Source organism: Atractosteus spatula, chromosome 16 (assembly GCF_055471065.1).
Source record: "Atractosteus spatula isolate fAtrSpa1 chromosome 16, fAtrSpa1.hap1, whole genome shotgun sequence".
NCBI lineage: Eukaryota > Metazoa > Chordata > Actinopteri > Semionotiformes > Lepisosteidae > Atractosteus > Atractosteus spatula.
The window spans coordinates 7,192,531-7,316,861 of NC_142721.1; the positions used below are offsets into that span (position 1 = coordinate 7,192,531).

Sequence of the window (124,331 nt, forward strand, 5' to 3'; positions counted from 1 at the left end):
AAATATTATTAGTCACAGTATTACACAAAGGATATCTATATACTGTAAATATAGTTAGTCAAAGTATAGCCATTGTGAAAAGTTGTCTATGATTTCAATAACCCATCACACAGGTTTTACTGCTTGTTTCAAGCTTGTGGGTGTAGGTGTTTCTCTACTTCTGAAGGTAACTACACTTATTTGTTTTTAATACAATCCTTTACTTAAAATTAGTTTTAAATAAGGAAACAACAATTCTGACGTACAGTGATGACCTGGAGATGTCCTTCTTATACAACAGAACATTGATTGGAGGACCTTGCTAAAGGGTACAGCAGTAGCCTCCTACCCTGGATTTGAACCCATAACTCTCTGGCTCTGACTCTAGAGCCCCTGTGTACTACCCACTGTTGTTTCTGTGGCAGATGTTTTGGGGGGGAACTTAGCGTATTATATAAATATTACTGGGCAAGGAGATCAAAAACTGCAGGACCTTGTAATTTATTAATTACAGAAACAGAAACAAATACTAATTTTGCAACACGCGATAATTATTTGAATTGAGCTTACCATTTCATTGCAAAACAAGAGCATTTCAGACGGTCTACAGAACAATTTATTCTTCCGACCGTTTACAGTTAAAGCAGCTCCGTTTTCCTAAAGTTATGTTCCACTGACTGACAATTCCACATTCTAATCAAAGTTCATCAATAGTAAGGAAACGTTACTTCGCCTAACCAATCTTGGCGAACTAGAGGCGGGCACTGTTACAACATGTGTGCCGGAGAACGTGATACAGTGTATAGCAATATTTGCTATAAGGAGAGTGAAGATTAACTTGTGAAACGGCTTTAGTTCATACAAATTGAAAATGGCAACGGCAGGGGCGAGTGCTCTCCTGTCACTGTCATCCAGGCAGGCTTTCGTTGCTTTCGGCAGTTTGGTAATTACCTTTCTGTTTTTCCTGCTGATCCGTCAGCTTGCTAAGCAGAGGAGACCCAGAGGTTTCCCTCCGGGACCTACACCTTTGCCTCTAATTGGGAATATCCTGTCTCTCGCTTCGGAGCCGCACGTCTACATGAAGAAACAGAGTGAAACCTACGGACAGGTAGAACTTTACACACGTCAGCCATACATTTATTCCAGATCGTGATTTATTCCATCAAGACACGAGAAAGAAACAGATATACTGTAGACAACTTCACCTTCCGAAGAAATAAAGTACGGTGTTATTAATACTCTTAATCACAGAGTACAGTGCCCGGTTTGCGAATCGCCGTCCTAATGTCCCCCGAGTACATGATAAACTAGTCTGTAGGATCATATTATTCATAACATTGCAGGGATACGGAAAACATGGCAACAAAGCATCTTTTGTCTTTCAAGTGTGTCAAAGGTTAAAGCTAAGATCATCTAAATTATGTTCTTAAATTGCATCAGCCTACTCGTACTAGAAAAAAATGCTATTTGGGCATTGCAAAATGCCTGGAAGCATTTTGAAGTCAGAACTGCTGAGTTTGCTCTTCTGAGAACTTCATCATCGTGGTAAAAGAAGTATTCGAAACTTTGAAGGAATAAAATCTCACACCACTGGCAATGAAAGTGGAAATTTGATAATGTTGTCACTGTTCCTTTGCATACATATACACAATTTGTATTGCATACAGCTATTTCAAAATGAAGGACTTAAATTCTGTAAAACAAAATACAATAATCAATAAGATCTCTGTTTTTCTAACTTTATAGCAGTGTTACAAGGTGGAAAGTCAATATGTATCGCAGCAATACAGAAACCGACACATTATGATGATTGTATCAATTTGCATGAATCCAAAGCGCTTTGTGTAAAGGTCAATTGTGATTATTCATCTATGTACTATTTATTTTTTTAAAGATTTTTAGTCTTGACCTGGGTGGCATATCAGCAGTTGTGCTTAATGGTTACGATGCCATTAAAGAGTGTCTTTCACACCAGAGTGAAATTTTTGCAGATAGACCTTCACTGCCTTTATTTAAAAAGATGACCAAAATGGGAGGTATGTGCAAATTCTTCATTGTTTGCCTTGTTATAATAAGTTATTTGTTATGATCCCTCTGTTGACTGTAAGCACTAAAAACACTGCTTGAAAGTAATTCATGAGTCAATCAAAGCTTGTAAACGTCTGGTCTATTCAGACACTGTATCATGAGAAGTGGGAAGAAGTGAAGAAATGAAATTTGGTTTGCACACAGGTAGGACTATGGGGAATAACTTTTCCATGGTACATGATAGTGGGTACAGATCAGTTTCAGCATCTGTGTGCGGTGTCCTTCCAATTTTTCCAGCTATCACAGACACAAGTAATGATGACATTGTGAGTCAGTGCAGCCCCCTCCAGTGTGTCCTGTCATTGTCCATGGTAATGTGTTCATAGTGTCTCATTTGTATATCTGAAATAATCCTTCGATGGTGCAAGTTTCACATTACTATTATTATTGTTATTTGAGCCCTCCACATTTCTGTACAAGCGCTGAATATGTGCAGATACAGTTCATTGAAATCGCAAAAGACAAGTCTATTGTCTTGACTCATAAACAAGCAGTCAAAACATTCAGCAGTTACAGACCGGTTTTGCCCTAACTCGTCTAGGGACTCTTCAATGCAATGTTGCCATGTCTTGACTATGCTCTTATTGTAGTTTTGCCCTTTGTTTTAACTGGAAGTTCCGCTTGTTGCAAAAGAGGAAGATACCCCAAAATAAAGTAAGAGGCATCGAGCCAAGATATGTTTAAAGGTTGTGTGCCACCTTAGCAACAGAACACACCCTAAATAGTCCAAAGTCACGTTTAGGCTAAAGACACCAGTAAAGACATATTTGTGGAGGCACAATGTTAAATTGAAATTAATATTAAAATGACTAATTATCTTTTATGCAAAGAAGGCATTTAACAAATAATACCCTGATGGGGTCTCTTGAGCGCAGTGTAGCTATAACTTGACTGTGCTTTTGTCATTATTTTGTTTTTCATATCATCTTGCTCCAGTCAATATGTACTTATATAGTACATATTGACCTCAATGTTATAAAATAAATGCTTCCTGTAAACAAACGGAATGAGAACTGATCTAAAGACGAAGTTCTCTTCAGACTTTGGAACCTCTTGGAGTGAACATTCCAATTCTGATATCACCACATCATGCAGAGAAGTTTTGAACAACAAGTCTATTGCACTGTACAGTCATCTTTTGATGTGATTTCAGACATGCATTTTGAAGTTAGTCCAAAGACTGCTCCTTTTTTTTTTCTTTTAGTCTTTCTAAACAGTTGAAGACTTTGGTCCAAAATGTCATTATACAAATGATTTTTGAGGAGTAGGTTGAACTGCAGTGCACAAAAATATTGACATTTCCATTTTACATATTGTTTTCTTTCTCAGTTATACAAAGCTTTAAATTATTTGGTAAATAATTTCAGGATCTGAAAAAAAATACTTTTTAATATTGTGTAACCTTGTGTACTACATAATTATTTCCTTTTATTTTTCTAAACAGCTGAAGAAGGAAATTTGTTTGAAACTTCCTGAAGAAAATGATTTATGAATGATTGAACCCTTGTGTGCAACTTAAAAACTTTTATTTAAATATATATTTAAATGTGTTGTCCTGTTTCTAACCTCACCCAGTGTAGTACAAAGCTCAGAATTGATCTCTCTCAAAACAGATTCAACATTAAAAAATCAGAGACTGGGGATAAGGCAGCACTGTTTAAAAGTGAACTCCTAACTTTTAAATTAAGCATACAAAAATAAATCAATACATCTAATAATTATTAACTCAGTGTGCAGTCCTTATGTCATCAGGCCAGTGTTTCGAACACAGTATATTTTGCATGTGCATTAAGTTTTGTTGACTTAGACAAATGACTTTTCTGTTTCATTTAATTGATTCATCTGTTACAGAACCAACAAAAGTTAGAATTAACGTTAAGCAAACTAATTTTATGTAATTTTGAAATTATTAGTTCTAGGAACTACTTGTTTCTCCTTCCTCTTTGTTTTATTTAGGGCTTCTTAATTGCAAGTATGGCCGGGCTTGGATAGACCATCGCAAACTCGCTGTCAACAGCTTCAGATACTTTGGCTATGGCCAAAAGTCATTTGAAAACAGAATCTCGGAAGAGTGTATGTTTTTTGTGGATGCTATCGATGACTACAAAGGAAAGCCTTTCAATCCCAAACACCTGGTCACGAACGCCGTGTCCAACATAACCAACCTCATCATCTTTGGAGAACGCTTCACGTACAATGACACGGACTTCCAGCACATGATCGAAATATTCAGTGAGAACATCGAGCTGGCTGCCAGCGGGTGGGCGTTTCTCTACAACGCCTTCCCATGGATTAAGATTCTTCCTTTCGGAAAACACCAGAAGCTTTTCAGAAATGCAGCCGAGGTATATGATTTCCTGCTGAAGATAATTGACCGCTTCTCTCGGAACAGAGTGCATCAGTCCCCGCGACACTACATTGATGCCTATTTCGATGAGATGGAGCAAAATGCTAGTGATCCCGCGGCTTCATACTCCAAAGAAAATCTGATATTTTCTGTAGGTGAGCTCATTATTGCTGGGACAGAAACAACAACTAACGCATTACGTTGGGCCATGCTCTATATGGCTCTTTACCCAAGCATGCAAGGTAAGCACAACTGTATAACACCCTGCATCACAAGACTGAAAATACAGTAACTTGATTCACTGGGATATGACAGTAAGCAATCATGTGACAGCGCGAGTTGCCACAAAGCTTAATTCTTTCTCTCTGAATGAACACGATCATTACTCTCTAACAACAGTTCAGAAAGTAAATGGAGATGGGTATTACATACATTATTCATGACTGAAATGATATACAGATTACAGTGGGCTAAGTGCTGCAGCTAACCTGATTGTCTTGTGCTTTCCTAGGTAAGGTGCAGAAAGAGATAGACAGTGTTGTTGGAAAGAGCAAGCTACCTTCTTTAGATAACAAGCCTAAAATGCCATTTACTGAAGCTGTGCTGCATGAGGTCTTGCGCTTCTGCAACATAGCGCCTCTTGGGATTTTTCGGGCGACTTCTGAAGACGCGGTTGTGAGGGGATATTCAATACCACGGGGGACCACAGTGATAACAAATCTGTACTCTGTTCATTTTGATGAAAAATACTGGAGCAAACCCGAGCAGTTCTCTCCAGAGAGGTTCCTAGACTGTCATGGGAACTTCATTAAGAGAGAGGCCTTTGCACCGTTTTCATTAGGCAAGTTTACGCTCCATATTACTTAACAGAAAACCTGTCAGTGGCTAGTAGAGACCCATCGTTCTTCAGAGCTACTGTACATTCTCTCCTTATACTACTACTAAAAATAATAATATTATTCTGTAGCTTATTACTTTATTGTAATTTGTACAAGCCCATGAATGTACTATGTTGATTTTCTCTGAACAAAAAACATATGCAAAAGCACAACCTACCTTGTTTTGCTAGAGTGTAAATGACAAGATCATTCTAACTAGATCTTAGGCCATCAGCTGCTTTGATACATTCCCATTCTATAATAATTCTGTCTGTTTTCCAGTGTTGAGTGGCTTCTTTGTCATGTTTTTGTATATTTAATTGCTAGGAAGAAGACACTGTCTTGGGGAGCATCTGGCGAGAATGGAGATGTTCTTGTTCTTCACAACATTGCTTCAAAGGTTTACTCTTCAGTTTCCCCAAGGGTCAGAACCAACTCTTACACCCAAACTAGGAATGACTCTACAGCCTCATCCCTATCTCATCTGTGCCATCAGGAGGCAGTAGCACCCAGAACTGTACAGTATGAGTAATTATGAGTAAACTCAGGGACATGGATCACTGAAACCCAGTGCAGTTAAAGTGCTTTCACACCAGCAAACCTCAAACTGAAGAAGGCAGTTTTTAATTCCATTTTTTAATGGTGCAAACATAGTCAAATATTTTCAACTGAACACTCCGTCAGAGCTGTCTGGTTGCATTACATGAATTATGAACCAAAAAAAGGTAGTTTGCAGCTAACTTGCAATCAAAGAATAAGAAAATGGGTTTTAAGTGGAAATATTGGTAATTAAAAAAGGTAAAGATGAAGACCTTCAAAATCCATCCATAAAACCTTGCACATTTTTCTCTTCTCCAAGGTGACAAATTCTTGGTACTCTTTTATAATGACTCTTTCAAGAGAACTTGTTATCCAGTTAAATGTTAACTTTAATGTAAATTACTGCACCATGTCAGGGGCACAGTGGGACTAATGATCTACCTGCATTAGAGTGTGTCCTTGCTATACAGTGAGTAATCTGCATTTTATTGTTGCCCATTTACTGAATGTTTAGTCTGATATGGACATTTTATTAATGTTGCTTTTCTTTTAGATTTTTAAAATAATTTTATGTTACAATAAATGTTAACTGGTCTGGCCAGAAAAAAAATAACTTAAAAGTTTGTAGTAAAACATTTGATATGATTTACTAAAGCTGTGAAGTTAAGAGTAACACACGAGGAATACAATCAAAAATTAGATTTAGAGATTTTGTTGAAAAAGCATGCCTTTTCAGAGATACAACTGTAGAAATAGCAGTTACAGTATTTTTATTTTAATGTGTATTGCAATACTCTGTTCTTATTACAGTATTCTGTTTTTAAAATCAGATGTTAAAAATGCCTGTTTACAACTATGGTGGAGGTACTGTCTGTCTTTCTCTGTAGACATTGTAAGATACTGAGGTTGTGGAACTGCTTCTTTATTTTCCTTATTAAAGTTCTTGCAAGGATCACTAACAGACATGTATATTTTGTCCATATATGCTATCTCAGAGTTACCAAATGTGTTCTGGTCTTTTAAACACTTAAGAGCAAAGTATTTCCAGATGATGTTTTAAAACAAAATAGAGAAATCAATTAAAAATATTCTACAAAAAATAGAAAATGCAAATTCATTTTCAAACACTTAAAAAACGTTTTTATTATGTGAAAACAGTAAATATTAAAAAGGATTAAAATCACCATACTGTAAGTGAAAGAATGCTTTGAGATGAAGAATATAAAAAAATAGTCCAGCTACAAGAGCAAACTCTTAAATTGTAATATTTATTTGATGCATACTGTAGATTTTGGCAATGACCATTTCCCTATTAATCACTAGAATGTTAAAAATTGTGATGGAGCAAGCTGAGGCTTGGTTCGAGCCTTCTTCTGCTAAAGAGTAAATTGGACATAGTGTACAGTATCTGTCTGGATTGACTGGTTTACCTTCTGTGAAATAAAAGAGTTAATCTGATTGTGTATAATTGGACATTCAACAGTTGCATAGGCTTAGGTGCTGTGTCTACGCTCCTACAGATCAGGGAGGGAGAGAGACTTATTGGAATTTTGAACTGTAGAGAGCTGAGACAGTACAGGACTGTGTAGTCATCTTCTGTGCTTTAACATCAGCAGCCAGTCAGCAGTCCTAACCCCAGTGTAGCTTTGAAAAGATAGAAGGAGCTAATAAAGACCTGCGAGGATCTTGTTATGGATTGGATTTAGAAAAGAGAGATGGATCAAGAGTGAATGTAGGATTTCTTTTTCTTGATATGTATTCCTGCATTGATTTGTTAATTTGTTTAATTAATGATCTGCAGAGTTATGGATTAGTGTTGTTTTTAGTTAGAACCTGGGCGCCAGTGGATAAGCTGGATATGGAGCACCAGTAGGTCTCGGATGAGACCTGGAAGGAGTATCTCCCAGTGAAGGGCAGACTGTGAATGTGCTGGGAGTTCCGGAGTAGGAAAGGGACAGGGGCTTTTCTTCCAGTTAAAGGAAAGACTATCTGTGGATGGGTGGTCCCAATGGAGTTGGCAGGGGTTCCAGGGAATGAAAAAGGAAGAGAATGGAGAACTAAGAGGAGTTTTGTTTTGTTTTTTGGAATTTGTTTGTTCTGGCTCTTCCAATGGAAGGAATAGAGGACTGTAGAGTTCTTCCACAGTAGAAGAGGAACTGAAGATCTGCTGACTAATACCTCTATGATGAACTGTTTGGGGGGGGGTCTAAGCAGGCTATCATAGTCTGGAGGGGTTCTGCAAGCCAAACTGTAACAGACCACCCAAATGCACACACGTCATCTGGTCACATGCTGACTCCGGGCTACAGATTGTAGTTTGAGAGGTTGGCGTTCATCATAAAAATGTTAACCAGAATAGTTTCTATGTAGCTTGTTACAGTACAATGATAACAAATATGTTTAATTTGCCAAGTGTCATCAAACACAAAAACCGTGGCAATGAAAACGTGTTCTTGAAGCCATGAAATGTTGTTCTTGAAATTGGCTGCGTAACCTAAGAAAATACAGAAGATGAGTTTGGAAGTTATCTGATTGAAACCATCATACAGTGTCTACTGCTTTTCTACACCGGGAGGTCTTAAAAGACACTTAAGTACACTGCATTTTCCACTTGTTACAAAGCCCTCTGTATTCAGTTACTAATATTGTGTTGGTGTAATTAAGCTATTAAAGATAGTAGTATAAAGGCATGATACTCTTTGAAAAAGATGAGTATCATTCAGGAGCACAATACAATATGTAACAGACATTCCTTATTGAAAGCCTTATTTCATTTATCTCAGGAGGCATTCAGGTTTTAAATTATTGGCTTATATGTTTATATGTTCAGAAATAGGTTTACAGTAAGCAAGTATGTTCATCAGATTATGTCCAGTTAGGTGAGGGGTATATCCGTAGGTACTTTTTCTGAGGTTCTAAATGTACAGTATAATGTGTACACTGCTGTGGCTGTGCTGTCCAGGGCTTCTTCAGCTTGTTGAGTGCAGAAGAGAGGGTGGGACCCCACTTCGGGCAAGGATTCAGCAGATGACACCCTCAATCCAGTCTCTGGTGCGCCTTAGAAGTCCGACATGATGACGTGCGCTGGCCTGGTTGCGGCAGGAGACCCCCGTTCAGCCTGGCACCGGTTTGCCCTCTGGACAAGCGCCCCGACATGAGTGTCAGCCCGGCTCCTGTGCTGGACTCCTCAGCCCTGGAGCTAAGCACACCTCCGGACCCTGACGGCCCTCCCGGTCTTGCACCTGCTTTCCCTGCACTCCTCCCATATTCTAGTCCCAGCCTGCCTGCCTGCCTGCGTCCCGGGCGATTCCGGCAGACTGTCTTCTACCTCATACAGCCTTTTTGTCTGGGAGCCTGGCTACTGAGAATCCAGACCACACGTGTGGAGTCCGACATCCTGGGCGGGCAAGCTCCTGCGCGCCCTAGCTCTTGGGTCTGCAACATCTTTGTATTGTCCCCTGTTCCCTGGGGGTGGCACCAGGTTATAACACTAGTTACTGCTTGCAGTAACTAGTCTGGTTCTGGTGCCACTGGTCTGGCGAGTGTAACATACACACAATAGCATGAGGTGTACATTAGAAATTGTAATTTGAGAAACTCTGAAAGGGGGTGCACAAGGATCGATTAAATACCATTAACTTTTGCCTAAATTTGTCTCGACAGAATTATAAAGTAGATAGTTCTGTTATTCAGTTGCTTCTGTCCCCTCTGCCCTGCAGCTCACATTAGCCCCAGCTTCATGGTTCTGTGGGGTTGGAGTTTCGTATAATTCAATACTTGCCTTCGCATCCTAAGTAAACACGATAGATACACAACAGTCTACAAGGCATCCGTACTGGAACAGCAAAGAACATTGCTTATACGGTATAACTTACCCTGCAGCAAATAACACAGTCTGCACTTCCTCTGGTCTGCCCTTGGGACCATCCTTTTCAGACAGCACCTCTGATCTCCCCAGCAGTCTTGGAATTGCCCAACTTCCTCCGCCTTCCTCCGTAATCGTTGCATTTGATGTGCATTAAATTTACCATCATTTTTCCAACCCGCATTGTAATGCTGATGTACTTAATTTGTTATTGTTGTAAAAATGCTGCATTTTTCTGTGTTGGATTTAAATTATAGTATCATACTATTACTCCACTGTGTTACTGTGCTTATCCGTATTTTTATTTTTTTCTGCAGATGTTAACTACTGCAGTGAACTACAAAATCCTAAATGGCAGAGCAGATCAGGTGGAAGAATTACTGACCTTCTTTGATTCCCCTAAGGTACCACTATTCACAATTCACTTTTTACTCATGTTTCAAGACTCGTAAAATAAAGAAACCAAAGGTGTAACACATTGTATGTACTGTCCCCAAAAAGAAACTGTGTATGCAATGCCAATGTGATGTATTTGTTATGTGTACGACATACAACAAAATCAGTCTACATATGAATGAAGCATTCCTAAAACTGTTTACACACCTTCATCCAATTGTATAGGTTCTGTATTTAATCCTTATAACAACGGGGAGTGTAAATTCAAACCAGAAGTCAGAAGTGCCATAGCTGTGCTGGATGGATATCTCTGATATTAGGCAGTTTTTGCCGGAACTGCTGTCTGAACTTGATAAAGGAGACATACTACCCTTTTCCATGTGCCCTGGTACATGTTCTGAACATGCCCCATCATTAACATTATGACTGATTTTTTTGCGGTACCTGCCTCAAGAATTCATAGTGCTCGTTTATTCTCATGACTGAACAATCATGGCATCACCGTTTAAGGAACGGCATTTATATTTGCTCCGAATGTCTTCTAAATACTGCATATTCATTCTTGAATTCTTTCTGTTGTTACCAGTTTTTCGTTTGGGGGCAGTGCATTCAATGTATGAATCACAAAAATGAACTGCATGGTACATTTAGAATCTTGCCAAAATTGTTATGCACAGTTTCTGTGTTGGGACAGTACATATATATACACACACACACATTTTAAAATGCCGCCCTTACATTCCGCCTTCTTCCAGCAGTTTAAATCCTAGAATAACAACTTCCCCTTTACCCTGCCACCTTTGTAACACTTACTTTTGCTATTTTAATTACTGTCCAAAGCTTGGTGGTACCTGGAGGGAGAGCTGTACTTTATAAAAATAGTTGAGGGAGCAGTACTCAGGATGGTGCTAACTAATTTTTTAATTCATTTTGAAAATTGATCTTAATGATGGGGGGGATGTTGCGATGGGTAAGAAGTTAAAAAAAATGAAAAAATCTGTGATTAAACAAGTGAGCCACACCAACGTTAACCTATATAAAGTAAACAGTACAATTAAATGCCATACTTTTATCGCATGTCAAAGTCGTAACTTTGAGAACTGAACACAGTCCTATGCAGAACCACTTATAAATTAAGAATGACTTGAATTTACTTCTCTAATAATCTAGACTGCCTACAGTATAAGACAAATTGTTCTTCACATTATGTACCGTATAAATGAACCTATAATTAACTTTGCTTCTGCTACATTTCTGCTGGTTATTTTTTATAAGGGCATTTACACACAAGTAAGGACCTCAGTTTACACAGCAAGAAAGAAGAAACAAAAACAGTATAATATTTATCCTTCTGAAATCAAATTTTCATGAAAAATCTTACACATACAGTAGGTGAAGATGAAAGTTTAGTCAAAACTATAACAAACATTTTTTCTGTCATTTTGAACAACTTCAAAAAAGTGTGGAAATTATTGCTATAAGGGGTCTTGCAAGTAGACCGGTCTTCATTCATTTTCACATCTAATTTCAAAGTTCAGCCTGCAAAATGGAACTTTCAAAAGATCCTGAAAATGTTTTTAGTTTCTAAATCATTTGATAATTCAGAAACTTACAGCTTTTGGTATTTTGAATCCAAGTCATGGGAACCATAGCAACATAATTAATTTAATCTTTAAGGGTGGGAATTGTCACTAGACTAGACAACATCAATAATAAAGAACACCTGTGAGTGTATCTTTTCCGACTTTCCTGGTGTCAAAATGAAAATAAACACAATTGTCAGATGAAATGATACAGCAGGTACAGGGATCAGTGTATTTTCAATTATTGCATGAATGGAAAATCAGTAGAGTGTTATTATGTTTTTATATTTCTGGCTCTTCTCTATGAAATCTTCGTGTGAACATAAATACAAAAACCACAACACCCAAGCAATGGATACATTTCCTCTCAACACGAACCTGGCTGTAAAATGAAGAGTGAAAAATAAATTAAAAAAACACGTCAATTAAAATATCAGTGCAGTCATAGGTCTCGCAGTGGTAACATGAACAGTCTTCTTGGTTAGTAAAATGTTACAATGGCCCATATGTTACGGGTCTTGCAAATGGTTTGGAAATGACGAGACTTTCTACACAAGCAGGGACTTTGAAAGACTTATTCTGTACACATCTTATGGACAAGTTAACAGTGAAGTTTCCGTAAGTCCTGTTACTCACACTGAAGTTCACACTGTACCCTGGGACTGGAGCAGTAGTTATACTGGGTTTGTCATCCACTTGTAAATGACTCACTCCCAGTGCTTCCATCAGTGTACTTGTTAGTTTGTGATGCTCTACAATTAGGCACTCTGGACTCTTTAAATGAGTATTTTGGGTGATCCCATTATTTAGCTATCACCTGTTTGTCAGGGTGTTGTGGGATACAGATTGATTAAATTTAGTAAAAGCAGGAGAGTTTAACCTACCGGTCACACAGCCATTGGTATACACGCATCCACACGCTTGTACAGTCAACAAGGGAAAAAAAAACTGTCCTCTGAGAAAGTATTTTAGGGGTTGTGTTTTATAACATCTTTAAATAACAATAAAACTCTAAAAATGGTTTTCCCCGCTTCAATAGGATCGAATGGTTACATACATACATAACGGTGCTACATAAAGGTGACAACCATTCATAAATGTATTTATGACAAGAACATCCGAGAAGACTGTGGTATATGATGGTGCACAGTGAAGTCAATAAACAATTAGGCTTACAATATAATGAGCAGAAGAATTGAGAAACAGGGCACAGGGGAGCTTTCAGAAACTGCAACCTGCTATGCTGGATAAGCAAATAGATTGTTTTATGTCAATTCATTTTCTGATTGCACTTAATTCATGTTTCTGATTTTTTTTTGTCAGTGTTTATCTATTATCCTCATATTCATTTATTACTGCAAGATGCAGCACGGAAACACTTTCAGGTGGCATGGGACACGATGGGGAACAGAGTTTGGCACCAGTTGTGTTTGAAGACGTAGAGACAAGTGGTTATGATTAGAAACATGACGACACTTTAGCCAGACAAAAACAACAGTTCCCATGGCTCTTCTCACAGATTTCACATCTGTAAATAGTATTAGATAAAAACTCTGGAAACTGGATGATAATTACAGGTTCTCTATGTACAATATTTTTCAGCCACATGTATAAAACAGACGAGTTTGGATACAGTTGACTACTTAAAAAAAAACTATGCAGATATTTTCTGTGCAGAGAATAAAACACTGCTAAATTTGTTTTTTTTAGTAAAAGGTGCACATTTTCATGTAATAGCTTAATTTGCACCACTTGCATGAGAACGTTTATGACTGGATTAAAATTCTATTGTGAAAGAGCTGTGCATATCTTACAATACAAACTCCTTCACAAATGTAAATATACTGTTTTTGTGGAATGTCTAGAGTTCCCATCTTACAGAAAAATAAAAGTATTTTTATTCCTAAACTCAAATTATGTTATAAAATGAAACTGTAACAACACACACATATATAACTTTTTCTGGGGAAAAGTGTGGAAAGCTAACTCATATAATTAATCGGCCTTGGTGTACAGTATGTCTTGCAAAGAATTATCATCTCATGAAAATACTGTTGCTTGTAGAAGGATAAACAATTGAGTGGGTTTATAACAGTGTTTGTTAAAATAATGAATACAGAAAGGCAACTGAAAACCTCTGGTCCTATTCTAATACATGAACAACCTTGTTTATTCAATGTACGATTTTATTTTTGCTGTTCTGCAACTTACTGTATCATAAAAACACTTACAGTAATATCCCTGTGTTTGAGTTTAAGGGATTCTCTCCAAAAATAAATACAAAACTCTTAAATCTTTTTTTTTGGTGATGGGGAGGGGGCATCAACATGAGTTAAATCCACCTCTGAATTTATTCAATAATTTAATGAAGGTGAATTTGAACAGGTAAAACAAGTTTGGTGCAAATTTTCCGTACAAAGAATAAAAACGGTTATTATTACACATAGTTTTACTTACAAGAGTATTAGAAATCATTATGACTTCATGAGCTGAACTCTTGCAAAATAACTATTAATCTAAGTGTGAATCCTGAGTAACAGTGAAAAAATATATATATTAAAATAAAAAAGGAAAAACATCCCTTCGTTGGAACAGTTTTCCTGTTCTGTATGCCGTATGCTATGTGGTAAACAACAATGGACATTCCCAAGTTGATTAAGTTGATTGGCCGCTGTGCATTCCTGGACAAAAAACAATTACAGAAAATAAAACCCAAACAAGGCAGTTTATACACAGCAATAAATGGCATCAAAAATGATGCAGGTGATTTTTTTTTGTTTTCAGTCAAAACGTCAGAACTTGAACATGTTCTAATGATACTGTCCACTTTTCCCAGTCCTCAGTGTTCAGGATAAAACTGTGCAGTTACAGTTTTTTTCTTCATATTCAGTCCGCACTGCAGCGCTCAGTGCTAGGTTCAGACAGGCACATTTTCTGTTTTGTTTTTTTTTTAAATGATGGTGAGTCTGAATGAGTCTCAGCATCACCTACATTTCCATACTTGAACTGTTCACTTTGGTAACTGGTGTCAATAGTTTGAAGGGCTTCATTTTTTTAAATTATATTTTAAGTACCTCATGGAAAGTAAGTGTTCAGTGTTCAACAAGGCAGCATCACAGCTAGATAACGTTATTTTGTTGAAGGCATTCCTACCCTTACTTCCTGTTACATATGCTTGTTTTATTTTCTGAAGTAAGTTTTCTCTTTATTTCCATGGGGCGAAAGTGCAAAGGAGTGGGTCTCCCACTGGTTTAGTGAGAATCCGCTCACAGTATTAAGGCCTTTTCAATGTGACGTGAAACGCATCAGTGTCTGGTGTCGGCACAGTGACAATTCAGTGTGTGTCATATCCTGCGGGGCAGGAGGGGCCACTTCTCCACTGTGGCCTACTGCCTCTCCTCCTCCTCTGCCTCCTCCTCTATCACCTGAATCTCGTCAGATGTCTGAGGTAAAGATGAGTTCTCTATCTGCTGTTTGCTCAGTTCCACTTTGCTCTTCTCTTCCTCCTCGATAGTTTTTTTCCACACCTTGTGATTTTCAGTCAAGTGGTGCATGATGTTGCAGAACAGCCGTCTCCTGGTCTTTCTCCTTTCTGCACCAGAGCAATAAATGGGGGAACGTTCATTAATAAGTCACTGACCCTACTGCTCTAAAGGGGATAACAGTTCAGGAATGCGTGTACTGTTCTGCCAGCTAGAGCAATGTTTGACTACATTCTGCATAAGTTCCAGTAGGTCGCTGAGTCAGCATTCGTAGGCTGCAAAGGAACAGGTAAAGATTTATTCCATGCTGAAAAGAGGCGTTTAGCCTGTGGAGCCTTCTTCAGGTGTGCCTTCTTCTCGACAGCCAAAACGTGCCTCTTTACTTTTCAGCATGAAATAAACCTTCACCTGTTCCCTTACATTCTGCATATCTTTCTGAAAGAGTATAATTGAAACAAACAACACAGGCATATTTCCAGTCACTTTCTTGTGCCTTAACTCCAAATCTAATGTTCAGATCAGTTATTTCTGTGACAGAATTAGTTTTAATTTATAGTACCTATCGTTATTGTGGAATTTAAACATTTCAACAAGCATTTTATGCTTCATCTCCCTTTTGTATTATGTTGTTTTATTGTCAGGTACTGACATTATAAATAACATTTTAGGAGACCTCATTGTTCTATGAAGTTGGCACATTTGTTTACTTCTATAAATAAGTGGGATGCACACAACAGGTTCTTTGACATGGGAGTTTCACCTCTTTTCTTCGCTGTAGACTGAATCAAAGCATTACCTATAAAGGAATTAACTCTGTTTTGAGCACAATGGAGATTCCGGTTAAAGTTCCCAATACTAAAGATTTAACTTGTTAGAGCACATACTGGACAGACCTCTTCACCCCTTAGGATTTGATTTACCCAGTATTTTACCTGATTCAAAGCATGCCTGAATTGCTAAGCAAGTTCAAATGGTGAAAATGGGGTTGGATCGTCAGCACTACTGTTAAAGCAAGATCTGCATATCGTTCTTACTTGGTTCTATGTCCTCCTCGAGGTCATCATCTTCTGTTTCACTTTCTTCCCCATCTTCGACATCATCAGGAGATTCTTCATCAATCCAATGACCTGGTAGGAGTCCTGCAGCATCATAGGAGTTGCAGAGGGGCCCCACGATGTGAGTGATGAAAGACTCCTGCAGTTTTGCCAGCTGAGGGGATGAGCGATCCATGAAGGGGCTGATGGGTAAGCCGAGGCTCGCCTCTTCATCTCCCTGGAAACGGTTCCAAAAAGAAAGCTCTGTTTAGATGATGAAATGGCCAGAGCAAGATTTGCAGCGTTGATCATGCAAGGACCACTGCAGCCACAAAACATCTGGAGTTTTTCCTTAAACAACCCAAGAGCATAAAAAGCCTTTCAGTTGCCTTTCAATCTCCCTTTCAACAATACTGAGCACACTGTGAAACACAAGGTATACACATTATACATACATATAATATATATGTACTTTATCTATTTAATATACATATTTATTTGTATGACACATCTTGAGTATAATAAGCTAGAAATATAAATCACACTGAAGCTGCATACCTGCTCATAAAATTCATTGACAATGCCTTCCGTCCATTTCAAGTGTAATTCTCGACCTTTAGCAGGACCATTGATATCTGCCAGCTTAATGCACACTTGGCAGACCAACAGGCGGTCATTTTCATTAGTCCAGTCTATGCCTGGACTGTTAACATCATTGACCTATATCGGGTAGAAAAAAAAGTATTTTACTATTCATCGTGATACAAATAACTAGCTTTTTTTCTAGCAGAACTGTAAATCGAACAATTTCAAATGAATAACTTCCAAGTGGCCATGAATGGTTCTCTTAAATCTATATTTTAAATGGTGTACTCTTCCAAGGAAGAACTACCACCCCACCTTAGTATTGAACTCTGCCAGAAAATCAAAATGTTTCTTGAGGTCTGTGGCTAAGATAGCTTCAATCACAAGGAAACGAAAGCGCTTGAACTCCACATGGTCCAGGTGAACCAGAAAGTTGAACTCTGGCTGGGACAAGTAGAGACTCCAGGCAGACGCTGCGTGATGGTTTTCCAGGACTGATCTGTCATTGTACAGCACAGCCTAATGGGGGGAACAGAAAAAATGTTATGCTTTCACCTCACATCATCAACCAGGACCTGGGTTTCTTTCTCAGCAGCAATGATCCAGCCAAACCAAGAATAACACTCTGAGCTACAGCCAACACTGATGCCAACTCTGACTTGGTAGCTTTTAATTTTTTTTTCAAAATATTAAAAGAACAGCATAAAAGAGACTGATGAAGATAAAGATATTAATCCATTTGAAAATAAGCCAGAAAGGCATGCTATCTAGTTTTTAGAAAAATTAGAGTCCCGTACCAACATATTTCTGGGACATTTTGCTAATTTAGATCTATGCTATTGATCGGTTATTTAATAATATTACCAAAGACGTAATGGAGCACTGGAAATCTGATCACATGCCAGAAAAGCATCTACAGTACAGCCTTTAAGTACACAAAACTAAAATACATTACATGTACCTCTAAAACGCATTACTTTTACCTATTTTATTTGAAGTTTGAAGTGTATTTGTATTATACTTGTTCACAAAAAGAGAAAAACTAATCACACTTAACATCACAGTACAGTGTATCTAATGTGTTTAACAGCACTTCAGCTTACCTGGGGTGCATTAGTGGCTACAAGGAAAGCATTTGTCCGACCAGGGTGATCGTAATCATGCATCGCAGCTGCTACATATAGCGCCATGAGCTCAAGGGCCGGGATGTTCCAAGATAAACAGCCATAGCTGTCATCTGTTATCACACAGCTTTTTGAGGAGGCATAGGCCACCCTGCCTGGTGAGATCCCACTGTCCGAATCTGGAGAAAGCAAAACATTTATCTAATTAGCAATCAAGGAAGTTAAATGCCAATTGGGGAGAAATGCAGAACAATTGTCAATGTAAAAAGAAATGTTCAAAGGACAGGTGATGTTTACCTCATGCAGAGATATACATATACCCATGCGTATACAGTTGCATACATACAGTAATCACTCAATTAGTTATTGGAATATCTTAATATCTTGCGAGGACGAATAACTGTTGAGTCACCTCAAGAAGCATAACTACTCAGTTATACATGTCAAGAATTAAAATATATAATCCTGCTTTTGTTGCATTTTACAGTACATAGTATTGTTTCTCAGAGAAATAACCTCTCAGGATGTAAACTACGTTACTAATAATAAAATGTGGAGGGGAAAAAATGTTAGCATTCAAGTCAACCACATGCCACAATTGATCTCTTACAATGGTTAATATTACATTTACAGGTTTTCTGTTGCAGCCATGCAGATATCCCCAAAGCACATGAAAGTGTCTCTGCAACCAAAACTGTCAAACTGCTTTTAAAACAACAGGCGTATTATTATAGCCATATAATCACTTAAGATCATGTTATTTCTATAACATCACATAAATAATGTTGATAATATACTTTATATTCTGTACAGTATTATAAAACATTGCAAAACAAAAAGTTACAACAACAATTAATGGTAAAACTTTTAAATGTGTTCTCTAATACACCTGTGATTTCAGTGTCTCTGTCTTAACTTTCCACCAAATCTGGATCGTAGTGTATACCAGTAGGCTAAATGACCTGAACATCAACCTCATCAATAATCATAAGCTAGCTAAAACAAGCATGATGATAAGAAGGAGAAGACAAAAACAGACTTGTTCTATAAGTCTCCTTCAGGAGAGAACTATACTGTACAGTAGCTTGAAGAATCTAAAGAAAATCCTTTATCTAATTCATTAATCTTTAGAGGTTTTAATTTTGCAGATACCCTCTATACTGTAGGTCCTGTACAAAGAATAGACATTTATGACTTTTAAATGTCAGGAAAAAAGCACATTCTTGTCTCTTTTTCTGGTAGGAAGACATGCTTCATTTAGCCTTTACTGATTAACTACAACTGCATTTGAGTTACTGGTAGAACCTGTTGCAGTAGCTCTTGGGCACATGATATTAATCTTCAGAGGCTTGTAAGTGGCTCAAACAGTAAAGGAGCTTGATTCAGAGCTCTACTCTGAACCTGGGTCAAGTCACTCACCACCTGTGACCTACTGTAGATTCCCTATGAGGCTGTGCATAACTGGCACAGCTGTGCTGCCGTAGGGTTGAGGTTAACTGGGGGCCTCTTGCCTCTCAGCGACTCCTACAACTTTGCTAGGTGCCTGCAAGCTTACAGTGATGTCAGTGAGAGACTCATCCAATCAGTTCTTGAATTCCCTTCAAAAGTGGAGTACGATTTTTCAGGAATGCACTAATACAAGACAAGATTTTGTGCATGTTGTACAGTTTCTAAACATACACTAACAGTATGAATCACCAAACAAACAATATTTATTGTATTTAGTAGTGTTATTTTCTTACTGTAAATTAGTGTGACAGAAACCATGTGCCTATACTTATATCCATGCCAGTCTATATTCACACTTTCATTGTTTAATAAACAAAACAGTTTAACAGTTAACATTCCATGCCTGCTGTATAGGGATGACTACTTTCATCATAGGCTTCCAAATCTACACATAGACTGTATTCTTTCTTCCTCAAAACAGCCTGGGGCACTACACCTTTAAACTACTTATCATTTCAGAATGCACTCTGCAGGTTGAATTAGTCAAAGAATGACTCAGGCTTTGCTCCATTTAAAAAATTAAAATAGCCATCCGCAGAGTTAAAATAAGCTTGAAACATGCTGAGTTCAGCAGCAACAACAGATTTCAATCACAATGGAGCCCTTCTTATCTAATGGCAGCTGCTCTTTTGGCAGAAGAGGTAAATCAGTCAGCAGAGGTTTTTAATTAATTTTCTATGGATCAAGGCTACGTCAAATATCATTAACCAAAACGAGACTTAAGAATTTTCTGGTCTTATTCTAAACAAGCCATTAAGGATGTGGAGTGCACAAAAAATGTGTTCAACAAAATGAATACAACAACAATATCTTTGCAATCAAAAACAATACATTTATACATCCAAACATTCTTCAGAATGCAACATGAGAAAAAAATAAACAGAATTTATGACTTATTGAAGGCAGCATCAACACAGATACCACATGTTCCATTAATTTAAAAAACTAAAACATATTTAGCATAGCCTATTTACAAATCAAGCAAACAGATAACAGAATGAGCTCAGGATAAGCATCTTGCCAGTCACAGTCTATATAATATAAATCTTCAAGTACTTAATGTGGAAAAAAGATTTGATATCAGCTTGAAAAGTACTGACTGCTACTCAAGTAGAAGTCAAATTGCTGCTACCTGTGTCACTCCCAGTGATGTGATCATTGTGGATTTGTTGAAATCCAGGGATCGGCCTTGTGGTCAGATACCAGACAGCATGAAGGACATCCGTGGCGTGAATACGATTGTGATCTGAGCGAGAAATAGAATTTGAACACTTTCAAAAACTGCAGACACTCATTAGCACTCAATCTAAATAATCCAATATTATTTATCCATCATTAGTAAAGTAGAATTTACTTCACAATATTATAAGCTATATGTATATTCATTCAGAACACGGCAACAATAAAATTAACATTAATTAACAAAAAAAACCTGAGGCAATCGCTATTTGATAAAGCATCAAATAAAGTGTAAAATTAGAAGAAATGTTATAAAATACTCACAGGGAATGTCCCGGTAGCCATTCTCCAGTGCACAGAAGTACGACATGAATTCCCGGACTGGTATTTTGAAAATTTCAAATAAACCAGTGTCTTGGAATAAGGTGTAACTAACCTGGAAGAGCAAGAAATGCCACCATCTTTAAAACAAATAGTAGGATGAAATCCCCATCCAATTTTCTACATTGCTTCTACTAAACTAAGTCAAGGATAATATGGTTAATATAGGTAAAAATGTACATACTGTATAGTGATTGACATGGTCTCAGCAAGGTTTTAGCTATGTTTTGTGACAAAAATACAGTGTTTAAACTGCAACAGAGAAAATTGTTGTAAATGAACTTACAAAACTGAGTATTCTTCCCGATTTTCCTCCTGTTTTGTCAACCAGATCGAAGATAGGAAAGTTCCAGTTGTTGATTCTCTCCATAAGAACTTCATGATCCTGTAGCAGTGGGTCCAATATGAAGTCTTGGTTGCTCTGGTAAAAAAAAGAAAGTATTGGCCATCTTAGCATTTTTCTAACTCCAGTAATTCATGTCTGCAGTGATGAAGATGGCTATGTCTGTAGTTGCACAATGTACAATATTAAAAAAAATGAAGAGGGGCACACATTTTGCTATATTCCTGTGGTCTTATATCTGCCAAACTTGTAGGGCTTAGAGGAAAGTTATTCCTGAAGCACTGGCAAGGAGGCTATTTGATAAGAAAAATTACTAAGTAAGCACAATCACAAGGGAAGCACCTTTGTTGTAGTGCAATCGACTTTTTACAGTGAGAAACAAGCAAAAAATGGGTGAAGAAATGGGTGTGCACAACTGAGTATTTTTAGAAGTTGCTGAATGATATTCTTTTTAAGAAATCATATATTTATATACTATACAATAATCACAACTATGATATTTTAAATAATTGTGTGAAGGTATTGACAGCTAACTACATTTTAAATGGAGATATTTACACCAAAAACATACTGTAAAACACTACAACTAATTCTGTGTTAGTTGTAATACAGTACCTTGTATTTTGATCATTTATGGCATGTATGTCCCCCTTGAAGTACACTTAAATCAACTCAGCCCACCACAGCAAATGAGTTTGACATCCCTTTGTTGTGACATCACTCTCCTTTTTACCCTGAACTCATGAAAATCAAGGGTTGTCATTTTCAGCTATACGCATTTCCAATTATATCTAGTGCGAAAATCAGAGCCCTAGGTCATTCTTATGTAGAAAGTAGAGAAATTAAAATAAAAAAGGGTGCTTATGCCATCTCCTCCATCTGAAGTGATTTTGATGAAAGCATTTTACTTTACAGTAGAGGAACAACAAAAAAAAGATAATATGTATAATCCATTACCGTCCTACCTCAGTCTCCTGACTCGAGTGTGTCTGACACTGTTGTTGTTCTGTGTCCGTTTGGCTCTCGTTATCGGACTCTCTGATGTCTGGGTACTTTTCACATTGTGTTTCTGCTTTTTCGTATGCTTCCTTTATCTGAGAGCTGTCACATGGACTTTCTGTTCCTTCACCTTTGGGAAAAAAAACAAACATTTAAATGCGTCATCATTTCATTCATGACCCATTCTCCGAAAACCAAGCACTTCTGTCTCAATCTGTGATGTTCTGAAGATTCGTTATTGAATCTGCTAAGTTCTAGACAGATTTTTTAGAGTCAGAGACAGAATTATTATCTAAATTTAGAATAAAGATCTACAGACTTATCATCAGAATCAACAGAGGACATTTCAGGATCAACACTGGAAAACAGTGTTTAGTCAAAAACATATTTTGAAAAAATAACTGTCTCCTTTTGCATTATTTGGTTTTTACAAAACAAAAATGTATCATCTACAGCACCCAGAATGGAAGAATGAGACCCAGAGATTCATTCTGAGATTCTGAGCCACAACAGAAACTTTGGTTTGCTGAAAAACCTAAGACAAAAAAGAGCAGACAAGAAAATGCCTGCTTCAGAATGTGAATTATGTCTCACCCAGGTAAAACTTGAATTTTCATCCCACAAAGAATCATCTATACATTATGTGTAATTCTAAAAATATACCTGAAGTGTACAAGATGTTCCTACTTTTGTACATTTGCATAATCTGCAAATAATGGGGATAACTAACTTATCATGCAGTGGTTAAAGATGGAAGCTGTTTAAACACATTCTGGAATGCATAATGAGTTTACAGTATTTTTAAGCAGATCAGAAAGAGTTTTCACATTGCCAATTTAACATTAGAGTATGTTTTTATAATACTGACCAGCATGGAATAATTTTGTTACATTATGGTCTCAGGGAATAATAAAAGACAAAAAGCTCTTAGATATACATATATATTTGAATTCTGTTCTACTGTTAATTGGATAACATTTCCTGATCAAATTCCAAGACGCATTATGGCCATTCGAGTACTTATGCATGTCATCTTTAACTTCGGGTCATGATTAAACTTCACCTTATCAGTAAAATGACTGCTCCACAATCACAGTATTAATGGGCACTGAAATCCTACCTGATCTCTTGCGCTGCGTCTCAGTGGCAGACAGTAAATTAGCCTCCCCTGACTCTGCACTGGGAACTGTTTTCAGCATCTGACGTCCACAACTGATAAGGAAAAGAAAACAGAAGTAGTTTGAAATAAATCTTATTAATTAATGTTGGCTGATACATTTATCCAAAATGACTTCCCTTTTTACCCGTTTATACACTTAGTCACTTTACTGTGGTAATCTGTACATTTCTCAAGGATACAACAGCAGTGACACGTCTAGGATTAGAATACACAACCTTTTAGCTACAGGCGCAGAGCCTTTCAATGGTCTCAAAGCAAGGCACTCTAAATATCATAACACAAATTTAATAGTCACTATTCAGCTTGAAGCAGAGCCATACATCTCCATGCATCAAAGGAGCAAAATTAATCACAAGCCTTCAACACCAATTCAAGAACTGCACGAAAAATGAAGTGTTGCATTTAATCCAGTCTTATGGTGCATGTCTGTTGCACTGGAATTCTAACTAAGTCCAGATCTATAGGAGAGTGGTTACCTTGTGCAGAGAGGAATGCTTGAAGTCCTGAACTGTTGCTGGAAGTCCGGAGAGCTGAGTGCGTATCCTAGAGGTTTATGCAGGTTGACGCTGGGTTTGGTGAGGAAATCAGCGGTGTCTGGGAACTCAACTGGGGAACGTGTCACCAGAGACCCACTGCCACCGGTTGGGCTGTGGCTTGGAGAGTTCACTGGACTCAGACTGGGGGACGTGCCTCAAAACAGAAAAACTAGGATTATTGCCCTTCCGATTTTAAGTATATACACTGTCATCTTTTAATGTAAAATGCAATGCAATAGATTGAGTGAAAGTAAATGGAAATTCACTAGAACAACTTTACTATGACTTGTCAGGATGAACAGATGTCCTGAAAGTTTAGAAAAGGTTTTCTTGTTAGCAGGTACACTACCTAGAAATCTGGCGATCTGTAGATCTCACCAAGAAAGATTGGACAAAGTCAGCATTTTCCTGGAAGAGCTTTAAGAAAAATCAGACGCGTGCATGAAAACGTGGTGAATTACAAATAGTAGGTGGTAGCTTCCCTCTGACCCAGAAATTCCAAGTTATGGAAGATGAGGAACTGCAGACTACATGTGGACATTATTCAGAAAAGCAGGGCAGCTAACCCTGGTCTCCTGGACAGATTTTAAAATCAGACTTCTTCATCCTGACCTGGGTAAAACTCCTCCTACACTTTAAACCACAAAGTAAGTTCTCATTGTCTACGGCTAACCTGCTGTAATGCCCCTGAAGTGGAAATGGGCACTGCACTTCAGTGGTGAATAAAGTGAGGCTTCTTTTGCCACTGTCACCTCGCCACCCTTCTATGTGGAAAATGTTGCCCAAATGCAAGGAACTACTGACAGTTCAGTGTGACATAAAAAACTGTACTTGTCATACTTAAAATGGTGAATAACCTTGCTTCAGAAACAGGCCGCCTAGGGATAAAACTATATCCAACAATTCAGTATGATGTATGGTTGTTTTCATTCTTTTGTCACTGTTTTTGTGTCCAGTATAGTAGAAAATGTATACACTTTTGTTGTATATTTACTGTCCACACTTTTTTTGTGGCGCTGAGCCTTAGCACTAAGATTATTTGTTATTCCTTTCAATCCTGCTGTGAAATGTATTTCTGAAAAGCTTATGTCACATTTAACTCCAGATGTTTTTTTTCCTATATTCTTCAAATACCAGGTAGTGATATTCAATCACAGCAAAGATACCTTGTTCTCAACATCGGCGACACAATACGATGAGAGACTGATTCATCAATGCACTGTCATGGAGAGCAGCACACTAGATTTACAGTTTGCATCATAGCTCTTACGCAGCAAATAAAAAGAATTATAGCCCTCATTTTTTTTCTCAAATAATATCCAACATTAAAGTTGCTTCTCAAATGTCAACTGACTCCTCAATAAAGATGATTATGCTTGACATTTTAAGTGGTGTGTCAACTGGTATATCTCACACAGCAACAGAGATGTAAAGCATCCATCACTTGAAAAGCTACTTGAAGTTGCACAGAGCAACTTTTTCTTTTTTTTTTAAAAACACTGCTTGCTCAAACTCAAACTGCTTCACTTTCTGGAGTTTCTAGCAGAAGTTCGGGAGGAAGATTAGCTCCTAATCTCACACACTTCAGCGTGCCTGCATAATTGAGTCTCGCACCTAGGTCTTCCCTTCCCTGTTACATAGATGAATAGATTAATTGTTAGAGAAAAGTAACCACTAGTTCAGTACTTCTGTTAGATCCTAATGAATGTGACAGAGGGTCAAAATATGTAGAAAGTATCTGGTGTGACTCTTCCTAGCTAATGGCAGCCTATCTATGAGTATAGGATGCTGAAACGCCCCTCACTAACGTCCCTCTATCACATTAATTAACACCAAATTACTGAAGATAATGGTTTACATTCTCAACAATGAATCTATTCATCTACAGTATTTAACAACTACAGTACTATAGCAGATTCAAAGAAAGCCTAAAATAATGTGCTCCTGTGATAAATAAAGGTAAAAAATTAAATTCATATAATTTTACTTAATTTAATTAATATAAATTACTCTTAAATATTTAAGCAACAGATAGGAGATAATGTTAATACTGTATACCTTTTGTGAAGCATACATTCTTGGCTATGGGGCTTCTTTTCTACTATAGTGCATAAGAATATTTATGATATAATCATATATATATATATTACAGTGTTCAAACAGAACAGCATGTTTATAAAAGCACAGTTAGGAGAAACTAAAGGTAAAGGTACATCACTTGGGTCACAATACAGTGTGTCAGACAAAGGATTTGTCCAGCACCTACCTGCTCGTCTTGTTACGTGATGCGACAGTGTCACAGACGAAGACCTTTGCTTCGGGATTGTCAAGAGGTTTGCATTGGAAGGTCCGTTTGGCTGGGGCCCTGGGCTTTAAAAATAAAGAATAGTTTTCTAGACGCTCACTCTCAAAAGCCTCCGGCCAAGATTGTTGGCAAATACAAAGAGTGAGGAAAGACTTCACTACAAGATGCATCTACTAAACAAGTATTTTGTGTGGGCAGATGGTTTCCGTTATTATGCTGTACAGAATCAGTTGTGTGTGTTTAGTGTAATGTGTGTGCAGTCCACAGCATTGAAGTCTGCGCAATAAATGGTGCAAGTTCTCAGTTATCTGATTAAGTCATGCAAAAGCTATTTTACTACTTTTACTTTTGCTTGGGCCTCATTGGACATTCAGAAACAAGAATGGGATCCTTGACATTAAAAACAGTATGCTGTACCAGCAGGTTTGAAGACTTAGATCATAACTCAACATTGCACTGCAGCTATCTAGTTAATGATGACAAAAATAGAACAACACAAGAGACTGCTTTAAATGCATGTATCAATAAATTAACATCATAAAGCTGGCTCAAATAAAGACACACATCTATGTGGACCATAATTAAGGACAGTTTGCATTCTAATGGCTTTCAGCCTAGAGTTTTAAAGATTGATAATGTAATCTGCATTTAAAGTCTTATTTTGGTCCATATAAAACTACCACAGTAAGCAATTACAATATGTTAGTCAGAGCCTGATAAAGATATAAAATTACACATTCTAAAAATATGTACGTTCTATGTTAGATAAATACTTTAGACTTAGTCCTCAGTGATCACAGCTTTTAAAGAAAATAGTTCTACTAAAATTACAATATCTGTTGTAAATATTTAATTTATTGGAAAACAACTGCAACTATTAAAAAATGCGCTTGTACAATATTTTACTGTTTTGGGGGCTTTTCTTTAAAAGTTTTCTTTGTAGCATGAATGGGCATTTTTGATGCTACTCTAAAGATTCTGCTGTTGATAACAGAAAGGGTTATGGCAAGGTTTTGGATTGAACTCTCAGTGTTCAGAACATAACCAGTGTTCATAAAATATAATAACAATAAAAATCTGTGAATGCACAAGTGATGCCTAACTATTTCTCTGCAGATACTTGGAACACTAATTCTGGAGAAGGCCAAGTGAGTCATCTGAACATTTTGCAGCTACAGTACAACAGTATTTCCAGATCTTCCCCTGTGAAGCAGAGCTGTGGGTTGTGTTCAGAGTCTGCCATCTACTGCGGAAATGAGGAATTGCACTGTTGGGCTGCAAAAAGGCAAAATACTGTTTTTGTTTCCACAGATCAAAATGTATACCATCATTTCAAGAAAAATACTAACAAAACAATTAAAATTTTGGGTGTCTGTCTATAGATGAAATGTGTTTATTCTTAAATTGATTTTAAACGATCGTCATGATGATGTAAGCATGGCTTACCTCATAGCACTAAATTCCTGATGAGGTCGTTTTCCATTAGTGCGTTCCCAACGAGCAGAAGCCTCCAGAGACGGCAGTGTAGAAGATGATGTTGAGCTTCGCCGTAGCTGTTGGGTGGGTAGGCTATTCCTGCTGTTCATTCCCTGGGTGAAAGAACCAATGCATACCAAAAATCAATTTGTCATGTAAAAAGAACTGAAAAAGTTCACAGCATTAGTCATCAATCCACTAACACACACAATCGATCAGTATTCTGAATTAGAACTCCAGGTTCTTCCCCGGAGGTCTGTAAGCAAAATTGAAATTACATTTTGAGAAATCTCAATGGATTCATTTTTTTTCTGCAAAGAAATTAGAGTCAACTTGCAAGCTCTTCAGCAGGCAGGCTCCTAAATATGTAATAAACTGTCCAAACATATTCCCGTTAGCACTGCTTGTGTCGATCTCAGCCATTCTCAAATCTGAGTTAAAACCTGCTGAAATGTAACAAGACATTTAGGAATTCTTTCCTGAGTACATCTGAATATTTTTCCAGAACCATGAAAATTCAAATTCTGGCTTAATGTCTACATCATGTATTCTCAATACACAGTGTTTGGCAAACAATAGAGAGGACGACATTTTAGACAATACTTTATTTAGAGACTTAGAGAACCCCAATCCGGTTAGTCTTATTGGTCAACTGTTTTGTAGCTTGCTGGTGTTGCCAATCTGTAAATGAATTAAACAAGAAATGTGTTCAGTTAAGAGAACTCTGGTTCTTTGGAGCTGAAAAGTAGCCCTGATTAACATCTAAGTTATGCAATTTAACAAATGACTTGTTGAAATGATCACCATGGCATTGCTCCATGTCTTTAGAAACTGCCGATTTAACGGTGGCCCTACAAAACCTGCTGGTCTGGGGCTCTCCAGGACCGGGGCTGGAGATCAACAAATCCTACAGATCAGTTTGTAAATAAGAAAACAAATGTTTCAGGCACTTCGACTGACCTTATGGGGCTTTCTCTCTCCTTTCTCCGTAGGGTCCTCCATTTCGGCGCAGGGGTAGAACCCAGGAAAAGGAGTGAAAGGGTTGACCCGAGGCCGGCACGACCCCGAGAAGGTTCCCATCAGGCTGCTGATACTGCGCAGGGAGGAGATGACTTGAGGAGACAGGGAGGAATCCGCCAGCAAGTCGGAAACCATGTTACGAGCTTCGTTGATGACGGAGAGGTCCACGCCGTTCCCACTTGCAGCACCCTGACGCAGAAAAAACGGCTGAACTCAGACCAGAGCATACAGTATGTACAGTGTGTCAGCAAAGCACGATAGAGGCTGAGCCAACTGAAAAAAGCTTTGCGATTCAAAATAAAAAAAGAATCCAAATGTCTCCCAGAAGTGGCAATACACATTGTACTACGGCTATAAACCTATTTACCATCAGATAACTGGAACAGTCTACCTATACCACTAGTAGACACTTGCAAAGAACTTCCACTACCTGCAGGTATCGCCTGATATATCTTCTTCTTGTTATTGTCACTTGTGAAACAGTGTGCCTTTATCCCCTGATTGTGGATGATAAAAACTGAATAAACACACAAATAGTAGTATCTACTTCCTTTCAGTTCTGACAAATGAAGACAAAACATTAGATAATATTTAGAAGCTGTGTCTTTAAATTGGAAATAAAAGCATTAACTTAGTAAAATGTCAAAAGTAAGGCGAATAAGAAAGGAAAAAACAGCATAGAATGTTAATTGCGTACAATACGTCTTCAAATTCCATCTCATATACTGTACAATTTGGTTTCATATTAACTCCTTTATAAAAGGGGTAAGTATGTACTGTAAATGTGTGTTCACGTAAATGAAGCACACTTTGCTTCTAGCTACAGTACCTCCTCCACTGTACTGCATGAAGATTTCTCAGGTTGTGGCAGATGTGAAACCGTCATGCTTGACAAGCTCTTGACTGTGTTGTAAAGTAATGCTGCTTTTCCACACACACACACTTGAGTGCCCCACTGATTAACCTTACCACCTGTGAGATTCTTTTATGTTTAACTCTGAACGCACCGAAGACAAAGGGGAAAACAGAGGCCTGTTTATTAGATATGGCCTTAGAAGTGACCTCAGTTGCGGAGAGCTGCACATGTTTTACAGAACATCCTGTTTTCTTTACCTGTGTTGTTACCACAGTGTACTTAATGGGTGACATGTTTTATAGCCCTAAATGAAGAAGATGAAACCGGAATTAAGTTTGGCAGCATTATGATAAACAAATGTTTTTCAACACTGAACTTTTTTTAAATCTAAATGGATTAGAAATGTAATGTAAAAATACATTTTAATTTTGTGCAAAAAAGTTTAGATATATTCAAATTAAGAGTTAATCTAATGCTTCCATATTTATTGCTATTGTAAGGCATGCATGATAGACGTAATATCAAACATTGTGTTCCATTCAAAACAATACTGAATTTAAGAGACTTTGATACTGAATCTCTGAACAGAAATGAAAGATTACTGTAAAGAGCTATACAATAATGAATTCTAATTCCTGAAATTTAGCCATTTCTAAATTGCTAAAATTCTGCTGAGAAATACAGGGCATGTGCAAATCACACTATTTGTCTTCTGTACATAGAAAATGCAGAACAAATTAAGGATGTACTGTACCGTACCTAGTTTAGCTTCTCATTATAGACTCCTACTTAGTGTGTTCTGCCTACCCTTGGTTGTCTGCTAACCTTGAGATCCACAAGCACTTTAAAATGTTTAACCAAGTTACTTCTCTTTCAAAGGCTCACAGATGCAAGGCCTACAAAAGCTAGTTTGTCCCTCTTTGACTCTTTCCACCCTCTAATGGACAGTAGTTTAGGCCATAATTTCACTACCATTATCACTTTCAACAAAGGCATTGTAACAAATTCCTTTAAAAGTCCATATTATTACAAAATTCACATTATACTGTATGTTTTACACTAGGGTTTTATTAGTCCACTGTTATCAGTAAAAACTGATTGTTTAATCCAGCTCTGCTCTATCATATATGAACATGAAGGGGGTGAGGACTATGTCAAGGCCACCCCTAAACTCCAGCCATCTTTCATTTCGCACAGCACCTTAAGGTGCTTAAGGCACTAGGTACCTGTAGCTCCTCCAAACAGGAATATTTAATAGATTTCAAAGGCTTTTCATCTGAAACATCTTTCAGGAGATAAAACATTTCTTTAAATTAAAAAAATGTGCAGTATATAACAAGCAAATAAGAAAATGTTTTAAATCAACCACTACCTCCATACAGATATGGTGCATAGCTAGGACTTGCAATACAACAGCACATGCTTGGCTGCCATTCAGGTTATAGGACTTGAATTGCAGTGGTATTTTGAGCCAAATTGATGTCTATAAGCCATGAAGAGGTTGTGAACTTGCAGGGCTTTCACTGAGAAATGCAATGCTCCTCCATTCAGTTTCATTTATTTACAACACTGTAGGACTCACAGGGTGTAAATTTATTTACCCCACTATAGGACTCAGACTGTATAAACGGCTATTTTTCCATCCATCCATTTTATGATCGCTTCCTCCAGTTCAGGGATACAGGGAAGTCGGAGCCTATTCTGGCAAGCAAGAGGTGCAAAGCAGGGTACGCCCTGGACGGGACATCAGTCCATCACAGGGCAGACAAACATAAACACACACGAGGGCCAGTTTTCCCAGAAGCCAATTAACCTACAAGCATGTTTCTGGACTCTGGGAGGAACCAAAGCAGCCGGAGGAAACCCACACAAACAAGAGGAGTTCATACACACAACATGCAGATATTCCCCAAGTCTGGAATTGAACCCCAGGCCTCAGCACTGCAAGGCAGCTATGCTGACCACTGCCACCCTAATCTGGCATTTAGCTCTGGTAAAATGTTCCTAAAGGTTAGAGGTTACCATAGTGGTTAACAGGGTTATCTGATTTACAGCTGGAAATACAAAATTCTAAATGGAAGAGGCATAAAATGAAATAACAAGCTACCATTTTTTAAAAAACAGAACTTTTTACAGAACTATGAATAAAAGTAGACTCACATTGAGGGACAAACGTCTGCAATATCAGTGAGCATGGCCAGTTTAGAGTTGTGTTAATGTGGCAAAACGGTGCCACCTAGTGCTTTTAAAAAGGCACTGATAATAAAGATATACTGTAGCACTAAACACCTTCTAAGAAATCAAATCAATGTGTCTTATTGATCTTTCAAAGTTTCTTATGCATACACTAATGTATAACAAAAGCTCAACAACAATTCATAAATGGTTAATTTTACCTAATGCTGTGTTGCATTACTAGAGTGTTCAAAGTTTTGTTATTAAAGAAAGGTAAGAGTACAGTACTACAGTATATGGCATGTTTTAGGAGTATAAGAATTAGTTTCAAAAGATAATAGGTCATTTGGTCCTATTAGCTTTTTTGATCTAAGAATCATCTGTGACTCGAGGTTATGAATTTCAACATGACTGGGGAGCTTGATGCAAATTCCCACAACTCTTTGTGCACAAATGTACTTTCTGCAAAAAAACAGTCACAGTAACTTAAGGCACCTCTTACTAGCCTAGATGGATTCAAGACTTTGCTCTTGAAAGGCTGCACAATAAAATGATCTCAAGAAGAAATTTGCAAATTTAAAAGAACTGTATTAAATAAAAAATGGTGAATAATAAAGTAAATGTGCTTATGAAAACAATTTTCACAATTTCATAGAGGTTCCAAATATCCTACTGAATATTATTTGGTAATGATCTGTAAAAAGGATTATAGGGAAACTAAAGAAAACGTTTACAGTGAAATAAACCCAGACCTTGCAGCCTACAGATCTTACCTGATACTGGGGTTTGTACCATTGCTTCAGGTCCCAGTCCCAAAGAATCATCTGTAAAAGAGAAAAACACAGTTCAGTTCACTTCACTGGTGAAAAGGAGCAATAATAACACACTGCATGACACAGTCATAGCCATACTGGGCACGAACAAAGTGTTACCTGCAGTTTTAAACATGATGTCATCTCATCCCCCAGACAATTACAGAGCTTTGTTCAGAGATTGAGGAAGCTGATCACCACTTCAAGTATATATAAATAGCTGAAGGAAGACACTGTGCTATACTGAAGTAGTATGCAAATATGGGCAATGTTGTAAAATAATACTGGCTAGGGAAAAGTAAACATAAAAATAAAGCCTATAGACAGTATAGTTGTACTTTTCTTAGATGTTTTTTCCATTTTGTTTTCACCAGTTATAGGTGTATAGGTGAACTTTACATTTGTTATTTAGATTATTTTCAGATCTATTAAACATTTTAAATCTATACAGACATTCACCTACAAATAAAGTGAAATAAGAAAAACTGCCTGCTTGAAAAACAAAAGTTGTTTTTTTCAGAATTGTTTTTCTGATAAGTTCTATGAGTTATCTGAAAACCTACAGTACACAGCACTTAATGAATGCACTGTGTGCAGCCTGTAAAATGAGTTCTTTTTTTACCCTTAAGAACTAAGCCTTTCCTCCATATCCTTCTTGTAACGCTATGGATGAACACACTGAGGACTTTGAACTTTTGTGGTGTTATTTTAGAAACACAGTGGTAAAAAGTGTACTCCCTCTTAGTAACGCACAATTCACAGATGTTCATTCGCACTCATTTTTCACTTCGATATGCTCTAGATGAGGCATGTGTCGAGTGAGTAACATACTACGAAGTAGCAAAGATCTCTTATCTATCACGAGACTAAACACAGCATATCATGAGTTTACAAGAGTTTCTCCCACGCTGACAGCATGCCTTCATCTACTGAGTCCAACCTTTCCACACAGAGACATCAAAGAACTCAGATGACCAGGTATCTACAGCACCATTTGCCAAGTAGAGTCATGGCCAGTTTTTATTTGTTTGTAGTCCAAAGGTCTCCCTATTTTTTCGTTAGATAATAAAAAAGAAAAAATGTGGATGAAGAGGGGATTATAAAAAACTGCATTTTAACAAATCTGTCAAATTAGCTACATTTTTAAAGGCGATGTAGATTTAATTAACATTAATTCATTGCTGCTGATTCGCAAAAAAAGTCCTAAATATTGAAACACTGTATCTATTAAATTAAATGGTAGGTCACAAGAATGTCTAAACAAGGCCGCTCTGTTCTGTATAAACTCTGTCCTGAAGGGAGGAAGCTGCACTGGATACATGGATTCGTACCATCCCAAGTGCTGTGAACACAGTTAGCAAAACCAAAACAAGCCAACAAAAAAGCAGCATTACTGCATTCAGCTTCATTACCTCCAGAATTTATAACGTTATAAGGTTTTTGAGGTACATATTCATTTTTGGTGTCAATTATATACCAAAATCCTAGTACGGAAATCGTAAATTGTGGTATGCAAGACAATAGTGAAGTTCTCTTTATCTTAACATTTACTTCTGTGTTACAGTCTTTCGGTGAATTGAGATTAAAACCAAACTTATGCCTCATGCAAAAAAAACAGAAAACCACGAAAACCGCAGTAAAACGTCAGCAACGGGCCTTTCAGATCTTATCAGGCCTAAATACGTCAATTGGGTTTTATTTTCATGTTATCTGTGCAGACAGAAAACGCACAAAACATGAGGCCACTCAAACAGTGTTGGTATTGTGCTTGACAAAACTGCTTAGACTTTTGACATCTACTATTTTATACGTATACTTTTCACTGTACACGTTTCTTACACAGTTTTATCAAGCATGGCTGAAAAGGCCACCATCATGACTTGGAGAGGAGAACAAATACGAATCAATCTGTTTCACACATGTGACATTTTCAAACAGATGTTGAGCCTTAATATAGTTTACACCCACAAGCTGTTTGAGGACTTCAGCAATAGAAAACATATTACAATACAGTCAATTGAATTGTGTTTTCATTGAAGAATTTCAAGATCAGGATTTGATACCTACAAGATACTTTAAGAAAAAACAAAACGGGGCATAAAGAGCATTAAGCAGGCTTAAAATGAAAAGACATGGTCTTCTAGCACATAGGATATATGATACAAAATAATCAATTTTCCTGCATGCATGAGCTCAATATAAACGCTTGGAAGGCATTTACAAAAATGTACTTGGTTCATAAAATTCTGTAAACACAGTCTTATGCAACAAGACCCCTTATCTTAAAGACTTCAATGGTTGTGCCACAAGGTGGCACACAATAGCTAAAGGGACCACTGATAACAGCTCTATTTTATTTCTCTGTGCTGGCTTGGCTTTCCTCAAGATCCAAATGGGGACAAATGAAATACAAGAGTTTCAAATAGCACCTCTTGTCACTTTATAATTATTCTGTATTTTAATTTGCCCCACTATTAAAATTTGCCCCCCCCCCACCCATAATCTTATCTTTTTTCTCATGTAAATCGTGAATGAATCATTGTTGCTGAATGGGGTGTGTTTAGAAAAAGGCTGATGCTCTATTATACTTCACTGGAAATCACTCTTAGGGAGACAGGCTTGCTTTTCTATTTAGTCTGACCACTTTTTCTTTTAAAAAAACACCTTACAGTAGTTCCTATTCTATCAACACATTAAACCGTTAAGAGAGTGTTAAAAAAGTGAAATAACCAGAATCAAACCATATACATCAGGTAGGAGTTATATTACATTTAATCTCTCGGTGGTAATTAGATTGATCTAAACACTGTAAACACTTTCTGGAGAAACTGCCCTGCTCTGCTTCATCTAGTCCAGCTGTGATATAACTTACAGACACTCATCTCCGTCTTGTGGCTAAGGGTGTACAGAGTTAAAAAGAATTTGCAGGGTGAGCCGCAATTCTCGATGCTTTTTTTTCTCCCAACAAAGAGAATTTGTTTATCCTGTCACACTGTCGTCTTCATATGCAAAAAGGACGCCTCTTCTAAGAGCTGCCTGTGTACTGACATTCTCATGTACAAGTTGTTTCATTCCCAGACAAATTTCCCTCGTTAAGCCTGCACCGTGAATGAACAGAAATTTGGTTTTGATTTTTTCTGGAAAGCTAGGAAATATTTTGATGATAAAGCATTTCATTGCAATAAATAACCTGATGTATTTACTACATTAGTATGAGATATGAACACCACTGGACCACCGAGATCTTAAATTCCTCATAAATCATTTTTATGATTTGATCATACAACTTTCCCTGTTTTGTGTTATGCATTATAATTAATTCTATTTCTGTTTTTCTGTTTTTGTGCCTACAATGAACCTACAGTATAACAATGAGTGTTTCTGGGAAGTGCTCAGTTTTTCACTTAGAATATTTTTTTGGAAAGCCTAAGTATCTTTTTTCTCATGGATTTATATTACCTTTCTTTAGATGTTTCCAATAAAAATAATGGATTCTTCTAAATATAATTTAAAGCAACTGTAGATAAAAAATATCAGCAAAAGCATTTATGGTTTTCCCAAATTACTTAAATGGGCATACAGTTTTGCAAGCTGTTTAAATATTTATTTGTTTTTTTTTTCCCTTTTGTTGTTTATTCCAGATGGAGAAAGAAAAAAGTACATTTTCTACACCCGTTATTGTGCCTTTTTTAGATCAGAAGATGTTTTCATTGATCAAATGGAAATGATCTTGGTTTGTCATCAGCATATGTTTGACACTGCTAGACATTAGTTCAGTAAATAAGTATTTCCATGACAACCCAGCATAGAATTAAGCAAACAATGATACAAACACCATGACAACTTGATGCCGGAAAAAAATGTAGGAAGTCATCATTTGTGGAGTATACAACATCTGTAACTTGGTGACACTGAGTAAGACTTATAGCTCAAATCTAACCTAGGTCTTAAGATCACAAGGAAGGTTAAAGATTAGAGAAGTCTCCCTAGAAAAATGTCAAAATTCAAAATCTGTCTTGACATTTCTTCTGTATGATTATGAGACCATCTGTTAAAATGAACTTAATGAATTAAGATGTTGTAGACAGTGTAATCTGTTATATAAATTAAGTCACCTATTGTATTTCCTAGATTTCAATGAGATCTTTGAATCTCACTGACTAACACATACATTACATTAGGCTGCTTTTAGCTTGCTATGCTACCCTTCTCTTCTTCGCTATAAGGTCAGTCTCGCTTATAAAGAAAAAAAACCCAGAAAAAACAGAAAAGTAACATATTCAAAAGTCCAGGTTCAGAGAAAGGGCATGAAGCTCATCTTACGGCATTTTAATGGTGATGAACCGAGCATACTGAAAGTATTTGTCTGACCTCGTCCGGTAGGTCTATAATACTGTACAATGCATCTACAGCTGGAAATGTACAGCTAGCTACAGTACTTCTTTTTACTTTGTACAGGAAGCTAAAGTAACTGCTTACTATGTTTATTTTCACACACTTGTATCTTAAATATTATAATAAATAATAATGCTGTTGTGCAGATACTATACAGTATGTCATTTTAAAACAAAAAAAATCATTATGTCACGAAACTGCAAGTCTAAGTCCTGTACACACACTCTACAGCAATGCTAAAGGACGCAACTCGCTTGTCAAGACAGTAGTTACCTGATTCATAATTCATTACAACTGGTTATATCAATTTTTGCAGGGTACTGCGTATTTTTGCGTTCTTTTTGACAAAGCATTAATTTTCTTAAGGATATACTACAGGTCCACAGTGTCAACCCTTCATTTAGCATATACAGAATGGTCTTGACCTGACCTGATTCATCGCTGTGGTAAACAGCTCACACACTGTGAGTGTCAATCAATAAATTGTATTATTATAGAGTCCCTTTCAATCATTCTCAAGGCACTTTACATGAAGTCTACAGTTAAAAAATATAGTAAACAAAAAGGACAATAAAACTATGTATGAATGTGACACTAAGGGAAAGAAATATGGATTGCAGGCCACTGAAAACAAGTAAGATTTCATACAGGCTACATTTTTAATACAGTCAGAAAGAGTATTCCAAAGATCAGGAGCTAGATCCCCTAATTCACAATGGGAAGACGTCCTTCGAATACTGAGGAACCAGCAGAATGAAGCTCGCGAACTGGGATATTCTGGGAAGCAGCTCTTGAATGTGCAGAGGAGACAGCTCATGCAATGCCTGGTTGATCAACAAGAGAATTTGATGGTGAAGTAATATCTTGGATGAATCAGCTAACAAAGCTACTAAATCACAATGAGTGATTGTCCAGCAGTGTAACAATGTGCTGTAGCAATATCAATATGCTATTGGAGACCTTCCATTTCTGCCTGTTTGTTTTATTTCTAGGATTGGGAATATCTGTGACTGCAAACAAGCATATTCAAAAACTTGGTCCCTGGGTCATGTGGTTTCACAATGCTCACAATGACAGCCTATAATTTATGTTGTCTTACATACCTTACATAACACAGCAAACTTATCAGTTTTGTAAACCAAAACCCAACAGCAGCGATAAAATATTTACAGCACAGGTGTTTGAAAAAGGTGGCACTATTTACACAACCCTGCTAAAAAAATAAATCAACACCATGGACTGCTCTGGGCAATGCAAACTGATTCCCATCATATTCAACAAGAATCGGTGAATAAGACAGGGTACTTGTGTTCCGCAAAGCAAACACAAATATCAAACAAAAATGTTCTTGTAAAGACAAACCAGGGAATCACCAGCCTCTATTCCTTCAAGACAAGTGATAGTTATGACAGGACATAAGATCTTGGAGCAGAGCTACCAGCCAAACTGACAGCCCTACAGTCTTGTATGGTCACTCAGCACTTCGTACTTCGTATATTAGCTAGACCTCCAAAACCATCACTGATATGCAAATAGGTTTATCGTAAGTCTCAGGATAGGGAGGTAACCAACTGTGTGTTTCGATATATACTGGACAAGCACGGTTTATTTGCATGTGTTTTTTTTACTTTGCAAGTTGTGTATCAAAGAAAACATTTAAAATGAAAACGAGTTTCATTTAATAAAAAGCACATTTATTTAACATTAGTTTGCCATGCTCAATTTTAAATTATGCTTCATTCAAGCATGCTAAATTGTGAGGATAGGGAGTGCACTAAAAAGTCCTTAAAACACCTGCACCATGTTAGATATGCAGCTGCCATGTCTCCTGTCATTTATGATAAAACCGCATATCTGACCCTAGTTATTAAGAATCACAAAAATATGTATTCACTACTAACAAATGGCCATATGAACTGCATTAATATATTGGACAAGAATGATAACGTTGTATGAAACACACCAGAATATAAATTAAATTTTGAAAACTGAAAGAGGGTCATCAGCAAGATTCATAGGAGTGAGCAAAGGAAGTTTCTGTTTTTCAAATTAAGTCAATAGAATTTCTCCCCAGCAGTCACTACTGTAAAACCGAGGTCTGCACTGCTGATATTGACGTCAGAATTAAGGCACGCTCTAAATCCCCTCATTCTGCAGATAATGTGGCTCTTGAAATGGACGGTACGATAGCAGTCAGTGAGCCCTGAGGATTAGGACTAGTATCACATCTGGAGTGTGCCAATCTTTCTGCATAAGATGGGATATGCTCTTCAGTATTTGTGCTAAATAGCAAGAGCACTTTTCTTAACTCACAATTAAGAGTTTCCTTATGTTTCAAAGGGCCAATTCCCAAAAAAACAACCTAATGAGTAAAGTCATTTTGGCCATCACCAAGTTTCCGTGTTCAAGTGCAGAAATGTCTAACAGATTAATTGACGTATTTATTTTTAAAGGAAACTGTGCAGATGTATTTTTTTTTCTATTTTTGAATTAATGAATTACAGGCCTTGGTTTAAGTGTGTGTTGCAGCTTCAGCGACTAAACGTAGAAACAATGTTTTCATAGAATCACAAAGTAATTGAAATGTTAAGCATAACTTCCGATACCGTTTTCCTGCAGTAAATCAGATATTTATTTAGAGATACTAGCAGTTAATGTGGAAACCACAGAGGGAGATTGAAATAAAGAAGTTCACTGTCCTGTGTCCAGAATTAAATAAAATAAAAATAAATAAAACCACCATATAAGATATTTTAAAAAATACATTTACCCTGAGCACTGTGATTCACAGACATTTTGTAGCAATTCCAATAACAAAAAAAAAACACAACTTACATGGAGTTTTTATTATTTGTGAGATATGACTTATACTCAGCATACTGTATATCAAATGACAGCACCTGGTACCGTCTGCTGGGCTCCTGAAAGTCTTTAAATCACAGAGTATATCAATGCTTCACTTCTCAAAGACATGTAAAGGAGAGTATAAGCAAATACAAGTGCATACAGAATAATCAATCATTATGACACTAGAATATTAAAATCACTTTGTCGTTTTTATCACCATCATACATGAACAACTCTTTCATTCTCCAAGATGAAATGTCGATGAACACATAGCACATTGACAAATCTTGCTGTACTCATGCTGTTTCCCTGATTTAACTATGCACACAACTTCTCATAAGTCTCTCTTTTGCTAAACAGCAAGGAGCCAGCTAAAAAAGTCATTCCCTATAACAGCCAATAACCCTGCAGCACGACTATGAAAATTATCAAGCATGTGGAAAAATTCTTGGAAACGAACAGGGGGCATGTGTTGGTAAGCTTGTGTGTCTTTTCACACCTGCTCCTCAGATTTCTGTTCAGGTGTTACTGTGGTCACTGTACTTTTAAATACCAAATATTATCTTGGCTCTTTTGTTTAAGTTCCCTTCCTGCTGCCATTGGGCACATACATAAAAAGAACAACTTTGCATAATAAGAAACAGTTGCTTTGCCTTCCTATCATAGTTAAATTTTAATATCAGAAAATTCCTTACCTTTGACTCTTGTCCAGAAAAACTATTTTTTTATCACATGGAAAACAAATACACTGCAGAACTGAACTAAATCTCTTCCTTCTCTGTGATAGATGACAATGTTTTGAAATGAAGACAAGAAGGCAATCTGCTAACTGAGAACTTAATGTAGTTGGTAAAAGAAGAGATTCTAAAATATTTATGATTTTATTTACAAAAGAAAGGGCAAAACATTTTAAATGAAGGGATTAGTATTACTGTCAACCTCCCTTCTACCAGGCATCACAGGTCTTTAAGGAAATAACCACAGCCACATACCCGCAGGTTCTCAGTCAATGAGAAAAATAACTGCTTATAAGCATTAGTGGATTCACTTTTTGTGATTCACAATTTCAACAACAATCATACTAAATTATTCAAAGGACTAAGTGACCAGTACAGAATATGCCTGAAAAGATATCAGAAGCAGCGAACTTTCATAGTTCATAGACAACTGTGTATTCTTAAATTCATCATTGTTATACAGTACTTACTGTAAGTTAGCATATCAGTCTGTAAAACAATTAACTCAGTCATTTAAGGGCATCATTAACACATCACTTGACCTATTTAATATAATTATTCACCTATTTAATAACAAATATAGATGGGACTTGCAATAAGTAAGAGTAGTGATCTTTATTTTTATACAGAATAGTTTAATCTCCCTGTCACCCGAAAGCTATAGTGCACGTCGAAATTTAAAACCACAAAACCCTCAACTTGAAAAACCAAAGAAAGTGCAGCATCTTTGCACACACTCAAGCAGCCAAACAGAACAACACATACTAGCACAGATCATGTGCAAAATTCTCTCTGTATCCTCAGTACCTCCACAGATGCAATAGATTTTGAATACTATATTGGGGTTACCCAAGTGGTGACATATCAAAGTTTTCCCTTATAGAAGGAGAGTGAGCAACACATTAGTTTAGAAAATGACACTTTATAGATGCTAAAAGTTCCATTAATACTGAATTCTGCATGAAAGATAAAACATTCATTAATAGATATCCAATTAATCATTCATAGAGCTTAGTTCCTACCTTTGCTAACACTGTATTAATTTTCCTTTAAAAAATGTATAAATGGAATTTGTCTGTTGTTGAATCGCATTCTGGCACTGCTGCCCAGTGCTGTCGCACTTGGCGGCGTGAGGCATCTCATCAATAGCTCCCCAAAAAGAGTCATGTGGGTGAGTCCCAAAAAGCAGATGGAAAAAATGGGATGTAGCCAAGTGTTTGCTGACTAGGGCTTAGAGTTCCTGCTGAGCACCGGGAGTACACAGACAGGTACAATTACAACCAGTGCTGCCCTCAGGTCACCCAGATACTGCCAAACATACAGGGTCACTCACGAAGCAAACTGTCGAACTATAGCAAACTACAGTGTAGCACAAGAAATGCGTAGAAACACATTCAACAAAACTGTGCACCTTTCTATACATTACTCTGAACAATGTACTGTAAACATTAATTCCATATTGAATATTGGAGTGTAAAACGTAAGAAGAAAAAAAAGAATGTAAGAATGTTTCATCTGTGGAACCTTCTTCAGGTGCAGGTTTTCAAAATTTTGAAATGCTAAAATTACAAGAAAAACACAGCACTTCGGTATTAAATTACTAGCAAAAAACAGCAACAAATGCCAGAAAAATCATAATAAATGTTCAATGTAGACAAAAAATGATAGTATCTGTTAAGACAGAATCCTTCATAATAAACACAGAGATTCCCAATTTCCTACAGGACAACACTTAGTACCTATACATTGGCAATGCTTACAGAACATGGAGAGTCCAACAACTGAACAAGACAGTAAGCCAAAAAAGGGTTCTGTGTGCGTGTGCAGTAGGGCAGGCTCAAGGAATGCAGAGTGCTGTGAAAATGAAGGTCTAAAAGCTTGCTGTAAGGAGTGCAGCAGTATTCAAATTTATGGCTCATCTCCTTCAGGCCACCTGCCTCAAACCAAAACAGCTGCTAATGACGCAAACCGGGATGACAGCCAACCTGGCCCGCATACAGCTGCATACCCTGGAGGGTAATTAATAAGTCACAAAGAGTTCTCAATTATACAAGCATCTCTGAAGCCTGAGGCCTTGACCAGGGCGAAGAATACAGCTCTTTTTAGTATTATTTTTATAAAGAACCCAAACTGAGGGCACACACAGAAGCACCAAGCCAGCTACAAGACCTCTGACGCGGGGAGAGGCTTCCTTTTTCAAGCGATTTCCTCACGACTGAAGACGCAGAGTAATGTTTTTGGCGCCTCGTAACTGTAACAGGATCCAGTCATGCAGTAAATCCATCCTGAAAGTGTTGTGCTGTTATGGTGAAATTGAATTCAAATCTGCAGAACAGAATTGCTATTTTACCGCTGTGTTCTTCTGCTACAGAGCAGCAGCAGCAGCTGCCCTGTCTCTGCAAGGTACATATAGTAAATAAATATTTACCACAGAGGTTTTGAATAAAGCTACAACACTCCTTACAGATGGGAAAATTACACAAAACTGTTAGTTATCAGCAGCACCTGCAGTACCTTGAAAGGATAAAACTATAGTTATTAGTCAACATGTTTTAAATAATTCAAATTGTGCTATACTCTCCTGGCAGAGAAATGTTGGACCAGATTTGTTACATTTTGAAAACAAAAAAAATACTTTCCCCTTTTCTGAAGGCAACATAAACCTACCAAATTATAATATTAAAGGTTTCATGGATGTACACAACTTATTGTTTATGGTGTTCAACGGGCCCCGCAGGAAGCCCATGGTTTCAATGAAAAGGTCACACTTTTCTCGTAAAGGGATATTCCTGCACTTCTCTTCAGAGAACATTCGGTACACATGACCAGAGCAAGCAACATGTGCTGCTTCGGAGTAAGACTCTTCCACAGCTCTTATTGACATCAATCAAGAAAAATCATTTAATCTTCTTTCACATCTCGTCCAACCTTCGCCTGCCTTCATATTTTCTCGAGAGTCGCTTGCACTTTGACCTGTTTCGCCCACAGTAAATGCCAGGGATGAAGAACCACGAGAAACCCAAACCGATGCCTATCAGTTAATACTCTACTCTGTCTACAGAGCAGATGGTCCATAAATTGTTTAAAATTGAGCTCACGCATATGAAAAAGAGGCTGAGGATATGAAAAAGATAAAGAAAATCAGAAGGATTTGTTAAGGATGCTGGAAGACAATTAAGGAAACACTTACATAAAAAATAAAGAAGACATTTTATTTCAAAATATAGAAACTATAAAACTATAAATTACCCTTTCTTTTAAACCGATACGGTGTTATAATTTCTAGTAATTATTACATTCCCAGGGAAGATGTTTGCACCAGTCCCTAAATGATTATTCAGAAATTAACCCATGTAAACTATTTATTCACAAGCTTTATTCATAAATGCAGTGTGTGCTATTATTTAAAAGTGTACAAGGCAACAAAGGCAGAAGTTGAAACATGTAAGACTCTCAGCAAATTTCAGGTAATTCTTTGGGGGAAAGAAATTGTTTCCACTGGTAACATGCAGCTCTTCAAAAGGTAACTGTGAAATGACGGATGTTACACATCATGTTGTAATACGACTGTTGTGCACATCATTTTTTTCACAAATATCTTCACAACTGTCACTCTAGCCTTTTCTTCTTAAAGTTTCTTTTCCTGGCAAGATGCCAGACAGAAAAAAGCTAGCATAATGACAAACACGTGTTTGCAGGAAAAACAAAGATGCCACAAGCTGAGGAAGGTCAACACAATTACGTCAGAAATGAACTTTATCCCACAATGGCACATTTCAAACTCAAACGCCCCATTTCTATTCTGCGACTCTCAGTCCCCCTTATTCCATGTCTTAAAGCTTGCATGAAAGCTAAAAAAGGAGATCTGTGTATTGCACCATCCATCATTTGTTGAGAAAACAAAAAATCTATAAAGGAAAGCTCCAGCACAAAAACACAGCAATTATTTTTACATTAGAGACGTTCATATTATTATTCACGTTACATTCTAATACCTAAACAATGTTGGTCTATGAACAAAAGTGCTTTTAAATGTGCCTTAAAAACTTACTTTTTTCAGAAATGCTTTTGTGATCATTTTTGGTGCCAGTCAGTGCATATAGAAAATAATCAAAGAACTGTAGGAAACTGCAAAGAACTAAGGCAATAAAGGTTAGTAGTGGTATTTTCCCTTTTCTTTGTGTTTGGATGTTGGAAGTAAGAAGAATGTCCCATCTGTAGAAAAGGCTGCACCACACACGGTCTATAAACTCTTATTGGGCTGATTTAGTTCAAAGAATCACATGTACCTGTATGTATTATAAAACTAGTTACCTGTAACCCACACCCCAGAGAATCCTGCATGTTTACTTAGCAAAGTACCCACATTACATTTTAAGATGAAAGATTTTTAAATACACTGAACTACACTGGCTCCAGTCTGGATTTCCAGTAAGGTGGAAAGGTTTAGAAAAATAATGTTGCAATATTTGACTTGAACATTTGCTGATTTCATTACAGGCATTAATTTTTTTATCTACAAAAAAAAGCATTTTGAACAAATAAAACAGAAGAAAAAGGCACACATTGAGACCTGCAACTGAGAAATTAGGCTTGTACAACAATTCTATCAGTTCTGTGCAATAGACTTATGAATTACCTTTTTATCATAATGAAACAACTGACACTTAATCAGTGACAAAAAGAAAGGAAGAGTTTGTTCATTATGTGGTACAGTCTGATATGAATCTACCTTAGCTGGTTAAAGTTTATTACATTCGGTGCCATAGCTAGATTACAGTATCTTACTACACTAGTTTTGACTGGCAAAGAAAACCCGTTGCACACTAGAAAAAAACATTTTAAAAAATGTAGTCCATGTGAGTGATATAATCCTGAATACAGGGTTTCATTCCAGTGTTTATACCAAACAACTCACCGTAAATCACAGTGTAAGTAGCTGCAGGCAGCCAGTCTTTCTTAATCGTAAAGTTTTATGTGTGTTTTTACCAGCTGTACATCTAATCACCAACAAAAAGAAATCCATGAATTGAGAACAAATGTGCGATCTTATTTAAAAGGGCATTTTGTATGTACACTAAAAGAGAATACTACTACTAAGGTGATTAATGAGTAAAGGAAGAATTGCTTATTGTTTGTTTGGGTGTTTAAACATAGTTCAAACTGCAAGTAAAGATTTTGTTAGGGCAACCTTAGAGTTCTACACCTTAAATACAAACCTTGACAATTAACAAAATATATGATTATTGCTCTCTAGTTTGGCTGTATAGTTCCAAGAACTGATATCTATGCAGAGATAATTTATGAGCAGAAAAAAATTCCAGTTCCTCTTTAGAAGGGCTAAATTTAAGGCAGCAATACAGACTTATTTCTTCCCAATTCTTACATTTTTCAATACGATCCAATAAATCTACCTTTTATTCTTGTTCTAGCGCCAGTATACACAAATCCATGGAGCTGTTCATCATAATTAAACTTGTTTTCTTGTAATATTAAAACAGAGATGAACCCGAAAGAGAAAATAGGACTCTGTGAAAGACTAGGTTCCAAGTCTTTAAGGGCTTTAAAAAAATCCGAGTTGGAAAAAGACCAGTTTCTCGGATGTTTAGGAAACCGATGGTGGGAGCAAGTAAAGAGCATCCAAATCCAACCCCACAGGGTAAACAAACCTCAGAATTATTCATTCCAAAATTTAAAGCATCCCTACATTTCCCAAGTCTAATTACCAAGAAGGAGTGAATGCACCCTTCCATCCACATTCTAACTGCTTTATTGAAAAAACAGGGTCAGGGGGAGCCAGTGCCTATCCTAGCAAGTGACAGGCACAAGGCAGGATACACCCTGGATTGGACGCCAGTGGATTCCAGACACACACAGATACAAATACGCACACACTCAGACCAGGGCCAAGTTTCCCAAAAGCTCATTAACCTACCTGTATTTTTTTTGGACCATCGGAGTACATGGCACCTCAGATAGCACTTCAGGTCCAGAATTGAAACCAGAGGCCCTGCAGTGCACGACGGCAATACTAACCACTGCACCACTGTGCAGCCCCAGAGTGAATGCATTTAGCCTGTAATTGTTCTTTTCTTTAATTAAATCCGTACCTTTTGACATTTTCAGTAGCCTATCAACAAAGAAAGTGATTCTGGTTTATAAAATGGGTACACAAAGGAGCTAGGAACTAGGAAGAGTCTGACAAAATCTGCAATTTGGGTGATTTTTATACCACATGAAAAAATTAACCAGCCATGCAGACTTAGAGCCAGTAACACCAGAAATTCACCAGATGTTAACAGAGCAGGCTTGCAAGACTGCTTTGTGATCAGGAGATCGAGATGGCTGTTGTTGTGTTTATTCTATGATTCACAGTTAGGAGCCTGTGATGACCTGCACTGACCTAGTCCTCTTAAAGGATATGCAAACAGCCCATGAGAAGGAATGAAGCACTGTGGAATACTGGGAAATGGTAAAAAATTGAATGAGAAAAAAAGAGAAAATAGTTTCAATGTCACAGAAGGCAATGCATTGCAAGTTTTCACACATTTAATCTTCAGTTTATGCCTTTTGCACTACAAAAGCATGAATCAAAAAGTGTTTTTTTCCACTAAAAATGGATTATTAATTTGATAGTTAAAAACTATCACAGCCAGCATCATACTGTATGCAACATTATTTGGGACATATACTGTACTATCTGCTTAGGATGTACATATCCACTGTTGAGTGTGAGGCAACTTTGTAATAAATGCTGCCCATGAGATTTCTATTTTAATCACAGTTTCAATTTGGCGATGCATAGGAGCCCAGGAAAGCTCCCAGGAATGCCATGTGCCTTAAACAGCACACTACAGGAAGTGTATACCTGATATGGAGAGCCTTTGAGATCCTGGAAATTCTCAGCCTTGTAAGGGAACATCTGGTGTTATCAAGGAATCAGAGCTGTCTCCTCACATAAACAGACCAGCCCTGTGAAGCCCAGGCACCCCAGCCAATTACAAGTATGTGAACAGCTTTAGAGTGAGAGCACAACTGTCATTCATCAGAAAAGCTTTGAAAAATAGCCTGTTGACAAGTAAATCATTTACAAACAAATGCCCAACACTTGCCCCAGGCATAACATTTTCTAACACAATTATTTAAACTGTCACTTGTTTTAAGTTCTCAAACACCACATTTGGCTTTTGGCTTAAAGCATTCAATCACTAAAATTCATAATTGTGATTATCTAGTATACTACTACAAGGTGAAAGCACAAAGTTACAAAAAGATTTATAAAGTAATATGAATCACTGATATCATACTTTTATCTATTACGATAATTATTCTGCACTCTTACCCATGAAATTGTTTTGTTTTGTTTTATGCTTTGCACAGTTGGCAGCCACAGAAGAATATATAAACCTGAAGGCACAGCTGAACAGCTAAATGAAAAACAAAATTTGTCACAGACTAAATAACTGCTGCAGATCACGAATTAACCGTTTTAAAAATAACTGACACCTGGACTTCTACACCTGGGAGTGGTGCCACGTATGATTTTACAGCCAGACCAAACCTAAATAAAGCAAACTTGCTTTTTAATTTACAAACCTCCCAATAACATTTTCATCCACTGTAACTATGTAACTTCCAAAAACTGACCACCGTGCCCAATGTCTTGGACAGATAAATCTCTCACCATGAGGGACATTAAAGCATTCCATTTGATGATATAAAGATCTGACATAAAATAAAGCTGATCATAGACACCCTCAAAAGAATGAAGTAAAAGAAAGCCCCAGACTGGAAATGGCCACAATTCACTACATTATATCTCTGCAAAACAATTTTCCAATTTTCCATTAGAACATTTATCGAAATCTTATATCATCATGTAGAAAATTGTGCTGGTTTTGAATATTCACTGAAAAATTGAATTAAATACACCAAACATGAAAGCATTCACCCTTTTCGTGTCTTGTCTTAATTGTATTTTCCTAAAGCACTGTCAATAGGAGAAAAAGACTATCTCAAGAAATACGGATTACTACACTGTTGTTAATTACAGTAGCTCCTGGTCATGAGAGGAAAATTGCTTCACACAGGCTGTGCCTGGATTAACAAAGGGCGAGACATTGTTTTAAAGGAACCTGGCTATTAACTGGAAAAACAAAGACATGCCTGAAATCCTTAGTCTATAGAGAGAAATCAGCCTGCGTTTCAGATAATCATGCTTAACTTCAGTACATCAGCAAACATTATTGTCAGTAAGTCTTAGGGCCAGACCAAACTGCCTTGACGATCATCACACCTTTATCCTTATATGGGAAGCCTCAGTTAACTGTTTTTTCTTGCAAAATTAATAAGATAACTTAGAGAGTGCTGACCGTAGCCTGCAAACATTTGAGTTATCTTCTGAGTACCTTTCAGGTGGCCAGATGACTGTGAGCCATATACATAATTTGCACATGGCATGAAGTATCTACTTATGACCATAAAGCTTTGCATTTAACACTGTAAGAGCTTTCAGGGATCATGAAACAAAGGACTGCAGCTACAATTACATCATAAATGTACTCTTACTAATGATTCTGACAATGACACACATACCTATTACTATACAATGGATTCACCTGGAGTACAGGCACATCGATAGGCCTCAATAAGCACCGCTCATTGGAGCAAAAATGAACAAATTATTGGGTGTACTGTACGCACAAGGATAGAACGTTTTTAATTCTATTGCATCAAAATGGTGTGGAATCTGCTGACCAAGTCACTTGTTTTCAAACAATACACTTTTCTAGAAATGTTTATTTGTCCCCTAAAATAAAAATATTGTACTGTGTAAAGGTTTGGGTTATGACATAGGCATGTAGTTGTGTAACTTATTACCACCGCAGGTAACATCATTTGAATAAACAAATTTTGTAAAGGCAAAATAAACTATCATAAAAAATAACTGATACATTTCCTCATACTCACACTGTATTCTTGAATCCCATTAAACAGCAAATACAAATGTATACAATATCTAAAAAAATAATTGAAATGGATGAGTCCATCCCTGAACTTAATACAAAATACAAAGAAACAGCAGAACCAGAAAACCATGAGAGAAGTACTTTTCTCCCTAGAGAAAGTGTGTGTGGTTTTTTTTTTGGGGGGGAGGGTGTTGGTAGGAGTAGCCAATTCGAGCACACCCATGGGGACAGTAATTAGCATCATTCAGGAAGGAGAAATATAAAGAAGAAAGCAAAGGACCTATTTACTCTTCCTTCCCACAACCAAAGTAATTTGGATGTTTATGTAATGCGCCAAAAGCCTTTGCATTCTTTCAGTAACAGTAATGCAACCTACCCCATCCTATTTACTATGTGATAAAAAGACCACAGAACACATCTTCCCCCTCCACCCAGAGGTGCTTTTACCTTCGCTTCTACAAACTGCACACTAGTCCCTGCTCTCTGCTTTTTCACAGGTAGCATCACATGCTTCATGTTTCTTTGAAAGCCAAGCAATTTAGAGAAAAACTAAAAAACAAAATAGCACTGTTTTTTTTTTAATCAAGAGTGTAAAAGACTTATTAAGCAAATAGCTTCATGTACAGTATCTGTATTTATTCTGCTGTTCACACAGCTTTTGAGAGCTTCAATCGGGTTTCTCAGTTGTTCATGCTAAGCTCATTTTATAATTGCTTACCTGATTGGAGTAAGCAGATTTGAATGTTTCTTAATAAAATGGTAACCAACCCTGAAAGAAGTTGTAGACTTGTAATACATTTACAGAAATGTATTAGTCTATAACAATGCTCAGCAAAAAAATACTCAGGGGCTCCTGAGGCAAATTACTGTATATCTATTTGCTTATTTCAGGCACATTTGTACCTTAAATCATTTTTACACACAAGTTCTGGTGATGACTCATTCATGTGAATGGCATTGTGAATATTCCCCTTTGATCTTTCCCATCACACTTTATAAACATATACTAATGACCCCATCTAGCTTATCTGCATTTTGGACTTCTAGTTAAACATACTGACCATTTTGTGCTCTTTATACACTTACCCAGCACTGAGGGAAAAAAATCTAAAAAATGTGGTTGGATAAATTCTGTGTCCCTTTGGTTATGTAAACCAAGGAATTTCATGATGGCATTCCCAAAACTGTGATTGTTAAATAATGAAGAAACAGCACTTAAGAATAAATCCGTCAGCTCTGTTAAAGAATTACATTTAATTTGTCAAAGATGGAGAAACCCTTTCATCTATCCTAGACCTGTAAGGAAAAAGAGCTGGCAACTGCCCATGTGCTGGCACTTAAATATTGTTAAGTGGAACAAAATCTTCATTTAAAGGCCAATGCAAATATAAATAAAGCAAAACTGGTATCTGCATCACTTTTTGCAGATCTTTAATTCAGCTGTATCTAAGGGGTTTGACATCTAACATGACATTAACAGATGATAATAATCTATTTGAAACGAACCAAGAGCAGTACAGGTCCAACCAACACACCGCATGCAGAGAAGTACAGGATAAATAATTACTGCCATGTTAACGTCAGGAAATTTCCCTATCCAAGCCAGGGCGACTCATTGGGCCAGTTATTCTGGTTTCCATGGTGCTCAGAGGACAAAAGACGTGACTCCTGTCTCTGGCTGGAACACCAGTCCACAGCTGAGATCTCCCCTCCCGCAATGCTGGTCCCCATTCATACAGCTGTGTGGACTGGAGAAACTGGGGTAAAAGGACTCATTCAAGGTACAGGAGCAATGTTTGTGGTGGGAACTTGGCCATCCCACCAGGTATGAGACCCACTACATTATGCTACCCTTTCAAAGTCAGCACTGTGTGGTCTTTTTAACACAGTTCATTAATCTGTGTCTTTTTTAATTGGCGACCCACAATAACCAGAATTGCAACAAACAGGATTTTAAAATAAACAGCCTGAATAATGACCTAAAAAACTGATACGTGATGCACAGCTTCCTGCACAACTGCCCTCTTCGGAGCCAGAGAACAGATGAAGTGTAAAAGAGTTAGTCACATTCTCGTGTCTGCTCGTCCTGTGTGTCACAAACCTCACATCGATAGAAGACCATGTTAAATCAAGAGGGGGATTTTTCGTGACAGGGACTAACTCAACTTCCAAACTCAGAATTCCACTAATGAAACTCAAAGTAAAGGGAAAGGGGACGTAATCACACCACTCCTCCCCAGCAATGACAACGATAAGATTTAAAGTGAGTTAGCCGAGCCTTATTAGTGTCCTTTACATAACATAATATAAACGTGTGTATGCTGCTCAAATAATATACTCGGTAGATATGTGTGTAAAACATATGTGTGTGTAAAACAGCTCTAGTTTAAAGCCTAAACTATTTTTTCTTCACCCCCCCACCTCCTCCCTATCAGGTGTCAGTGGATGGGTGCATTTATTCCCGCCTCAGTGTTTTTTATTAGACTTTTTTGTAAGCTCTGTTTGGAGGGCTGCCCGTGGTGTTCCCTGAAGAGCATTGAAAATACACAACCCTGACCACAAGCTTCCTAAATCGAACTGCTGAAACCTAGCCAGGCTCCCTGATTGATCATGTCAGGTGTGTTTCTTCAGCCACAGCACTCTCTCTGACCATATACAACGTCAATGGCATGATGGGAGAACACCCATTAATCATGTCAAAGGAAGTACTGTTGGGCAACTCATAATCCACCCGACCTAAAGCATGCAGTTCAGCATAGTCCATTAGGACACCACAAATTTTCAATCACAAGAAAACAAAAACAAGTACATTTCTCCACTCTTTGTAAAAGTGACAGTTCTATTGCTTTATGCTTCTTTAAGCACAAGTACAAAACCAAATTTAAATTTAAGATGTACTGTAGATTCATATCTCAAATGAATAGAAAGGTCATAAATCTCCTTAAGCAGTAAAATGTAAAGCAGGCACAGTGTGTTATCCCTGGCTGGAAATGTGTATACCCTTTGCTAATCATTAGGAAATGTAAGAAAACAAGGTTCCCAGCCTCCCACTACATAGCAGTGCGATCCATTACAGATTTTATGAACTGCAGATTCTTTTATTGAAGGAGTATGAGCAGCAAAATCAATAGTACTTTTACTTCCCATATCTATATAAATTTACACACCCTCAAAAACATAAAAATTGTAAAATACCCAGCAGTACCCATTCATCCAATTATAAAAAATGGAGTCTCATTTTTTTCTGTGTAGTAACTGGTATCAACAGTAACTTGAAACAAAAAAGGAGAATTAACAGACAGCATTAAAAAGCCTGTTTGTTAAGAACATGCAAAATATTTTGGGGAAAATGAAAAATAAAAACCTCAGTTCATTGATAATCCAACTCCACATTTCTTGCTCCAGCTTTAAGAAAAAACACATGGTAATTTTAAAGCAGTATCTGATGTTATAATGTAGCAATTTAGAGTAAGGTGGAAGGAAAGATCAAAATGTTTCTTTTATGTTTATGCATCTCTTTATGACATTAATAGAGCTATGTTTGATTTTGAAAGCTAAATTTGTTTTTGATACAAGTTGAATTAGACAAAAATGTCCAAAAGTCATTTTTCTAAATAGATAACTCCACAACACCACTTGCTGTGACAAAAGCCTTTGACATCTTTAAGAGGAAATAAAAGCACTACATGAATTGCAAATTGCAATTATATCAGTTTCATTTCAAAACTGCCCTTATGTACAAAATCATAAGTGTTCTTTGTGTGGATATAAATGCAAACATTTAAATGCAACACAACTGTTTGCATATAGACAAATGTTGCTTTGAGAAAGATGCACAGTGATTACCAAAACATTAGGAAGCTAGTCCTTCATAAGGAATAATATTTTTTAAGTTTATATAGCACAAGAAATCACAAAAATATTTGTATGTAGTTTTGGGAACATGAAATGCATTTCATGAAACACATAACACGCCTTTCGATTGCAGTATTTCAATTTGCATAATATCCCATATCACCTAATCAGTACTCAAAATTTAACACAAAAAAATTTTACAAATATTTTCAGTCTCAAAAGTAAAGAGTTTAATACCTCAGATTCAGTTAGGTCTGTTTTTTTTTAACTTGAATACATTGTCATCAAAATGTTAAAAGACACATTTTAGCTTTACAACTAAAATATACGATTTATTTAAAAGGAAAATGTGTTTCCATACCCCATGAGACAGTTTAGAAATGCACAACATAAAAGCAGCCTATTTACCATAGAAAGGGGCAAATATAGCACAAACGTATGGACTTGTCTGCTATTTTGCAAACCACACTAGTTTTCAATTGACTAATACATAAATATAATGGTTACACCACTACTAAGACAACAGATTTTAAAATATATTTATTTATATATTTTAACACAGATCATCTTTTACAGACCTGTCTTTGAACATTTAAACGGCAAAGAAACGAGAGCACTGTGAACTGCTTATGTTAAAAAAAAGTGTAAAGACTCTGGAGTTAAATACATTGTCTGGCTTATGAGAATACAGAAGCCACATGTTCAGAGTGGTTCTTTAGATGAGACAAGAGTGATTGATTTTTTTCCCCTCTGCAAAATCTCACTTACGTCATAGATTTTGAAGGGGGAGGATTAGGGGAGGAGTGTGTGTTTGAGCTGGGGGGGGTGGGGGGGGGGTTGGCAAGGCTGATGAGAGAGCAATTTAAAAAAAAACAAGTTACTCTCTGGAAGGCTACAGAGGGGATAAAAACTGGCATGTCTCTAGAGCCAGCATCATGCAAGATTATTCAGAGAGAAGCTGTGCCTGGACACTGAAGTTTAGCTTTTCATGGCAATGACTAATAGTGCTTCATAATTTTGCCCTTTTCAGTGGGGTCTGCCCTCAGCAGCTAAACACACAAACCTTCTTCTGTAGCAGAGACTGACGTCAGCAGTCGCCTAGTAACAGCCTTTTGGTGTAAAAGTGGTGGTTCAGACACTGCCTTCAATTGAGAGAGAAAGACAGGAAGGCAAAGGAACAAAAGTTTCGTAAAAAAAACTAACACTAAAAAGCAAAAGCAAGGATTAAGCCTATTTCCAGAAATTAGAAATAAGAACTAAAAAGCAATATCAATTACTTAGAAATGACCAGTACTAAAATGTAAAATAAGTTTGAACAAATCCCATAACAGCAAGCAAATATCTTCCAAACTGCAACATTAATGTGATTCTTCACTATAGTTTTAAATGGTATATTTTTTAATTGGACTTTGCTCGCAAAAAAATAAATACATTTCAACCAAGAAACTACAGGCTTAAATAAATCACCATCTGATTAAAAAAATAATAAAGATCACACTTCCAAGACACAGTTTTGTAGTTTATACTGTCTTTTAATATTTAGTTTAAACTGTCTTTTTATTTATGCCTCATAATAAATTTATTATAATATTAAAAATATAACAGTAAACATAAAAAATATTTACATTTATTGTACTGTATTATACATGTTGTAATATGGCTCTATTTTTGGCTTTGCTGTCAGTTTCGCTGTTTTTGACATAGCTGTCTCACCATGTTCATCCAAAGCATTCTTTGGTTTTTCCATATGAACTAAATTTTGTTTGACATTTAGCAAATTCACATCAAAAGCTTTGAGAAGTAAATATTAACATATAAAGGAAAACTGTACATCAATTTCGGTTAAAAATTAATTCATTTTTATTTGTAGGAGAGAATATAACTAAAAAATGTTAAAAGTTATTTGCTCCATAGGAAAGAGCTGCACAGTAAACCCACGTTGTGCAATAAGACAACATATTAGGCAATGGGCTGCAATGTGTTTTAAATGTCAAATATAAATCTGAAACTGTGACCTTTCACCTCTCCTTTATATACAAAGGCTGTTCTTAAGTTTGTTCTGCAGTCTCACGGCTACACACAGTATAACTATACATAGTGTACAAGCACAAAGCAGGGACATGACCCCAGAAAAATAACCTTCACCAGTGTATCCTTTGTGTGTTGGGACCTGCGACTTTAGACTTGAGGAGTTTGAACTTGAAAAACAATACCACAGTTTTTCAATGCACAACTGGGACACAAATTGAAATTGAACTACATGACTAACATCTTATTAATTTCTCTGTATCTTAACAGTAAAACTTACAATGTGCTTTATCTCAGTTGCAATGGACTGTTTACACTAAAAGAATAATATTCTGAAACACAGAAGTGTCTAAGGTGCAAACTATGAAATAAACATATGGGCAAAAGAAGGGCTATTTTGTAGTAAAATCTATTATTCTTATTTTAACAAATATCTCTTTTTAAAAAACAATGTTAACAAAAATACACACAAAAACACATTTGCATTTTTTGTGAATAATAAATTAAAAATAACATTATGTTATACACAGAATAGTAATTCATAGCTGCAGCCAATACTAGGACTAACCCTGCTCAGCTTTACATTAATCCACTTAAACGCCAAAAGACTCATTTTAAGGCCCTTCTGTAAGATGTGCATTAAATATGAATATTGGAGAATTGATAGATGAACATCCTCTTTGTAATTGAGGAAAAATATATTAGTGGGAACTATTCTATAAAAAAATTCTAAGCAGAGATTAAACATAAGCTCTGACAATAGAAAAGTGAGTTTATTAAAGAAACTGTGACTCAGACATTTACTTTAAGTTTAAGCTTTGATTTGTTGGCCTTATAGTCATTTCATAAAGATTCATAACCCGACTGTAGCTGTTGATTTGAATTTAATTTTTTTGTTTTTTAGTGATGTTTTGCACGTACACTTTTTCTATAGTTTTTTACTGAGAGATTAAAAGCTAATTAGTTTGAAACCAGATTTGGTTAAGTGAATTTTCAATTAAGTAATTTACTTCCCGAGTTTGCAGAGTTTTTAAAATTGTCCACATTTTATTTAGGACAAAGGGACTATCCATAATCTATTCATCTATTTTTGCAAGATTCCCGCCCTGCTGTGTTGTGCCATTTTGTCAAAGTTAAAACCAAATTAAGTAAAACTAAGTTAAAAATAACAATTAAAATAGGTCTTTAGACATTTTTTTTATTTTTTAAGTCAATGCAAAATTGTGTAAAAAACAAACTGACCCATACATTGCTTTTACAGCATTTTTCAACTTATTCATTCTCTAATCTCTGATCTAAAACTCTAAACATTACAAGATTAAAAACAAAAATCATAAAATACAGAATTTGCCAAGCTAAAATTAAACTAATCATTTAAAAAATGATGTTCCAGCAACAAAATAGTGTTTCTAAGCCAATGCTTGTGTGACATCAGTGAATATTGAGTGCTGTGCTCTGCTGAAGATACAGTATATTCTGCTATTTCTTAAATATTGAAATAAATCCACTTTTTAATTTTAGAAAATACATAAAGTACACATGCAAATCATTTCACTGTAACATTTTTCTTAAATTATAAAATCAGTACTGAATATTTTTACTATGACAATGAGCACAAACTTTTGAGTTCTCAATATATGTAAAATATCTTCTGGATGTTATTATAAGCCCTACATTTCTGTTGGTATTTTGAGGCTCCAGGAATATTCATAAATGCTTGTTCAAATAATACCAATTTTTTTTCATAATCATTAAGCTCACACAAATCAAGGGAGTGATTTAACACAGATTCCCAATTCTAATTGTTCCGGTATGTTTTCTCACATTTCCTGAGAAGCAAAAGTAACATTTTCCTAAGTTAAACAGACATTTCTGCTCCTACCTTCAATTACATATGAAAAGCATTTACAGTCTCTACAATGGCAGTACATCAACACAACGCAGCCTCATAAAAATGCAAAGATTGCCCCCTTCCACTGCCCCATGGTGACTTTGTTAAACAGACAGTATTTTACTTGATGCACATAAAGAGGTAATAGTTTCAACATGGACTTAAAAGGTAGTAGCTTTCTTAAATGTTTGAACTACTCACAACTGTATGGAGCAATAAACCTTTGAGATAAGCCATGCAGAAAATCTGTGCTCTACTTAAATGAATGAAATGTGCTGATTCGACAGCAGGAGAGCAGGTCTCAGGGGCCGCTGCCGGACGGATGCTTGATAGCTTCATGTCAGCAAGTATCCTCTCATTGCAATTTGACTCCAAAAATGCACATCTACTCCATAAAACGATGGAGCAGTATGCTGAGAGACGTGAATGTGGTTTTGCTGCAGCATTAAAAAGCATCTTATCTTTGGAGTGCCATCTTTCAAAGCAACCATTAAAAAGATTGCTCGAAATCAGACAGGAACTTTTAGCACAATACCATGTGTGCATGCTCCAGTTACGCAGTTTCAGTCTCTGTGAAATGCTAATTTAAAGCAAAAAATGCACACCCTTCAGAGCAATCCATAACAAACCAAGATGTTGACTGATAAGAGAGGAAAACAACTTCAGATGAGTCCTGACTTTTTTTTAAAGGCTAGCAAGTAGCAGCTGTACTTTCTTTACCACATTTACCCTGGACACTCCTACCTATAATGAAATCAATAACAAAATGATCCTTTCTTACAGGTGCAAAACATGTTATAAATATATACTTTTAATGCCAGTAGACCTAAACGTGCTGTCAGCCTTACCATTTTCAACTTTCAGTTAAACTGTATTTCTTAAAGCCATGTCAGCACAAAATTCTCAACATTGGAAAATAAAGCATTTAATTAAGATATCTTTGTAATCAACAGCATTTGCTACTGTATACCAACCAATTGCATTTGTTTTCATAGTTTCTCAAGCACAAAAAAAATCAAACAAGTTTGAAATTTTACAGCCTCATGAAACATTCACACCAGCACTGTCAAGAGGGGCTATACCACTATGATCCCCTTCAATGACGCACCGAAGCAAAAACAAATATAAGAGTTTAGCAGAGATAAAAGACATAAACTTATTAGCAAGCTCATTTGTCAGAGAAACACTTCATAGCTACATCCAACGTGAGTGACTATTCTTTTGACTCAAGTACGTCTCGGAGCACATTTATCAAATCACAAGTCAGACCTGCCAATATTGCCTGTTTTCTTTCTAAGTTACAATATGTCCAGGTTTGTAATAGCTTTTTTGTAAATATAAACTTATGGACCAAAATGCTGTATTTTGCATCTGTAAATACTCTACAATTGCAGGGTGAAAAAAAAACATGAAAGCAAACATAACGGACTCTGTTGCTCAGCTGCTGCAATACTCCGTCACAGCTTGTGTTAATCATTCTGCCTTTAAGATGTTTTTAAATAGTTATAGATTTCTCTCTTATTTCTATTGTACATACTGTATTAAAAGTGCAATGGCAAAGTAAAATTAGTCAAAAAATAAGTCATGCGTACAGTTTCATGGTTAACACTCAGAGCATTGCCTTAATTCATACCACAAAATCAAGTGAAAAAAATAATAAAAATGAGTATCTATACATTGAACTGGAATATCAAAAACAACTACAGTGACCAGCTTTGAATTTCTTCTCTGCGAGACTGTATGGGTCCTGCTTGAGGTCACTTTTCTTTGCTGTCAGCTACTGCAGTTGAGCTTAGCCCTGCAAAGCTATCATCAAAAATAAAGAGCTGCAAGCTAATTGCTGGTGATCATGACGCAAACAGTTTCCTAGGCAACAGCCAGAGTTCTGGAGTGCCCGCTCCAGCATTTCCTCATCTGTTTGCACTCACACCAGCAGTCTGACAATGCAGTCACTGCATCCTGTTTCATTCTCTAGCCAGCCAAACACAAAGCACACTGCGCAGGTTAACCCTTTCCCCAACCACACACTGCCTTCACAAAAACTACACGAACAAAGTCCTTAAGCAAGAAAATGTGATCATATGGATTCCACGGTCAACAGCAAGAACTTTAGAATCTTGTGTTTGTTGTTTCTTTGTTTCCCTTTCACATTAGCACAATATGTTTCCCCCTGAAGATAACAAAGCAGGGGAAATCTGAAGCATACAAGCCAGTCCTTTTCAAAAGTTTTCCAAATGAAATGTTTACAAATCCTAAAGGACAACAACCCTCATCTTGTGGGAAAAAAGTAAGCAATTATAACACATATGGCTTTTGCCTTTTTTTTTCACCAAAATTCCGTCCATGTTCAAGCATATTGCAATCCACGCAAATCCACACTTTTTGTCAGTCGTATACTGTAACAAAATTTTCAGCCATACTCAAAACAGCCTGGTGTTAATGGCAGTACATATTTAATCTTGCTGTGAACATGAACTGCTTAATTAAAACCATTTGTTCACAGGGCAATAGATTATCAACCTCTGTTTTTCTGTCAACACTGTCCTGTTTACACTTAAATAAACCTCATAAATTAAAAAAACTGAGCTTCATTTAATACACTCCCAACAAAACCCTCAGTCCAGATATATCCAAGGGCTACTTCTGTCCTCAGATTCACACTTGTTCCTCTTTTTGTGAAGTCCATTGTGCATTGAGGCAAAAGAGTTCATCTCATTGTAAAATAATTCAGGTTACAGTTTGGCTATATACAGTACGGTATCAGACATAACCTGAACAAGTTAATCCGACAGAATAATGATTTTTTTGTACTAAATTTGTAATAAAATCAATTAGAGCAAAGTGTTATGTCCACATTACCGCACTTTACTGTTGACATACAATTGTTATGACACTAAAAAAACATATCACATAGAAATCGTTTAAAGTCAACATGGATTATTCCAAGAGACCTTTCCAGTTATGTGCAGTTTTAATAAAAAATATATCATGTGTGGATTTTTTATTTCAAACCATAAGAAGAAAAAACTACCAAGCCATTCTGAAACCTTGACTTCTTTCAAGACACAGCTGGAAAAAATCCTTGGATCAATTACCTAACTAACACCTACCAAATTGGATAGGTGAGCCAAACAGGATACAAACGTGAGGAAACCTTCTTATATTCCCAAGAAAATATTAGCAATCTACATTTAGTATCTTAACATAATTCCAAGATGTTGAAAACCACACTGAATGTTGCAGGATTCATTTTAATTCTACTATTCAATTTACTTAATGTACTATACATTACAAAAAATATTACAAGTGCACATTCAAAATGTTTTATTCCTAGTTCGTTACTTTAACTGTGGTTCACTTACATAGGTATTTGAATATTTTTTATTACATAATATTAAAGAAAACACATATATGCAACACAGCTTAAACTTCCATTACTAGATTTACAATTACTGGTATATGTGTGATACATGTGTGTTGTATAATTATAATGATAAAACACACACGTACCATGCAACAGTTTACTTAAGTTGCAGACCTCATTTATTAATACTCCTTTCCCTGAATAGAGTGTAAATTAAAATAGTACAAAGTCTGAAAAATGAACAGTCTTTTGCAATCACAAAATCAATCATTGTTATGCTTTGTTCTATTCAGACTCTTTTAATTAAAAAATGAAACTCTTAGCAGAGTTGAAATTTCAGACAATTACAAAAAATGTTAAATTACTGTAAATAAAGTGACTGAGTAATCTTTTACACAAAGGTGGAGAAATTGTGCTTTTTTTTCAAATATATTCTTTGCCTCGACTATCTTGACAAGACACTAGAACATGTACTGTATATTGAGTAAGTTCTGCATATTGCCACACATATAACAGGAAGTTAACATAATATTCAAATAGATAAATACATATTGAAGGGGTGCACTCAAGCCCGAGGCTGAACTGTAATAAGTGAAAAGAGAATATCTGAAATATGGATTTCTTATTCTGTTAGGATTGCCCAAAGCACTCAAATCTTTTTGCACTTAGAGAAAAATAACTACAGTATAAAAGGAAAATTTTCTCTAAATAATATCCACCTTCCCCTAAAATGTCATAACACAGTGGAAATAAAGATGAGGAAACCATTCTCCTTTTCTTCAACAAAGGCTCTACAGAACGACTGTACATCTTTATATATTTATTTCAAGGGTTAGGAAATATAAAGCTTAACTTTATTGGATTAAAGGCATGCTAATGCGTATACAATACAAAGATATTAAACAGCATAGCTTTTTCAAATTGAAAAAGCTTTTAGCTGTAAAAAAATGCCCCCGTGTTAACACGAAGACATATTGAAAAAATCTATGCTTATCTATAAATATAGCATTTTACAGTATATGAAAATATAAAAATATTCAAATGTCTATATAAACAAATGCATACATGCACAGCATTTATTAAAACTTAAAATGCACCATGTATCTCTGCATGGCAGTAGTAATTAATTGATTATGGATAAATAATTGACACATTTTCCAGACATATGCATGATGTTATATGATAAATCATTTAAAACATTTTTTAAAAAAATCAAAAAGCAACAATGTAGTTCAATATTATGAAAAACTCAATTTTTTCAACTGCCTTTTTTCCTAAACTCATAATATTTTGTTTTAGATAGACATACAGATATCATTTATTAAAAGATTATAATTTATTTTTAATACAGTCTGCAAGTGCCTTAGTAAAATCACTCCGTATAAACGGTGCATGTAGGAGAAAGGTACGCAGCCTGTGATATAGACACTTTCCTGTCTGAGCTTTTTTTCAGCAGAGCTGAAGGCAGTCACAAATTCTACAGGGCAATAAGTAAAACTCGCACGTCATTAAGTGACGTCAATGTTATATCATTCCACATGGCTCTACAGCAGGGGAACGTGACAACTGAAGGTTCTTATGCTTACTGGCTTTTACTGCAGCTTAGTGCTTAAACCACATACTTATTAGTTAGTTAAGGCTATTAGTTATCCCTGGTCGATAACCCAAACCCTAAACAGAACCAAAAGCACCTAAAGACAAGGTTAACTTTCAATAATGTTAATCCTCAGTGTTCAAGTCAATGTTTTGGAAAAACAAGAGATTGGTATCTTTACATGAGGACAGATTCTGACAAAACATTTTGTATCTGCTAAATGAAGAAAGAAGCAATATATACAAGGACTAACTAAAAGCAAACAGTAATAAATACAAAATATTTGAGGTTTATTCTCTAATAGCTGACAAACCACAAATAAACAGCTGCATAGCTCTGCTGATGCTGTAATATTTGAGGTCAATGAAATGAGTAATCACAATATACCATTACTAAAGCCACTCTCAAAAAAGAAGAAAATGACATGCTGCATAAAGAAATCGCTTAAGTAATCAGCTAATCAGCTATAAACAGAAATTTCTTGAAGATACAGACTTGATAACGTAATGAAAGTGGTCGAGGAAAGCATTTTGCTATATTCTTTGTGAAGAAGATATTAAATGTCTTGCAGCTTTCATTTTCACAGGTGTCATTTCTTTTACATGTTTGATATTTCTGGTCACAATTCCTATTGATTTGAATTGATTTGATTGAGCTTCTATGAGGCAGACAGATATATTTAGGCACATGCCAAACACAAGACTACTGGTTCCACATTATTTCCACATACACAGGCTGTTGAATTAAAAAAAAAGGTAGAATTAATAAGATAACATTAACATATCAAATAACCTCATATATCAATACTTTAGAAATATTTAAAAAACATTTATTAATGGGTGGCGTTAGATTATTTTTAATAACCAATTTTAATTAAACTCTAATTTTTATCTCAACTTGTTTATTTAGCAATGTTGATGCTGTATTGCAACTTAAAAATCTTTTTGGTTCACAGAAATTAAATAAACAATTTTAAAAAGGGGGAAAATATAAAATAAATGTCAGTGCAAAAATCAAGAATCTAACAGACAAGAGAGTTCCTAAATGACCTAATTGGCAATTACATGCTTTAGGCTGAGCTCATCACTCAAGAGGTCTCTCAAGGGTTTGCATTAAGTATGTTTTTTATGGTAGCTTTTGCCTATCCTATAAAATGGCAGACTTCAGGACTATTCACAAAATGCATATTTTCATTTTAGGCAACAGAATAAAAATAAGAAAAATCCCTTAAAAATATTAAAGTTTCAATCTAAAGTATCCCAGTGTATTTTGTACTGTACACAGGAACACATCAAGCAGAGACTGAATTAAGGGGGGGGGGATTTAGTTAACCCATGTTATGCAAACCTACAGTGGAATTTACAGTCATAGGATCTTTAATAGCCAAGTAGTAGGGCCCTGAGTTTAACACTTCCTACAGCACAATGCAACCTGTTACATTCATGGGGCTTTAATTTCAAACTTTGTGTCACGTACTAGCCAAAGTGTCACAAAGTTTGTCACAAAGTATCACAAGGTCAAATTGTCACTTACTAGCCTACCACTTGCAGCAGTTACCTGATTTCCTCAAAGGTCTCCCAGAACTAACCAAGCCCAGCCCTGCTTAGCTTCTAAAGATCATGAGATCAGGTTACAACTTCGTATGGCCGCTCCCTGCAGCATTGTCACTGTAAAGCATGGAGTTTTGCATTTTAGGACTCTAGAACAAGCCACCCAGTTAGTTGTTGAGGTACCTTCCAAGTCTCCTTCAAGATGAATCAATCACCAATTATCAAACTAATTAGCCAAATGGCTTCCTTTGGGTTGATGATCTGATTGACAGCTGAAATACTCACGGAAGGGATTTCATTCAACTCTGTCTTTGTAGACATGTTTACAAAGAGAGAGGTGGAAAATATAGCTTCCACTAGACATCCAAAGGCCTAGCGACATCATCTTAACCAAAAGGTTGGAGGATGAGAATGTGTCTAGGCAGGGGGCTCAGCTCTAAACCCAAATTTACAAACAAAAAAACATTAGTCCATTCATAGTCTCATGGATTTCATTCTGAGATGCCAACTACCATAGTGTCTTTCTTATTTTCATCTGGACAGAAAGTGCATTCTCCTCCATCTGCAAGGAATTATTCTGTGAACATAATCGTATAAAATGCACTGCTGTATGTATACTATAACCTTGTAGTAACAGTACTGTATGTGTGAGGTATTCTCTGTTTACTACTACTGATTACATTTAGAACCAGAGAAAATAGAGCAGAAAACTAATTATTTTATACTAAAAAGTTGAAAGTGATAGGAATTATATTTATTTTGCCATTTTAACCTCCTTTTACATGAATGCTCTGTAAAATCTTTTCCGCTGCTGTGTGGGGATTTAGATTTATAGAACAGTGATTTGAAATGCTGTCTGCTATGTTGATCAGCGTTTGCATAGGGCTGTTACTGCACGTTCCCAGATTAGGAGAAAACATTCTTACGAGCATCATGGGAAAATGAGAAGTAGAAAAACATTAGAAAGCTATTATGAAAACATTTATGCCTGTAATTTAAAAAAAAAGTTTATAATTGTTCTCCCATAACATCTCCATTTTGGGGTGAAACTATTTTTTTTGCCATTTCCTGTCTGCAAAACTGCTCTTTCTCAAGTGTATCTTTTGATTATCAAGTCTTCATTAATCTCCCCTTGTCTCCTGCTTCCTCTAGCGAAGTTATTATTCAAAGGGATAAAACAGGCTTTATTAGTCAAAAATCCTCACTGAAGTTACAGGCCAATCAAACATTTTTTTGAGTAAATAAAAGTAAATAAATACAACTTTATTTTGTCTGAATTCTCTGATGAAAGACTTAAACTGAAAATACATTGAGACTTCATAGGAAATGCTCACATAGTATGTACTATCTTGTTTCTGTGTATATGCTGGGAATGGGGATTCTGTGGCAAATCACTGAGCAGACAAGGGTGAACATTTTCCAGGAAGCTTGGCCATGCAATTAATAATGCTATCACATTAATAGATTATGAGATAGCACAAATGTTCTAAGATCACTCTAGCAACGCAAAGCCATTGCACATGTCCGACTGTCTCGGGCCATTGGAAATTCCACATAGACAAGCCCTGCAAATCTAGTTTTAATGTTAATGCATCTGAGGATGAAAAAACAGACACATGAAGTGCATCTTCCATAATTAACTAGATTTTAATCTGTCCTGCAGGAGCCATATTTTTCTAATATGATTGTTCAATTTTATCATATCCAATACGATTCCCAAGCAGAGAAATAGTACCTTATTTACATAAGAAGACAATATTTAAATGTATTTTTAAAAAACCTGGAATACTTTTATTTGGCAAAAGGAAGACAGAGGTATAAAATTAAATCAAGTTACAGGTGCCCGTGTTCATGGGCTGATTAGTGTTTCTCGTGGTGTTTAGGACTTTAAAAAGGGAAACATGCTGAGAAAAAATCCCCTGGCAAGCAGTACCAACCAAAACGAGCGCTTCAATTTCATTCAATATTTCAACACAACACACAAATTCAACAGTTCATCACTTCGTAGAACACGGTCTTCTATAACTAAAGGTCTACACAGAACAATATCCAAATGATGAAAAGTTTACTTTTACGGTATATGAGTAATATTAAATTGAAAATGATCTTTTTTCCCATGCTTTGTGTCCCTCTCCCCTTTCTAATAATTATACAATTAAAAATCAATTTATTTTTGTGCATCGTTTCTATCACATAATGCCCATTACAAGTGGGCTCATTTATTCAACATTTACTCCTAAAAATTAATATATATATTATAGTGAAGTATGCTTTTCTTGTGATTATTCTTTTCCATTCACTTAAAAAAATCAAAATATTTCACATCTCAAAAATATTTCTTTCTTTGATGCTTTACGTAAATTTTCCTGTCAAAACTATGAAGGATTTGCTATAACTCTTTTCAACCAAAATATCTACTTTCAAACAAGCTAATTCCCATTAAGTAAATTACATAGTTGACAAATGTGAATTCCAGATATCCTTAGGGGAAAGGTTAGCAGTTGTAAAGGTCTGGAAAAACTATAAATATTAATTCAGCAGCAGTTACATTCTCTAAATTATAGGGTTCGATCTCAGTCATTTATTTATTTAAAGCAATGCTTTAAAATCTCATTCTATTTTCAGCTATAAAAGGCTTTATACAACTCAGTGCTCTCTAAAAAAAAGGCAATGATTGGTTCTGTAAAGCAGGGGTGTTCTATCACTTGTTTATTAAAAAAGAATTTTCACTGGTGCTCAAGCTGGGTACTTCAGGGACCAAGGTGCTTATCAGCACAGTATGGATATTACAATAGTAACTTCCTAGTATTGACCTAAAAATGCACCCCATTGCTTTCCATAAGTCGCGGTTAAGTAAATTGCCCTTTCTTCGTTGTCATACTCACTAATCTAGCTTAGAAATCCCAAAGCTTCCAAATATGATGCTAAATAACAATGAGAATGATTTCAGTAACACTCAGGCTTGAAATCATAAACTGGACAAACAAGATGTTTTCATCATAAAGATGAAAAAGACTTTCTCATATTTATGACCAAATCACCATCACGAAAACAAAATCCTGGATAACATCTGTAAAAACTACAAAACAACATCTTAATAAGAAGCATTTACTTAGATGTAAACCACTTGAAAATAGTTTGCTTTTGTGCTTAATTACTTCAGTTAGACCTTAGCATAGGAGAAGACATACAATACCTGCTTTTTGAATAATCAAACAAAACTGCAATTGTCTGTCCCCACAGATGGCTACATATAATTCTTGGCTTTGAATTAAACAGTTTTGCACTGGATTACAAGCACTTTCAGAGAGTCAAAGACACTGAAGACACATTTTTACACTTTTTATATAACAGCTCATGTTACATAGAGTTACATAGACACTTTTTTCCTTGATGTGTGATTCCAGTATACTAGTGATCAAAATATACTAGCCATCGTAATGAAGAAGATGTCCAACTTTAAACAGTCATATTAGTATTCAGCATATTGATATCAGGAAGACTGTGCATAGTGGTCCTTTAGATCATCTGTCTACTTTCTCACACCATTGCTTGACATATTAAAGCAGACTACTAATGTTTGCTGAAATTAAGCTATAATACCAAAAATAAACAATATACCCTACAGTTTTCTTTTCCAGCCACAAAGAAAGTCAAATCAGATTGTTTAGAGTACAACTAAACTGTTGAAAACAGAACTGCAGGTATTTACAAGATATATTAATTCAATACACATTAAAAGTTTAACATAAAATTGTATTTAATTTGGTAAACTTAATGTTGATGGAAATATAATGTTGAAAATGTATGTACTACATACATGATCATATACAAAATCCAGAATTGAATATATCGGGTTATTAAACATTTCCAATAAACAGCATTTGGCATACTGGATATTGATAATCCACTTGTATTTTATCAAACAACATCTACCACCTCATACCCTTGGCTATTTCTGATGTAAATTTCTAAATATATTTGTGAATGTTAATGATTTTATGTAACGTTATTGTGTAAAAAAAGCATATATATTTCAGAGTAGAAAAACTTTATGATCAAATGTGCCTTGCATTTTAATTGGCATGCAATAGTAAAGAAACATAGATTAAACTCACGGTAACTATGTACCTGTCTTGTTAAAGTGAAGGATTCAGAATCAGATAAATGTACATACTCCTGGCTCAAACCCCAGCCAAGGCTCTGAATCATAGTTTGACCCCGAACAAATCACTTAACCTGTTTTTGTTTTCCTTCAGTTATCATGTGCTCGCTTAATACTCAAGTCTCGTAAGGCATCTGAGGGCCCTCAGGAATCAAACAGTACAATAGAAGAACCAGCATCATCGCCACAAAAAGTAAATTATTCATTAATTTATTTTCATTTTAAATAACCATATTTATTCTTCCTAGTTTTCAAGTCCCCAGAGGTGAAAACAATGAAGAAGAATTCCTGGGAATTGGGGTGACAGCAACTGTGCACAGCAGACAACACAAATATTCATCCAAAAAATATAAAATATAAACAGAGAAAAAAGTCTATATCATGGAATATATTTTATACTTTCAGGCAGGGGTTTTATATTTTCAGCTTATTTTTCTTTTATAAATTGTAAAATAAAAAAATCCTATCAACATGCACAAAGGACATTAGAATGGCAGATTCACAGGTGTTCAAATTAGAGGTGTTATTCTGTGAATATGAGAATTAGGTCAAACTCTAATGCATTTAAGCAGAGACAGACATACCTCAGCAACACTTAAGTTGTCACCGTTCTTTTTAATGTGTTGAAATGATAAACACCTGTGCTAAAAGCCCTTACATCAGCAGAAAAAGAGCTGTGACCTGTTGTGAACAGTCAGACAAACACACTCCTTATGTATTTATAATGAGCTTATAAAACAAAATGTTCACATCCATGATAACTTGAATTAAGTAGAAGTATCCAGACTTATTTTATAAAAGGTCAGCAAAAAGATAACACAAACAATAACAATTTATATAAAAATTAATATTTTCTATAAAATTTCCTATATCTACGGGGGGGGGGGGGTTGTAGATTTCTTGGTGATATGTATACTTTACACTTTAAGCATTTAATTTCTAATGTGCTGAAAAAAACTAACTACAAAAAAAAATACTAGCTGGTAAATTATAATTTCCCTTTCAAATTCAATGGTCTACATTACGCACAGATGCAAAATTTGTTCATTTGTATTTCAGCATAAACAATATGCTCTTTCTTAGTAAACTCCACAAACTCCATATCAAACATGGAAAATCAGAGGCACATGGCTAATTTTCAAAGTGCAAATACTAAGACATTTTCAGTGCATAAACTACTCTGGCATCATTTTGTGCAGCAATATTAAGAAAGAAAGAATAAAAAAATATTTAAGAATGTTTTAAACATTTAAGACATTGATTAGAATTAGAGTAAAACATTAAATACAATACAAAAAAACTTTTCAAAATTTTTTAAAATTGTGCAGCAATTTTATCTGAGCAGAGACTAAAAAATGTGATTTCAAAAACTTGATACATCATTGTGTGTTTTACATGAGTGGGATAACATTTATACATACTTTTCCAATTTATTCTGATATTGGTATAACTGTCATTTTTTGTAACTGTAAATTCTGTAACTCCAGAATATTATTAGACTATTCTGCATCTGGGTGATTCCAGGTAAAATCCAGATGTAGTTGTAATTACACAGCGTAATGCAAGCCCCTATTCACTGAAGCATGCTCATTGAACTGGCCCATTGTAAATATGCTTTAAAACAAAAGGACTTCACAAGCAAATGGAACTAGTTGCTGACATCAATGTGGCACTGACGTGTGAGAGCATATTTGCCTTTAGTTGCTAGGATTCACTCTGCCCATTTGCCTTATAACCTGCATGTTGACAAACCATCAGCATAATGCTGACTACCTCTAATTTGGAGCAAATTGGATTACTACACACAATCATGTAAAGTTTCTTCTGTGCAGAATCTATACATTGTGCAACTCGGAAGAAAAGGCCTGTTTTACGTGACATTTCAGTGCCAGACATTTCCCTAAAAGCAATTCCCAGGCTCACTTTTGCAATAAAGCTAAAAGGTATATTGTTGTTTTGAGTACAGCATACATATGTTTCAAGTCTGTGTATATCATATTTCAGTCACATTCTAAAATATTTTACTTTCCTTTTTCAATTTCAAGTTCAACTGCAATTAATTTTCTAGTAAAATGTTACATATACTGTATGTACAGTGCCATCTTTGTTCTGCATGCCAACAAATCTTTTAATTACAGACTACATTTAATTACAAATTGGGAGAGGAGACCCTTCTTATGTAAAGGTTATTTACAGGGAGATACTGTACACATTTAACACCACATAGTAGGTAGCCTAAAAACTAGTATGAATCCTTAAAAAGAGGGCAAACTAATTTCTCGATCACATCAGCTTCATTAGGAAGCAGAAGATCTACTCCTGAATGGTGAAGAATGACTATTTTTACTCAGAGAGCAATTTTCTACCTAGGCTAAAATATGACGGCGCACTAGCCTGTTTTTTTTTCTAGTGCTCCTTTTTTCACATTCTGTTCCCTTTTTGTTCTCCCTGCCTATTTTAGTCCACACTCCCCTTGTGAATTGGGTACATATCTGAAGAGCAGCTGTGTTCCTTCTGCCACAGCTGTCCTTTCATTTGTCAATCGAAACCATCACCTTCCAGTCACATCTGATTGGCCAATGACCTTGCTGTTTCTCAGAGTCAAAGGAAACTGAACGTGCAGTATGGTCTGTGTCATAATAACAAAATGGAGGAGGAAATTATGAGTCCTTAAGAAAACAAAACAATAATTTCTAAAAAAAGAAGAAAACTCTTATCATGCTTTTGTCTAGCAGCAACAGCCAATGACATCTCACAGGAATACAACTTTACTGCATTTGTAAGGGAGTGAACAATAATTCATCACGGACACTTCTTTCAACAGGTGACAACAAAACTGGTTTACAGTCGTTTCTTTCTTAAAGTAAAGTTTTTACTTATACAATAGACTTTTTTGTTTCATCTCGGTTTCTTTCTTTTCTTAGCCCCACAACTATACATCAGTTGTTGTTTCATTCATTTCATTCAAGTGAGGTGCCAGGAAAGCAATTTCAGCTTTCTTAGTGAAATAAAGTAAACAACAATCCTACAGCTAGAAGGAAATCAATTGGTAAAACACTTCAGAGGCAGTCTTTTATTTTAAAAAAATAATAATATGCGAGATGCATGGATCAGATTCCAGCTCTTGCATAATAAGGATAAATATTCTTATATTTATATTTTCTCTTTTATTTTATATATTTATTTATATTTTCTCTTTTGGAAAAGAGGTCATTTTTTATCCTTGAGCAGAATCCATTGCTCTGCTGAAAAAACAAGAAAGGTGTTCTGAAAAGGTTTGGTTGTACAGTGCTTAAGTTTTTTCCAACATCACTTGTGCTTCTTTCCACGATAAAACTTACCCTATCACAAAACACACCTTCATGTTTCATAGTACAGCCACAGAGGCTGGTCCCACAGTTGTTCCTATTAAAGGGATCAATAAATAATATGATATTAGAGCTCCCAGAAAGAACTCTATCATGTATGGATACTTCAAGCTGATAACTGTCATGTAACCTGTCTGCTGACACAGAAGAAAGTCAATCCCTCACTCACTAAAATAAGAAAAATTCCCATGAAGACTTTGGAGATACACTAAACATTGCTCCAACAATAAAAAGGCTGTAAAAGAAACACACAGGCACATTTACTGTAATAACCATGTGATCAGTCAACATCAAACCTTTAAAAGCCTTCTTATTTACTACATTTAAATCAATTTTAAATACAGTCTAGTTAGACCCTAAACATATGCACATATTAAAATTCACTTGTTGAAACAATACAAAAGAGGATAGTAATGTAGCCCATTAAAAATGCAACATATGAAAAGCTGTATTGTACAATTTCTGCAACATATCTACTTTTTTCCACTTGTGAAGAGCGACATGGTTAAGATTTCTAGTTTCATTTATCAATGTAAGAATCATGCCGAAGGTATTGTATGGTTAACGTGAAAGGAAATGATTAATATTCAAAATAACCGTGTAATTATGTGATGTTTTATATTTTACATGCACATTTTATTGCTTTGTTTTGTTAATTCATCAAGATGTGTATTTTCTATAACAACATCATATTACAGTTTACTATTGCTAAGCTTTTATATCCAATTCACAAGATTTGTGTGCATAAATAAATATTTATCTATAATAAAGAGCAATTTAATGTGAACATGTGATTGGAATGTCTTGTACTAATTGATGCTTATGCATGAAATTGTTTTTGTAATGCATTTCACTTGGTTAAATTGAGGCTGTTAATGTTCTTTTTGTTTTCTGTGTTGAAATACCGGCAAGGTATAATCATCCCTGATGAACGTGACTGGCCACAACATCAGGCCTTCCTTGCAACATTTTTCTAAGTGGAAAAGTAAACCAAATTTGTCATATAATGAATACAGTCATCCAATTCTTTTTTTTTTGGTTTTCTTTGCACTTTGCACAAACATGTGCTGCCATTCTAATAACTGCTTTCAAAATACAGAATGTAGTGTGCCTTTCTATCTCTTCACATTATCCTGAAGGTGTGAGTGTAGGTTTTCAGAGAGCTCCCTTGCACCAAGTCTAGTCTAGAAAACAAAAACGTTCACCATCTGAACTAACTGCAGAACAAAAACAAGCAGCAAAAGGGCATTTATGGAAAGCAGAGACTTTTGCAGGCAGCTACAATACCCTAAGAATCCATTGCCATTTTACAGAACATAAGTAATATATGTCTTTGTTAGTTTGCTCTTTGAGAAGGGTAACATTTTTAAATATCTTCTTAAATCACTGCTAGTTTTGCTATAAAACAATGTTAGACCAGCTAATAAAAACACTAAATTACAAAATTCACCAAATTAAAAACCAAATAGCGTTATCTGGCACACAAAACATATTTCATGGTAATCCATGAAACATGTTTGGCATCCCCAGTACAAATACAGAACTCTTAAGGTTGACGGACAGACAAAATATTCTACTTATTTGCAAAGTCCTGTTCACTAAGGAGAACCGTCAGATTTTTAAACTGTAACCAACCAGAGGCAGATATGGTATACATAAGGTACATAATTCACCAAGTGAAACTTACTAAGAATGCTTTCACAACACTTGTACATTGTTGGCTTCCTGCGAAAAAGCTGTGTTTATCTCCAGCATTCCAACACCCCTGGGCTTGCCTTTCCCAACAAACAGGTAATATAAAAGTTGAATTTTGAAGGGTTCATTTAAATTTCACAAAATTGTTGCCAAGGTTTTGCCCACTGAAGCTTGAGTGCATCGTGTCCTGGTTGCTAGTGATTACAGTGTGGAACATGAAGGAGCAAGACTTCACACAGATGGTGAATCCCTGTCTCATCATCTACAGTGAAACAGTCATAAACCTTTAGGTCATTACTGAAGGTTTTGCGGGACCTGAGGACCTGATTCTTTTCATTGGTGCATATGGAGTAGTAAGACTTGGGATATCCTCAAATGCTCTTGGGTGGTCATCAAAATACTTCCAAAGTAAATGCCAAAATGTACTGCTTTCTCATATACAGTATATTGATGTGACAAACTGCCTTTATTAGTTCTTACCACAGGCCCTCATGCCATCTGTGACAGAATAAGTACCTAGCTTTCTGGGTCACCATCAGCATACACACTCACCAATTGCCAATATGTTTGGTTTGCTTTTCTTGTTCCTTAAAAAGGAAGTAATGATGGCTCAGTGTTTAGTTTTAGTGCGATCCATTTTGAAGGTTAGCGTCATTCTACCTGTTGTCCTCCAGCCCATAAGAGAGCTTCCTATTGATTCTCTATTAATCTATTTCAAGTAAACCTGACAAAGAGTAAGATTCCAAATGAGCCCTGAATCAAACTGAATTGATGAATTTACATGTCTTTATCTATGAATGGTTTGACCCACCCTTCTACACTCATTTCAAAAAAGGTTATACGTTCATAGAAAAAAATGCGTAGTGGCTAGACATTTTGCAGACACACCAGGGTTAACATTATCTCAGGTTTTATCATCAACAGAAGAGTTCGTTGTTCATAAAAACCTTCACTCAGATCACAACTCTCAGTGAGAAATCATGCGTTGTAATAGTAAAGGCAGTACAGTAGTCGAAGAGAGAAAATGCCCGCAAAAGGAAATGTTTTGGTATCAGAAACCTCAGTGTTGCTTTTCTAAACAATAGTTACCTGAACAAAAAAGGTCACAATCACTAATCAAGAAAGTACTAGGGCGGTTTAAAAAATTCCAAGTTCTCATTCATAGCTAAAATACTTCAGACTCTTTTTTTCATTCTCTATGTGGTGCTTCTGCCCAAAAATCAATTGAAATGAATTAAGGAATTCCAATATATTTCAGAACTACAATGAAATATGAGTATGAAATCTATTTCCATTTCAGAAAGTCAAATAAAAAATGTGATTAGGAATGAGAGCAATTTGTAAGGCCGCAGCACATATATGTAAATTATGACTTAAAAAGATTTACTATGTACTCCATTAGACCAAAACTTACCAACATAACAAGACACTTTACAATGTATTTTTCCTATTCATTCTATGTACATGAAGTTGCAAATAGTTGTTCAGTTCTGAAAATAAAAAATAAAAATCCTGAGTAGACATCTACCCTAAAATGTGTTACCATAAAGGCACAATAACCCCATTATAATGCGTGTGAGAATATATGAATATGAACTAAAAGGAAATTCACAGTCTTTGTAAAAAAATAAACAAATTGTAATGATAATAGTTGCTTAAAATTATTTTTTGGTAGGAACATATTTCCCTTCTAAATGTTTTTGAAGGACTTCTCCCTAGCAAGATTTAAAAATTTAACCTGAAACTCAAATGGAGGCAGAGAAAAGAATATTTTATGGCTGTTAAAATGTTTAATTTTTAATTTTAACAGAAGATGGTAGTTTAAATAGAAAAGAATGTTAGTTTTCATAGAAAATAATGTTACAACTGCAGCAAGATTTTACTAGTCTGACAAGCATTGCAGGAGAGCCTCGTGTTTATAAGTATGCAACTGCACAGTGATAATAAAACAGAACTTTAAATATGTGGGAGTTGCTGACATTCGAACAGCTACCTTTATATCATCAGTACAATTTTGTTCTGTAAAATCTGGACTGTTAGCAATGACAAGGATGAGTAACTACAACCACAGGGGAATGTTTACTCTGAAGGGAACTGTGCGTGACTGAAATCATCACCTAAACTGCACAGTGCGCTGCTTTTACATTGTGTACACATAAACCTTTAAAATATGTAAGCGAAGACTGAAGTGTAGTTCTGATTTTATAGACAAGAGAGCATCAGTGTTACAATAAAACATTACACTGAACAATGCAGAAGGTAAGTCATGCACATGGGATACCACAGGCCAGAGATCTTGACCTCACAGTTACTACTAATTTAGCTTGGGACCCATAAGGGAGTCCAGCACTGTCATCACTATTCTCAACAAGATAAGATGACAACCTGTAACAACATCTGGAGATCAATAACAGAAATACTTGTTTCTCAGCTTGGTGCACAAAAAGGATCAGGTCGGACATTAGGTTCACCTTGCGCAAATTTGATTTAGTGGTGGAATGAAACAAGGAACTGAGACTAGCAAAGACTGTGATGTATCAAAATGGACGACAACTATAGTCTTTCAAAACACAACTAATTTACATGAGTTACAAAACTGGCAATTTAAGCTCCAATACGTGACAACCCATTTGTACTGTATAACCAAAGCATGTGAAGACATTTTTAGCAATGTCAAATTGCACTAATTATCTCCCTTTACAATGGGCAGGCAAGTTGGAACCTTACTTTGCTGTAATTCATTTTTTGCAAAGAAGAGTCACTGAGTGTAGCTCAAGGAAGTGTGAAAAGAAACATTACACACAGCTAGCGTAATTTGTTCTAAATATACAAAGTTAATGTAAAGCCTATTTGCACCCACTATGGCTGCAAAAATAAACAAACTGTAGTTGAATTAAAGATCACTTCGTAATACATCCACCCATTTTCTCATCACTTAATCCAATACAGAGCCACAGGGACCCGGTGCCTATCCTGGCAAGCAGTGGGTACAAGGCAGGATACACCCAGACAGGACACCAGTCCATTGCAGGGCCCACACTAGAACAGATACACACACTTGAGCCAATTTTCCCAGAGCCCACCTAAGTTACCAGCACGTCTGGACAGAGGGAGCACCTGGTAAAAAGGGGGAAATCATGCAAACTCCACACAGAAAGCACCCCAAGTCCGGAATTGAACCCATGCCCCTGGCACTGCAAAGTAACAGTGCCACACACTGTGCCACCAAGGTGCCCATTACTTTATAATTCCATTCAAAAACAGGACAGTACAGTTTAATGCACGCAAACGTAAAGGATTACCATCTTTTTGCTATGCTGCCTTGTGGGATGAATTGCTATAGTCTTACCAAAAGAAAGACAAGCTCTTTTTTGTACTACAGAAGTTTCTAAAATGTTCAGTGGTGATGCGTGCTGCCTGAATGCGTAAATTGAAAGGTATTCCACAATTGTATGATACTATATACTTTAATACATGACCTACAATAAATCTGGAGCTAGTAAAAAAGGGTAAGGAAGCCACAACCAGTGGGTAGTGAGGAGTTTAGCTGAGAGGAACCAAGTCCTCTGCAGAAAAAACACAGCTTGCCTACATTCTGCAAGCTATACTCCAGTCCTTCTGCTAATCCTTTCTTTAAGAAATCCATGTCTGCTTTAGTTAATCCACAATGTTTTTAATTTTAACACACCTCTTCATAACAGAATTTTCAATAACAATGCAGCTGCTACATAACATAAAATGAAGCTTTAATAAGGAAGAATCTTTGACCTAATTGCAACACTTCAGTATGGGAGTCAAATGAGGCATTATAGTGACGCCTGATGCAAACAGTCATCCCTCAGTCCTCTTACTACAACTATATTAATTATTACACAAAATCTTCAATATATCAAAAAGATATACAGAAATATTTTTAAAAGAGATCTTAAAACTGTCACGTGCTGGCATTTTAAGTAATACAAGAAAGAAGAAATGTACACAAAGTAATACCATACCATTTTGTTAAAAAAAACAGAAACCGCAAAATCTGTTTAACCATCCAAGACCTGTTTTGAAAAGTGTAGACTTTGAATGTTAGCCAGTCTTTCCTTTTTTTTTTAGGAAACAATGTACTGTAGGCCACTATACTGTACATTTTCTTTTAAAACCCAGACCAAGGTCAAAAGAAACTTCCAATAAAATAATATGACCTCATGAGGCATGGCCTTTCTAATGATATTTCTCTGCATGTGTCATTTGTACCTTTTTTGCTTGTAACGTGGCTAAGGTGTGTTTTTAAACTATTGTGTGAATCAGAGTGACACATATATAGCAGAATTTTTCTATTTGTTTCACACCAAACACATTATCAGAAACTAATTTTAGTCTAGAACTTTATCCATGGGTTACACTTCTAATTAACAGAGGAAATGTTTCCATTATTTCTTGTAAAAAAGTCTATCAGCATATATAGACATATTCAACACAGGACTTTCAAGAATGTTCAAAAGTTATGTTATGTTTCTTTGAAATATGTGAAAATACAGTAATAAAAATAATTATTTTGAACTTTCAATAACCATAAGCTCTTTTGTGTTCTAAATCTGAGGGTTTTTTTCAATAAAAAGAACAGTAAATTCATCTACACACTGTAAATTAACAGCATAACTGTTACAAATAACTACTGCATAAAATGATGTGATCAACTTTAAAAAACTTTCTTCAAAAGTAGTTTTTTTTCACATGTGTATTTTATCTATAGCTTTTAAAGATAATACCACATTTCAGTGTAATGTTAAATTATCAGAGAGTAAATCAGTCCATGACTAGTTTATGGTATTTCTTCCCTATTTACACAAATGCTGAAAATAATTTACTATATATTTAAATGACAGCATATATAATGAATATGAAGCACCTGCCCCCTACAATCCTATCACATAGAAAAACAGTATCTAATTTCTCTCTAAGGAGGGGGAAATTAATAAAAACTCTGAAGAATCATTTTGCCCAGATATTACACTTATGTTATAGGTTTTATAAAAACAAATATACAAACATCGCCAATAGTTAGTTAATTTATATTCTAAAATACAGAAAGTTTTATTAAATGGTGCACTTGAGAGACAGCAACGACACAATGATTTCTTAAGAAAGTACACCTCTGTACTGAATGGATTCAATTCCCACGTCCGTTTTGTAAGTCTAGCAGATGAAAACCTCTTGACCTCAGTCAAATCAAACAGATTTTATATATCACTTTAAAGTTTATTGGAGGACAGAGTCGTGAAGCAGTGTTAATATGTATTTTACCATGCGACCCCAAATAGGTTCCAGCTATTTTTTGATAAAGATCTTTTTTTTTCATTGCTGACTCGCTTGTTTTGGTGAGCTCAAAGAAAATAAACACAGGAAGGCAGGTAAACAGGTAGTTTTGCATTTATAAAGTGTGTTTTACTTTACGCAGGATCTAAAAATGAACTTATGGAACGTCAAATTTAAAACAATGCGCTGTGCTATACTACACCAACTTTATTTTAAAATACTGCCTTATTATTCCCCAAAGCATCAAGATCTAACTTAGGTTCGATAGCGAGAAAGTAAAACACGATAAATCATAATAATAAAGTATGTACCAAGAATTGTCATTCAATCTGCATACTTAAATACATACATCTAAATAGATTTAAAAATATTATACACCAACTAAAGGGCTTTTCTAACACCATAGTAGATCCTATGGTACATAAGGTAAACCGAACAGCATAGAAAAGTATTCACCAACATTCAACTGACTCTTCACACATCAAATCAAATACTGCTACTGAAATTAAATCCCCGCCATTCTCACTTTCATTCAATTTAAAATTAATAATAGCAACATTTAATTGCTCGTCATTTACCTCTGTGCTTTGCTGTTTTATAGTTAGGAACATTTCAATTGAACAAGCAAACCGCGAACCGTTAAAGTGCTCAAGGTTCCTTGTTGACAGTAATTTACTCATCAATGGAAAATGCCTGCAGACAGCAGTAACAATGTAGTTCACTGTAGCATATTTCCAGTTTTAAAAAATAATACATAAACCGTACAAAATCTAAAGAAGTGTGTGATTTTACTGTTCTGGACCTTGTAAATTAATTATCCTCACATTTGAACGTTGAAATGATAAGCACATCAGTATCTGGGATTGCTAAGAAAAATTCACATAAAACACGCCAGATGGTTTTAAACTAAAACGATTTGATCTTTAAAACCCTTTTTCCATGTTTGCACCCATTTTAAAACGACAAAATCGAAATTTTCAAAGCTACGAGTTCTCTTACATGTTCATTCGATTAAGAAAATATTAATTTAATCATAACGTGAAAAATGAGTGTTGCGTGTGTGCGGGGGGGCAAACACTCCAGTTCCATCATTCAATTTTACAAATACAGTACGGTTTTTTTTGTTTACTTTTAATTGAAAAGTGCACAGTTCCTTAGGCCTACTTTGCACAATTATACACAACTTGAGGTGAAGCAACACTCGTAGTAAACAAACTTGTCCTGTCAACTGGTTTTAAGAGCTCAGCAGCAGAACTGTGCAGAATTGTTTTAAAACTAGGATTTCACTAAAAGCCTTTGAGGGGGCAATGCATGTCTGTTGCAACACGTGAACTTGCAAATAGTTTTACATGTTGCCTTACAAGTTCATGTAACGGTTACTGCTACAGTACCTACCCCCTCCCCCTTAAAATGGATAGCACAATGCAGAACACACATCAATACTTTGTTTCCTAGAAGAGCTGAGTCGTGTGGTGCGTTAATACATTCGTGTTGCCACAAAAGTTTCATGCCGGTGGCATTCAAAAGACTGGGTATATGTGTGTCTGCCTTTGGGGACCTACCTGTTCCCTGGAAATACAAGGCAATGAAGGTCTCCTGGGCATTTTACAACTGCCATAATAACTTGTTGAGGTTTCTCCCAAAGACACACAACTGGACCTTCTCCTAGGTCTGATCACGGGTACTTTCTCCTCAGCGTTAGCGATCCTGTGTGGCGCTTCCCTTGGTAGGTAATAATGCTCGAAACAGAGTGCCAGGAGAGAGCCCGAAACCCCCGCGAGACAAGCCAGAAGGGGTCTCAGAGGCTTGGGCAGGCATTCGAGGCTAGTGAAGGAAACGAGCCAGACCAGACTGGCAAAAACCAAGATCAGAACACTGTATCTGAGTTTCAAAGTGGGGATCAGTGTCAGTATGCCCACACAGCCCAGCACAAAGAGCAATCTGCCCACCATTTGCATCTGATGCTGATTGTCTTCCCAATGCAAAAACTGCAAGACCAAGAAATCCCCCAAGTAGCATGATGCTGGTAGCGATACCAGCCAACATCTGTAACTTTCCCTCTTCTTCCTCCGCAGGTAAAACGTTAAAAAGAAGAATGCACAGCCTATGCTAAAGAGGGGACTGACGGATTGTGAGAAGACCAGCAAAAATGACTGCAAAGTCCGCAGAAGCGAAGAGCTCGGTCCACTTTGCAGGCTCCTGGAAATCAGTAGCGAAGCTGCAAAAACTGCGATTGCACCAAAGTAAAGAGCCGAAGCCCGAAATCGCCTTGAACCTATTAAATCCGCATTGCAAAACCTGCAGACGTTAAATAAAAAGCCCCTTTGGTGGTCTTGTTTTAAAGGGGTGACGCAGCTCTTCACATAGCCGTTTCTGAAGCTTTCTGTGCTGTTTGCATTACCAACACCGTCGTGGTGTTTGATTTTACTGTGCAGTACCTCTCCTTCTTCCCTCACAGCCATGTTTCGAATTGTAGATCCTTTAATTCCGACAAAAGTATCCTTCCCCCCCTTTTTTTCTCGCCGTATTATTGTACTATTACATGACAGCAAACGCGGTCCATGGTCACTCAAACGTACTCGAGCATTTTGGGTAAAAGGAAAAGAAGGTAAAAATGTTGTTTTTTCATGAAGTTAGACTCAATGTCGCCTCCCAGATGTCACAACCTGCAATACTGATTACTAATACAGTGCCGAGGGAACCCTGAACGCGCGCTCTGCAGCACCCAGAACGCGCGCCGTAGCCCTTGAAGCATTTTACTGTACTTCCTCTGGGTCCCCCAGAAAACCGCGGTAATACAACGCGTATTCAATGCTTAAAGTTATACATTAATAATAAGAAAATGATGGTATTAGATGTAACTTCGCAAACTTGTACAGTACTTTTTAGTTTCACTATATCCATCATCTATCTTCAGAAGGTTACTCAGTCCCAGTAAGGGTTAAGGCATCCCAGCATGGGGGTTCAGGGTGAGACTACACCCTAGAATGGATGCCTTTTCATTGCAGGATGTGCGCGCACACACACACACACAAGACAGCACGCAGGGGTAAATTTGTGACACCATGTTACCTATACACGACCTAGCCAGCATGTCTTTGAAGGATGGGGGAAAAGTCGATCACCTGGAGAATGACTCAGGAAGGAGAACATGCAAGCGCTGTGCGATCGATCAATCAATCAATTTTATTCTCTTATACAGTAGCATCTTTCAAGACTCTCAAGGCAGTGTTCTAGGCTGGAAGTGACCTCAAAGCCCAAGGTCTGTGAGGCAGCTGTTCCCATTGCCACCATGCTGTCTGTTAGTAGAAATGCACAGTTTTGTTGAATCAGTTTCTTTTGGACAGCAGACCCGTTACACGATCTTTAGCATGTTTTGATTCTGAAGTGGTTTGAATCCAAACATAAACAGATTTATCGGTTTAATGGATAGTTTGTGACACTTGAATCATTAAGGAGAAAATGCAGCACCACGAGAGAATAACCAAGTTAAAGTATAAATAGTTTGTGAGAATAAAACAAAAAGATCCTGTAAACTTTATGCGAAGATTTAGGTTTTGGTAGCAATGAAACTATCACCTGAAAAGAGGAGAGATGCTTTACCTCCTTTCTTCATAGCTTGCTCTGTGACCAAAAGCTGTCTTAGTATTCCTCCAAGAATGCAGAAGTACAATATCACACGTCAAACATTAAATGAATTTGTACACTTACGTCAAAAGCACTGTGAGTGCGTAAGACACCTTCATTAAATACAGGTACGACTTGTAGTACTAGATTCCATCACATGTTCTCAGTATTCCTCTCACAGGAAATCCAAGATTGTTTTTTGTTTTGTTTAATAGAACGGACTATTATTACACTAAGCTTACTGGTAATTGGCTTGTGGAAATTATTTTCCAATTTTACAATGATTTAGCTGTTTCCTCAAAGATGCTTCTCTATTTCCTGAACCTCACTATTAGTGAGATAAGCTGAAGTCCTACACCATGTTTTAAAAATGTTTCAAACTTATACTTCAGGAAACATAGAAGTGTTGTGTTTATAGATGTTTTGTATCAGTTGTGTACTATCTAATAATATCTGTTGTCATATACTGTACCACGAAAAGTTAATTAGTTTCCATGAAACTTAATACAGTTAAATTTAAAATGCTGGGAAAGTCCAACTTTTCACCTATGCCCCGCAGTGCATACAATACAAACCCCAAAACTATGGAATTTGCTCAGTCGAACTTTGAACTTCTAATTTTAAATAATTTTGATACTATTATATATTATATAACTCGTTTATAATGACATAATATGCTTCAGGTTGCGTTTATGGTGGACGTAGGTCGTTGGTTTTAAATGCTTCATGAAAAACATAAAAATTGCAAACTTCCCCCATAACAATATACCTGTCTTTCAACTCCTCATGTGCTGCCTGCCGAGTGTTGCTCTTAAGCCTGGATTCAGATATTTACTGTACTGACTTTCTGCGATCTATTGCTTTTCCTTACGCGACTGGTAGCTCAGGGAAAAGCAACAGATTGACAGAATCGGTGTCCAGTGTAACCCATCAGGCAGAGCTTGGAAGAAAAGATGGTGAGAATGTGATTTCAAAAATGTTATTTTTTCTTTTCTGAAATATCTTGAAAGAGGATACAAGATTTAACTTCTCGATCTCATCAAATAACAGACTGATTTAAGCTTATGATAAAATGAATGCGAGGTGCACCTAGACAACATGGGGGATGGGAGAGTGAGTAAGCGTTTACCGTGGGGATAGAAATAATAATAAATTATGAATGATTTAATTACTACAGTTGCTGTTTTGCAAAGATATGTTAGTTAAAATCAATCGTACAGTATAATAAGAAGGTAAAATCTGAAATATATGCAACTCTTTTTGTAGAGGGCATCAGTATTCTGAGAGGCTCATGGTTAGGCCTTTGTCAGTGCGACGATGATTATTTAGGACAGGCAATATGTAAAGGCATATTTTAAAAATGTTATTGTTTTACAATTAGCCTGTACAATTATATATTTGTCAATATTTATATATGAACGTTCAGGTTAATAATCTGAACGGATTTGAAAAGCGGTGTTGGTGTAGTCGCTTTTACTTTCGCTTTCAATGCAGTTTTGTGCTGTAGTACGTTGGTGATGAATTAGCATCACAAACGGTGCTCTGATGATTGGAGTATTGTGTTTCAGAAATTTCAGTAACAGCTTGGTCCGGCTTGACATCGAGAGGAAGCTAGTTTGTTTCTCAACGTGTTGCTTTTATTTAAAGTGGGAAGGAATTCTGAAGTCAGTGCAGCACTGTTCCTGGATGTTATCTGATACAAACCCACAATATAGTATGGAAAACACTCGAGGAAGTGCTAATATTAAGCACCGGATTTTTAAAATCTTCTTCGTTGAGTTTTTGGAGATGTACATAAGTATATCGAAGGTTGAAAGAATGCCTTTTTAATCTCCAGTTGTAGATAGCATATGGATAAGGGCGTTACTGATTACTTTGTGATGCCATCCTTTGTCAGGATTCTGCAAGGTAGCAGAGCTCGTCTGAGTAAGAATCTGTGTTCTTAATTGTAATTGACAAATGGCATTTGAGGATACTAAGACTTTGTATCTTCTGCTGGTCTGCCCAGTTAACTTCTGATACCTGTTGTGGAGACTTGGCACGTTTTTGTCAACTTGTAACAGTTAGTAACAAGTTGTAACCAATATTCCAGGTTCGGTATCTCCTTACCTTGCATTGACTTCGGCATAGGGAACACAGTGGAGGTTTTGTTTTGGCAGCTCTTGAGCAACACCAAGGTGGTCCTGGAAGGCCAGTGTGTCTGCAGGTTTTCTAGGTATCTTTGAGTGGTTGCACCTGAAAGAGCTCTGAGTAGTTGGTAAATTGGTTCTGTTGACCCAGTAACAAGAAGATTGTGGTCATTAACAACTGAACAACTGAGTTAGAATGACAACAAACAGACACAGTGGCCCTCCAGTACTGGGGTTGGATAGCAATGTGCTAGACAGTCCAAAAAAGTGTTGGCAGTAGAACAGCAGACACTTTAATAACTCCACGGCCAGCTTTGGACACTACTTAAAATTCATTTGCCTTCATGAATCCAATGGAAGCCTGGTGTTTACCTCTTCTTGGAGCTTGTTTACTTGGAAGTCTTGTCTCAGGATGTCTCAGGGAAGTTCGCATATTTGTGTGTGCATGCACATTCGTTTCTTCTGATAGTGTGGCAGGCAGGTCAAATATAAATTCTTTGCCGATATAAATTATTTGTATCTAAGGGTCTTGGGAGATAGCATTTGTGAATACCTTAAAGAAAAGTAAGAACAGATGACAAATGTTGAGTGGTCATTTCTTATTCATTAGAAATACAATACTTAGATGAAGATAGTAAGTCAGACACGCTGTGGTTAACAGGCACAGTGAACTGCTGTTGTGCCCTAAGATTCTGTTGCACCCTGCATAATGCAACGACCAGAAAGTACAGTAAGTGATGCAAAATATATTAAAGTTCATACTAAAAAATAGAAGTTTATGCTACTAATTTGCATCTGCTATTTTCCAGTTCCGTAATCAATATGACAACGATGTCACTGTTTGGAGTCCTCAGGTAAGAGCATTTTTTTCTATTTTAAGCTATTTTTGCCTTTGACATCAATTTAAACTTTACATGGATTTTGTCTTAAAAAAATACTACATTTGCTGTACATCTTAACAGGTAGTGTTCTGTCCTGATCATATATTTAATTGTAATAATTAGGACCACTTTTTATCAGCTTATGGTTATGCTGCAGGAATACAATTTATATCAACTGTATGTGAGAATTGAACCTCATTCCAAAGGAATTAGGGTTGTACGATTTAAAATAGCAAACAATCATTAATTTATTTGCTGTTTTTACTTGTACCATTCACAGGTATCATGTTGTTGTTTGGTAGTGTTGCATTGTTATTAATATCGTTAAAACTTGATCATTAAGACTTGATCTGCTCCTCTCCCATTTATTTCCAGGGGCGTATTCATCAGATTGAATATGCCATGGAGGCAGTGAAACAGGGTTCTGCCACTGTGGGCCTTAAGTCCAAGACTCATGCTGTTCTTGTAGCTCTAAAGGTATACATTTCATTGCTGACATTGTGGTTCATTATTTCTGTGTGTTTCTATTCTTTGTGATATAATACTATATGATATCTCATACTGGTTTAATCAGTTCTTCTTAGGTGTTCTATGGTTGAATCTCAAAGCTCATCAGGCTGGAGCTTATCTTGTTTTTTTACTGTCACGCTGACAGAAAGTGCATGATTCTCCCCTAGATGTGAATCTAGTCCATTGCAAGAATATGCAACTCATACTGTACTCATGTATGCAGTTGGTTATAATAAAACTCATAACTTTACAGTAGGAGTCCAAAGCCTTATCCACTACATTGTTTCCTAGGTTGTAGTAAACATGTATGATAAATTTAAATCCGTTATCCTTTTAAATGTAAATTAAGGGCCTTCTGTTAGCTTCACAGATATCATTGTGTTCTAGCTTTGCAGTAGATTATCAAAGTAAACCAAGTACAGTAATAGCAGCAGTAAAAATGGGAAGATATCTATTTTCATGTTTTGTAATTTGATTACCAACTCTCTTATAGGCTTCTCTAGGGACATTTATTCAGCTAAAGAAAAGCAGCTTCACAGCTTTTCATACCTTTGATACACAGCGTAACAGAACATGTTTCTTGATATTTTTAATTCTTCCTATAGAGAGCTCAGTCTGAGCTAGCTGCTCACCAGAAGAAGATTCTTCATGTTGACAACCACGTGGGCATTTCTATTGCGGGTCTTACTGCTGATGCAAGACTTTTGTGGTTTGTTAAAAGATACATTTATATTATATTATATTTAGTTTGATTTTTTACTGCAGTTATCCGGATTGTGATTAATGTCTTTTTGCCCTCTTTCTTTTGATATTCAGTAACTTCATGCGTCAGGAGTGCCTTGACTCTAGGTTTGTGTTTGACCGGCCTCTTCCTGTTTCCCGCCTGGTGGCTTTGATTGGAAGTAGTATCCTTTGACTTCATAGATTTGCTCTACTTTTTGGTTTATCTCAGAGTAAGTTTTAGGATTCTACATGTTGTTGCAGTTATATATGCTAGGTTGTTGTGAGTTATTGTCAGCCCTGAAAACGTTTTCATAGCTTTGAACATCTTAAGGTGTAATCAGTAGGGCACATAATGGACTTCAGAAAGATGCAAGAGAATGTTTGTTGCTCAGTAAAAGCAACAGAAAGATGAAGAAACAGCAAGGGGCTGGGATTGCTGCCATGCTAATACATGAGTCGTGTAAGCCAAACCCCACTCAGTTCTGAAGAGCCAGTAGTTGGCAGTAGCACTTTCTTTGTTTTTTCTTCAATCAGAGTTTTACATCATTATCAGGACATCAACCAAACATACCCCATAGTAGACTAAACTGTGTTCATTAAGTTATTGGGCACTTATCCATTCTTTGTAAATGATTAGAGAAATAATGCTTGTTTTCTGGAAAAAAAAAACAGTGAACCAAACGAGACTGATGTAACAATGTAATTTATTTGGTCACATGTAAATATGTGTACTTTAAAGTCTACTCTTGAAATGCCAGTGTTATTTTTCTTGTGGCTTTGTTTTGTCTTCAGGAAGCACTAAATGTGCTGACCACGTGTTGTACTGGTTTTAAGCACTGTTAAAAGTTATGTTATTTAAATCCAAGGAGTTTTTTTTTTCCTGAGTTATTCTTCAGAAACCCAGATTCCAACACAGCGATATGGAAGGAGACCCTATGGTGTTGGGTTGCTTATTGCTGGTTATGATGTAAGTTTCTAGAGTCAAAAGATTCAGCTCTGTAAGTGTAATAGGTGAAACATAACTGCAAAGAATTTTGCAAAACAGCCTTTTCAAATGTTAATCATATAAATAGTATTTAAGGAACTTAATAATTTGCATCCTTCATGTCTTTGCTCAATGAAGCCTCTGATTAATAAGTTCTGCTCCTCTGCTCATACAGTGGTCGTAAGGATCTTCTGTAAAATAAGAAGTTAAATTCTGTGACCATCAATGAAGATCCTAATTTAAAAGAGCATTTACCAATGCCTGTGTCACACTACATCACTGTATTGGTTCTTTACGTATTTTATTTAACCTTTGAGTGCCTGTATTGAGAATCAATAATTAATTAACACTTTTCTCCACTGGTCTGTGCTTCAATCCTGAGATGTCAGCACATATCTGAAGTTTGCCAGTCTGAATTAAAGCATGAGCTCAGATGCATTTGAAAACACTGGTCATATTAATGTTGTGTTAACCTCATCATCAAGGTGAGTCTTACTAATAGGACTCACACCACTTACCATCCAGTCAACACACACACGCTGGTTCTTGATGTTCTCAGTCTTTGAAGGTGGCAGATGTCAAGTGGTGAGTTTTGACTGAGGTGAATCTATGGTGATTGGGGGAAGCATGAGGCGCAGGTTTCACCTTAAGGATAAAGGAGAACACGGATCTTAAAATTATTACAATAGTGGGTTTTGAACTGTCAGGACCTTTGCTTGTATCGGCTTTCCTTAGGTTTAGAAAACCCAGATAGGAGTTATACATTGAAACTGCGAGGAGATGGTTTCTCTGTACCCCTGAAATGAGTTTTACATTTGTTTTAGGATATGGGGCCTCACATCTTCCAGACGTGTCCGTCAGCAAATTACTTTGACTGTAAAGCCATGTCCATTGGAGCCCGTTCCCAGTCTGCTCGCACTTACCTGGAAAGAAACATGGAGAAATTTATTGACTGTGAGTACAAAATAGACATTTTCCAGTATCTCACTATCCATCATGGATCGTGAAGGTGTTAAACTTTGTCTTTTTTTCTCAAGGCAATTTGAATGAACTTGTCCAGCATGGTCTCCGTGCTTTAAGAGAAACCCTCCCTGCTGAGCAGGACCTTACTACAAAGGTAAATATTTCATGCAGCGTCTGATGCAAAGAAAACCTGGTGATTTGTCTTATAACAATTTCATAATTGACAAGCAAGCAGTAGATATGCAAGATGTTTAGATGGAATGTGGTATGTAATGATTTTAACACTGACAGAGATTTATATTCTGTATGGCTGTGCACTGCTTAGCTCCATTTGTTTCACATCTTCATGCTTAATTGATTTGATACACAAGTCCAAAAACAGGCCATGAAAGTGATTATTAAAGTTGTTTTGAATTGTAAAAATTTGAAAATGTATTTAAGCTTAAATATGGGGGACATTGAATGCATTTAGTGTTTGATTTAATATTCATTCATTATTAACTCTACTATTTATTATGACATATTCAGTATTCTGAAAAATAAATACTTTAAAGGGTAACATTCTTGGCCTTCACAGAATGTCTCCATTGGAATTGTTGGCAAAGACCTGGAGTTTACTATCTATGATGATGACGAAGTTGCACCGTTCCTCGAAGGCCTTGAAGAGAGACCCCAGAGAAAGGTAGATATATTTAACCGTACAGTTCTTTCACAACTTTCTCTTGCTGAAAATGTCTCCTGTGCTTTCCATAAGCACAATGTTCTGCTCCATATATATTCAATTATATATAGTCAGTATACAATTGGCTAAGGTTTTTTTTGCCAAGTTGTATGATATATTTTTAAAAAATGAGTAGCTTTCTTTTATTTATATAAATTAAATTAAAAATTAAAGAGAATTAAGGGACAATTAGGGTGATTGTTTCCCTCAAGGTGAATAAGAAGAATTATTACACTTTCCAAAATGTATAGGATTTATACAACAATGCAGCAAATTATACTGTAAGGCCTTCGCTTTCTTTACATATCCTTCTGTTGAATTTTTCACAGTAATTTTACATGCTTAGTATATTTAACTGTATACTTAAGGCAAGATTTTTGTTCTAGAAAAAATAATTATGTTTTTTAATTAAAGTTAGGATTTTTTTACTGAAGCCTGCTCCTGTTTTGATTTCTAGGCTGCACAGCCGGCTGAAGAGCCAGCAGGAGGAAAAGCTGATGAACCTATGGAGCACTGATGTTGGTCCTGGCTGCCAAAGATTTACACTGCTGATTAAAAAGTTCACAATCTGTAACATACCTGCTGTCAGTCTATGACCATGCATTCACAAAGCAAATGTCAACATGGAGACCATTTTGGCCTAAGAAGATCTTAGAAAGCCACCTACCACAATATTAGCTTTTTTGTTTTCTACAAAGACTAGTTATATTATGCTTTTCTATATGAACCAACCTCAGATTGAAATTTCAGAATAAAATCTTGTTTTCCCTATGTGTTTCAGGTCGTAGCTTTTTTAAAAAAAAAACCCAACAGAAATGTTAAGTAACAACTGCTTCCAATAAAAAATAAAAAAAGAATTTGTAGTACCTTGTTAACGACTTGCTTTATAAGGTTGCAGTCTAAAGCACTCTTCAGAAAACACACTTGCTAAATGTAAGGATCCTGTGAGAAAGAAAAGGTTTGCGCTCCATTAAACAATAAAGGGTCTTGAAGTTCCAGGACTGCATGTTTGTTTTCATAGCGGAGTGTGAGTTAAATCAGCTGGTACAGTGTAAGATGGATGCTGAATTTTCTTTATGTATAAGTAAAGGGTAATCATTTGGTACCAATTAATCATGAACCAGGCCCGGGTTTCAGTTATATGTTGTTTTCAGAGGTGGTGTCAAAGGTACACTTATTTGCCAATTTTATTGTGTCATTTTTTCTGTCTGCTTAAGTCAAAATATCAGGTAGCAATATGCTCTCTTGGCATCTTCTGACGTTCTCTGAAAAAAATGGGCTTGCTAGACATACATAACATGATGTTAATAGATTGATTAGTGTGCATTTCACCTCGACAATATGTGTACACACACTTCTTGAAATACTAATAATCCCACTTCCAGTTCAATATGGATAAAGGTGATGCACTTAAAGAAATCTGCTTGCTATTTAAGTCACCCCATTGAATTGTTAGTTTTGTTTAGATACAGGATTTCTTGTGGACAGAAAGGTTATCTGCAGGTATTTTAACGCCCTTTCAAATTCTGTCTGATTGTTATAAAGTTTGTTGTATTAGGACAAAAATTAGCATATTTTTGATTTCTTGGTGATAAAATGGTACCCATTGGAAGTAAAAAATACTGAAATATTGAAAATGTGACCGGATTATGAAATACAAGGTGTATTTTCTGCTATAATTTTTTCAGACGGGGTCATCAAATGCTGTGCAACAATATCCTGTGTCAGGAGAAGCAGACCTTTGATATTGATTTTAAGTGATACTGAGTCAAGGTTCCAGCAGTATGAAGGACACGGCTGTAGGAAGAGGTGTAATAGTATATCCCAGGGGTGACCTCAAAGCTGCAGATAGTTTATTTTCTAGTTTCACAAAAAGGGCTGACACCGCTGGCAGAGGTCATGTCACAGAAGAAGCAGTAAGGTGTTCTCCCCATTAGTCATTACCCCACGTCACAGCAACTTCTGGTGAAGTCAGCACTTTTTTAGGTATATAGAATATTGTAGAAATGTTCTCTAATCATTCCAATGAGACGAGTTCTGTTTTGTTACTCCTACCATTGTCTCTGTCCCTCACTCCTTACTGATCATGCACACTATTCTTTTTCATTCACATTTGAGCATGATGCGTGGAAAGTAAAGGAAACTGATGCAGATGAATTGCAGATCATTAAAAGATATATCTTCATTGGCATGTTTATTGTGAAATCATAGTCCCTGTTGGGCTTCAGTAAATATTTACTGTACAACAGAAATAATATTCCTTGGCTCACATAAAAATCAGCTAAATGTAAGCCAGCGGTAGCGCCTGAGATCTTGTTCTGTTAAGGGATAACAAGGATAGCAGAATGTCCATTGCTTCTGTGCTGATTGATTTAAGAATACATATGAACAAGCATTAGCAACACAGGGTACAACACAAAGCATATGATATGATATAGAACTGGTTCATTTATAGAAATGAAGAGTACAGAGGAAGGGTGAATGTTCTGGTGATGTACTTAATGGAATACCACAGAGATCTGTATTAGGACCACTACTCTTCCTAATTTATATCAATGGTATAGTTAGTAAACAGAATGTTAGTATATACTGTATATACTGAACATTCAAATAAACAGTAGTTATAACGGCTAGTTTAATGGAGTCTTACCCTCGATACTGTATATGGGGCATAATTGTTATTAACTTGAATTTCACCAGGCTTTAATCAATGGAAACACATTCTATTTTTTAAAAATACATGCTCAAAATTTGGAGTGATACGTTTTGATGCTCAGTATAAATAAATGTAAAATTGTGATCAATAGGCTCCTTCAACTAGAAGACTGTTATGAGAATACTGTACACAACCTTTATCACTATGTTAAAATAAAAACATTATTATGTTAGAATAGCATCAGTCCAGAGAAGAAAGAAACTAAAACTGAATCTTCATAGTCTTGTATTGAAGAGTATAATGGGAATTTATTCAAATATTAAAAAATATCAAATCGTAAAATCAACCCAATAGACTTTTTCAGAATCAGTAAACAAATATGAACATGAAACACAAACATGAGATTGAGAATGTGTTATGTTGGGTTTTTTTTCACATTAGGGTTATTGGGATTTGGACTAGCTGTTGTTGGAGCTGAACTAAACTTCTTTCAAGAAATGGCTGGATGAAATCCTCTTAGCTCAGGTTGCTAAGTTTAGCAACCACAATCTAGACAAACCAAATAGCATCCTTTTCCTCTTTTGTAACGTTTCTTTTGCTCTTCTCAGAAAAGCAAGATAAAAATAATGATACCAATACTAATGCTGTTGATGTAGAAAAAAGTCTGTTTTATGCTAATAAAGTACAGACAATCTATGATCTGGTCACACCCTCGGGGGACATTACTGACAAAGGAAGAAAGATGGTTGTGGGGTATCAGGAAAATGTAGACATGACCACAATGATAAATACCTGCACTTATGCACTCTGTAGAATGACCTGGGTTATGTGGAGGTTCTTGGTTAACCTTGGGGTGGAGCAGTGGCTCTGTGGCTAAGGATCTGCGCCTGTGGCTGGAAGGTTGCTGGTTCAAATCCCGCAGCTGGCAGAGGAATCCTACTCTGTTGGGCTCCTGAGCAAGGCCCTTAACCCCAACTGCTCCAGGGGTGCTGTACAATGGCAGACCCTGCACTCTGACCCCAGGCTCTCTCCCTGTCTGTGTGTCTCATGGAGAGCAAGCTGGGGTATGCAAAAAGATAATTCCTAATGCAAGAAATTGTAAAGGGTTAATAAAGTAATGTTATATGTTATTATGTCACTGGCCAGAGGCTTGGTGGACAATTGTGGACATTGAATCCTCCCATTTAAACCCATTTGACAGACAGTTCTGATCATGACATAAATCCCTAAAACAGAATGAAATGCACTTTTGAGTTCTAATAGGGGGAGGTATTTGTGATAATGAAGCAACGAGTGATATTTACAAAAATATTTTAAAATTAGAAAAAATTATCATGATTGAAACAAAGTTATTTTTATTAAGGAACATATATAGTGTTGCACTGGTGTTTATTTTTTCTGTTTTTGAACATATTTTAATAGGCGATTTGCAAAGAACATTTAAACTTCATCGTAAAAATTATAATCTGAATTAAAATCGATCAAATCGTTTTTTCAATTTATTTTATTGATTCGGTCATATCTATAAACAAGAAATGCTTAAATAGATTAGTAGGATTTAACTACCAATCTATTTAAGCATTTCTTATTTATAGATATGATCGAATCAATAAAATAAAATTGAAAAACTGATTTACCTGTACTCTATCTCTACCTATACTCTAAATGTTGGTGACGTCGGAAGTTCACATCTGTACGTATGCAGGCAGAAACGAGTTTCTGTTCCCTCTCGCCTTAGTTTAAGCAAGTTTGTCCCTCTTAGCTTCCTGTAGTATTGATGTGGCTCAGACCTCCTAGTTCCACGTCACTTGGATGTTGCAGCGTAGGGCAGCTGGGGAGAGGTTAACACAGTGAATAAAAAGGTAAAGAAACTTTCATTTTAATTGTGTAGATTTATGCGGTTTTGTATCATTTTACGGAAGTTTCTTCTATAAGAAATATTTACAATTGCATTGTAATTTTCAAAAGGTTCTTCCTTTTTGTAAATTGAAGCTCCACATCTCACAGGTTATTTTAGCTGAAGTTCCAGCAAGGCACCACTACAGAGAGCATTAACAAGGAAGACATTTATCAAGCCGAAGTTGAATGACCCATGATAAATCGGTTATGGCTTTTGATTTGAACGTTATGCACAAAATTGCTACAGTGGTGGTTTTGCCTCCGCAATACCAATTTCTGAAGTAGCTTGTGGGATTTTGTGTAGTTGAGCCGGTCACTTCCTGAGGCCTATCTTTTAGGCCAAACCTCTTGATTGTGCAGCAGAACGAGCTCGGTGCAGTTTACTATAAAATTATGTGATCACACCTGCACAGAATAGTCAACTGATATGGTCAATAAATTAGTGGCCTTCCACATGCTTTTAACTCAGTGTTTTATTGTATTGTAGTTTACACCAAGGGAACAATCATTAAAATATCGTTGTGTAACGTCAGACTTTGGTAGACAAGTTATGGCCCTAATACAAAAAGTTGACGTTTATTGTAATATCTTAAAAGGATATAGCTGCATTTTTGCCTTATTACGTAGTATTTGCTCTTAAATGTTTTTTTTCACCTGCTTTTTATATGGTGGTGTTAATTTTATTTATTCTCATTACGGAGTAGAACCTAAAAGATGATAAAATAGTGCTTCGTGATAAGTTACTGTTGGTTCCTGGCTGACAAACTCTTCCCAGCAAGTTTCTTATTAATATACGAACGTTATGCTGTAAGTTTTACTTGAATTATGTTTTTGTCATCAGGTTGCAAAACGTAAAATAAAATAATAGAAGTGGTGTTAATAGGTGTTCTAATGTACGGAGGCCACTTAAGTATGTGTATTTAAATGCGAACGTCCTGTGAGCAGTAAGTGTAATTATGTCTCTATGATCAGCACGGATTTGACGTGCCAGCGTGGAGCAGGATATTCTTGGTGCTGTACAGGGAAGAGGTCAGGGTGTCTGCAGGTTTTCTAGGTCTCTTTAAAGCAGCAGCACCTGAAGATCTGAGATAACTTAATAAATTGGTCCAGTTAGCCCAATGATGACCTGACAGGACATTAAGAGCTACATTTAAGTGAAATCCTCTAGGACCAGGATTAGACAGCCCGATTCTAAATGATTTGGTCATTTGTGACAGCTGCTTTGTTGATTTTAATGTCATTGCACGTCGATAAATAATGTATAGTGTGGCAAAAGTACTCGCGTTTTGCACAGCAGTCACTTGCAATCATTTTTGTCAAAAAAAAATGTATGTTCTTGTTCTTTGTTACAGGGTCTGATCAACGCCAAGTTTCTCCTGGTGTTTTTCGTTCAGCAAATTAGACAGCCGGCATCATGACCGCCGCGGAGAATGTGTGTTACACTCTCATAAACGTTCCGATGGACTCGGAACCTCCATCAGAACTAAGTTTGAAAACAGACCTCGGTGAGTGTTAAATGCAAATAACTGCAAGGGAAGCTAGAAGGAAGAACTTGCTGTAGATTTACACCCTTCAGGTTTGTTGAATAGGGTTGAAAAAAATAAAACCGTTTCTTTCTTTGATGTTTTGCATCCCTTACAATTAAAACATTTTTGGGGGTAGTTTTCCTGTTTTCTAAAGGGGATAGGATTGTGTGAATGCGATTATGCACATGTGTTCATTTTCAGTCTTGTGGTGCTATTCACTTTTAGAAAAGGGGGATGTCAAGGCCAAAACGGAGGCCTTGAAGAAGGTGATCATCATGATTCTCAATGGGGAGAAGCTGCCTGGCCTGCTGATGACCATCATTCGCTTTGTGCTGCCTCTTCAAGATCACACCATTAAAAAGCTGCTCCTTGTCTTCTGGGAGATTGTTCCAAAGACCACTCCAGATGGCAAGCTGTTGCAAGAGATGATCTTGGTCTGTGATGCCTACAGAAAGGTGCTTGTCCGGCTCACTAGTGTGTCAGGTTCTGAATTTGTGCATTTTGACAGTGTTGTCTGAAAGCGTTTGCTTTGGAAGACTGATCGTGTATGTTGTGAAAATCTTTGTTCATGTCTCGTGTCCTGATCTTCCCTACAACGATGGGCAGAGGAGAATAGATTTCCATTGCACCAAGTCTTAAAAACTCAGAACATTTTGATATCTTTCTTTTAGTTCTGTTAAGTCAGCGCTTGTTTCCTGCCCTCACGTGCCATTTTTCTGTTCTGTGTTCTGTACTGTGTTGTTTAGTTTTCGCCAGGTCATGTGCTTGCTTTGACTCTAAGAATAAGACGTCAAATATACATTAGATGTACTTCACTGGGTTTTGTGGGTTTACTGCAAGATTTTAACATCTGCAATTTTCATATGTTTCATATTTATAATCATATTGCTGGCCGTGTTAAGGTCTCGCTTCTATAAACAACAAGAGTGCTTCTTCAAGTTGCACAGCTGTGGCTTTTTCTCTCCACTTTTCAAGTGTTGGTGATTGAGCACTTACCACTTGTCTTTCTCATAAAAAAAGTCAGAAATACTTGAACAGCCAAGACAGCCAAGAGCGTTTCCCTAATATTAATACTCTTAGTTGTAGGAATTGGAAAATGGGGAACAGTGTTAGTTTTGATCGAGACCCACTTCTAAAATCACCAATAAGAATTTTCAATGCACCTCTTATATTTGAATTGTACTTTTCTTTTCACTTCCAAGCAAAAGACATTATGATGAAGAGTGGGTAAAATAATAGAATAAGGATTTAAAAGCTGTCATGGCTGTTGAGCTCAAAGCTTGTTTGAACGCTTCTTCTTTTACAGCTTTGCACTTAAGAAATTATCACCAGACCATGCAGAAGCAATGAAATCTGATCCAGCCACCTGTTTCTCGTGACTCCATATTTGCCACAGAAAACTGTTCTTACAGTGTTCTTCTTGCCTCTTTGATGGGGGAAAAACACCTGATCATGAAGCAAAATAGGAGGCAATTGTTGACCTAAACTGTACTGTTTAATAATCACCAGAAATCTGTTGTTGCTTAAGCACGAATGCAGGTTTAACTCAGTCACCCACTCCAGCATTGCGACCTGGCCTAAATTGCCTTCGGCTTTGGAGTCAGTGATCTGCCCTTGTGTATGCTGGGGTGAGGATAGTTTGTGGTTATTCGTTTCTGTTGCATTTACAGGACCTACAGCATCCTAATGAATTCATTCGGGGTTCCACCTTGCGGTTCCTGTGCAAGCTGAAAGAGTCTGAGCTGCTTGAGCCCTTGATGCCAGCGATCCGCGCCTGCCTGGAGCACCGACACAGCTATGTGCGGCGAAATGCTGTCTTGGCCATTTACACCATTTATAGGTGAGTTTGGGAGCAATGAAGGGACTCCACCTCTTTATGCACAATACACAGTGTATAAGGACAGATTTTTAGAAGCTGATGTTGTAAAAGATAACAGGTAGCTGGGTCTTTGTTCCTTAATGAAATGGAACTTCTGAATAACTTTTAATGAAAAGGGTGCCATTGATGTTAACTTTCTATTCCTATAGGAATTTTGAGAATTTAATTCCTGATGCGCCTGAGCTGATCCATGATTTTCTGGTAAATGAGAAGGATGCTAGCTGCAAGAGAAATGCTTTCATGATGCTGATTCATGCTGACCAGGTACAGTTCCATGTTTTATTATGTAAGTCGTGTAAAACTACAGTTTTTAATATTCTGTTCCTCCGCTAACCTCTTCATTTTTAAAATTTTGATATGAATGTGAAAAGACCGTGAATAATGCAGAATAGTGAAGAAGTACTCTGATTTTTATAATGTTCATTTCTAGATTTCTTTACTAAGAAAGATCTGTTGATTTTCTTTGACTTTTTTTCTCTAATATTTCACCTACAGGACAGGGCTTTGGATTATCTAAGTACCTGCATTGACCAGGTTCATACTTTTGGAGACATTCTTCAGCTGGTTATCGTGGAGCTCATTTACAAGGTAAGAGCATGAGAACTGATCAGACAACAGTGATTCTTTATAAAAATGCAGTTGCTTTTACTTAATTCACTAAAATCAGAATTTTGTTTGTATGCTCATCTATTTACTGTTTCATAATTGAAAATGATTTATTTTGGTTAGCCTTCTTTCTGTGTGCAGTTAGTGGAATTGAATTCATTACTGTGTCATAATTAAGAACTACAAACCTGGCACTACACGTTTCTTGCCACAGATTTGTATTTAACGGAACTCTTTGTATTGTGTTTTGTCCATACAGGTGTGCCATGCAAACCCTTCAGAACGAGCGCGATTCATCCGCTGTATTTATAACCTCCTGCAGTCTTCCAGTCCAGCAGTAAAATACGAAGCAGCAGGAACTCTAGTGACGCTGTCTAGTGCTCCAACTGCCATAAAGGTAGTGTGTCTTAAGCAGATATACATTTTTAAGGAAAGGTTTGTTTGCTAGGTAAACAATGGCATTTGAAGTCATGAGAAATTCCTGAATTGTTTGTGGTATCTGTAATGGATATTGTTGAAGAACATTCTTGTTTAATTTTTAACTTCATATCCAGTGGCAATAAATCCCCAAATGAATAATTTGGGAGTGATCTTTGATTCTGGGTTGATTTTTTTTCCATTCAAGAAATATAATGTTATTTGTGTCTGTAGCAGCAAAACTGATAAATTATTATTTTTCAAGGATTTCCAAGGATTGATTTTTATAATGATCTGCTTGCGGGAATCTTAAGATTACACTTAAGAAGCTAAAATAGGTTCAGAATTAATTTGCTAGAATCCTCACTAGGTCTTAAGCAAGCAATCACATGACTCTTAGTTTAGAGTCCTTGCACAGCTTCTTGTCAGATTTTGAGTTGATTTTTAAGTCCTTTTTCTTTTGTAGCATGACTGTCAGTATCTAGCTATTATGATGTCTTTTTCTGAGACCTTTGCTAAAATGTTTGTGGTTTTCTGTGTGTTCTGACATTGTGTCTATAATGTACAGGTGACAGGGCTATATAGGATACGGCTATTTTGTATAATGTGCTTTCCATTTATTATAAAGCACCTGGAAAATGTTGCTTTTAAATAAACAATATGAAATACTGCTTATTGACCGTGGTTAGAACAGTGTGCTGTAGAGATGGAATTTAGTTTTGCCCTGCAATTTTCTCCAGGCTGCAGCACAATGCTACATTGATCTGATCATTAAGGAGAGTGACAACAATGTGAAGCTGATTGTCCTAGATCGTCTCATTGAGCTGAAAGAACACCCCACTCACGAGAGAGTGCTTCAGGTAAAAATATAACTACATACCTCATAATTAAGGATGCAAATGTGCGTAAGAGCTGACCATATAATTTAAAACTAACAGTTGCTGCTGACTTTTTTTACGTAGGTCTTCAAAATCGTGCTATTCCTACCATTTTTTTTACATTTGTAATATACATAACTGACAGCTGTATGAAATCTGGATCCTGGAATAACATTCGTTAAAGGTTATGCTTAGAAAAGAGCATAGTATAATGGGTCTGTGTACTTGTAAATTATACTGGGAAAATAATGTCTAGTACAGAAAATCCCATAGGTGGGGTATAAGTCCGTTTCTTTTACATTTGTTATAACTCAAGTGCCCAATCAGGTCAAAAATACATTTGATTGAAAATGAGATTGTTTTGTTACTACACTGTCAGCAGAGCCAGGTTTTCTTTTGTTTTGAATTTTGTGTGATGTGTTATAGGATCTCGTGATGGACATTCTCCGTGTGCTGACCACACCGGATTTAGAAGTGCGCAAGAAAACTTTGCAGCTTGCTCTCGATCTTGTTTCCTCACGTAATGTGGAAGAGGTCTGTATCTTTAATTTCCCTTTATCACTCTGTAGCGTCCCACAATGCATAGCTATGTTCTGATATAATTTGAGTTTTATTTTGGGTTTGTAGCTTGTGATTGTTCTGAAGAAGGAGGTGATCAAAACCAACAATGTGACAGAACATGAAGACACGGACAAGTACAGGCAGCTACTTGTACGAACTCTGCACTCCTGCAGTGTCCGGTTCCCAGATATGGCTGCAAATGTTATTCCTGTTGTGAGTAAAATTTCCTTTTTCTGTGTTTGGGGACTACAAAGACTTTTTTTAAGGATTGTCTGCAAATATCTTTCTTGTTAGTCATGACAGGTTACTTTGTACTGTTGTGGCTTGTGTTTCTGAATAGCAATTGAATAGTCCTTTACTGACATAGGTCTGTCACTGACTTAGTGGTGTAACCAACTGTACAGCTTTATGGTACATTGAAAAAATAATTTGACTGAATATAGCTGTATAGCTATTTTAATATTGACATGACCAAAATAATCAGCAAATTTCCATTTTCCTTTGATGCAATGTTACTCCTTTAATGTTATGTTGTAATTGATTTTAAAAAAGATTTTAAAGCTTTGAATGAAGTCAGAGCAAGGCGAAGCATCTGGCTATTGTTTGCAATTGAAAAGAATTTAACTTTGAATGGAATTGGTCTGGCGATGATAGATCCACTGGTATATAACACTTAAAATGGAGAGCTCTCAAACAGCTTTGTGTTTAGTGTAGGCCATCAGTATTAAAACTTCAATAATGAAAGTAAATTAAACGTGTCTCGATGCTACAATAAGACGACTCGTAGATGTAGTCATTTTCTGGTGATTTCTTTTTGTGTCTGTCAGCTGATGGAGTTCCTTAGTGACAACAATGAGGCAGCTGCAGCTGATGTCCTGGAGTTTGTGCGTGAAGCCATCCAGCGGTTCGACAACCTGAGGCTTCTCATCATTGAGAAGATGCTGGAGGTTTTCCATGCCATCAAGACCGTGAAGTAAGTGGCTGATAACCCATTGTCCCTATACACAGCGCATATAGACCGCTATTCATGTGTTGTTCTCAATTGTATTAAACCAGTACCAGCAGGGAACTACCAGCAATCATGTAGTAATCTTCAATTTAAGTATTAGATTGTAGCATTAGCGCTGCATGAAGTGATTATTTGACTAGACTTTGGTTTACAGTGTTGCCTGATTGAAATTTGATTGAAATTGACCTTTAGTGTGGTGTCGCTACAAGGCCACATGGAAAGCTTAAAGGCAACAGGGAGCACAGATTGATTGAATGATTGGGTTAATATATTGGGTGTTTTTTAATGGCTGTTTATTTTGCTATCAGGATATACAGAGGTGCTCTTTGGATTCTGGGAGAGTACTGCAGCACCAAGGAAGACATTCAGAGTGTGATGACAGAAGTTAGGAGGTCTCTGGGAGAGGTAGTTTCCAGTTTCTTTACACTGCTGTTGGGTTTTAAATGACTGCTCTTTTTTCAATATTTTTTTTTCTTAATTGTTGTATTTTTGCTTAATTCAAGAAGAGGGTAGATTTAATTGGTGAAGGACACATAATGCGGTGTGCACCTAATGTTGGAGGAAAACAAAGATGCATAGTATATTTCAATATAATTACAGTACGTTATAATTAAAGGTGGAAGGACAATTTGCTCTCTAACAGTTCGATTTGGAGGATATTTTAAACCTAGATAAAAACATATTGAAGCAAATAAGTATGCCGTTTACTTTTTGATATCTTTGATAAGTTTTTTTTACATTTCAATTCAGTACATACTCCATACTTAGATTCTTTTATATAATTGCATGCTTTTATTGTTGTTCCAAAAACACATGCAGGGTTTGCCATTGAGCAAGAAAACCGCACAGGAACCTGTGGTTGAGTGGGTGTAAATATAGATGTGTACGTCTGTCTCTGCAGGTGTAGATATAGGCTATACACTATATAGGCTTAATTTGTGTAAGACCTGGTTTTGAGAACACTGAAATACAGGCTTTTCCAGTGTTTCAATAACATATAGTTTATTCTTCTAGGACAGGTCACATGATATTGTCATGATATATCACTGAACTAATTTTCCATGAGACCAAGTTGTTGCTGATGAGACTCCTATTTTAAAATTTGTATTTATTTTGGAATGTCCCAAATTGTTTACCTCCTATTTCTCCACTGTTGCAAAAGGAAAATACTCAAGTGTATTTCTTGCGCTGTTTACTTTTCCTGCTTTGAGGAGAAAAAAAAACCCAGAGGCAGTGTTATACTGATAGAGGTATTTATGTACTTGTCATGGGGCGTAACAACTGCATTCAAAGATTTCAGTTCGTGGTCTGTTCCCTCCATCTAGATCCCAATCGTGGAAAACGAGATAAAGAAAGAAACTGGCGAAGTGAAAGCGGAAGAAGAGGTGACTGCAGCCCCCGCTCAGAAACTGGTCACGGAGATGGGCACCTATGCCACACAGAGTGCCCTCAGCAGTTCCCGGCCATCCAAAAAGGAAGAGGACAGGTACTGGAAAGCGCTGTAGCAGCAAGCACATCCATCCCTGTGATGCGTCTCTGCAATACTGGTATCTTAGCCTGCGAAGTAGATGTTCAAGGAAACACCTCTGGTGTCGTGGAACGTATTGTGATGAATCTTTACAGAATCTTTTTTTCAGAAGTATTTACACGTCTTTTTAACGGCAATACGTATATTTTCAGAATAATCCAAATGAAGGCGTTTCTTTCTTTTTCTTCCGCAGGCCGCCGCTGCGGGGATTTTTAATGGATGGGGATTTCTTTGTGGCGGCTTCACTGGCAACCACCCTTACCAAGCTGGCGCTGCGCTACGTCGCGATTGTGCCCGATAAACGGAAGCAAAACGTGAGTTAGACCTGCAGAGACGGGCGTGACGTGGACTCTTTGAAATCCTGTTATGCTGATGGCACAATAATTTTTTATTATATTTTAATATAATAATATATTATTTCTTATAATATATATATATATTTATTATTAATTTATTATTTTTTATTTATAATTTTGTTATTATTTTTTAAATAAGACTTTTTGTAAAAACTGTACTTGGTATTACTAATCAACATTCATACAGAAAAGCTATGAAAAATATGCACTTTTAACAAACTACAAATAGGGAAATAGCATTTGGGCCTTGAGAGATAAAATAATTGAATTTTTGTACAGTTGTCCACATCAGCCTTAAGTTGTACGGATTAACATGCCCTGCCTGCTCTTTTTCTGTTGGATGTTTTTGTTTCCGGTTCTTTCTAGTCTAATTTCTAACTCCTAGCTGTTCCTCTTTCAGTCCTTTGTTGCAGAGGCCATGCTGATTATGGCAACGGTGCTGCACCTAGGCAGATCCTCTCTGCCCAAAAAGCCCATCACTGATGACGATGTGGACCGCATCTCCCTGTGCCTCAAAGTCTTGTCCGAGTGCTCCCCTCTCATGAACGACATCTTCAACAAAGAGTGCAGGAAATCCCTTTCGCACATGCTGTCTGCCAAGCTCGAGGAGGAGAAGCTCTCCCAGAAGGTGAGACCTTCAGTTTTTTTACCTGAAGCAGAACAGCACTTTGCCTGCTCCACCATCTTGCCATCAGCTGTCGTCAGTTTTGACAGACTGTCCGGTTTGAAAAGGAATCATTTTACTATATTAAAGAATCGAAAAGATCGCTAGTAATTGTAAGGTGCGTGGAACTGTATTGATCGTTTATTACACAGTACCTTATAGTGGTGTTCTCAACTGTACAGTGTCTTTGCATTTTTACTGATTTCTCATCGGATTGTTGAAGTCATTTTGTGTTTATTTGGATAAGAGAGAATTTCCGGAAACCACCGACTGCCAAGGAAGAGCAGGGGTCACCGATGGCCCTTGTTGAATACAAAAACTAAAATGAGTTGAAACCACACTAAAAACAGTTCTCGTGTTAGAGACTCATGGCTTCCTGTGAATGTTAACAACATTGAAAGAACACTAAATTACCAAAGATTCTGCAGAATTTTAAGGGAGTTCATATGAAGGCTAGAATAATGTGAGTAATAGAGAGCACTCTTGTGAGTTTCATTTGCTACCTCCTCATAACAGTAAGTAGTGGGGAAGAGCCCATAATTTATTGTTGCACATTCCTAATCATATTGCTGGTCATATTACATTTGATGAGCTTTATTTACTGTAGCATCTGTTATGTTTTGTGGTGTGTGTTGTATCTAAACCTGTTATGACCAATGATTATGCATCACTTCACCCCCTGAGCCTTTGGTTTGCAGAGTCTGTCAATTTTATGATTTTGCTCAAATTTGCAGAAGGAGTCGGAGAAGCGAAACGTGACGGTGCAGGCAGACGACCCCATCTCCTTCATGCAGCTCACAGCTAAAAATGAGATGACCTCCAAGGAAGACCAGTTTCAGCTCAGCCTGCTGGCAGCCATGGGCAACACTCAGAGAAAAGAGGCAGCTGACCCGCTGGCATCTAAACTCAATAAGGTACTGCTGTGCAGGATCCCCTGGTTCGGGCTGTTCAGTTTTGTGTGGATGTGGTGCTTTCTGAGATGTGGCTGCCTCCCTCTCTTGTCATTGGCAGTAAAGTAGTATTTCTCTTGCTGCCACTAGGTGGTACTTTTGCATAGCAATAGTGCGAAGCTATTTATTTGATCAGTATTCATGGCAATGGAGAGCAGCATGACTTGCATTTTTTAAAGAAAAAATGCTGTTTGAAATCACCTGCTTGAATATGAAACAATTGTTTTGCTTTTCAATTTCATTTACCAATGTTCCTCTATTCTGATGCTGAAATGCAGGTGTGTATGATTTTTTTAGTACAGTGAGTGTTCTATGCTGATGCTTTGTATTGCAGGTCACCCAGCTGACAGGCTTCTCAGATCCAGTCTATGCAGAAGCCTATGTTCATGTCAATCAGTATGACATTGTACTGGATGTGCTTGTAGTCAACCAGACCAATGACACTCTGCAGAACTGCACTCTAGAACTGGCCACACTAGGTAAAGTCATGTATAGTGTTTCAGCAGATTAAAAAAAGTCCTTAAAACTTGTTTGCAATATGGTCTGTACTGATCTTCTTAACAATCATTTGTTTATTCCATTACCCTTTTAATAAAATACATTGTATTGCTCCATTATTCTGTCTCTGCCTTGACTGGAAACACAAACAGTGACCTGAGTCTTTCTTGTGGGTTTATAAATGCAATAGAAGGTATGCTTTTTCTTTGTGATGATAAAGATTGTTTTAATCTATTAACCCCAACAGGTGACTTAAAGCTTGTGGAAAAACCTTCACCTCTCACACTGGCCCCTCACGATTTTGCAAACATAAAGGCCAATGTCAAAGTGGCTTCAACCGAGAACGGCATTATTTTCGGAAACATTGGTAAGTACATATCAAACGTTACTTTCTGGTTCCAAAGCACCTTAACAGTCTTCTAGAGCAGGCAGTTTTGTTTGTGGTCAAGACTTTTTTTTTCAGCTGTGAGTATCCAATAGGATTTTTTTTTTTTATTTTGTTATGCCATTGTCTTTGATCATGATTTGCTCAGGTTTTTAATGGTTTTGTAAGAGGTATGAACTTCATCAGCATCTCCTTCCCCTCCTTTTATTTTGATTTTTAGTCTATGATGTTTCTGGAGCTGCCAGTGACCGAAACTGTGTTGTCCTGAGTGATATTCATATAGACATCATGGACTACATTCAGCCTGCCTCCTGCACAGATGCAGAGTTCCGCCAGATGTGGGCAGAGTTTGAATGGGAGAACAAGGTAGAAATCTAATGTAACCCTGTGAAAAAACACTTTCACTTCAAAGTAATGTTAAATAGTGTTCTGCTCTAATGTGTAACCACATGGTATTGAAGTTTGTCAAGCTGTGGAGTAATTAAGGTAGTGAAGCGATAAAGTATAATAACTGTAGTCTTCAGAGTTAACATTTTTTGAAAATATTTCTATTATGCTAAACTTATATTTTCACATGAATGTGGGAACTTGGCATCTGTACTTAGTAAAAGTGTGCGATAAATGTTAAGATGATAGTGTAAAGATTTGTTTAGTAGAAAAGGAAGCTGTTAAGGACTATGGTTTTGAAAAAAAACAACTTTCTGTATTAAGACAGTCCATTTATTACAGTACTAGTATTTTATTTGTGCCATACTCTGTATTTCAATTTAGTTTGAGAGGTAGATTTATAAGGTGTATTCAAAAGTAAAAACAGACAAAGTAACAGACAAAAAAATAGAAAGCAAATACTGAGTTGCCAGTGGCTGACCAGTGGTAGCTCCAGTCTCACTTTTAGACTATTTGAAATATTGTAAATAAGTAGTATAAAACATGCATTCAAATAGCTTGGAGCTGCCGAAAGCATCAAAAGAATAACATTTAAAATATGTATTTCCATGCAAGCCCTTTTTGAGAACTGTCATAATATTAGTAAATACAAACCTTCAACTTTCACTAACACACGGCAGACATGGTTGAGAAATGTGTTTGTTGTTGAGGAAATATCTGAGGAACAACGGCACCACAACTTACCAGTGAGGCCATTACCTAACCCGGTTACAAGAATATTAGTGACTCATATTGAACTGCACATTTCATTATATGTTTGGCGGAGTTCAGTAAATTCATGTGTAAGAGCACTCCTCTAGTACCGATACATCCACTACTTCACGTATCCTTAATGAATCCTTGGAAGGATCATAGATACCATCACAGGTGTACCTAGCAAGTAAAAGAGCATTCAAAGATTGTCACAAATCATTAAACGCAGTCTTCACTGTTTTTCAGTTTTTGTGAATCTATTTTTTTGTGATTCTACTTCTTCAGGTGACAGTTAATACAAACATCACAGATCTGAATGATTATCTCCAGCACATTCTGAAATCAACAAATATGAAGTGCCTGACTCCAGAAAAGGTAATGTAACACTGACTTTGTGTGGCAAAATGATATAGTGCAAATCTAATTTTTCATCTTAATTGTATTCTGCAATGTTCTAGTTATTAATTCTTAGGTTCTTTTTACACAAAACGTTTGTTTTTTACACTGAGGCAGAAAGTAAGGCTAATTTTCTGATATTGTGCAATGGAATGTTCTTAACTAATGTTGAATTTTGTAATTCATAACATGTTGTGTAGTGTGAAACAAATTTGTACCCAGGCCCAGATTTCTATTCTTTTTGACATTCACTCTTCAGGCTCTGTCTGGGTTTTGTGGCTTCATGGCTGCCAATTTGTACGCTCGCTCCATATTCGGAGAGGACGCCCTCGCCAACGTCAGCATTGAGAAACCGATACACATGGGGCCTGATGCTCCAGTCAGTGGCCACATCCGCATCCGGGCAAAGAGCCAGGTAGGGTCCTCTGCCTACCTGTAACTTACCATCCTGTTACTTGGCCTTCTCCTTAACACATTCAAATGAGCTATTCTGGGGTAGTCCACTGTGGGGCAGGCTGTGAAACAAAAAGGAAAGAAGAGATCCTGCAGCATTCTAGACAAATCTTTCACCATTTTTAATGATCCACTAGATCCTTCACAGTTTTATTAAGCTCACCTTAAAAACAGATTTTCGATGTTTGTTAAATGGTATTGCTTTACAGTGCCTCCAAAATAGTAACGGCAAGCAAAACATGTACAGATGAAGCACGGTCTATTTTTGGCCATAAGACTGCTAAAAGAACGTTGTAAGACGTGAATGGAACTACTACCAGTAGATGTTTGTAATTTATACTGAGCAAATGTATGAGATGCAATAGTGACATAGCTTAATCACTTTGTCACTTTAGTCTCTTGACTCTTTCATAGTCATGAGTGTTCAATTAGTTAAGATGACACCTGAACATTTAACCAATAGTGAAAATCTGTGTACTTTTTGCTCTCGAAACGTACATGCATAAATAATGAGAATTTTCTTTTAATTTAGAATTATTTGTGTTATACCCACCCAATTTCGAATAGCTAGTCGTGTGTTTTTGTAGCTATAAACCCCGTGACTGCACACAGGGGAGGATGAGGAAGTGCAGGCAGACATCTCCAACTTTACAACCTTTTGTGTGTTTTAACACGTCGTACTAGAGGTTCAATTGGCATTCCCACAACCAACAGCACTGCATGCCCACAGGGGTCTGTGTGTTGGTGAGAGCCCTTGTTCGCTATTCCCAACCCACCCTCGGTCAGTCTCAGACAATAGGGGATTCCCCTGCCACAGTCAGCTGGTGACATGTCCAAGGCTCGAACACATCACATCTGGATCATAGAGATCAGACTGCACGTGGCTGAACACCTTTTCCTGTTGAAATGCTCCTGATAAGCTTCTTTACCTCAGTTTATATGCGGAACTAAAATGGCTGCTTGTCAAATGTCTCTTTCACAGTTTTGTTTAATTGTTAAATATTCCTAAGGGTTCAGTTCAGATGAAATGTGAGTTGAGGAAGGTAGCTTGTTGGATGCAAAAGCAGCTAATTAGTCTTGTAAGAATACTTGATGCCTTGAAATGTCTGTTAGAATATTATTTGGCAAGCATCTTATTGCCTTTCCTGTTTAATTTGTAATTGTCTTTTTTCTCCCTCATTATAGGGGATGGCCCTGAGTCTGGGAGACAAGATCAACCTCTCTCAGAAAAAATCAAACCCGTAAAAAACAAGACTTCTCCGCTAATAGGCTAGATTCATCTTTTCCCATTGTGGCTAGTCAACCTTGAGAATCTTTTTCTGTTGCTTATTTACCCTCATCCTGTGGAGGAACAAGCTTTGTTACTGAATCCTCCAGTACTGCTCAATGTTTCTGTCAGGGAAATCACACTTCCATTGTGAGGAGTGATCCACACCTGCAGTCTCCCTCTGTCATATACCGATGATTATGGTTTATCTCTGATTTACACTAAGCATTTCACCATATAATAAAGATATATAAAGTTTGAGTGTGTTGTCACAGTTAATTGTCCTGCTGAGTAATCCTGTGAGTAAAGCATTAATACCACTGTAAAGAATCAATCTATACCAGTATGCATCCCAGATCCCAGACTATTGGTTTTTGTTTCTTCCTTTCAGGACATGTTATTTAATGCTGTGACCAGTGTTTCTTATAACAATTGTAATAGTTTATTCCCTTCTAGGCTCTGTACTTTTGCATATATTTTGTGTTGAAGGTAACCTAAAGAAATGAATTGCAGTGAGGACCCTTGAATTCATAAATTGCAAGGCATGTCACAATTTCCAAATAGTATAAACTGCCTTAGGGATTGCATTATGCCCAAGTCAGCTTTTCTTGGGAAAACGCCAAGTTTTCTTTTAGCTTCAAGCCTTTAGGTTTGCATACTTCACTGTAAGAGGGGAGTCATTTTATTAAGTAAAAATGATGTTAGAAAAGAAAGCAAACCACTCCTACATTTGTATATCACAAACATTCCAGCTATTTTTGCATTGATTATTTTTACTTGCAAGTTGCAAATTGATCAGTCTCATTTAAGGAGCTCTGACCTCATTTGAAAAGTTCCATTTTGCAACTTTTTAAGAGTTTTGTAATGCTGTGTTACATGTTCTTTTTGCTTAGAGGAAGCAAAAGGGCATTTTTATATATCGGCTTATAGAAACCCTATGTATTATGTACTCTCTTCCATACTAGTGGTAATACTAGATTAAACTGCAGTCTTAATTTAGCATATCTGTAGTGATAGGGGTATGCTTTAAGTCAACAGAATAATATAGTGTCAGTGACCAGCTCTTCCACAGACTGCAGAAATGCATTATTGAGCAACGGGAGTTGACGTAATTTGCTTTAGTCGCCGGCACATCTGAAAATCTGTGTATTTGCTTGTCTGGTTAATCTCAGTTTCATTCCCAGTGCTGCTAATATTGTAAAACAAGCAGATACAACACTTAGTTTAAAAATCTTCTGTGTTGTCGGTCACCTTTAAAACATTGCAACATGAGGTTATAGTGAGGCTGGAAGTGTTGGATCTCTTTTAATGGGAGTAAAATTAAAATATATAAGTAAAAAAGCATTAAAATACTGTAGATTTATTCCATATATATATACACTTTAAAATCAATTTAGTACAGTTGACATTCTTCAACATGCTGTGACAACTTGTCAAAAGCAAAAAGTATTTGATTATATACATATGATTCATTATTCATATGAATTTAGTAACATTTTTTTTTGGTTTAATGCATCTAGAAATACTTAGTTTTACACAATGAAAAGAAAACGTACATTTCTGGTAATCATTGTTTCAAAAGTTAAAACCCCCTTTTACTTTTAACTTCTGAAAAAAAGCTCTTGTGAAGTATTTTTTGTAGCTTGCAACCTACAGTCCATAATAAACTGTAACAAAGTGTTTCCTTTCTTGATAAAAGTTGTGGTATTTCAAGAATTCACTTTCTTGTCACATGCTACTCAGATGACTTTTCCTTTTAGGATTCTGCAGCTGACCACAGAAATATTGCTCAAGCTGGTTTTGGTGTGAAAATCGGTCTATCAGTGGTTATTGCTGTGGGTCCAGTAATCCAGAATGACACCTGTGTTTTGGACTATGCTTAGGTCAAATTGTTTCGGAGGCACTTTACTTTCTGACAATGCAGGCTAGCCTTTATATTTACCTGCTAATATAACAGAAATAACATAAAAAATCAGTTTTATACATCCAGTTTTATCCTTAAAAATGTTTTAATGAGAAACAAATTAGGCAGATCCCTAAAACTTATTTTTCTGATACGTTAAATTTCAAATAGGGCGGTACAGTGCTGAGGTGATTAGTGCTTCAGCCTCTAACCCCAGGAGGATGGGTTCAATGTCGGCGTGTCTAGTTCGTTTTCTTTGAATGCTCGAATTTCCTCCCATCTCCTAAAGACATGAAGGCTGGGGTCAGTTCGCTATTCTGAATTGTTCTGTTCAATGGACTGGCATCATTGTAGCAGTCTCACTGTCCCAGTTCCATCATGTGCTCTGTGGTATAGGTTTCCACTGGTATAAACAGCTTGTTGATGATGGATGAGTAAATGTATTTCATATGGCCGGTATCTTCAATATGTAACAGTTTTACAGGAAGTAATGTCTTTGTGAATTAAGCATCAAAAATCTTTTTCTAGTCATTGAATTGGGTTAGATCAAATTAAATTGAGCAAACGTCAAACCTACTGTAATACCAACTTTCCTTTAGATAGATGCAGGCAAGCATAAAGTCATCATCAAATGACTCATGTGCAGTTGACAAGTATCTCAATCTTGAATTAATCCGAGTCATTATTTACAGTTTGTTTTCTTCCTGCATGAGATATGTCTATGTGACGGAATTACATCAGCCTTAGATTAATTTACAGTCGCATGCTTTGGAATACGATGTCATTCTCATCTGAGTGCTAGCCTCTGCTGTTATGTCCTTTTGGCAGTCTGTCATTTAAGAGTGAAGTGCTGTCACAATAATGATGTCTTTTAACACACATGTTGCAAAATCAACTCTAGATTAGTGAAGTTATGTGTTCTGTCATAGTAAAAGCTCAATGTAATTTAAACACAGGAGTCAGAACATTTTAATTCTCACTTCTTTTAACTTTAATCAAAGGACAACACCTTACCATACTTATAACACTGTTACTATACAATGTTAATAAAGTAGTTATAGGATCACAATACTTTGCTAAAACAAAAAAATATCCTGCATTTTTTCTATCTCTTGACATTTATGAAATACAGACATTCTACATTGTATTTTATTTTTAATAAACAAAACATTTTTGTGTACTTTGGCTAATGTCTGAAGAGTTTCTCCAAAAAACAATGATGAAATAACAGCATACAGCCTAAAATTGTTACAAATATGTCCATATAACCATTGGCAGATTACAACTTTTTTTCAACTTTTATATTAAATGTAATATAAAAGACCCTGTATTGCACAGACCCTGAACAGTTCAGTACGTAAATTCGGAATATCAGATGATATCTGATCTAAACACAACCTAGAAGGGGTGCCACATTTTGCATCATAAAATGTGCAAAGGTTTATGTGCTGCCTTTTAACACCCACCATACATGGGTCCAGCATGCTTTGATTAATGAGTTGTTTAACATCATTATTATTCTTGAAATGTATCCCTAATAATTTTAAAACTACCACAACCTAGGCGCATTAGAAAGATCAGGTGGGTAGCTGGGTCAGCTACACCTGAAGAAGGCTCCACAGCAGAAACGCCAGGAGTATGAAAGCCTCCTGATACAGTGGCCCTTAGGTCTAAGATTAGAGACTTTTGGCTCTTTGAATTCTCTCAGGACTGCAGTACCTCAGTTACAGTGGATGGAGGCGTCAGGAAAAGTAATGTCCCTTTCCATCTCATTTTTATTTTGTGTCATTGCCAAGATTGCATCTATCCAAGGGAAAAGTACAGCCAATAATCTGCTAGAGCAGTCATTTTCCTTGTGAAACATTGTCTCCTGGTTTTGTGAACAACAGCATTGTCAGATTTTCATTCCATTTAGCCTAACGACTTAATGAACTTTATCTTTTATTAACCTTATTGTAACCTAAAAAGATCTTCATTCAAATTCCTTCAATCTACTTTTCCTGGTGAGGACAGTAGCACTGAATGGACATTTTTTTTAGAATTTGCTATTTTTTAAGTTTTTAAAATTATTTTTCTTCCCTCAGTCATTGGTTTCAAACGTATTTTAAACATATCACAAGTAAAAGTTTAAACAAGTTGTAATACAGGAATTGTAGTCGCCCAAGGAACATCTTTTTGGAAGAGCGATTTAGGATTTAGGGATATTAGACCCAAAGGCACTGTCACCCAGACTCTACAATCTTGAAGTGGGAAAACAAGACCAAAAACAGCTGATTGAAGGTTGCCTCCAGAGAAATAAGCAAAATATCACACAAATACAGGGGTGAAAAACCGTTTGAATTTTTAAAGGTCAACAATTTTAAATTAAATTAGATAAAGGTACTCCTTAACTAGAAACCTGTGTAAAGATTCCAAAACAAGAGTGATATTATTGCTTTAACAACACCTGGTCAGGTTTCTGGTTGCTGTGATTTGAAAATTTGGCATTTTTATAAGTGCCCTGGTTATTTCTACCTATTGGACATTTCAGTTGTCAAGATGAGAAGTAACAAATGTATGAACACAATTTTCAAATAGATTGCTTAACAATTTCTTCTAGTTTGCCAATTAGTGCTACACAGACAGATGAACACTGTGCCAGGCACACACACAAAACATTGTTGATTCTGTTTACGCTCCAGAAACTGTATACATATACTGTATGAGTAGTGTTCTAAAACCTTGAACATCTCTTGCTAAAAGCTGGAATTGCTTCAGTCCAGACACTAGGGTCAACAAGAGATGGTTTTGAAAGCAATATGTACATACTGTATTCCTGAGTGTCTGATGGCAACCTATACAATTTTGCATTTGCCTTCACTTCAGATCTAGAAGTATTGCTGTTGTGCATTTGGCCAATTTATTCAAATATTTATTCAATTTATTCAAAATATTCTATTCACAGGGACGTGGCTTCAATTCCACATTTCTCCTTCCTTTAAAGGAAAGAGTGCAGTGAGATTGTGTGGCGTCAGGCACCATACTGCTTGTTTTAGCGTACAAAATCAAAGTTAGTTAGTGCATCTGGGCTGATGCCTTCACAGATCAAAGTGCTGTCTGGATGACACAATTTGCATAGTTATTTGCAAGATTCACACAGTGGTGAGGGATAACATTTCCGTTTCAAACAGCAAACGCTAATTCTTGACTCAATTAACAAGCCTGCTGTAGACAGTCCAGGCAGTTCCCCAGTTGATTTATGATTACCCTTGCAGCTTTCTCTACAGTGTGCATTGCATAAACTATCCACCTTCAGTATTGACTAGTTCATCATCCAAAGCCTTGCAGCTTTACATGTTACCAAAACTAATTTCAGAACATTCCTGTATATAGTATCTTTAGTATCATACCTATCTTTACTTATCTTTGCTATTAGTCTAATAAATAAATATTGATTTACCTATAAATATTGAAGAGGTGAAATACTGATCAATATTGAAGAATAAATATGTGAATAAATAACCAATCTGTTATCAAGCAAATGGTAGCTTCTTGGCCAGAGAGTATAACCTGCTCTACCAGACAGACAGTTATTTTTGTCCTCTGTCACTCTCTCTTACAGTAACGTGGGAGTAATTAGCCACAAAAGGGAAACAACAGTTCCTTTCCCCAAATTAGCGCTTTGTGCCATTGTCTGAATTACAGAGTGATCAGCAAAACTGTAAATAGGGAACAGATACAAGACTAATGGAAAGCCTGTCTGTTACAGATGACCAGGAAATGTAATGAAAAGAAAAGAAACAAATCTTTACTCACTGGCACAGATTTCAAATTGCTAAGTTCAAAACTATGTATACTGCTTTCTTAAAAGATGACATCTTGAATTTCCCGAAATTTGCATCAAAACGTTCTTGACCAGCACACTTAATAAAATATATCTGTTGAGATATGAGTTCTGCAGTCAACTGGCTTCAAGAAGAGAAATGAAATTATATTTATGAGCTTATTTTAAAGGCACTGTGGAGCTAGATGTCTTTTTTATTAAAATATTTCATGTTTTATTCATACTTTTTACGTTCTAACAACTGACATACTTCTAGCATCAAAACATTGACTAGACAAATATATTATTCAAACCTGTTAAGTCCAGAAACGTGTCCATTACTAGAGAAGTTCACAGTAGTTTATAGTTCATAAGAAGTTTATATTAACACCGAGATTATACCAACATTTCCGTAGAAGCTTGGGAACTATATAGGGAAGAGGTCTGACAGGAATCATAAAGGACACCGAACACACGGGAAAGGTGAGACAACAGACAGTGTAGGGGCTGAAGAGCACAGAATACAGCATGTTACCAGACAAAAGTCCTGTGCTTTCTGTATGGGCCTCTTCCAAGGCTGATGGGCCCTCTGGCCATGTATGAGGTTCCTGTATTAGCAATAGAGAAAATGAAAGCATTTATCAGTGTCTGGGATTTCCAAGATGCCTTAACAGTGTAGTTCTCTGTGGTTAATTCTAGTGGAATTAACAGTACCTTGGTTACAATTCTGATGAAGAATGTAAGAGGAAAGGGTCCATCATGTTGATTGACCTATTGCAGTGTGACTAGACAGTTCAGATACTCTATACCCAGTGGCAGTGGGATGTTGGGCTTTTATGGCTCAACACATGTCCCAGTTTCTCAGAGATATGGTATTTAATAGACAGGAATTACAGAGAATAAGCTAACTTCTTGATATACCATGTCTTGAGTTGCAGTTGTTCTTCATACAGATATACACACACAGGCACAGATATACATATTTGTTTTGTACAGGTACAAATAAAGTTTTCTGTTATTCTTTAGTGGCTTGGTATTTTTTTTTTAGATTTTAAAGAATACTTTAAATTTCAATGTGGGATGTTTTTTGAAGAAATGCCAATGAAAACTAGTAATACTAAAACTCAACAGGAATGTGACCCAGGCAAGTGTAAATCTAACAAACTTTCCCATTGTTAAATTTGCTGAGCTGTTCAGGGAGGCTATGGTTCTAGAAGTTAACTAGGGAATCAGACTTAATTGAAATTCTTGGAATTCCTATCTCTCTGTGTTACAGTGTGGGAGTCAATTGGAATCTACTCATTCAACAATCCAAAAAGTAATCTTTGAGCAACAGCCTAGACTCCAGGGGGAAAATTAAACCTATAAACAGATTTTTCAATGATGTAACACCCACCTATGCTCTATAAATAATTTAGTTTCAGAATTCGGCAGAAATTTTAAGAAGAAATGTTCTTTGTGACTGAACTATCTGTCGTATAGGATTCTTGCAAATAAAATTCAAACCTGTTTCAGGCAAAAAAACAAAAACAAACATCTTTAACATACAGTATAGCACTCTTTTCAAAATAATCTACCTACTCACTGCTATTGTGTTTTACCATTCAGTATCAAGGCAATCATTTTTAAAGCAAGCACAGAATACAATAGTGATTCCTGTGAAGAACAGTAATAACTTGCATTCTGTAAAGCACATCTGAACCTTTCCAGATACTTTCACAAAGTTTATATCAGAAATAAAATACAAACTAGAGAACTTAAGCAAGACACTACAGGTAACAAGTAAATATAAAAGTTAAACAACAAGTGAATTTTATAGGCCATCTAATGCAGGCAAAGACACAGATATCTTTCAAATAAATATATCATTTTTTATAAAGTAGATCCATCAGTATTGGATTATTGTAGTAAAACTGATTGAAGTTTTACAAAAGATAAGACAAGAATATCCACAGACTGGAACCAGGAAAGTAATGACCAATGAGTCTTCCTTCTTTTACTGGTTAACCTATGGAAACAACAGCTATAGTTATATTAGAAGAAGACTGCCAAATGGGATTTAAAGGAAGGCTTTGTTAATGTAATTTATTAAAATGATTCAAATGAGCCACAAGGACAGCTAATCACTCTAGAGCACACGATATAATAATAGATTTCTAGATGGCTTTTGCCAAGGGCCTTCATAAAAGGTTCATTTTATAAACCAGAAACTTTAGGAATCCAAGACGATGAATGAAAATAAGACAACAACTGCTTAATAAACAGGAACTTGCATGTAGTTTAGAGGCTTATCCTCTAATTGGGTACTTATAAGCAGTAAGTGCCCTGCGATGGACTTGAGTCCCATCTAGGGTTTATCTCGACTTGCACCTGTTACTTACCAGGTTAGGCTCCAACTTCGCCTCAACGCTGAATTGGATTGTGATCAGAAGAGATCAGAAAATGGATGGAAACAGTAGGTACTACAAGCATCTGTTACGGGCCTGTTGCACATCTTGATCTACTGTATATCAGTGATTTTGTTTCTGGCAGAATTAACAAGCTATTTAAATTTGCATGTGATACAAAAATGAATCTCACACAAACAGCAGCAAGGAATAACAAAAAGGCAGACCAAAAAAAAACTGGCAAATTTAAAACAAATTTAATGCTGAGATGTGCAAAGTAATCTATGCATCAAGTCAGAACATATACTGTACAAACTGTACTGCATTGGTGAATGTGAGCTGTAGGAAGTAACACATGAAAGCAATCTGGGTGGTTATATGGATTCTATGTCCTTATCAAGACAATGTAGGGAAGCAATGAAAAACAAACAGAATGCTTGGGCGTACAGCAGAAAGCAGCAGAAGTTATGCTCTCACTTTACCATGCTACAGTAAGTCCTAATTTAGAATAGTGCTTGGTTTCTAGTCGTCATACCACAAAAAGGATATTCTAGTCTAGAGCAACAAGAAAGACTCCTTGTCTCAGGAGATTGACGTGTTAAAGGAGCTAAACATCTGCCTAGAACAAAGGAGATTGAGAGATTTGATCCACATATATAAAATCTTAAAGGGTATAGATTTAGCCCACATTCTGCAGTGAAAGAAGAACATAGGGTCGCAGTTGGAACCTAAAAGGCAATTTTTGGGATATAGAACAGAGAATAGGAAACTTTTTTCTACAAAAAGTAAAAAAACTATCTGCAACACCTCCAGCCAGGTGGTTGAAGCCTGAACTCTGAGCTCGTTCAAGGCTGAACTACTAGAGGAGGAAGATGGACTGAATGGCTTCCTCCCATTTACAAACCTTTCTTATGTAAAATCTGACCTTCATAAACCTATGAGGCACTGGAAATTTCCTTACAGCATTATAGCAGAATGAGCGAGCCCATCACAGCTGTAATGTGTAAAAGTGAGCATCAGTGTGAAACTCTAACAAAAGCAGAAATCCTTTAAGCGGTGAAAACTGGCGACATTAAAGACCATACATGGCTTATTCAGTTCATCCTGGGCATTTTGGGACAGCTTCTGCCACAGATTGTGCTTGCAGTTCTGTTATATAATTATGCTGCCATTACAAATATGTAGCGTTGATAATGGTAATGTCAAAAACCTGTACAGCAATATTAGACTTTTATTCAAAGCAGTTTAACACTTTTTTTAACATGTAATTTTTGATATCCATTTATACAGTCAGCCTTGCTGGAGCAATTTGGGTAACATGCCTTTTTCTAGGATAATAGCAGTGTCCCCACCCAGGGTTGGAACCCAGAGCTCTGACCACATTCCTTGACATGCATGATGCGGTATGTGTTTCAGTTTGATTTTGTTCACTAATTTGTTGTTATTGAAGCTAACATTTTATTTCAGTACAATCCTTATATTCAGTCTTTAATGCTCAGAGGTTTCCCGTTAGCTGCTGTCCTGGTTTTAATAGCAGATGTAATTTTAACAATTGCAGGGCTACTGTGGTATGTTCAAAATTACATAAACGACATGCTTAAAATACCCCCCTTTTAAGTACGAGAGGAAGATTTAGTGGTAGTTCTAATAAATAATAAATTTGAAACCAAAGATGAGAATCAATGGAACCTTAGATGTTTTAAAGAACAACATTTAAGAAGGAATAGTTTATATGGAATAACTAATAACTTTATTATATGAAAATATTTTACATAAGTAGAATAAAACTACAGTGAGTACTTTGCACAGAGCTAGGCTCTTTACCATTTTCTGCACAGTGTCAGACTTTACACCATTAGTGAAATGCTTCAGCAGGCACTCAGTCAGAACCACTCTTGAAGCCTATAGTTTATACTGCATTAAAACAGTATGACTATTTGCACTTTGACAGTATTGGCTGCAAGAACAAGGTAAAATAATACACCGATAATTGCCCAAGCCTGCAGTGTAATGGGGGTTGGTGTGGAAGTTGAGGCTTCAAAGAAAGATCAGAATTTCTCTGCTACTGTACTATATATCAGGCTTCATAATAAGATTTAACAAAATAAAGGAAACCAAAATAATCTGATTATGCATTTTGGGCTGCTTTTCTCGACCGCATGAAGATCATAGTGAAGGTCAATGTTATACATCCAGTATAGCGTGTGTGAATTTGTGGGTGCCAAGTCTTCTCCTGCCCAGAAAATAATAAACTAGAGACCAAAGACTTTTGGAAGCAGTGCTTATTTTTAGAGTGAGAAAGTGGAATGAATTTAATGACTAATTAATACAAATCTGTTAAAAACAGAGAGAATCTACATTATAGTGTTTTCACCAGTGCAGAGTTTTAATCAGTGATGAGAAAAGTGGTGATCATGAATGTCAGAGCAATAAAGGTCTCTAGATTAATGTTTATTTATAAGAGGCATTCAAAACATTTTGAAACTCCAGTACTTAAGACACTGACCATTTCTCTGTTCTACAGGACATATACTTACATTTCCCTCTTATGTTCATATCCATGTCATCATCTGTGCAAGAATTTTACTGTTCTTTCCAGATTGATTGAATGATAGACTTTTCAAAACCCAAGCAATTATTTTCATATACCCTAGCACCTCAAAAATGTCTTGACAACAGCAGAAGGCAAACAAAAAGTACCAGAAAAAATGTGCACCAGCACCAGTATGTCATTGGTAGTGCAAGAGAAGAGATAAACACCATGATGTCTTATCGGAGGAAGCAGCTCATCTCTGATTGATGCCACTGTAAGCCTGCACACTCATGACCTAATCTAATATCTAATGACCAATTTAGCCTGGTGGCGCTTTGCCCCTTGTGCACTGCTTGGAGAATCCTCATCACAATCGGCTAATGACTCCATTGAAGCCCAGATCTGCTCTGTCTGGGCCATAGAGCCCAAACTGTCCTTTGATCATATATCTATATTAGATGAGATGATCCGCTTGGGATCAATATCAGACAATCAATTCAATAACAGGCAATCGTCAACAAATACCTCAAAAGGGTTGTTTCAGAGCTGTGTCTAGCATAGAAACCATAGCTTTCGGAGAAATAGATGATTTAAGATAGCTAGAAAGTCATCACCTGTCCCAGACCTTTACCCAGGTAAAGACGATTTGGAATACTTAGATACAGTTCCCGGACTTATTATGTATTTTTTGGGTAAGGGGCAAACAACAGATTTTGTGAGGTTATTAGAGACTATTTCTCATAAAATTGTACTGTCAAAGATCAAACAGAAAGCTCATGCTAGCACACGACTACACTTTTAACAAACTGTAGCTGGTAAAGAATCCAGTACACCCTCACTAACAAAATAAGATCCTAAGATCATCAAGCCTATCAGTATGCAAATCCAGGGAAGGAAGAAAGAGTCAATTCCATTTGATCTAGTCTGATTGTCAGCCAACAACAAAGAGAGTTTTATGCACAGTTCCTAGAAATGTAGTACTGAGTGTCTAATTGAGAAAAGAATATCCAGGATAAATTACTTCTTCACTGGCTGCATCAGTGTCACAGCTAGAAGTCAGCATTACATTTTTTATTTAAAATTTGGTTTGTTGAGTGCTTGAATCATTGGACACAGATTATGGTGACCATTATTGATTAAATCAGTGTAAAAATTAAAGCTAGTTAAAATTCAATTTTTAAATACTCCTGCCTAATTTCAAGGTAAATTAGTGTTAAAGCTTTTCCAGCCGTTTGCCAGATTTTCTCCAAGCCTTTTCAAGTAGGTAGCCCTTCCTTTTTGAAATTCCAAAAATTCCAGTGTAAAACAATGTGTTTTATATGAGCAACATAATTTTCAAAGGAGCATGCAGATACAGAATATTTATCAATATCATATTATATTGCTCAATGTGAAAACCAAGGAAGAAACTACCAGAGGCCTCTGAAACCTCCACAGACTAATGACATCTAAAGGATCTCTGTCTACTTGAGCGTTTTATTGCTAGTCTTAAATTAGATTTGAGCAATTACTAGTTTATGCCACAGAGATTAAGGAAAGAAAAAGACATTGATTTTATTTCTGCTTTTATATTAAGATAATTAACTATTATTCTACTAAATATATTGCTCCTGGTGTTTTTTTTGCAGCTTTTTACAGTAATAGTTTTTTTATTTGGTAAGTTTCAATTCTTCTTTGACAAGTACAATTCAAAGTAATGTAATATGTCATAAGAAGAAAAGTGCTGAAAATATTCTGCTTTGCAAAAGTCTTAGACATTTTGCGCTACTCTACACTTTTCATTAAATGTTCTTCCATTTTAAACTGATATACAATTTGGGGCAATTTACTGAAGTTTATGCAAATTGTTTTAAGCTAACAACTAATATTGATAATTTTTTGTTGTAGTGAGGTTTTGGAGAAATAACCAAATGATATCAATGATGAGCAACATATGATAAATTTTAAATTACATTTGATTGCTGTATTGTTACTATAGCACTTCATACTAGTTGCTTTTATATAGTTTACGTTGAGTTGTTATAATCGAGTTTTCTGAGATTCTCATCAAAGTGAAATTCAAAATGACTTCTAAATTGTTATCAAATTGTTATGATAGTCAAAAACACTAGTGGAGGCCTTATTTTTTGCAATAATATATTGTACAGTAGCTCCTGATTCTGTGTAACATAAAACCCTTACACTGCAGTTTATATTTCCATAAAGATATGAGATAATATGGTATATTGTGCTTATCAAATGACAAATTCTCAAATTATTTTCAAGTCCTGCTATTGTACGGTATTATTTTTAATTTTGTGGAGACCGATGAAGAAGAACTCAAAATACTTAAACAGCTGGCCGGCTGACTTTTTGGGAGACTTGTTTTTCCAAACATTTTACAACAGTTCACAGCACAGGCTTGGAAACAGTGGTTTTGACTTCCCTGTCAACCCCCAAGTGACACAACTTAGCCAAGAGTGAACAACCACAAACAACACATGCATAACCATCAAGACCTCCTTCTTTAAGTTTATATTTAGAGTTTTAGGAAACCTGAAATATAAAAGATCTCTGCCAATAACACAAAAAGGGCAAAATAGAGCATTTGTACGATTCACATTTTAACCAGAACTGTAGCCTGCCAAATTATCACTTACAAGTGTCCAGTTGGCTAACCAGAGATAACATTTTCAAATCATAAACAGACATTCTGGCACCCACAAGCTGTTGCTAATTTTGACTCCTTGATTCATGTGAACAAATGTTTCACAGATGACCATTCCCATAAACGTCCCCTGGTAATTTCACAACCATGGATATAGATGCTAATACTTCTTTGGCAACAATACAGGCAAAATATATCGTGATTAGAACATATGAATGACTGATAACTAGTAAGTATTAGCAGTGCAAATCACATGGATTACAGCAGTGCCTAAAATTCCAGTTGTATTCCTTATACTTCAACTTTGAAATGATAATTGTGTCACTTGTGACATAATACAATTTCCTAATTAAAGGAGACATTATCCCTAAATTGATCAAGTATGAACGGATAAACATATAAAGTTTGTAAATTCAATTAAACTATTTAGATTTTTAAGATCAGAAACATAACTAGATGGGGGAAGTACGTTTTTTACAAGTTTTGTTGTGACATAATTACATCATTAAACACATTTTTGGAAAAAGGAGCCTGAACATTACAGGTTGGTTAACTGAATATAATGAATTAGTATTGCCGTAACAGTTGATCACACACATTAAAATCACTTTATAGTAAGATTGCCATAAAGAACAACACGCTGCCTCCTAAAGCTGGCATTAAGAGCCTTCTACTTAAAACTACTGCTGCCAAAACAATGTTGTTCCCTTTGACAAGCGTTGACAATATTGCATGTTTTTTTCTGTGCTTTGGCATTGGCAAATAATATATACTGTAGGATAGGGATTTAAGAGAGAAAAACTCTTTGCCAATATCCAGAAGGGTGATATTCAAGGTTTATTCCTAAGCCATGCAGTCTAGTAGCATCATGTCATGATATTGCATTTGTAGTGGATCCCGATATCTCTAATCAGGTTTTTGTATGTTCCGTAATGCTGTATTGCATTTGCAACTGTAACTGTTTGCTGTGCAGAAACTATTCTTTACATAGTGCTCTCGGATATAACAATACTATAACTGGCTCATCAACACACATGGCTGATCAGTCCTGGATTGATTGCTTCCTGTCGTTGAGTCATGCTGAAGGATCCAAGTGATGATGGACAGCTGGTCAACGAATAACTTCAAGGTCCTGTAACTTTACCAGAGCACATTCCTTCTCTCTTTTACTGAGTCATGCCTGAGTTAAGTGCCGTTCAAACTGAACTGTGTACCTTCTTCTGTAAGCAAACGTCACCTTTGCAGATCCAAACACACTCGTAAACTCAACCGACTGTCACAGGGTTTATTTTTTATAGTCCGGAGGTTATGAGGAGTAGAGAAAGAGTATATGAGTTCTACTACTTTGTATGGCGATGTAACAACTTATCCTACTATCATACTCAAACAAATTAAAAAAAAAGTAATATACCCCTGAAGTAATTCAGTATAGTTTCAGACCACAAGACGAATGTTTCTCTTGATAGACAATGATACGATAGAGAGATTTGTTTTTCCATACAGACAATAAACTAATTTGAGATTAGAAAACTAATTAGGGATTAGAACTAATTAGAGATCAGTTTTTACTGAGGGAATCCTTTTCAAGTGAACATGTTTTTTTTCTTCTGGAAGCTTAATTCCATTTGATTTGAACTCATGATCATATTCAGATGGCGTGGATTAACCTCATATGCAAAACACACAATTCTGAAGGTTTTGTTGACTTCAGAAATTAGATACTATAAATTCATTCCTTTCAAACTGTAATAAATAATTCGGGCACTGCAAACAATTCGAGTTGTCTAGATATTAGCGTTATAAATGTTACTTCAGAAGAGTCTTCTTATAAGAGAAACATACTGAGCAGTTTTGTTAGATATTTCTGCAAATACAATTACAACGAGAAAGTCTGCTGAGCTATGGTCGAATGTTATTTCTAAAAAAATTAATGAAGATAGAAATAATAAAGGATTCGTGTACTCTACTTGCTACAGGCAAAACACCAACATGATTTACCTTTGAAGAGGAATGTTTTTATAAAGCCGTAACCATTGGACACTTCCATGGAAAGAAAATGTCACAGTCTTTCAATTTCACTTTCTCTGCTCTAATGTAGAAGTGTGGCTATAATAACGAGCTCACACTTTCATATTTTCAGTGCTTTATATTTTAAAATATGTGTTGCCATTCTACATGGCAGATTTTGTCAACATCATACATGAAAGTGAGAAAGGAGGTGTTTATGTTACTTTCATTAAGTGTGTTATTTTTTGTATTTTGCATTTTTTTCTTGTTCTACTCTGAAAACCAAGGGAATTCCGGTCCATAATGCATTTTTCAAAGACCCCAGTAATCAGTTATTTTATAGAACACATTTTAACAGTGAATACTATCTCTCTTACAGAGAGTCCAATGAGGTTATAGTCAGGTTTCAAAAAGTAATTTACACAAATACATTTACAAGATAACCTTTAATTTATCACTTGCTTATAATTTCATACAGTGCTTCAGACACTGCTATATTTATTACCGAAAAGCACTTGAAGATGATTTTTCTCTGCTTTGAAATACGATTGTCATTGTAGTACTGTTGGAAATTAAGTGGTATATTTGTGTTAATCATGTTTTGCTGAAGGGTATACATCACCCATTGACTACCTTTTTGCAGCTGAGAAATTAATATTTTTTCTAGCAATTTAAATGCAGTTTGTTCACTTTGTAATGAAGGGATATTTAATCCTTCCAATAATGTGGAAGGTCAGTGTGTCTAAAAGTTTTCTAGGTCTCGTTAAAGCAACAGTACCTGAAAAGCTCTTTACTGCAAAAGTTTGTCTTTGTTACATTAAACAGCTTACCCAAATATTTATAGAGAATACCGTTCGATTTCTTTTATTTTGTTATGTTCAAGAACCACTGTTAAACTGCTCATTTTGTTAGGCATACCCATTTCAAAATCCAGACACAAGCTAACAAAATTCAGTTCAAAACATTTAAATGTTTTTTTTTTACTTTTAAAATGTTTTATAGTGGAAACGT

At 36.3% G+C, this 124,331-nt stretch overlaps 4 protein-coding genes across 4 annotated transcripts; 3 read left to right on the plus strand and 1 right to left on the minus strand.

Moving 5' to 3' along the window:
* The first annotated feature begins 773 nt into the window (after nt 1-773).
* Nucleotides 774-6,791, plus strand: cyp2r1 (cytochrome P450 family 2 subfamily R member 1). Its single transcript, XM_088935145.1, has 5 exons — nt 774-1,087; nt 1,874-2,015; nt 4,024-4,656; nt 4,926-5,259; nt 5,624-6,791. Exons 1-5 carry the CDS (start codon nt 851-853, stop codon nt 5,796-5,798), a joined length of 1,521 nt encoding a protein of 506 aa, XP_088791271.1. The 5' UTR covers nt 774-850; the 3' UTR covers nt 5,799-6,791.
* A 4,552-nt stretch (nt 6,792-11,343) lies between these two features.
* On the minus strand, nt 11,344-81,117 carry pde3b (phosphodiesterase 3B). Its single transcript, XM_088934805.1, has 16 exons — nt 79,997-81,117; nt 32,634-32,684; nt 28,770-29,018; nt 27,780-27,922; nt 26,295-26,398; nt 23,969-24,182; nt 23,433-23,524; nt 22,279-22,442; nt 21,257-21,391; nt 20,914-21,025; nt 20,543-20,656; nt 17,881-18,080; nt 17,093-17,296; nt 16,751-16,912; nt 16,193-16,430; nt 11,344-15,268 (listed from the first exon to the last, which is right to left on the minus strand). Exons 1-16 carry the CDS (start codon nt 80,894-80,896, stop codon nt 15,063-15,065), a joined length of 3,288 nt encoding a protein of 1,095 aa, XP_088790931.1. The 5' UTR covers nt 80,897-81,117; the 3' UTR covers nt 11,344-15,062.
* Nucleotides 81,118-82,921: 1,804 nt separating this feature from the next.
* On the plus strand, nt 82,922-89,969 carry psma1 (proteasome 20S subunit alpha 1). The gene is made up of 10 exons (XM_088934609.1): nt 82,922-83,017; nt 85,000-85,044; nt 85,447-85,548; nt 86,187-86,290; nt 86,398-86,486; nt 87,201-87,271; nt 88,114-88,243; nt 88,327-88,406; nt 88,830-88,934; nt 89,431-89,969. The coding sequence occupies exons 1-10, from the start codon at nt 83,015-83,017 to the stop codon at nt 89,488-89,490; spliced, it is 789 nt and encodes a 262-aa protein (XP_088790735.1). The 5' UTR covers nt 82,922-83,014; the 3' UTR covers nt 89,491-89,969.
* A 3,428-nt stretch (nt 89,970-93,397) lies between these two features.
* Nucleotides 93,398-108,302, plus strand: copb1 (coat protein complex I subunit beta 1). The gene is made up of 22 exons (XM_088934498.1): nt 93,398-93,491; nt 94,881-95,033; nt 95,280-95,509; nt 96,725-96,894; nt 97,083-97,197; nt 97,429-97,521; nt 97,799-97,936; nt 98,697-98,816; nt 99,261-99,368; nt 99,462-99,608; nt 100,223-100,368; nt 100,713-100,809; nt 101,730-101,890; nt 102,126-102,246; nt 102,689-102,916; nt 103,687-103,866; nt 104,237-104,381; nt 104,648-104,767; nt 105,006-105,151; nt 106,211-106,300; nt 106,581-106,736; nt 107,960-108,302. The coding sequence occupies exons 2-22, from the start codon at nt 94,943-94,945 to the stop codon at nt 108,017-108,019; spliced, it is 2,862 nt and encodes a 953-aa protein (XP_088790624.1). The 5' UTR covers nt 93,398-93,491; nt 94,881-94,942; the 3' UTR covers nt 108,020-108,302.
* Nucleotides 108,303-124,331: the final 16,029 nt, after the last annotated feature.

Bases quoted from the DNA above. Each gene is read 5' to 3' on its own strand.
- copb1 (XM_088934498.1), top strand. From the start codon at position 94,943: ATGACCGCCGCGGAGAATGTGTGTTACACTCTCATAAACGTTCCGATG. The intron at 97,198-97,428 runs GTACAGTTCCAT...TTTCACCTACAG, and splicing joins TGCTGATTCATGCTGACCAG to GACAGGGCTTTGGATTATCT. The intron at 103,867-104,236 runs GTACTGCTGTGC...TTTGTATTGCAG, and splicing joins TGGCATCTAAACTCAATAAG to GTCACCCAGCTGACAGGCTT.
- psma1 (XM_088934609.1), top strand. The intron at 85,549-86,186 runs GTATACATTTCA...TTCTTCCTATAG, and splicing joins CTGTTCTTGTAGCTCTAAAG to AGAGCTCAGTCTGAGCTAGC. The intron at 86,487-87,200 runs GTATCCTTTGAC...GTTATTCTTCAG, and splicing joins GGTGGCTTTGATTGGAAGTA to AAACCCAGATTCCAACACAG.
- cyp2r1 (XM_088935145.1), top strand. From the start codon at position 851: ATGGCAACGGCAGGGGCGAGTGCTCTCCTGTCACTGTCATCCAGGCAG. The intron at 2,016-4,023 runs GTATGTGCAAAT...TGTTTTATTTAG, and splicing joins AAAGATGACCAAAATGGGAG to GGCTTCTTAATTGCAAGTAT. The intron at 4,657-4,925 runs GTAAGCACAACT...GTGCTTTCCTAG, and splicing joins TCTTTACCCAAGCATGCAAG to GTAAGGTGCAGAAAGAGATA.
- pde3b (XM_088934805.1), bottom strand. From the start codon at position 80,896: ATGGCTGTGAGGGAAGAAGGAGAGGTACTGCACAGTAAAATCAAACAC. The intron at 22,443-23,432 runs GTAGGATTTCAG...TTTTTCCCAAAG, and splicing joins GACGCAGCGCAAGAGATCAG to GTGAAGGAACAGAAAGTCCA. The intron at 21,392-22,278 runs GTAGGACGGTAA...TTTTTTTACCAG, and splicing joins ACTCGAGTCAGGAGACTGAG to AGCAACCAAGACTTCATATT.